This window comes from Bubalus kerabau, unplaced genomic scaffold (genome assembly GCF_029407905.1).
Source record: "Bubalus kerabau isolate K-KA32 ecotype Philippines breed swamp buffalo unplaced genomic scaffold, PCC_UOA_SB_1v2 scaffold_77, whole genome shotgun sequence".
In the NCBI taxonomy this organism is placed as follows: Eukaryota; Metazoa; Chordata; class Mammalia; order Artiodactyla; family Bovidae; genus Bubalus; species Bubalus kerabau.
This window is the reverse complement of record NW_026577931.1, coordinates 965,629-1,097,459: the sequence shown is the minus strand read 5'-3', so window position 1 is coordinate 1,097,459 and position 131,831 is coordinate 965,629.

Below are 131,831 nucleotides of genomic sequence, written 5' to 3'. Positions count from 1 at the left end.
TGCGTTTGGGCTAGGGAGAGCACAGCCCCAGCGCAGGGGAACCAGTCCCTGAGCAGAGAGCTCCGGGCAAGTGCTCTGTGCCCAGGCCTGGAAGCCCGGTTCCCAGCACGCCGGAGAGAAGAGAGGGGCTGCGGGCCTGTTACTGGGAAGGACCGAGCGAGCTGCCAGAGCGGCGGAGCTCCAGCTCTGCGCCCAGGCGCGGTAGCGCAGAGCCCCGGCCGAGAGGCTGCTCTGGCCTGGGCGAGCCTCGCCCAGCGCGTCCCAGCTTCTAGCGTTCTCGCCCGGGAAGGAGCAGGCTGCGGGAGTGTGGGAGACGTGCCTGGCGCCTGGCTGGCCTCAGCTCCGCTCTGGCCTTCCCTTTGGACCTAGGAGCCAGGCCTCTTTGCAGAAGGCTCAGGGGCCGGGGGTGTGCAAACTGCCAAAGCCTCCCGCAAGCAGAGCTCTTTGTCAGGCAAAGAGAGCGCCCAGGGCTGCGTTCCCCAGCGGTTGCTTGGCCGCCCAGACTAAGCGCTGGGCGGAGGGAATCAGGGTCCCAGCGCCCCTGGCTGGGGGAGGCAGCACCACAGCCAGAGGGATCCTCCGTTTGTGCCCAGCAAGCGCCTGCCAGACTGGGCTTCCCTGGAGCTCTCCCCCAGCGTAGAGTCGTGTGGATGTGGTTTGGGGCCTTCCCCGGTGCGTTTGGGCTAGGGAGAGCACAGCCCCAGCGCAGGGGAACCAGTCCCTGAGCAGAGAGCTCCGGGCAAGTGCTCTGTGCCCCGGCCTGGAAGCCCGGTTCCCAGCACGCCGGAGAGAAGAGAGGGGCTGCGGGCCTGTTACTGGGAAGGACCGAGCGAGCTGCCAGAGCGGCGGAGCTCCAGCTCTGCGCCCAGGCGCGATAGCGCAGAGCCCCGGCCGAGAGGCTGCTCTGGCCTGGGCGAGCCTCGCCCAGCGCTCCCCAGCTTCTAGCCTTCTCGCCCGGGAAGGAGCAGGCTGCGGGAGTGTGGGAGACGTGCCTGGCGCCTGGCTGGCCTCAGCTCCGCTCTCGCCTTCCCTTTGGACCTAGGAGCCAGGCCTCTTTGCAGAAGGCTCAGGGGCCGGGGGTGTGCAAACTGCCAAAGCCTCCCGCAAGCAGAGCTCTTTGTCAGGCAAAGAGAGCGCCCAGGGCTGCATTCCCCAGCGGTTGCTTGGCCGCCCAGACTTATCGCTGGGCGGAGGGAATCAGGGTCCCAGCGCCCCTGGCTGGGGGAGGCAGCACCACAGCCAGAGGGATCCTCCGTTTGTGCCCAGCAAGCGCCTGAAAGACTGGGCTTCCCTGGAGCTCTCCCCCAGCGTAGAGTCGTGTGGATGTGGTTTGGGGCCTTCCCCGGTGCGTTTGGGCTAGGGAGAGCACAGCCCCAGCGCAGGGGAACCAGTCCCTGAGCAGAGAGCTCCGGGCAAGTGCTCTGTGCCCAGGCCTGGAAGCCCGGTTCCCAGCACGCCGGAGAGAAGAGAGGGGTTGCGGGCCTGTTACTGGGAAGGACCGAGCGAGCTGCCAGAGCGGCGGAGCTCCAGCTCTGCGCCCAGGCGCGGTAGCGCAGAGCCCCGGCCGAGAGGCTGCTCTGGCCTGGGCGAGCCTCGCCCAGCGCTCCCCAGCTTCTAGCGTTCTCGTCCGGGAAGGAGCAGGCTGCGGGAGTGTGGGAGACGTGCCTGGCGCCTGGCTGGCCTCAGCTCCGCTCTGGCCTTCCCTTTGGACCTAGGAGCCAGGCCTCTTTGCAGAAGGCTCAGGGGCCGGGGGAGTGCAAACTGCCAAAGCCTCCTGCAAGCAGAGCTCTTTGTCAGGCAAAGAGAGCGCCCAGGGCTGCATTCCCATGCGGTTGCTTGGCCTCCCAGACTTATCGCTGGGCGGAGGGAATCAGGGTCCCAGGGCCCCTGGCTGGGGGAGGCAGCACCACAGCCAGAGGGAAACTCCGTTTGTGCCCAGCAAGCGCCTGCCAGACTGGGCTTCCCTGGAGCTCTCCCCCAGCGTAGAGTCGTGTGGATGTGGTTTGGGGCCTTCCCCGGTGCGTTTGGGCTAGGGAGAGCACAGCCCCAGCGCAGGGGATCCAGTCCCTGAGCAGAGAGCTCCGGGCAAGTGCTCTGTGCCCCGGCCTGGAAGCCCGGTTCCCAGCACGCCGGAGAGAAGAGAGGGGCTGCGGGCCTGTTACTGGGAAGGACCGAGCGAGCTGCCAGAGCGGCGGAGCTCCAGCTCTGCGCCCAGGCGCGGTAGCGCAGAGCCCCGGCCGAGAGGCTGCTCTGGCCTGGGCGAGCCTCGCCCAGCGCGTCCCAGCTTCTAGCGTTCTCGCCCGGGAAGGAGCAGGCTGCGGGAGTGTGGGAGACGTGCCTGGCGCCTGGCTGGCCTCAGCTCCGCTCTGGCCTTCCCTTTGGACCTAGGAGCCAGGCCTCTTTGCAGAAGGCTCAGGGGCCGGGGGTGTGCAAACTGCCAAAGCCTCCCGCAAGCAGAGCTCTTTGTCAGGCAAAGAGAGCGCCCAGGGCTGCGTTCCCCAGCGGTTGCTTGGCCGCCCAGACTAAGCGCTGGGCGGAGGGAATCAGGGTCCCAGCGCCCCTGGCTGGGGGAGGCAGCACCACAGCCAGAGGGATCCTCCGTTTGTGCCCAGCAAGCGCCTGCCAGACTGGGCTTCCCTGGAGCTCTCCCCCAGCGTAGAGTCGTGTGGATGTGGTTTGGGGCCTTCCCCGGTGCGTTTGGGCTAGGGAGAGCACAGCCCCAGCGCAGGGGAACCAGTCCCTGAGCAGAGAGCTCCGGGCAAGTGCTCTGTGCCCCGGCCTGGAAGCCCGGTTCCCAGCACGCCGGAGAGAAGAGAGGGGCTGCGGGCCTGTTACTGGGAAGGACCGAGCGAGCTGCCAGAGCGGCGGAGCTCCAGCTCTGCGCCCAGGCGCGGTAGCGCAGAGCCCCGGCCGAGAGGCTGCTCTGGCCTGGGCGAGCCTCGCCCAGCGCGTCCCAGCTTCTAGCGTTCTCGCCCGGGAAGGAGCAGGCTGCGGGAGTGTGGGAGACGTGCCTGGCGCCTGGCTGGCCTCAGCTCCGCTCTGGCCTTCCCTTTGGACCTAGGAGCCAGGCCTCTTTGCAGAAGGCTCAGGGGCCGGGGGTGTGCAAACTGCCAAAGCCTCCCGCAAGCAGAGCTCTTTGTCAGGCAAAGAGAGCGCCCAGGGCTGCGTTCCCCAGCGGTTGCTTGGCCGCCCAGACTAAGCGCTGGGCGGAGGGAATCAGGGTCCCAGCGCCCCTGGCTGGGGGAGGCAGCACCACAGCCAGAGGGATCCTCCGTTTGTGCCCAGCAAGCGCCTGCCAGACTGGGCTTCCCTGGAGCTCTCCCCCAGCGTAGAGTCGTGTGGATGTGGTTTGGGGCCTTCCCCGGTGCGTTTGGGCTAGGGAGAGCACAGCCCCAGCGCAGGGGAACCAGTCCCTGAGCAGAGAGCTCCGGGCAAGTGCTCTGTGCCCCGGCCTGGAAGCCCGGTTCCCAGCACGCCGGAGAGAAGAGAGGGGCTGCGGGCCTGTTACTGGGAAGGACCGAGCGAGCTGCCAGAGCGGCGGAGCTCCAGCTCTGCGCCCAGGCGCGGTAGCGCAGAGCCCAGGCCGAGAGGCTGCTCTGGCCTGGGCGAGCCTCGCCCAGCGCGTCCCAGCTTCTAGCGTTCTCGCCCGGGAAGGAGCAGGCTGCGGGAGTGTGGGAGACGTGCCTGGCGCCTGGCTGGCCTCAGCTCCGCTCTGGCCTTCCCTTTGGACCTAGGAGCCAGGCCTCTTTGCAGAAGGCTCAGGGGCCGGGGGTGTGCAAACTGCCAAAGCCTCCCGCAAGCAGAGCTCTTTGTCAGGCAAAGAGAGCGCCCAGGGCTGCGTTCCCCAGCGGTTGCTTGGCCGCCCAGACTAAGCGCTGGGCGGAGGGAATCAGGGTCCCAGCGCCCCTGGCTGGGGGAGGCAGCACCACAGCCAGAGGGATCCTCCGTTTGTGCCCAGCAAGCGCCTGCCAGACTGGGCTTCCCTGGAGCTCTCCCCCAGCGTAGAGTCGTGTGGATGTGGTTTGGGGCCTTCCCCGGTGCGTTTGGGCTAGGGAGAGCACAGCCCCAGCGCAGGGGAACCAGTCCCTGAGCAGAGAGCTCCGGGCAAGTGCTCTGTGCCCCGGCCTGGAAGCCCGGTTCCCAGCACGCCGGAGAGAAGAGAGGGGCTGCGGGCCTGTTACTGGGAAGGACCGAGCGAGCTGCCAGAGCGGCGGAGCTCCAGCTCTGCGCCCAGGCGCGGTAGCGCAGAGCCCCGGCCGAGAGGCTGCTCTGGCCTGGGCGAGCCTCGCCCAGCGCGTCCCAGCTTCTAGCGTTCTCGCCCGGGAAGGAGCAGGCTGCGGGAGTGTGGGAGACGTGCCTGGCGCCTGGCTGGCCTCAGCTCCGCTCTGGCCTTCCCTTTGGACCTAGGAGCCAGGCCTCTTTGCAGAAGGCTCAGGGGCCGGGGGTGTGCAAACTGCCAAAGCCTCCCGCAAGCAGAGCTCTTTGTCAGGCAAAGAGAGCGCCCAGGGCTGCGTTCCCCAGCGGTTGCTTGGCCGCCCAGACTAAGCGCTGGGCGGAGGGAATCAGGGTCCCAGGGCCCCTGGCTGGGGGAGGCAGCACCACAGCCAGAGGGATCCTCCGTTTGTGCCCAGAAAGCGCCTGCCAGACTGGGCTTCCCTGGAGCTCTCCCCCAGCGTAGAGTCGTGTGGATGTGGTTTGGGGCCTTCCCCGGTGCGTTTGGGCTAGGGAGAGCACAGCCCCAGCGCAGGGGAACCAGTCCCTGAGCAGAGAGCTCCGGGCAAGTGCTCTGTGCCCCGGCCTGGAAGCCCGGTTCCCAGCACGCCGGAGAGAAGAGAGGGGCTGCGGGCCTGTTACTGGGAAGGACCGAGCGAGCTGCCAGAGCGGCGGAGCTCCAGCTCTGCGCCCAGGCGCGGTAGCGCAGAGCCCCGGCCGAGAGGCTGCTCTGGCCTGGGCGAGCCTCGCCCAGCGCTTCCCAGCTTCTAGCGTTCTCGCCCGGGAAGGAGCAGGCTGCGGGAGTGTGGGAGACGTGCCTGGCGCCTGGCTGGCCTCAGCTCCGCTCTGGCCTTCCCTTTGGACCTAGGAGCCAGGCCTCTTTGCAGAAGGCTCAGGGGCCGGGGGTGTGCAAACTGCCAAAGCCTCCCGCAAGCAGAGCTCTTTGTCAGGCAAAGAGAGCGCCCAGGGCTGCATTCCCCAGCGGTTGCTTGGCCGCCCAGACTAAGCGCTGGGCGGAGGGAATCAGGGTCCCAGCGCCCCTGGCTGGGGGAGGCAGCACCACAGCCAGAGGGATCCTCCGTTTGTGCCCAGCAAGCGCCTGCCAGACTGGGCTTCCCTGGAGCTCTCCCCCAGCGTAGAGTCGTGTGGATGTGGTTTGGGGCCTTCCCCGGTGCGTTTGGGCTAGGGAGAGCACAGCCTCAGCGCAGGGGAACCAGTCCCTGAGCAGAGAGCTCCGGGCAAGTGCTCTGTGCCCAGGCCTGGAAGCCCGGTTCCCAGCACGCCGGAGAGAAGAGAGGGGCTGCGGGCCTGTTACTGGGAAGGACCGAGCGAGCTGCCAGAGCGGCGGAGCTCCAGCTCTGCGCCCAGGCGCGGTAGCGCAGAGCCCCGGCCGAGAGGCTGCTCTGGCCTGGGCGAGCCTCGCCCAGCGCGTCCCAGCTTCTAGCGTTCTCGCCCGGGAAGGAGCAGGCTGCGGGAGTGTGGGAGACGTGCCTGGCGCCTGGCTGGCCTCAGCTCCGCTCTGGCCTTCCCTTTGGACCTAGGAGCCAGGCCTCTTTGCAGAAGGCTCAGGGGCCGGGGGTGTGCAAACTGCCAAAGCCTCCCGCAAGCAGAGCTCTTTGTCAGGCAAAGAGAGCGCCCAGGGCTGCGTTCCCCAGCGGTTGCTTGGCCGCCCAGACTAAGCCCTGGGCGGAGCGAATCAGGGTCCCAGCGCCCCTGGCTGGGGGAGGCAGCACCACAGCCAGAGGGATCCTCCGTTTGTGCCCAGCAAGCGCCTGCCAGACTGGGCTTCCCTGGAGCTCTCCCCCAGCGTAGAGTCGTGTGGATGTGGTTTGGGGCCTTCCCCGGTGCGTTTGGGCTAGGGAGAGCACAGCCTCAGCGCAGGGGAACCAGTCCCTGAGCAGAGAGCTCCGGGCAAGTGCTCTGTGCCCCGGCCTGGAAGCCCGGTTCCCAGCACGCCGGAGAGAAGAGAGGGGCTGCGGGCCTGTTACTGGGAAGGACCGAGCGAGCTGCCAGAGCGGCGGAGCTCCAGCTCTGCGCCCAGGCGCGGTAGCGCAGAGCCCCGGCCGAGAGGCTGCTCTGGCCTGGGCGAGCCTCGCCCAGCGCGTCCCAGCTTCTAGCGTTCTCGCCCGGGAAGGAGCAGGCTGCGGGAGTGTGGGAGACGTGCCTGGCGCCTGGCTGGCCTCAGCTCCGCTCTGGCCTTCCCTTTGGACCTAGGAGCCAGGCCTCTTTGCAGAAGGCTCAGGGGCCGGGGGTGTGCAAACTGCCAAAGCCTCCCGCAAGCAGAGCTCTTTGTCAGGCAAAGAGAGCGCCCAGGGCTGCGTTCCCCAGCGGTTGCTTGGCCGCCCAGACTAAGCGCTGGGCGGAGGGAATCAGGGTCCCAGCGCCCCTGGCTGGGGGAGGCAGCACCACAGCCAGAGGGATCCTCCGTTTGTGCCCAGCAAGCGCCTGCCAGACTGGGCTTCCCTGGAGCTCTCCCCCAGCGTAGAGTCGTGTGGATGTGGTTTGGGGCCTTCCCCGGTGCGTTTGGGCTAGGGAGAGCACAGCCCCAGCGCAGGGGAACCAGTCCCTGAGCAGAGAGCTCCGGGCAAGTGCTCTGTGCCCCGGCCTGGAAGCCCGGTTCCCAGCACGCCGGAGAGAAGAGAGGGGCTGCGGGCCTGTTACTGGGAAGGACCGAGCGAGCTGCCAGAGCGGCGGAGCTCCAGCTCTGCGCCCAGGCGCGGTAGCGCAGAGCCCCGGCCGAGAGGCTGCTCTGGCCTGGGCGAGCCTCGCCCAGCGCGTCCCAGCTTCTAGCGTTCTCGCCCGGGAAGGAGCAGGCTGAGGGAGTGTGGGAGACGTGCCTGGCGCCTGGCTGGCCTCAGCTCCGCTCTGGCCTTCCCTTTGGACCTAGGAGCCAGGCCTCTTTGCAGAAGGCTCAGGGGCCGGGGGTGTGCAAACTGCCAAAGCCTCCCGCAAGCAGAGCTCTTTGTCAGGCAAAGAGAGCGCCCAGGGCTGCGTTCCCCAGCGGTTGCTTGGCCGCCCAGACTAAGCGCTGGGCGGAGGGAATCAGGGTCCCAGGGCCCCTGGCTGGGGGAGGCAGCACCACAGCCAGAGGGATCCTCCGTTTGTGCCCAGAAAGCGCCTGCCAGACTGGGCTTCCCTGGAGCTCTCCCCCAGCGTAGAGTCGTGTGGATGTGGTTTGGGGCCTTCCCCGGTGCGTTTGGGCTAGGGAGAGCACAGCCCCAGCGCAGGGGAACCAGTCCCTGAGCAGAGAGCTCCGGGCAAGTGCTCTGTGCCCCGGCCTGGAAGCCCGGTTCCCAGCACGCCGGAGAGAAGAGAGGGGCTGCGGGCCTGTTACTGGGAAGGACCGAGCGAGCTGCCAGAGCGGCGGAGCTCCAGCTCTGCGCCCAGGCGCGGTAGCGCAGAGCCCCGGCCGAGAGGCTGCTCTGGCCTGGGCGAGCCTCGCCCAGCGCTTCCCAGCTTCTAGCGTTCTCGCCCGGGAAGGAGCAGGCTGCGGGAGTGTGGGAGACGTGCCTGGCGCCTGGCTGGCCTCAGCTCCGCTCTGGCCTTCCCTTTGGACCTAGGAGCCAGGCCTCTTTGCAGAAGGCTCAGGGGCCGGGGGTGTGCAAACTGCCAAAGCCTCCCGCAAGCAGAGCTCTTTGTCAGGCAAAGAGAGCGCCCAGGGCTGCATTCCCCAGCGGTTGCTTGGCCGCCCAGACTAAGCGCTGGGCGGAGGGAATCAGGGTCCCAGCGCCCCTGGCTGGGGGAGGCAGCACCACAGCCAGAGGGATCCTCCGTTTGTGCCCAGAAAGCGCCTGCCAGACTGGGCTTCCCTGGAGCTCTCCCCCTGCGTAGAGTCGTGTGGATGTGGTTTGGGGCCTTCCCCGGTGCGTTTGGGCTAGGGAGAGCACAGCCCCAGCGCAGGGGAACCAGTCCCTGAGCAGAGAGCTCCGGGCAAGTGCTCTGTGCCCAGGCCTGGAAGCCCGGTTCCCAGCACGCCGGAGAGAAGAGAGGGGTTGCGGGCCTGTTACTGGGAAGGACCGAGCGAGCTGCCAGAGCGGCGGAGCTCCAGCTCTGCGCCCAGGCGCGATAGCGCAGAGCCCCGGCCGAGAGGCTTCTCTGGCCTGGGCGAGCCTCGCCCAGCGCTCCCCAGCTTCTAGCCTTCTCGCCCGGGAAGGAGCAGGCTGCGGGAGTGTGGGAGACGTGCCTGGCGCCTGGCTGGCCTCAGCTCCGCTCTCACCTTCCCTTTGGACCTAGGAGCCAGGCCTCTTTGCAGAAGGCTCAGGGGCCGGGGGAGTGCAAACTGCCAAAGCCTCCCGCAAGCAGAGCTCTTTGTCAGGCAAAGAGAGCGCCCAGGGCTGCATTCCCAAGCGCTTGCTTGGCCGCCCAGGCTAAGCGCTTGGCGGAGGGAATCAGGGTCCCAGGGCCCCTGGCTGGGGGAGGCAGCACCACAGCCAGAGGGAAACTCCGTTTGTGCCCAGCAAGCGCCTGCCAGACTGGGCTTCCCTGGAGCTCTCCCCCAGCGTAGAGTCGTGTGGATGTGGTTTGGGGCCTTCCCCGGTGCGTTTGGGCTAGGGAGAGCACAGCCCCAGCGCAGGGGAACCAGTCCCTGAGCAGAGAGCTCCGGGCAAGTGCTCTGTGCCCAGGCCTGCAAGCCCAGTTCCCAGCACGCCGGAGAGAAGAGAGGGGTTGCGGGCCTGTTACTGGGAAGGACCGAGCGAGCTGCCAGAGCGGCGGAGCTCCACCTCTGCGCCCAGGCGCGATAGCGCAGAGCCCCGGCCGAGAGGCTGCTCTGGCCTGGGCGAGCCTCGCCCAGCGCTCCCCAGCTTCTAGCGTTCTCGTCCGGGAAGGAGCAGGCTGCGGGAGTGTGGGAGACGTGCCTGGCGCCTGGCTGGCCTCAGCTCCGCTCTCGCCTTCCCTTTGGACCTAGGAGCCAGGCCTCTTTGCAGAAGGCTCAGGGGCCGGGGGAGTGCAAACTGCCAAAGCCTCCTGCAAGCAGAGCTCTTTGTCAGGCAAAGAGAGCGCCCAGGGCTGCATTCCCATGCGGTTGCTTGGCCGCCCAGACTTATCGCTGGGCGGAGGGAATCAGGGTCCCAGAGCCCCTGGCTGGGGGAGGCAGCACCACAGCCAGAGGGAAACTCCGTTTGTGCCCAGCAAGCGCCTGCCAGACTGGGCTTCCCTGGAGCTCTCCCCCAGCGTAGAGTCGTGTGGATGTGGTTTGGGGCCTTCCCCGGTGCGTTTGGGCTAGGGAGAGCACAGCCCCAGCGCAGGGGATCCAGTCCCTGAGCAGAGAGCTCCGGGCAAGTGCTCTGTGCCCCGGCCTGGAAGCCCGGTTCCCAGCACGCCGGAGAGAAGAGAGGGGCTGCGGGCCTGTTACTGGGAAGGACCGAGCGAGCTGCCAGAGCGGCGGAGCTCCAGCTCTGCGCCCAGGCGCGGTAGCGCAGAGCCCTGGCCGAGAGGCTGCTCTGGCCTGGGCGAGCCTCGCCCAGCGCGTCCCAGCTTCTAGCGTTCTCGCCCGGGAAGGAGCAGGCTGCGGGAGTGTGGGAGACGTGCCTGGCGCCTGGCTGGCCTCAGCTCCGCTCTGGCCTTCCCTTTGGACCTAGGAGCCAGGCCTCTTTGCAGAAGGCTCAGGGGCCGGGGGTGTGCAAACTGCCAAAGCCTCCCGCAAGCAGAGCTCTTTGTCAGGCAAAGAGAGCGCCCAGGGCTGCGTTCCCCAGCGGTTGCTTGGCCGCCCAGACTAAGCGCTGGGCGGAGGGAATCAGGGTCCCAGCGCCCCTGGCTGGGGGAGGCAGCACCACAGCCAGAGGGATCCTCCGTTTGTGCCCAGCAAGCGCCTGCCAGACTGGGCTTCCCTGGAGCTCTCCCCCAGCGTAGAGTCGTGTGGATGTGGTTTGGGGCCTTCCCCGGTGCGTTTGGGCTAGGGAGAGCACAGCCCCAGCGCAGGGGAACCAGTCCCTGAGCAGAGAGCTCCGGGCAAGTGCTCTGTGCCCCGGCCTGGAAGCCCGGTTCCCAGCACGCCGGAGAGAAGAGAGGGGCTGCGGGCCTGTTACTGGGAAGGACCGAGCGAGCTGCCAGAGCGGCGGAGCTCCAGCTCTGCGCCCAGGCGCGGTAGCGCAGAGCCCCGGCCGAGAGGCTGCTCTGGCCTGGGCGAGCCTCGCCCAGCGCGTCCCAGCTTCTAGCGTTCTCGCCCGGGAAGGAGCAGGCTGCGGGAGTGTGGGAGACGTGCCTGGCGCCTGGCTGGCCTCAGCTCCGCTCTGGCCTTCCCTTTGGACCTAGGAGCCAGGCCTCTTTGCAGAAGGCTCAGGGGCCGGGGGTGTGCAAACTGCCAAAGCCTCCCGCAAGCAGAGCTCTTTGTCAGGCAAAGAGAGCGCCCAGGGCTGCGTTCCCCAGCGGTTGCTTGGCCGCCCAGACTAAGCGCTGGGCGGAGGGAATCAGGGTCCCAGCGCCCCTGGCTGGGGGAGGCAGCACCACAGCCAGAGGGATCCTCCGTTTGTGCCCAGCAAGCGCCTGCCAGACTGGGCTTCCCTGGAGCTCTCCCCCAGCGTAGAGTCGTGTGGATGTGGTTTGGGGCCTTCCCCGGTGCGTTTGGGCTAGGGAGAGCACAGCCCCAGCGCAGGGGAACCAGTCCCTGAGCAGAGAGCTCCGGGCAAGTGCTCTGTGCCCAGGCCTGGAAGCCCGGTTCCCAGCACGCCGGAGAGAAGAGAGGGGTTGCGGGCCTGTTACTGGGAAGGACCGAGCGAGCTGCCAGAGCGGCGGAGCTCCAGCTCTGCGCCCAGGTGCGATAGCGCAGAGCCCCGGCCCAGAGGCTGCTCTGGCCTGGGCGAGCCTCGCCCAGCGCTTCCCAGCTTCTAGCGTTCTCGCCCGGGAAGGAGCAGGCTGCGGGAGTGTGGGAGACGTGCCTGGCGCCTGGCTGGCCTCAGCTCCGCTCTGGCCTTCCCTTTGGACCTAGGAGCCAGGCCTCTTTGCAGAAGGCTCAGGGGCCGGGGGTGTGCAAACTGCCAAAGCCTCCCGCAAGCAGAGCTCTTTGTCAGGCAAAGAGAGCGCCCAGGGCTGCATTCCCAAGCGGTTGCTTGGCCGCCCAGACTAAGCGCTGGGCGGAGGGAATCAGGGTCCCAGCGCCCCTGGCTGGGGGAGGCAGCACCACAGCCAGAGGGATCCTCCGTTTGTGCCCAGAAAGCGCCTGCCAGACTGGGCTTCCCTGGAGCTCTCCCCCAGCGTAGAGTCGTGTGGATGTGGTTTGGAGCCTTCCCCGGTGCGTTTGGGCTAGGGAGAGCACAGCCCCAGCGCAGGGGAACCAGTCCCTGAGCAGAGAGCTCCGGGCAAGTGCTCTGTGCCCAGGCCTGGAAGCCCGGTTCCCAGCACGCCGGAGAGAAGAGAGGGGTTGCGGGCCTGTTACTGGGAAGGACCGAGCGAGCTGCCAGAGCGGCGGAGCTCCAGCTCTGCGCCCAGGCGCGGTAGCGCAGAGCCCCGGCCGAGAGGCTGCTCTGGCCTGGGCGAGCCTCGCCCAGCGCTTCCCAGCTTCTAGCGTTCTCGCCCGGGAAGGAGCAGGCTGCGGGAGTGTGGGAGACGTGCCTGGCGCCTGGCTGGCCTCAGCTCCGCTCTGGCCTTCCCTTTGGACCTAGGAGCCAGGCCTCTTTGCAGAAGGCTCAGGGGCCGGGGGTGTGCAAACTGCCAAAGCCTCCCGCAAGCAGAGCTCTTTGTCAGGCAAAGAGAGCGCCCAGGGCTGCATTCCCCAGCGGTTGCTTGGCCGCCCAGACTAAGCGCTGGGCGGAGGGAATCAGGGTCCCAGCGCCCCTGGCTGGGGGAGGCAGCACCACAGCCAGAGGGATCCTCCGTTTGTGCCCAGAAAGCGCCTGCCAGACTGGGCTTCCCTGGAGCTCTCCCCCTGCGTAGAGTCGTGTGGATGTGGTTTGGGGCCTTCCCCGGTGCGTTTGGGCTAGGGAGAGCACAGCCCCAGCGCAGGGGAACCAGTCCCTGAGCAGAGAGCTCCGGGCAAGTGCTCTGTGCCCAGGCCTGGAAGCCCGGTTCCCAGCACGCCGGAGAGAAGAGAGGGGTTGCGGGCCTGTTACTGGGAAGGACCGAGCGAGCTGCCAGAGCGGCGGAGCTCCAGCTCTGCGCCCAGGCGCGATAGCGCAGAGCCCCGGCCGAGAGGCTTCTCTGGCCTGGGCGAGCCTCGCCCAGCGCTCCCCAGCTTCTAGCCTTCTCGCCCGGGAAGGAGCAGGCTGCGGGAGTGTGGGAGACGTGCCTGGCGCCTGGCTGGCCTCAGCTCCGCTCTCACCTTCCCTTTGGACCTAGGAGCCAGGCCTCTTTGCAGAAGGCTCAGGGGCCGGGGGTGTGCAAACTGCCAAAGCCTCCCGCAAGCAGAGCTCTTTGTCAGGCAAAGAGAGCGCCCAGGGCTGCATTCCCAAGCGCTTGCTTGGCCGCCCAGGCTAAGCGCTTGGCGGAGGGAATCAGGGTCCCAGGGCCCCTGGCTGGGGGAGGCAGCACCACAGCCAGAGGGAAACTCCGTTTGTGCCCAGCAAGCGCCTGCCAGACTGGGCTTCCCTGGAGCTCTCCCCCAGCGTAGAGTCGTGTGGATGTGGTTTGGGGCCTTCCCCGGTGCGTTTGGGCTAGGGAGAGCACAGCCCCAGCGCAGGGGAACCAGTCCCTGAGCAGAGAGCTCCGGGCAAGTGCTCTGTGCCCAGGCCTGCAAGCCCAGTTCCCAGCACGCCGGAGAGAAGAGAGGGGTTGCGGGCCTGTTACTGGGAAGGACCGAGCGAGCTGCCAGAGCGGCGGAGCTCCACCTCTGCGCCCAGGCGCGATAGCGCAGAGCCCCGGCCGAGAGGCTGCTCTGGCCTGGGCGAGCCTCGCCCAGCGCTCCCCAGCTTCTAGCGTTCTCGTCCGGGAAGGAGCAGGCTGCGGGAGTGTGGGAGACGTGCCTGGCGCCTGGCTGGCCTCAGCTCCGCTCTCGCCTTCCCTTTGGACCTAGGAGCCAGGCCTCTTTGCAGAAGGCTCAGGGGCCGGGGGAGTGCAAACTGCCAAAGCCTCCTGCAAGCAGAGCTCTTTGTCAGGCAAAGAGAGCGCCCAGGGCTGCATTCCCATGCGGTTGCTTGGCCGCCCAGACTTATCGCTGGGCGGAGGGAATCAGGGTCCCAGAGCCCCTGGCTGGGGGAGGCAGCACCACAGCCAGAGGGAAACTCCGTTTGTGCCCAGCAAGCGCCTGCCAGACTGGGCTTCCCTGGAGCTCTCCCCCAGCGTAGAGTCGTGTGGATGTGGTTTGGGGCCTTCCCCGGTGCGTTTGGGCTAGGGAGAGCACAGCCCCAGCGCAGGGGATCCAGTCCCTGAGCAGAGAGCTCCGGGCAAGTGCTCTGTGCCCCGGCCTGGAAGCCCGGTTCCCAGCACGCCGGAGAGAAGAGAGGGGCTGCGGGCCTGTTACTGGGAAGGACCGAGCGAGCTGCCAGAGCGGCGGAGCTCCAGCTCTGCGCCCAGGCGCGGTAGCGCAGAGCCCTGGCCGAGAGGCTGCTCTGGCCTGGGCGAGCCTCGCCCAGCGCGTCCCAGCTTCTAGCGTTCTCGCCCGGGAAGGAGCAGGCTGCGGGAGTGTGGGAGACGTGCCTGGCGCCTGGCTGGCCTCAGCTCCGCTCTGGCCTTCCCTTTGGACCTAGGAGCCAGGCCTCTTTGCAGAAGGCTCAGGGGCCGGGGGTGTGCAAACTGCCAAAGCCTCCCGCAAGCAGAGCTCTTTGTCAGGCAAAGAGAGCGCCCAGGGCTGCGTTCCCCAGCGGTTGCTTGGCCGCCCAGACTAAGCGCTGGGCGGAGGGAATCAGGGTCCCAGCGCCCCTGGCTGGGGGAGGCAGCACCACAGCCAGAGGGATCCTCCGTTTGTGCCCAGCAAGCGCCTGCCAGACTGGGCTTCCCTGGAGCTCTCCCCCAGCGTAGAGTCGTGTGGATGTGGTTTGGGGCCTTCCCCGGTGCGTTTGGGCTAGGGAGAGCACAGCCCCAGCGCAGGGGAACCAGTCCCTGAGCAGAGAGCTCCGGGCAAGTGCTCTGTGCCCCGGCCTGGAAGCCCGGTTCCCAGCACGCCGGAGAGAAGAGAGGGGCTGCGGGCCTGTTACTGGGAAGGACCGAGCGAGCTGCCAGAGCGGCGGAGCTCCAGCTCTGCGCCCAGGCGCGGTAGCGCAGAGCCCCGGCCGAGAGGCTGCTCTGGCCTGGGCGAGCCTCGCCCAGCGCGTCCCAGCTTCTAGCGTTCTCGCCCGGGAAGGAGCAGGCTGCGGGAGTGTGGGAGACGTGCCTGGCGCCTGGCTGGCCTCAGCTCCGCTCTGGCCTTCCCTTTGGACCTAGGAGCCAGGCCTCTTTGCAGAAGGCTCAGGGGCCGGGGGTGTGCAAACTGCCAAAGCCTCCCGCAAGCAGAGCTCTTTGTCAGGCAAAGAGAGCGCCCAGGGCTGCGTTCCCCAGCGGTTGCTTGGCCGCCCAGACTAAGCGCTGGGCGGAGGGAATCAGGGTCCCAGCGCCCCTTGCTGGGGGAGCAGCACCACAGCCAGAGGGATCCTCCGTTTGTGCCCAGCAAGCGCCTGCCAGACTGGGCTTCCCTGGAGCTCTCCCCCAGCGTAGAGTCGTGTGGATGTGGTTTGGGGCCTTCCCCGGTGCGTTTGGGCTAGGGAGAGCACAGCCCCAGCGCAGGGGAACCAGTCCCTGAGCAGAGAGCTCCGGGCAAGTGCTCTGTGCCCAGGCCTGGAAGCCCGGTTCCCAGCACGCCGGAGAGAAGAGAGGGGTTGCGGGCCTGTTACTGGGAAGGACCGAGCGAGCTGCCAGAGCGGCGGAGCTCCAGCTCTGCGCCCAGGCGCGGTAGCGCAGAGCCCCGGCCGAGAGGCTGCTCTGGCCTGGGCGAGCCTCGCCCAGCGCTTCCCAGCTTCTAGCGTTCTCGCCCGGGAAGGGGCAGGCTGCGGGAGTGTGGGAGACGTGCCTGGCGCCTGGCTGGCCTCAGCTCCGCTCTGGCCTTCCCTTTAGACCTAGGAGCCAGGCCTCTTTGCAGAAGGCTCAGGGGCCGGGGGTGTGCAAACTGCCAAAGCCTCCCACAAGCAGAGCTCTTTGTCAGGCAAAGAGAGCGCCCAGGGCTGCATTCCCAAGCGGTTGCTTGGCCGCCCAGACTAAGCGCTGGGCGGAGGGAATCAGGGTCCCAGCGCCCCTTGCTGGGGGAGGCAGCACCACAGCCAGAGGGATCCTCCGTTTGTGCCCAGGAAGCGCCTGCCAGACTGGGCTTCCCTGGAGCTCTCCCCCAGCGTAGAGTCGTGTGGATGTGGTTTGGGGCCTTCCCCGGTGCGTTTGGGCTAGGGAGAGCACAGCCCCAGCGCAGGGGAACCAGTCCCTGAGCAGAGAGCTCCGGGCAAGTGCTCTGTGCCCAGGCCTGGAAGCCCGGTTCCCAGCACGCCGGAGAGAAGAGAGGGGTTGCGGGCCTGTTACTGGGAAGGACCGAGCGAGCTGCCAGAGCGGCGGAGCTCCAGCTCTGCGCCCAGGCGCGATAGCGCAGAGCCCCGGCCGAGAGGCTGCTCTGGCCTGGGCGAGCCTCGCCCAGCGCTTCCCAGCTTCTAGCGTTCTCGCCCGGGAAGGAGCAGGCTGCGGGAGTGTGGGAGACGTGCCTGGCGCCTGGCTGGCCTCAGCTCCGCTCTGGCCTTCCCTTTGGACCTAGGAGCCAGGCCTCTTTGCAGAAGGCTCAGGGGCCGGGGGTGTGCAAACTGCCAAAGCCTCCCGCAAGCAGAGCTCTTTGTCAGGCAAAGAGAGCGCCCAGGGCTGCATTCCCCAGCGGTTGCTTGGCCGCCCAGACTAAGCGCTGGGCGGAGGGAATCAGGGTCCCAGCGCCCCTGGCTGGGGGAGGCAGCACCACAGCCAGAGGGATCCTCCGTTTGTGCCCAGCAAGCGCCTGCCAGACTGGGCTTCCCTGGAGCTCTCCCCCAGCGTAGAGTCGTGTGGATGTGGTTTGGGGCCTTCCCCGGTGCGTTTGGGCTAGGGAGAGCACAGCCCCAGCGCAGGGGAACCAGTCCCTGAGCAGAGAGCTCCGGGCAAGTGCTCTGTGCCCAGGCCTGGAAGCCCGGTTCCCAGCACGCCGGAGAGAAGAGAGGGGTTGCGGGCCTGTTACTGGGAAGGACCGAGCGAGCTGCCAGAGCGGCGGAGCTCCAGCTCTGCGCCCAGGCGCGATAGCGCAGAGCCCCGGCCGAGAGGCTTCTCTGGCCTGGGCGAGCCTCGCCCAGCGCTCCCCAGCTTCTAGCCTTCTCGCCCGGGAAGGAGCAGGCTGCGGGAGTGTGGGAGACGTGCCTGGCGCCTGGCTGGCCTCAGCTCCGCTCTCACCTTCCCTTTGGACCTAGGAGCCAGGCCTCTTTGCAGAAGGCTCAGGGGCCGGGGGAGTGCAAACTGCCAAAGCCTCCCGCAAGCAGAGCTCTTTGTCAGGCAAAGAGAGCGCCCAGGGCTGCATTCCCAAGCGCTTGCTTGGCCGCCCAGGCTAAGCGCTTGGCGGAGGGAATCAGGGTCCCAGGGCCCCTGGCTGGGGGAGGCAGCACCACAGCCAGAGGGAAACTCCGTTTGTGCCCAGCAAGCGCCTGCCAGACTGGGCTTCCCTGGAGCTCTCCCCCAGCGTAGAGTCGTGTGGATGTGGTTTGGGGCCTTCCCCGGTGCGTTTGGGCTAGGGAGAGCACAGCCCCAGCGCAGGGGAACCAGTCCCTGAGCAGAGAGCTCCGGGCAAGTGCTCTGTGCCCAGGCCTGCAAGCCCAGTTCCCAGCACGCCGGAGAGAAGAGAGGGGTTGCGGGCCTGTTACTGGGAAGGACCGAGCGAGCTGCCAGAGCGGCGGAGCTCCACCTCTGCGCCCAGGCGCGATAGCGCAGAGCCCCGGCCGAGAGGCTGCTCTGGCCTGGGCGAGCCTCGCCCAGCGCTCCCCAGCTTCTAGCGTTCTCGTCCGGGAAGGAGCAGGCTGCGGGAGTGTGGGAGACGTGCCTGGCGCCTGGCTGGCCTCAGCTCCGCTCTCGCCTTCCCTTTGGACCTAGGAGCCAGGCCTCTTTGCAGAAGGCTCAGGGGCCGGGGGAGTGCAAACTGCCAAAGCCTCCTGCAAGCAGAGCTCTTTGTCAGGCAAAGAGAGCGCCCAGGGCTGCATTCCCATGCGGTTGCTTGGCCGCCCAGACTTATCGCTGGGCGGAGGGAATCAGGGTCCCAGAGCCCCTGGCTGGGGGAGGCAGCACCACAGCCAGAGGGAAACTCCGTTTGTGCCCAGCAAGCGCCTGCCAGACTGGGCTTCCCTGGAGCTCTCCCCCAGCGTAGAGTCGTGTGGATGTGGTTTGGGGCCTTCCCCGGTGCGTTTGGGCTAGGGAGAGCACAGCCCCAGCGCAGGGGATCCAGTCCCTGAGCAGAGAGCTCCGGGCAAGTGCTCTGTGCCCCGGCCTGGAAGCCCGGTTCCCAGCACGCCGGAGAGAAGAGAGGGGCTGCGGGCCTGTTACTGGGAAGGACCGAGCGAGCTGCCAGAGCGGCGGAGCTCCAGCTCTGCGCCCAGGCGCGGTAGCGCAGAGCCCTGGCCGAGAGGCTGCTCTGGCCTGGGCGAGCCTCGCCCAGCGCGTCCCAGCTTCTAGCGTTCTCGCCCGGGAAGGAGCAGGCTGCGGGAGTGTGGGAGACGTGCCTGGCGCCTGGCTGGCCTCAGCTCCGCTCTGGCCTTCCCTTTGGACCTAGGAGCCAGGCCTCTTTGCAGAAGGCTCAGGGGCCGGGGGTGTGCAAACTGCCAAAGCCTCCCGCAAGCAGAGCTCTTTGTCAGGCAAAGAGAGCGCCCAGGGCTGCGTTCCCCAGCGGTTGCTTGGCCGCCCAGACTAAGCGCTGGGCGGAGGGAATCAGGGTCCCAGCGCCCCTGGCTGGGGGAGGCAGCACCACAGCCAGAGGGATCCTCCGTTTGTGCCCAGCAAGCGCCTGCCAGACTGGGCTTCCCTGGAGCTCTCCCCCAGCGTAGAGTCGTGTGGATGTGGTTTGGGGCCTTCCCCGGTGCGTTTGGGCTAGGGAGAGCACAGCCCCAGCGCAGGGGAACCAGTCCCTGAGCAGAGAGCTCCGGGCAAGTGCTCTGTGCCCCGGCCTGGAAGCCCGGTTCCCAGCACGCCGGAGAGAAGAGAGGGGCTGCGGGCCTGTTACTGGGAAGGACCGAGCGAGCTGCCAGAGCGGCGGAGCTCCAGCTCTGCGCCCAGGCGCGGTAGCGCAGAGCCCCGGCCGAGAGGCTGCTCTGGCCTGGGCGAGCCTCGCCCAGCGCGTCCCAGCTTCTAGCGTTCTCGCCCGGGAAGGAGCAGGCTGCGGGAGTGTGGGAGACGTGCCTGGCGCCTGGCTGGCCTCAGCTCCGCTCTGGCCTTCCCTTTGGACCTAGGAGCCAGGCCTCTTTGCAGAAGGCTCAGGGGCCGGGGGTGTGCAAACTGCCAAAGCCTCCCGCAAGCAGAGCTCTTTGTCAGGCAAAGAGAGCGCCCAGGGCTGCGTTCCCCAGCGGTTGCTTGGCCGCCCAGACTAAGCGCTGGGCGGAGGGAATCAGGGTCCCAGCGCCCCTGGCTGGGGGAGGCAGCACCACAGCCAGAGGGATCCTCCGTTTGTGCCCAGCAAGCGCCTGCCAGACTGGGCTTCCCTGGAGCTCTCCCCCAGCGTAGAGTCGTGTGGATGTGGTTTGGGGCCTTCCCCGGTGCGTTTGGGCTAGGGAGAGCACAGCCCCAGCGCAGGGGAACCAGTCCCTGAGCAGAGAGCTCCGGGCAAGTGCTCTGTGCCCAGGCCTGGAAGCCCGGTTCCCAGCACGCCGGAGAGAAGAGAGGGGTTGCGGGCCTGTTACTGGGAAGGACCGAGCGAGCTGCCAGAGCGGCGGAGCTCCAGCTCTGCGCCCAGGTGCGATAGCGCAGAGCCCCGGCCCAGAGGCTGCTCTGGCCTGGGCGAGCCTCGCCCAGCGCTTCCCAGCTTCTAGCGTTCTCGCCCGGGAAGGAGCAGGCTGCGGGAGTGTGGGAGACGTGCCTGGCGCCTGGCTGGCCTCAGCTCCGCTCTGGCCTTCCCTTTGGACCTAGGAGCCAGGCCTCTTTGCAGAAGGCTCAGGGGCCGGGGGTGTGCAAACTGCCAAAGCCTCCCGCAAGCAGAGCTCTTTGTCAGGCAAAGAGAGCGCCCAGGGCTGCATTCCCAAGCGGTTGCTTGGCCGCCCAGACTAAGCGCTGGGCGGAGGGAATCAGGGTCCCAGCGCCCCTGGCTGGGGGAGGCAGCACCACAGCCAGAGGGATCCTCCGTTTGTGCCCAGAAAGCGCCTGCCAGACTGGGCTTCCCTGGAGCTCTCCCCCAGCGTAGAGTCGTGTGGATGTGGTTTGGAGCCTTCCCCGGTGCGTTTGGGCTAGGGAGAGCACAGCCCCAGCGCAGGGGAACCAGTCCCTGAGCAGAGAGCTCCGGGCAAGTGCTCTGTGCCCAGGCCTGGAAGCCCGGTTCCCAGCACGCCGGAGAGAAGAGAGGGGTTGCGGGCCTGTTACTGGGAAGGACCGAGCGAGCTGCCAGAGCGGCGGAGCTCCAGCTCTGCGCCCAGGCGCGGTAGCGCAGAGCCCCGGCCGAGAGGCTGCTCTGGCCTGGGCGAGCCTCGCCCAGCGCTTCCCAGCTTCTAGCGTTCTCGCCCGGGAAGGAGCAGGCTGCGGGAGTGTGGGAGACGTGCCTGGCGCCTGGCTGGCCTCAGCTCCGCTCTGGCCTTCCCTTTGGACCTAGGAGCCAGGCCTCTTTGCAGAAGGCTCAGGGGCCGGGGGTGTGCAAACTGCCAAAGCCTCCCGCAAGCAGAGCTCTTTGTCAGGCAAAGAGAGCGCCCAGGGCTGCATTCCCCAGCGGTTGCTTGGCCGCCCAGACTAAGCGCTGGGCGGAGGGAATCAGGGTCCCAGCGCCCCTGGCTGGGGGAGGCAGCACCACAGCCAGAGGGATCCTCCGTTTGTGCCCAGAAAGCGCCTGCCAGACTGGGCTTCCCTGGAGCTCTCCCCCTGCGTAGAGTCGTGTGGATGTGGTTTGGGGCCTTCCCCGGTGCGTTTGGGCTAGGGAGAGCACAGCCCCAGCGCAGGGGAACCAGTCCCTGAGCAGAGAGCTCCGGGCAAGTGCTCTGTGCCCAGGCCTGGAAGCCCGGTTCCCAGCACGCCGGAGAGAAGAGAGGGGTTGCGGGCCTGTTACTGGGAAGGACCGAGCGAGCTGCCAGAGCGGCGGAGCTCCAGCTCTGCGCCCAGGCGCGATAGCGCAGAGCCCCGGCCGAGAGGCTTCTCTGGCCTGGGCGAGCCTCGCCCAGCGCTCCCCAGCTTCTAGCCTTCTCGCCCGGGAAGGAGCAGGCTGCGGGAGTGTGGGAGACGTGCCTGGCGCCTGGCTGGCCTCAGCTCCGCTCTCACCTTCCCTTTGGACCTAGGAGCCAGGCCTCTTTGCAGAAGGCTCAGGGGCCGGGGGTGTGCAAACTGCCAAAGCCTCCCGCAAGCAGAGCTCTTTGTCAGGCAAAGAGAGCGCCCAGGGCTGCATTCCCAAGCGCTTGCTTGGCCGCCCAGGCTAAGCGCTTGGCGGAGGGAATCAGGGTCCCAGGGCCCCTGGCTGGGGGAGGCAGCACCACAGCCAGAGGGAAACTCCGTTTGTGCCCAGCAAGCGCCTGCCAGACTGGGCTTCCCTGGAGCTCTCCCCCAGCGTAGAGTCGTGTGGATGTGGTTTGGGGCCTTCCCCGGTGCGTTTGGGCTAGGGAGAGCACAGCCCCAGCGCAGGGGAACCAGTCCCTGAGCAGAGAGCTCCGGGCAAGTGCTCTGTGCCCAGGCCTGCAAGCCCAGTTCCCAGCACGCCGGAGAGAAGAGAGGGGTTGCGGGCCTGTTACTGGGAAGGACCGAGCGAGCTGCCAGAGCGGCGGAGCTCCACCTCTGCGCCCAGGCGCGATAGCGCAGAGCCCCGGCCGAGAGGCTGCTCTGGCCTGGGCGAGCCTCGCCCAGCGCGTCCCAGCTTCTAGCGTTCTCGTCCGGGAAGGAGCAGGCTGCGGGAGTGTGGGAGACGTGCCTGGCGCCTGGCTGGCCTCAGCTCCGCTCTCGCCTTCCCTTTGGACCTAGGAGCCAGGCCTCTTTGCAGAAGGCTCAGGGGCCGGGGGAGTGCAAACTGCCAAAGCCTCCTGCAAGCAGAGCTCTTTGTCAGGCAAAGAGAGCGCCCAGGGCTGCATTCCCATGCGGTTGCTTGGCCGCCCAGACTTATCGCTGGGCGGAGGGAATCAGGGTCCCAGAGCCCCTGGCTGGGGGAGGCAGCACCACAGCCAGAGGGAAACTCCGTTTGTGCCCAGCAAGCGCCTGCCAGACTGGGCTTCCCTGGAGCTCTCCCCCAGCGTAGAGTCGTGTGGATGTGGTTTGGGGCCTTCCCCGGTGCGTTTGGGCTAGGGAGAGCACAGCCCCAGCGCAGGGGATCCAGTCCCTGAGCAGAGAGCTCCGGGCAAGTGCTCTGTGCCCCGGCCTGGAAGCCCGGTTCCCAGCACGCCGGAGAGAAGAGAGGGGCTGCGGGCCTGTTACTGGGAAGGACCGAGCGAGCTGCCAGAGCGGCGGAGCTCCAGCTCTGCGCCCAGGCGCGGTAGCGCAGAGCCCTGGCCGAGAGGCTGCTCTGGCCTGGGCGAGCCTCGCCCAGCGCGTCCCAGCTTCTAGCGTTCTCGCCCGGGAAGGAGCAGGCTGCGGGAGTGTGGGAGACGTGCCTGGCGCCTGGCTGGCCTCAGCTCCGCTCTGGCCTTCCCTTTGGACCTAGGAGCCAGGCCTCTTTGCAGAAGGCTCAGGGGCCGGGGGTGTGCAAACTGCCAAAGCCTCCCGCAAGCAGAGCTCTTTGTCAGGCAAAGAGAGCGCCCAGGGCTGCGTTCCCCAGCGGTTGCTTGGCCGCCCAGACTAAGCGCTGGGCGGAGGGAATCAGGGTCCCAGCGCCCCTGGCTGGGGGAGGCAGCACCACAGCCAGAGGGATCCTCCGTTTGTGCCCAGCAAGCGCCTGCCAGACTGGGCTTCCCTGGAGCTCTCCCCCAGCGTAGAGTCGTGTGGATGTGGTTTGGGGCCTTCCCCGGTGCGTTTGGGCTAGGGAGAGCACAGCCCCAGCGCAGGGGAACCAGTCCCTGAGCAGAGAGCTCCGGGCAAGTGCTCTGTGCCCCGGCCTGGAAGCCCGGTTCCCAGCACGCCGGAGAGAAGAGAGGGGCTGCGGGCCTGTTACTGGGAAGGACCGAGCGAGCTGCCAGAGCGGCGGAGCTCCAGCTCTGCGCCCAGGCGCGGTAGCGCAGAGCCCCGGCCGAGAGGCTGCTCTGGCCTGGGCGAGCCTCGCCCAGCGCGTCCCAGCTTCTAGCGTTCTCGCCCGGGAAGGAGCAGGCTGCGGGAGTGTGGGAGACGTGCCTGGCGCCTGGCTGGCCTCAGCTCCGCTCTGGCCTTCCCTTTGGACCTAGGAGCCAGGCCTCTTTGCAGAAGGCTCAGGGGCCGGGGGTGTGCAAACTGCCAAAGCCTCCCGCAAGCAGAGCTCTTTGTCAGGCAAAGAGAGCGCCCAGGGCTGCGTTCCCCAGCGGTTGCTTGGCCGCCCAGACTAAGCGCTGGGCGGAGGGAATCAGGGTCCCAGCGCCCCTTGCTGGGGGAGCAGCACCACAGCCAGAGGGATCCTCCGTTTGTGCCCAGCAAGCGCCTGCCAGACTGGGCTTCCCTGGAGCTCTCCCCCAGCGTAGAGTCGTGTGGATGTGGTTTGGGGCCTTCCCCGGTGCGTTTGGGCTAGGGAGAGCACAGCCCCAGCGCAGGGGAACCAGTCCCTGAGCAGAGAGCTCCGGGCAAGTGCTCTGTGCCCCGGCCTGGAAGCCCGGTTCCCAGCACGCCGGAGAGAAGAGAGGGGCTGCGGGCCTGTTACTGGGAAGGACCGAGCGAGCTGCCAGAGCGGCGGAGCTCCAGCTCTGCGCCCAGGCGCGGTAGCGCAGAGCCCCGGCCGAGAGGCTGCTCTGGCCTGGGCGAGCCTCGCCCAGCGCTTCCCAGCTTCTAGCGTTCTCGCCCGGGAAGGGGCAGGCTGCGGGAGTGTGGGAGACGTGCCTGGCGCCTGGCTGGCCTCAGCTCCGCTCTGGCCTTCCCTTTAGACCTAGGAGCCAGGCCTCTTTGCAGAAGGCTCAGGGGCCGGGGGTGTGCAAACTGCCAAAGCCTCCCACAAGCAGAGCTCTTTGTCAGGCAAAGAGAGCGCCCAGGGCTGCATTCCCAAGCGGTTGCTTGGCCGCCCAGACTAAGCGCTGGGCGGAGGGAATCAGGGTCCCAGCGCCCCTTGCTGGGGGAGGCAGCACCACAGCCAGAGGGATCCTCCGTTTGTGCCCAGGAAGCGCCTGCCAGACTGGGCTTCCCTGGAGCTCTCCCCCAGCGTAGAGTCGTGTGGATGTGGTTTGGGGCCTTCCCCGGTGCGTTTGGGCTAGGGAGAGCACAGCCCCAGCGCAGGGGAACCAGTCCCTGAGCAGAGAGCTCCGGGCAAGTGCTCTGTGCCCAGGCCTGGAAGCCCGGTTCCCAGCACGCCGGAGAGAAGAGAGGGGTTGCGGGCCTGTTACTGGGAAGGACCGAGCGAGCTGCCAGAGCGGCGGAGCTCCAGCTCTGCGCCCAGGCGCGATAGCGCAGAGCCCCGGCCGAGAGGCTGCTCTGGCCTGGGCGAGCCTCGCCCAGCGCTTCCCAGCTTCTAGCGTTCTCGCCCGGGAAGGAGCAGGCTGCGGGAGTGTGGGAGACGTGCCTGGCGCCTGGCTGGCCTCAGCTCCGCTCTGGCCTTCCCTTTGGACCTAGGAGCCAGGCCTCTTTGCAGAAGGCTCAGGGGCCGGGGGTGTGCAAACTGCCAAAGCCTCCCGCAAGCAGAGCTCTTTGTCAGGCAAAGAGAGCGCCCAGGGCTGCATTCCCCAGCGGTTGCTTGGCCGCCCAGACTAAGCGCTGGGCGGAGGGAATCAGGGTCCCAGCGCCCCTGGCTGGGGGAGGCAGCACCACAGCCAGAGGGATCCTCCGTTTGTGCCCAGCAAGCGCCTGCCAGACTGGGCTTCCCTGGAGCTCTCCCCCAGCGTAGAGTCGTGTGGATGTGGTTTGGGGCCTTCCCCGGTGCGTTTGGGCTAGGGAGAGCACAGCCCCAGCGCAGGGGAACCAGTCCCTGAGCAGAGAGCTCCGGGCAAGTGCTCTGTGCCCAGGCCTGGAAGCCCGGTTCCCAGCACGCCGGAGAGAAGAGAGGGGTTGCGGGCCTGTTACTGGGAAGGACCGAGCGAGCTGCCAGAGCGGCGGAGCTCCAGCTCTGCGCCCAGGTGCGATAGCGCAGAGCCCCGGCCCAGAGGCTGCTCTGGCCTGGGCGAGCCTCGCCCAGCGCTTCCCAGCTTCTAGCGTTCTCGCCCGGGAAGGAGCAGGCTGCGGGAGTGTGGGAGACGTGCCTGGCGCCTGGCTGGCCTCAGCTCCGCTCTGGCCTTCCCTTTGGACCTAGGAGCCAGGCCTCTTTGCAGAAGGCTCAGGGGCCGGGGGTGTGCAAACTGCCAAAGCCTCCCGCAAGCAGAGCTCTTTGTCAGGCAAAGAGAGCGCCCAGGGCTGCATTCCCAAGCGGTTGCTTGGCCGCCCAGACTAAGCGCTGGGCGGAGGGAATCAGGGTCCCAGCGCCCCTGGCTGGGGGAGGCAGCACCACAGCCAGAGGGATCCTCCGTTTGTGCCCAGAAAGCGCCTGCCAGACTGGGCTTCCCTGGAGCTCTCCCCCAGCGTAGAGTCGTGTGGATGTGGTTTGGGGCCTTCCCCGGTGCGTTTGGGCTAGGGAGAGCACAGCCCCAGCGCAGGGGAACCAGTCCCTGAGCAGAGAGCTCCGGGCAAGTGCTCTGTGCCCAAGCCTGGAAGCCCGGTTCCCAGCACGCCGGAGAGAAGAGAGGGGTTGCGGGCCTGTTACTGGGAAGGACCGAGCGAGCTGCCAGAGCGGCGGAGCTCCAGCTCTGCGCCCAGGCGCGATAGCGCAGAGCCCCGGCCCAGAGGCTGCTCTGGCCTGGGCGAGCCTCGCCCAGCGCTCCCCAGCTTCTAGCGTTCTCGCCCGGGAAGGAGCAGGCTGCGGGAGTGTGAGAGACGTGCCTGGCGCCTGGCTGGCCTCAGCTCCGCTCTGGCCTTCCCTTTGGACCTAGGAGCCAGGCCTCTTTGCAGAAGGCTCAGGGGCCGGGGGTGTGCAAACTGCCAAAGCCTCCCGCAAGCAGAGCTCTTTGTCAGGCAAAGAGAGCGCCCAGGGCTGCATTCCCCAGCGGTTGCTTGGCCGCCCAGACTAAGCGCTGGGCGGAGGGAATCAGGGTCCCAGCGCCCCTGGCTGGGGGAGGCAGCACCACAGCCAGAGGGATCCTCCGTTTGTGCCCAGAAAGCGCCTGCCAGACTGGGCTTCCCTGGAGCTCTCCCCCAGCGTAGAGTCGTGTGGATGGGGTTTGGGGCCTTCCCCGGTGCATTTGGGCTAGGGAGAGCACAGCCCCAGCGCAGGGGAACCAGTCCCTGAGCAGAGAGCTCCGGGCAAGTGCTCTGTGCCCAGGCCTGGAAGCCCGGTTCCCAGCACGCCGGAGAGAAGAGAGGGGTTGCGGGCCTGTTACTGGGAAGGACCGAGCGAGCTGCCAGAGCGGCGGAGCTCCAGCTCTGCGCCCAGGCGCGATAGCGCAGAGCCCCGGCTGAGATGCTGCTCTGGCCTGGGCGAGCCTCGCCCAGCGCTTCCCAGCTTCTAGCGTTCTCGCCCGGGAAGGAGCAGGCTGCGGGAGTGTGGGAGACGTGCCTGGCACCTGGCTGGCCTCAGCTCCGCTCTGGCCTTCCCTTTGGACCTAGGAGCCAGGCCTCTTTGCAGAAGGCTCAGGGGCCGGGGGTGTGCAAACTGCCAAAGCCTCCCGCAAGCAGAGCTCTTTGTCAGGCAAAGAGAGCGCCCAGGGCTGCATTCCCAAGCGGTTGCTTGGCCGCCCAGACTAAGCGCTGGGCGGAGGGAATCAGGGTCCCAGCGCCCCTGGCTGGGGGAGGCAGCACCACAGCCAGAGGGATCCTCCGTTTGTGCCCAGAAAGCGCCTGCCAGACTGGGCTTCCCTGGAGCTCTCCCCCAGCGTAGAGTCGTGTGGATGTGGTTTGGGGCCTTCCCCGGTGCGTTTGGGCTAGGGAGAGCACAGCCCCAGCGCAGGGGAACCAGTCCCTGAGCAGAGAGCTCCGGGCAAGTGCTCTGTGCCCAGGCCTGGAAGCCCGGTTCCCAGCACGCCGGAGAGAAGAGAGGGGTTGCGGGCCTGTTACTGGGAAGGACCGAGCGAGCTGCCAGAGCGGCGGAGCTCCAGCTCTGCGCCCAGGCGCGGTAGCGCAGAGCCCCGGCCGAGAGGCTGCTCTGGCCTGGGCGAGCCTCGCCCAGCGCTTCCCAGCTTCTAGCGTTCTCGCCCGGGAAGGAGCAGGCTGCGGGAGTGTGGGAGACGTGCCTGGCGCCTGGCTGGCCTCAGCTCCGCTCTGGCCTTCCCTTTGGACCTAGGAGCCAGGCCTCTTTGCAGAAGGCTCAGGGGCCGGGGGTGTGCAAACTGCCAAAGCCTCCCGCAAGCAGAGCTCTTTGTCAGGCAAAGAGAGCGCCCAGGGCTGCGTGCCCCAGCGGTTGCTTGGCCGCCCAGACTAAGCGCTGGGCGGAGGGAATCAGGGTCCCAGCGCCCCTGGCTGGGGGAGGCAGCACCACAGCCAGAGGGATCCTCCGTTTGTGCCCAGCAAGCGCCTGCCAGACTGGGCTTCCCTGGAGCTCTCCCCCAGCGTAGAGTCGTGTGGATGTGGTTTGGGGCCTTCCCCGGTGCGTTTGGGCTAGGGAGAGCACAGCCCCAGCGCAGGGGAACCAGTCCCTGAGCAGAGAGCTCCGGGCAAGTGCTCTGTGCCCAGGCCTGGAAGCCCGGTTCCCAGCACGCCAGAGAGAAGAGAGGGGTTGCGGGCCTGTTACTGGGAAGGACCGAGCGAGCTGCCAGAGCGGCGGAGCTCCAGCTCTGCGCCCAGGTGCGATAGCGCAGAGCCCCGGCCCAGAGGCTGCTCTGGCCTGGGCGAGCCTCGCCCAGCGCTTCCCAGCTTCTAGCGTTCTCGCCCGGGGAGGAGCAGGCTGCGGGAGTGTGGGAGACGTGCCTGGCGCCTGGCTGGCCTCAGCTCCGCTCTGGCCTTCCCTTTGGACCTAGGAGCCAGGCCTCTTTGCAGAAGGCTCAGGGGCCGGGGGTGTGCAAACTGCCAAAGCCTCCCGCAAGCAGAGCTCTTTGTCAGGCAAAGAGAGCGCCCAGGGCTGCATTCCCAAGCGGTTGCTTGGCCGCCCAGACTAAGCGCTGGGCGGAGGGAATCAGGGTCCCAGCGCCCCTGGCTGGGGGAGGCAGCACCACAGCCAGAGGGATCCTCCGTTTGTGCCCAGAAAGCGCCTGCCAGACTGGGCTTCACTGGAGCTCTCCCCCAGCGTAGAGTCGTGTGGATGTGGTTTGGAGCCTTCCCCGGTGCATTTGGGCTAGGGAGAGCACAGCCCCAGCGCAGGGGAACCAGTCCCTGAGCAGAGAGCTCCGGGCAAGTGCTCTGTGCCCAGGCCTGGAAGCCCGGTTCCCAGCACGCCGGAGAGAAGAGAGGGGTTGCGGGCCTGTTACTGGGAAGGACCGAGCGAGCTGCCAGAGCGGCGGAGCTCCAGCTCTGCGCCCAGGCGCGATAGCGCAGAGCCCCGGCTGAGAGGCTGCTCTGGCCTGGGCGAGCCTCGCCCAGCGCTCCCCAGCTTCTAGCCTTCTCGCCCGGGAAGGAGCAGGCTGCGGGAGTGTGGGAGACGTGCCTGGCGCCTGGCTGGCCTCAGCTCCGCTCTCGCCTTCCCTTTGGACCTAGGAGCCAGGCCTCTTTGCAGAAGGCTCAGGGGCCGGGGGTGTGCAAACTGCCAAAGCCTCCCGCAAGCAGAGCTCTTTGTCAGGCAAAGAGAGCGCCCAGGGCTGCATTCCCCAGCGGTTGCTTGGCCGCCCAGACTAAGCGCTGGGCGGAGGGATCAGGGTCCCAGCGCCCCTGGCTGGGGGAGGCAGCACCACAGCCAGAGGGATCCTCCGTTTGTGCCCAGAAAGCGCCTGCCAGACTGGGCTTCCCTGGAGCTCTCCCCCAGCGTAGAGTCGTGTGGATGTGGTTTGGGGCCTTCCCCGGTGCGTTTGGGCTAGGGAGAGCACAGCCCCAGCGCAGGGGAACCAGTCCCTGAGCAGAGAGCTCCGGGCAAGTGCTCTGTGCCCAGGCCTGGAAGCCCGGTTCCCAGCACGCCGGAGAGAAGAGAGGGGTTGCGGGCCTGTTACTGGGAAGGACCGAGCGAGCTGCCAGAGCGGCGGAGCTCCAGCTCTGCGCCCAGGCGCGATAGCGCAGAGCCCCGGCTGAGATGCTGCTCTGGCCTGGGCGAGCCTCGCCCAGCGCTTCCCAGCTTCTAGCGTTCTCGCCCGGGAAGGAGCAGGCTGCGGGAGTGTGGGAGACGTGCCTGGCGCCTGGCTGGCCTCAGCTCCGCTCTGGCCTTCCCTTTGGACCTAGGAGCCAGGCCTCTTTGCAGAAGGCTCAGGGGCCGGGGGTGTGCAAACTGCCAAAGCCTCCCGCAAGCAGAGCTCTTTGTCAGGCAAAGAGAGCGCCCAGGGCTGCATTCCCAAGCGGTTGCTTGGCCGCCCAGACTAAGCGCTGGGCGGAGGGAATCAGGGTCCCAGCGCCCCTGGCTGGGGGAGGCAGCACCACAGCCAGAGGGATCCTCCGTTTGTGCCCAGCAAGCGCCTGCCAGACTGGGCTTCCCTGGAGCTCTCCCCCAGCGTAGAGTCGTGTGGATGTGGTTTGGGGCCTTCCCCGGTGCGTTTGGGCTAGGGAGAGCACAGCCCCAGCGCAGGGGAACCAGTCCCTGAGCAGAGAGCTCCGGGCAAGTGCTCTGTGCCCAAGCCTGGAAGCCCGGTTCCCAGCACGCCGGAGAGAAGAGAGGGGTTGCGGGCCTGTTACTGGGAAGGACCGAGCGAGCTGCCAGAGCGGCGGAGCTCCAGCTCTGCGCCCAGGCGCGATAGCGCAGAGCCCCGGCCCAGAGGCTGCTCTAGCCTGGGCGAGCCTCGCCCAGCGCTCCCCAGCTTCTAGCGTTCTCGCCCGGGAAGGAGCAGGCTGCGGGAGTGTGAGAGACGTGCCTGGCGCCTGGCTGGCCTCAGCTCCGCTCTGGCCTTCCCTTTGGACCTAGGAGCCAGGCCTCTTTGCAGAAGGCTCAGGGGCCGGGGGTGTGCAAACTGCCAAAGCCTCCCGCAAGCAGAGCTCTTTGTCAGGCAAAGAGAGCGCCCAGGGCTGCATTCCCCAGCGGTTGCTTGGCCGCCCAGACTAAGCGCTGGGCGGAGGGAATCAGGGTCCCAGCGCCCCTGGCTGGGGGAGGCAGCACCACAGCCAGAGGGATCCTCCGTTTGTGCCCAGAAAGCGCCTGCCAGACTGGGCTTCCCTGGAGCTCTCCCCCAGCGTAGAGTCGTGTGGATGGGGTTTGGGGCCTTCCCCGGTGCATTTGGGCTAGGGAGAGCACAGCCCCAGCGCAGGGGAACCAGTCCCTGAGCAGAGAGCTCCGGGCAAGTGCTCTGTGCCCAGGCCTGGAAGCCCGGTTCCCAGCACGCCGGAGAGAAGAGAGGGGTTGCGGGCCTGTTACTGGGAAGGACCGAGCGAGCTGCCAGAGCGGCGGAGCTCCAGCTCTGCGCCCAGGCGCGATAGCGCAGAGCCCCGGCTGAGATGCTGCTCTGGCCTGGGCGAGCCTCGCCCAGCGCTTCCCAGCTTCTAGCGTTCTCGCCCGGGAAGGAGCAGGCTGCGGGAGTGTGGGAGACGTGCCTGGCGCCTGGCTGGCCTCAGCTCCGCTCTGGCCTTCCCTTTGGACCTAGGAGCCAGGCCTCTTTGCAGAAGGCTCAGGGGCCGGGGGTGTGCAAACTGCCAAAGCCTCCCGCAAGCAGAGCTCTTTGTCAGGCAAAGAGAGCGCCCAGGGCTGCATTCCCAAGCGGTTGCTTGGACGCCCAGACTAAGCGCTGGGCGGAGAGAATCAGGGTCCCAGCGCCCCTGGCTGGGGGAGGCAGCACCACAGCCAGAGGGATCCTCCGTTTGTGCCCAGCAAGCGCCTGCCAGACTGGGCTTCCCTGGAGCTCTCCCCCAGCGTAGAGTCGTGTGGATGTGGTTTGGGGCCTTCCCCGGTGCGTTTGGGCTAGGGAGAGCACAGCCCCAGCGCAGGGGAACCAGTCCCTGAGCAGAGAGCTCCGGGCAAGTGCTCTGTGCCCAGGCCTGGAAGCCCGGTTCCCAGCACGCCAGAGAGAAGAGAGGGGTTGCGGGCCTGTTACTGGGAAGGACCGAGCGAGCTGCCAGAGCGGCGGAGCTCCAGCTCTGCGCCCAGGTGCGATAGCGCAGAGCCCCGGCCCAGAGGCTGCTCTGGCCTGGGCGAGCCTCGCCCAGCGCTTCCCAGCTTCTAGCGTTCTCGCCCGGGGAGGAGCAGGCTGCGGGAGTGTGGGAGACGTGCCTGGCGCCTGGCTGGCCTCAGCTCCGCTCTGGCCTTCCCTTTGGACCTAGGAGCCAGGCCTCTTTGCAGAAGGCTCAGGGGCCGGGGGTGTGCAAACTGCCAAAGCCTCCCGCAAGCAGAGCTCTTTGTCAGGCAAAGAGAGCGCCCAGGGCTGCATTCCCAAGCGGTTGCTTGGACGCCCAGACTAAGCGCTGGGCGGAGAGAATCAGGGTCCCAGCGCCCCTGGCTGGGGGAGGCAGCACCACAGCCAGAGGGATCCTCCGTTTGTGCCCAGAAAGCGCCTGCCAGACTGGGCTTCACTGGAGCTCTCCCCCAGCGTAGAGTCGTGTGGATGTGGTTTGGAGCCTTCCCCGGTGCATTTGGGCTAGGGAGAGCACAGCCCCAGCGCAGGGGAACCAGTCCCTGAGCAGAGAGCTCCGGGCAAGTGCTCTGTGCCCAGGCCTGGAAGCCCGGTTCCCAGCACGCCGGAGAGAAGAGAGGGGTTGCGGGCCTGTTACTGGGAAGGACCGAGCGAGCTGCCAGAGCGGCGGAGCTCCAGCTCTGCGCCCAGGCGCGATAGCGCAGAGCCCCGGCTGAGAGGCTGCTCTGGCCTGGGCGAGCCTCGCCCAGCGCTCCCCAGCTTCTAGCCTTCTCGCCCGGGAAGGAGCAGGCTGCGGGAGTGTGGGAGACGTGCCTGGCGCCTGGCTGGCCTCAGCTCCGCTCTCGCCTTCCCTTTGGACCTAGGAGCCAGGCCTCTTTGCAGAAGGCTCAGGGGCCGGGGGTGTGCAAACTGCCAAAGCCTCCCGCAAGCAGAGCTCTTTGTCAGGCAAAGAGAGCGCCCAGGGCTGCATTCCCCAGCGGTTGCTTGGCCGCCCAGACTAAGCGCTGGGCGGAGGGATCAGGGTCCCAGCGCCCCTGGCTGGGGGAGGCAGCACCACAGCCAGAGGGATCCTCCGTTTGTGCCCAGAAAGCGCCTGCCAGACTGGGCTTCCCTGGAGCTCTCCCCCAGCGTAGAGTCGTGTGGATGTGGTTTGGGGCCTTCCCCGGTGCGTTTGGGCTAGGGAGAGCACAGCCCCAGCGCAGGGCAGAGAGCTCCGGGCAAGTGCTCTGTGCCCAGGCCTGGAAGCCCGGTTCCCAGCACGCCGGAGAGAAGAGAGGGGTTGCGGGCCTGTTACTGGGAAGGACCGAGCGAGCTGCCAGAGCGGCGGAGCTCCAGCTCTGCGCCCAGGCGCGATAGCGCAGAGCCCCGGCTGAGATGCTGCTCTGGCCTGGGCGAGCCTCGCCCAGCGCTTCCCAGCTTCTAGCGTTCTCGCCCGGGAAGGAGCAGGCTGCGGGAGTGTGGGAGACGTGCCTGGCGCCTGGCTGGCCTCAGCTCCGCTCTGGCCTTCCCTTTGGACCTAGGAGCCAGGCCTCTTTGCAGAAGGCTCAGGGGCCGGGGGTGTGCAAACTGCCAAAGCCTCCCGCAAGCAGAGCTCTTTGTCAGGCAAAGAGAGCGCCCAGGGCTGCATTCCCAAGCGGTTGCTTGGCCGCCCAGACTAAGCGCTGGGCGGAGGGAATCAGGGTCCCAGCGCCCCTGGCTGGGGGAGGCAGCACCACAGCCAGAGGGATCCTCCGTTTGTGCCCAGCAAGCGCCTGCCAGACTGGGCTTCCCTGGAGCTCTCCCCCAGCGTAGAGTCGTGTGGATGTGGTTTGGAGCCTTCCCCGGTGCATTTGGGCTAGGGAGAGCACAGCCCCAGCGCAGGGGAACCAGTCCCTGAGCAGAGAGCTCCGGGCAAGTGCTCTGTGCCCAGGCCTGGAAGCCCGGTTCCCAGCACGCCGGAGAGAAGAGAGGGGTTGCGGGCCTGTTACTGGGAAGGACCGAGCGAGCTGCCAGAGCGGCGGAGCTCCAGCTCTGCGCCCAGGCGCGATAGCGCAGAGCCCCGGCTGAGAGGCTGCTCTGGCCTGGGCGAGCCTCGCCCAGCGCTCCCCAGCTTCTAGCCTTCTCGCCCGGGAAGGAGCAGGCTGCGGGAGTGTGGGAGACGTGCCTGGCGCCTGGCTGGCCTCAGCTCCGCTCTCGCCTTCCCTTTGGACCTAGGAGCCAGGCCTCTTTGCAGAAGGCTCAGGGGCCGGGGGTGTGCAAACTGCCAAAGCCTCCCGCAAGCAGAGCTCTTTGTCAGGCAAAGAGAGCGCCCAGGGCTGCATTCCCCAGCGGTTGCTTGGCCGCCCAGACTAAGCGCTGGGCGGAGGGATCAGGGTCCCAGCGCCCCTGGCTGGGGGAGGCAGCACCACAGCCAGAGGGATCCTCCGTTTGTGCCCAGAAAGCGCCTGCCAGACTGGGCTTCCCTGGAGCTCTCCCCCAGCGTAGAGTCGTGTGGATGTGGTTTGGGGCCTTCCCCGGTGCGTTTGGGCTAGGGAGAGCACAGCCCCAGCGCAGGGGAACCAGTCCCTGAGCAGAGAGCTCCGGGCAAGTGCTCTGTGCCCAGGCCTGGAAGCCCGGTTCCCAGCACGCCGGAGAGAAGAGAGGGGTTGCGGGCCTGTTACTGGGAAGGACCGAGCGAGCTGCCAGAGCGGCGGAGCTCCAGCTCTGCGCCCAGGCGCGATAGCGCAGAGCCCCGGCTGAGATGCTGCTCTGGCCTGGGCGAGCCTCGCCCAGCGCTTCCCAGCTTCTAGCGTTCTCGCCCGGGAAGGAGCAGGCTGCGGGAGTGTGGGAGACGTGCCTGGCGCCTGGCTGGCCTCAGCTCCGCTCTGGCCTTCCCTTTGGACCTAGGAGCCAGGCCTCTTTGCAGAAGGCTCAGGGGCCGGGGGTGTGCAAACTGCCAAAGCCTCCCGCAAGCAGAGCTCTTTGTCAGGCAAAGAGAGCGCCCAGGGCTGCATTCCCAAGCGGTTGCTTGGCCGCCCAGACTAAGCGCTGGGCGGAGGGAATCAGGGTCCCAGCGCCCCTGGCTGGGGGAGGCAGCACCACAGCCAGAGGGATCCTCCGTTTGTGCCCAGCAAGCGCCTGCCAGACTGGGCTTCCCTGGAGCTCTCCCCCAGCGTAGAGTCGTGTGGATGTGGTTTGGGGCCTTCCCCGGTGCGTTTGGGCTAGGGAGAGCACAGCCCCAGCGCAGGGGAACCAGTCCCTGAGCAGAGAGCTCCGGGCAAGTGCTCTGTGCCCAAGCCTGGAAGCCCGGTTCCCAGCACGCCGGAGAGAAGAGAGGGGTTGCGGGCCTGTTACTGGGAAGGACCGAGCGAGCTGCCAGAGCGGCGGAGCTCCAGCTCTGCGCCCAGGCGCGATAGCGCAGAGCCCCGGCCCAGAGGCTGCTCTAGCCTGGGCGAGCCTCGCCCAGCGCTCCCCAGCTTCTAGCGTTCTCGCCCGGGAAGGAGCAGGCTGCGGGAGTGTGAGAGACGTGCCTGGCGCCTGGCTGGCCTCAGCTCCGCTCTGGCCTTCCCTTTGGACCTAGGAGCCAGGCCTCTTTGCAGAAGGCTCAGGGGCCGGGGGTGTGCAAACTGCCAAAGCCTCCCGCAAGCAGAGCTCTTTGTCAGGCAAAGAGAGCGCCCAGGGCTGCATTCCCCAGCGGTTGCTTGGCCGCCCAGACTAAGCGCTGGGCGGAGGGAATCAGGGTCCCAGCGCCCCTGGCTGGGGGAGGCAGCACCACAGCCAGAGGGATCCTCCGTTTGTGCCCAGAAAGCGCCTGCCAGACTGGGCTTCCCTGGAGCTCTCCCCCAGCGTAGAGTCGTGTGGATGGGGTTTGGGGCCTTCCCCGGTGCATTTGGGCTAGGGAGAGCACAGCCCCAGCGCAGGGGAACCAGTCCCTGAGCAGAGAGCTCCGGGCAAGTGCTCTGTGCCCAGGCCTGGAAGCCCGGTTCCCAGCACGCCGGAGAGAAGAGAGGGGTTGCGGGCCTGTTACTGGGAAGGACCGAGCGAGCTGCCAGAGCGGCGGAGCTCCAGCTCTGCGCCCAGGCGCGATAGCGCAGAGCCCCGGCTGAGATGCTGCTCTGGCCTGGGCGAGCCTCGCCCAGCGCTTCCCAGCTTCTAGCGTTCTCGCCCGGGAAGGAGCAGGCTGCGGGAGTGTGGGAGACGTGCCTGGCGCCTGGCTGGCCTCAGCTCCGCTCTGGCCTTCCCTTTGGACCTAGGAGCCAGGCCTCTTTGCAGAAGGCTCAGGGGCCGGGGGTGTGCAAACTGCCAAAGCCTCCCGCAAGCAGAGCTCTTTGTCAGGCAAAGAGAGCGCCCAGGGCTGCATTCCCAAGCGGTTGCTTGGACGCCCAGACTAAGCGCTGGGCGGAGAGAATCAGGGTCCCAGCGCCCCTGGCTGGGGGAGGCAGCACCACAGCCAGAGGGATCCTCCGTTTGTGCCCAGCAAGCGCCTGCCAGACTGGGCTTCCCTGGAGCTCTCCCCCAGCGTAGAGTCGTGTGGATGTGGTTTGGGGCCTTCCCCGGTGCGTTTGGGCTAGGGAGAGCACAGCCCCAGCGCAGGGGAACCAGTCCCTGAGCAGAGAGCTCCGGGCAAGTGCTCTGTGCCCAGGCCTGGAAGCCCGGTTCCCAGCACGCCAGAGAGAAGAGAGGGGTTGCGGGCCTGTTACTGGGAAGGACCGAGCGAGCTGCCAGAGCGGCGGAGCTCCAGCTCTGCGCCCAGGTGCGATAGCGCAGAGCCCCGGCCCAGAGGCTGCTCTGGCCTGGGCGAGCCTCGCCCAGCGCTTCCCAGCTTCTAGCGTTCTCGCCCGGGGAGGAGCAGGCTGCGGGAGTGTGGGAGACGTGCCTGGCGCCTGGCTGGCCTCAGCTCCGCTCTGGCCTTCCCTTTGGACCTAGGAGCCAGGCCTCTTTGCAGAAGGCTCAGGGGCCGGGGGTGTGCAAACTGCCAAAGCCTCCCGCAAGCAGAGCTCTTTGTCAGGCAAAGAGAGCGCCCAGGGCTGCATTCCCAAGCGGTTGCTTGGACGCCCAGACTAAGCGCTGGGCGGAGAGAATCAGGGTCCCAGCGCCCCTGGCTGGGGGAGGCAGCACCACAGCCAGAGGGATCCTCCGTTTGTGCCCAGAAAGCGCCTGCCAGACTGGGCTTCACTGGAGCTCTCCCCCAGCGTAGAGTCGTGTGGATGTGGTTTGGAGCCTTCCCCGGTGCATTTGGGCTAGGGAGAGCACAGCCCCAGCGCAGGGGAACCAGTCCCTGAGCAGAGAGCTCCGGGCAAGTGCTCTGTGCCCAGGCCTGGAAGCCCGGTTCCCAGCACGCCGGAGAGAAGAGAGGGGTTGCGGGCCTGTTACTGGGAAGGACCGAGCGAGCTGCCAGAGCGGCGGAGCTCCAGCTCTGCGCCCAGGCGCGATAGCGCAGAGCCCCGGCTGAGAGGCTGCTCTGGCCTGGGCGAGCCTCGCCCAGCGCTCCCCAGCTTCTAGCCTTCTCGCCCGGGAAGGAGCAGGCTGCGGGAGTGTGGGAGACGTGCCTGGCGCCTGGCTGGCCTCAGCTCCGCTCTCGCCTTCCCTTTGGACCTAGGAGCCAGGCCTCTTTGCAGAAGGCTCAGGGGCCGGGGGTGTGCAAACTGCCAAAGCCTCCCGCAAGCAGAGCTCTTTGTCAGGCAAAGAGAGCGCCCAGGGCTGCATTCCCCAGCGGTTGCTTGGCCGCCCAGACTAAGCGCTGGGCGGAGGGATCAGGGTCCCAGCGCCCCTGGCTGGGGGAGGCAGCACCACAGCCAGAGGGATCCTCCGTTTGTGCCCAGAAAGCGCCTGCCAGACTGGGCTTCCCTGGAGCTCTCCCCCAGCGTAGAGTCGTGTGGATGTGGTTTGGGGCCTTCCCCGGTGCGTTTGGGCTAGGGAGAGCACAGCCCCAGCGCAGGGCAGAGAGCTCCGGGCAAGTGCTCTGTGCCCAGGCCTGGAAGCCCGGTTCCCAGCACGCCGGAGAGAAGAGAGGGGTTGCGGGCCTGTTACTGGGAAGGACCGAGCGAGCTGCCAGAGCGGCGGAGCTCCAGCTCTGCGCCCAGGCGCGATAGCGCAGAGCCCCGGCTGAGATGCTGCTCTGGCCTGGGCGAGCCTCGCCCAGCGCTTCCCAGCTTCTAGCGTTCTCGCCCGGGAAGGAGCAGGCTGCGGGAGTGTGGGAGACGTGCCTGGCGCCTGGCTGGCCTCAGCTCCGCTCTGGCCTTCCCTTTGGACCTAGGAGCCAGGCCTCTTTGCAGAAGGCTCAGGGGCCGGGGGTGTGCAAACTGCCAAAGCCTCCCGCAAGCAGAGCTCTTTGTCAGGCAAAGAGAGCGCCCAGGGCTGCATTCCCAAGCGGTTGCTTGGCCGCCCAGACTAAGCGCTGGGCGGAGGGAATCAGGGTCCCAGCGCCCCTGGCTGGGGGAGGCAGCACCACAGCCAGAGGGATCCTCCGTTTGTGCCCAGCAAGCGCCTGCCAGACTGGGCTTCCCTGGAGCTCTCCCCCAGCGTAGAGTCGTGTGGATGTGGTTTGGAGCCTTCCCCGGTGCATTTGGGCTAGGGAGAGCACAGCCCCAGCGCAGGGGAACCAGTCCCTGAGCAGAGAGCTCCGGGCAAGTGCTCTGTGCCCAGGCCTGGAAGCCCGGTTCCCAGCACGCCGGAGAGAAGAGAGGGGTTGCGGGCCTGTTACTGGGAAGGACCGAGCGAGCTGCCAGAGCGGCGGAGCTCCAGCTCTGCGCCCAGGCGCGATAGCGCAGAGCCCCGGCTGAGAGGCTGCTCTGGCCTGGGCGAGCCTCGCCCAGCGCTCCCCAGCTTCTAGCCTTCTCGCCCGGGAAGGAGCAGGCTGCGGGAGTGTGGGAGACGTGCCTGGCGCCTGGCTGGCCTCAGCTCCGCTCTCGCCTTCCCTTTGGACCTAGGAGCCAGGCCTCTTTGCAGAAGGCTCAGGGGCCGGGGGTGTGCAAACTGCCAAAGCCTCCCGCAAGCAGAGCTCTTTGTCAGGCAAAGAGAGCGCCCAGGGCTGCATTCCCCAGCGGTTGCTTGGCCGCCCAGACTAAGCGCTGGGCGGAGGGATCAGGGTCCCAGCGCCCCTGGCTGGGGGAGGCAGCACCACAGCCAGAGGGATCCTCCGTTTGTGCCCAGAAAGCGCCTGCCAGACTGGGCTTCCCTGGAGCTCTCCCCCAGCGTAGAGTCGTGTGGATGTGGTTTGGGGCCTTCCCCGGTGCATTTGGGCTAGGGAGAGCACAGCCCCAGCGCAGGGGAACCAGTCCCTGAGCAGAGAGCTCCGGGCAAGTGCTCTGTGCCCAGGCCTGGAAGCCCGGTTCCCAGCACGCCGGAGAGAAGAGAGGGGTTGCGGGCCTGTTACTGGGAAGGACCGAGCGAGCTGCCAGAGCGGCGGAGCTCCAGCTCTGCGCCCAGGCGCGATAGCGCAGAGCCCCGGCTGAGATGCTGCTCTGGCCTGGGCGAGCCTCGCCCAGCGCTTCCCAGCTTCTAGCGTTCTCGCCCGGGAAGGAGCAGGCTGCGGGATTGTGGGAGACGTGCCTGGCGCCTGGCTGGCCTCAGCTCCGCTCTGGCCTTCCCTTTGGACCTAGGAGCCAGGCCTCTTTGCAGAAGGCTCAGGGGCCGGGGGTGTGCAAACTGCCAAAGCCTCCCGCAAGCAGAGCTCTTTGTCAGGCAAAGAGAGCGCCCAGGGCTGCATTCCCAAGCGGTTGCTTGGCCGCCCAGACTAAGCGCTGGGCGGAGGGAATCAGGGTCCCAGCGCCCCTGGCTGGGGGAGGCAGCACCACAGCCAGAGGGATCCTCCGTTTGTGCCCAGAAAGCGCCTGCCAGACTGGGCTTCCCTGGAGCTCTCCCCCAGCGTAGAGTCGTGTGGATGTGGTTTGGGGCCTTCCCCGGTGCGTTTGGGCTAGGGAGAGCACAGCCCCAGCGCAGGGGAACCAGTCCCTGAGCAGGGAGCTCCGGGCAAGTGCTCTGTGCCCAGGCCTGGAAGCCCGGTTCCCAGCACGCCGGAGAGAAGAGAGGGGTTGCGGGCCTGTTACTGGGAAGGACCGAGCGAGCTGCCAGAGCGGCGGAGCTCCAGCTCTGCGCCCAGGCGCGGTAGCGCAGAGCCCCGGCCGAGAGGCTGCTCTGGCCTGGGCGAGCCTCGCCCAGCGCTCCCCAGCTTCTAGCCTTCTCGCCCGGGAAGGAGCAGGCTGCGGGAGTGTGGGAGACGTGCCTGGCGCCTGGCTGGCCTCAGCTCCGCTCTGGCCTTCCCTTTGGACCTAGGAGCCAGGCCTCTTTGCAGAAGGCTCAGGGGCCGGGGGTGTGCAAACTGCCAAAGCCTCCCGCAAGCAGAGCTCTTTGTCAGGCAAAGAGAGCGCCCAGGGCTGCATTCCCCAGCGGTTGCTTGGCCGCCCAGACTAAGCGCTGGGCGGAGGGAATCAGGGTCCCAGCGCCCCTGGCTGGGGGAGGCAGCACCACAGCCAGAGGGATCCTCCGTTTGTGCCCAGCAAGTGCCTGCCAGACTGGGCTTCCCTGGAGCTCTCCCCCAGCGTAGAGTCGTGTGGATGTGGTTTGGGGCCTTCCCCGGTGCGTTTGGGCTAGGGAGAGCACAGCCCCAGCGCAGGGGAACCAGTCCCTGAGCAGAGAGCTCCGGGCAAGTGCTCTGTGCCCAGGCCTGGAAGCCCGGTTCCCAGCACGCCGGAGAGAAGAGAGGGGTTGCGGGCCTGTTACTGGGAAGGACCGAGCGAGCTGCCAGAGCGGCGGAGCTCCAGCTCTGCGCCCAGGTGCGATAGCGCAGAGCCCCGGCCCAGAGGCTGCTCTGGCCTGGGCGAGCCTCGCCCAGCGCTTCCCAGCTTCTAGTGTTCTCGCCCGGGAAGGAGCAGGCTGCGGGAGTGTGGGAGACGTGCCTGGCGCCTGGCTGGCCTCAGCTCCGCTCTCGCCTTTCCTTTAGACCTAGGAGCCAGGCCTCTTTGCAGAAGGCTCAGGGGCCGGGGGTGTGCAAAGTGCCAAAGCCTCCCGCAAGCAGAGCTCTTTGTCAGGCAAAGAGAGCGCCCAGGGCTGCATTCCCAAGCGGTTGCTTGGCCGCCCAGACTAAGCGCTGGGCGGAGGGAATCAGGGTCCCAGCGCCCCTGGCTGGGGGAGGCAGCACCACAGCCAGAGGGATCCTCCGTTTGTGCCCAGCAAGCGCCTGCCAGACTGGGCTTCCCTGGAGCTCTCCCCCAGCGTAGAGTCGTGTGGATGTGGTTTGGGGCCTTCCCCGGTGCGTTTGGGCTAGGGAGAGCACAGCCCCAGCGCAGGGGAACCAGTCCCTGAGCAGAGAGCTCCGGGCAAGTGCTCTGTGCCCAAGCCTGGAAGCCCGGTTCCCAGCACGCCGGAGAGAAGAGAGGGGTTGCGGGCCTGTTACTGGGAAGGACCGAGCGAGCTGCCAGAGCGGCGGAGCTCCAGCTCTGCGCCCAGGCGCGATAGCGCAGAGCCCCGGCCCAGAGGCTGCTCTGGCCTGGGCGAGCCTCGCCCAGCGCTCCCCAGCTTCTAGCGTTCTCGCCCGGGAAGGAGCAGGCGGCGGGAATGTGAGAGACGTGCCTGGCGCCTGGCTGGCCTCAGCTCCGCTCTGGCCTTCCCTTTGGACCTAGGAGCCAGGCCTCTTTGCAGAAGGCTCAGGGGCCGGGGGTGTGCAAACTGCCAAAGCCTCCCGCAAGCAGAGCTCTTTGTCAGGCAAAGAGAGCGCCCAGGGCTGCATTCCCCAGCGGTTGCTTGGCCGCCCAGACTAAGCGCTGGGCGGAGGGAATCAGGGTCCCAGCGCCCCTGGCTGGGGGAGGCAGCACCACAGCCAGAGGGATCCTCCGTTTGTGCCCAGCAAGCGCCTGCCAGACTGGGCTTCCCTGGAGCTCTCCCCCAGCGTAGAGTCGTGTGGATGTGGTTTGGGGCCTTCCCCGGTGCGTTTGGGCTAGGGAGAGCACAGCCCCAGCGCAGGGGAACCAGTCCCTGAGCAGAGAGCTCCGGGCAAGTGCTCTGTGCCCAGGCCTGGAAGCCCGGTTCCCAGCACGCCGGAGAGAAGAGAGGGGTTGCGGGCCTGTTACTGGGAAGGACCGAGCGAGCTGCCAGAGCGGCGGAGCTCCAGCTCTGCGCCCAGGCGCGATAGCGCAGAGCCCCTGCTGAGATGCTGCTCTGGCCTGGGCGAGCCTCGCCCAGCGCTTCCCAGCTTCTAGCGTTCTCGCCCGGGAAGGAGCAGGCTGCGGGAGTGTGGGAGACGTGCCTGGCACCTGGCTGGCCTCAGCTCCGCTCTCGCCTTCCCTTTGGACCTAGGAGCCAGGCCTCTTTGCAGAAGGCTCAGGGGCCGGGGGTGTGCAAACTGCCAAAGCCTCCCGCAAGCAGAGCTCTTTGTCAGGCAAAGAGAGCGCCCAGGGCTGCATTCCCAAGCGGTTGCTTGGCCGCCCAGACTAAGCGCTGGGCGGAGGGAATCAGGGTCCCAGCGCCCCTGGCTGGGGGAGGCAGCACCACAGCCAGAGGGATCCTCCGTTTGTGCCCAGAAAGCGCCTGCCAGACTGGGCTTCCCTGGAGCTCTCCCCCAGCGTAGAGTCGTGTGGATGGGGTTTGGGGCCTTCCCCGGTGCGTTTGGGCTAGGGAGAGCACAGCCCCAGCGCAGGGGAACCAGTCCCTGAGCAGAGAGCTCCGGGCAAGTGCTCTGTGCCCAGGCCTGGAAGCCCGGTTCCCAGCACGCCGGAGAGAAGAGAGGGGTTCCGGGCCTGTTACTGGGAAGGACCGAGCGAGCTGCCAGAGCGGCGGAGCTCCAGCTCTGCGCCCAGGCGCGGTAGCGCAGAGCCCCGGCCGAGACGCTGCTCTGGCCTGGGCGAGCCTCGCCCAGCGCTTCCCAGCTTCTAGCGTTCTCGCCCGGGAAGGAGCAGGCTGCGGGAGTGTGGGAGACGTGCCTGGCGCCTGGCTGGCCTCAGCTCCGCTCTGGCCTTCCCTTTGGACCTAGGAGCCAGGCCTCTTTGCAGAAGGCTCAGGGGCCGGGGGTGTGCAAACTGCCAAAGCCTCCCGCAAGCAGAGCTCTTTGTCAGGCAAAGAGAGCGCCCAGGGCTGCATTCCCCAGCGGTTGCTTGGCCGCCCAGACTAAGCGCTGGGCGGAGGGAATCAGGGTCCCAGCGCCCCTGGCTGGGGGAGGCAGCACCACAGCCAGAGGGATCCTCCGTTTGTGCCCAGCAAGCGCCTGCCAGACTGGGCTTCCCTGGAGCTCTCCCCCAGCGTAGAGTCGTGTGGATGTGGTTTGGGGCCTTCCCCGGTGCGTTTGGGCTAGGGAGAGCACAGCCCCAGCGCAGGGGAACCAGTCCCTGAGCAGAGAGCTCCGGGCAAGTGCTCTGTGCCCAGGCCTGGAAGCCCGGTTCCCAGCACGCCGGAGAGAAGAGAGGGGTTGCGGGCCTGTTACTGGGAAGGACCGAGCGAGCTGCCAGAGCGGCGGAGCTCCAGCTCTGCGCCCAGGCGCGGTAGCGCAGAGCCCCGGCCGAGACGCTGCTCTGGCCTGGGCGAGCCTCGCCCAGCGCTTCCCAGCTTCTAGCGTTCTCGCCCGGGAAGGAGCAGGCTGCGGGAGTGTGGGAGACATGCCTGGCGCCTGGCTGGCCTCAGCTCCGCTCTGGCCTTCCCTTTGGACCTAGGAGCCAGGCCTCTTTGCAGAAGGCTCAGGGGCCGGGGGTGTGCAAACTGCCAAAGCCTCCCGCAAGCAGAGCTCTTTGTCAGGCAAAGAGAGCGCCCAGGGCTGCATTCCCCAGCGGTTGCTTGGCCGCCCAGACTAAGCGCTGGGCGGAGGGAATCAGGGTCCCAGCGCCCCTGGCTGGGGGAGGCAGCACCACAGCCAGAGGGATCCTCCGTTTGTGCCCAGAAAGCGCCTGCCAGACTGGGCTTCCCTGGAGCTCTCCCCCAGCGTAGAGTCATGTGGATGTGGTTTGGGGCCTTCCCCGGTGCGTTTGGGCTAGGGAGAGCACAGCCCCAGCGCAGGGGAACCAGTCCCTGAGCAGAGAGCTCCGGGCAAGTGCTCTGTGCCCAGGCCTGGAAGCCCGGTTCCCAGCACGCCGGAGAGAAGAGAGGGGTTGCGGGCCTGTTACTGGGAAGGACCGAGCGAGCTGCCAGAGCGGCGGAGCTCCAGCTCTGCGCCCAGGCGCGATAGCGCAGAGCCCCGGCCGAGAGGCTGCTCTGGCCTGGGCGAGCCTCGCCCAGCGCTTCCCAGCTTCTAGCGTTCTCGCCCGGGAAGGAGCAGGCTGCGGGAGTGTGGGAGACGTGCCTGGCGCCTGGCTGGCCTCAGCTCCGCTCTGGCCTTCCCTTTGGACCTAGGAGCCAGGCCTCTTTGCAGAAGGCTCAGGGGCCGGGGGTGTGCAAACTGCCAAAGCCTCCCGCAAGCAGAGCTCTTTGTCAGGCAAAGAGAGCGCCCAGGGCTGCATTCCCCAGCGGTTGCTTGGCCGCCCAGACTAAGCGCTGGGCGGAGGGAATCAGGGTCCCAGCGCCCCTGGCTGGGGGAGGCAGCACCACAGCCAGAGGGATCCTCCGTTTGTGCCCAGAAAGCGCCTGCCAGACTGGGCTTCCCTGGAGCTCTCCCCCAGCGTAGAGTCGTGTGGATGTGGTTTGGGGCCTTCCCCGGTGCGTTTGGGCTAGGGAGAGCACAGCCCCAGCGCAGGGGAACCAGTCCCTGAGCAGAGAGCTCCGGGCAAGTGCTCTGTGCCCAGGCCTGGAAGCCCGGTTCCCAGCACGCCGGAGAGAAGAGAGGGGTTGCGGGCCTGTTACTGGGAAGGACCGAGCGAGCTGCCAGAGCGGCGGAGCTCCAGCTCTGCGCCCAGGCGCGATAGCGCAGAGCCCCGGCCGAGAGGCTGCTCTGGCCTGGGCGAGCCTCGCCCAGCGCTTCCCAGCTTCTAGCGTTCTCGCCCGGGAAGGAGCAGGCTGCGGGAGTGTGGGAGACGTGCCTGGCGCCTGGCTGGCCTCAGCTCCGCTCTGGCCTTCCCTTTGGACCTAGGAGCCAGGCCTCTTTGCAGAAGGCTCAGGGGCCGGGGGTGTGCAAACTGCCAAAGCCTCCCGCAAGCAGAGCTCTTTGTCAGGCAAAGAGAGCGCCCAGGGCTGCATTCCCCAGCGGTTGCTTGGCCGCCCAGACTAAGCGCTGGGCGGAGGGAATCAGGGTCCCAGCGCCCCTGGCTGGGGGAGGCAGCACCACAGCCAGAGGGATCCTCCGTTTGTGCCCAGCAAGCGCCTGCCAGACTGGGCTTCCCTGGAGCTCTCCCCCAGCGTAGAGTCGTGTGGATGTGGTTTGGGGCCTTCCCCGGTGCGTTTGGGCTAGGGAGAGCACAGCCCCAGCGCAGGGGAACCAGTCCCTGAGCAGAGAGCTCCGGGCAAGTGCTCTGTGCCCAGGCCTGGAAGCCCGGTTCCCAGCACGCCGGAGAGAAGAGAGGGGTTGCGGGCCTGTTACTGGGAAGGACCGAGCGAGCTGCCAGAGCGGCGGAGCTCCAGCTCTGCGCCCAGGTGCGATAGCGCAGAGCCCCGGCCCAGAGGCTGCTCTGGCCTGGGCGAGCCTCGCCCAGCGCTTCCCAGCTTCTAGCGTTCTCGCCCGGGAAGGAGCAGGCTGCGGGAGTGTGGGAGACGTGCCTGGCGCCTGGCTGGCCTCAGCTCCGCTCTGGCCTTCCCTTTGGACCTAGGAGCCAGGCCTCTTTGCAGAAGGCTCAGGGGCCGGGGGTGTGCAAACTGCCAAAGCCTCCCGCAAGCAGAGCTCTTTGTCAGGCAAAGAGAGCGCCCAGGGCTGCATTCCCAAGCGGTTGCTTGGCCGCCCAGACTAAGCGCTGGGCGGAGGGAATCAGGGTCCCAGCGCCCCTGGCTGGGGGAGGCAGCACCACAGCCAGAGGGATCCTCCGTTTGTGCCCAGAAAGCGCCTGCCAGACTGGGCTTCCCTGGAGCTCTCCCCCAGCGTAGAGTCGTGTGGATGTGGTTTGGAGCCTTCCCCGGTGCGTTTGGGCTAGGGAGAGCACAGCCCCAGCGCAGGGGAACCAGTCCCTGAGCAGAGAGCTCCGGGCAAGTGCTCTGTGCCCAGGCCTGGAAGCCCGGTTCCCAGCACGCCGGAGAGAAGAGAGGGGTTGCGGGCCTGTTACTGGGAAGGACCGAGCGAGCTGCCAGAGCGGCGGAGCTCCAGCTCTGCGCCCAGGCGCGATAGCGCAGAGCCCCGGCCGAGAGGCTGCTCTGGCCTGGGCGATCCTCGCCCAGCGCTCCCCAGCTTCTAGCCTTCTCGCCCGGGAAGGAGCAGCCTGCGGGAGTGTGGGAGACGTGCCTGGCGCCTGGCTGGCCTCAGTTCCGCTCTCGCCTTCCCTTTGGACCTAGGAGCCAGGCCTCTTTGCAGAAGGCTCAGGGGCCGGGGGTGTGCAAACTGCCAAAGCCTCCCGCAAGCAGAGCTCTTTGTCAGGCAAAGAGAGCGCCCAGGGCTGCATTCCCCAGCGGTTGCTTGGCCGCCCAGACTAAGCGCTGGGCGGAGGGAATCAGGGTCCCAGGGCCCCTGGCTGGGGGAGGCAGCACCACAGCCAGAGGGATCCTCCGTTTGTGCCCAGAAAGCGCCTGCCAGACTGGGCTTCCCTGGAGCTCTCCCCCAGCGTAGAGTCGTGTGGATGTGGTTTGGGGCCTTCCCCGGTGCGTTTGGGCTAGGGAGAGCACAGCCCCAGCGCAGGGGAACCAGTCCCTGAGCAGAGAGCTCCGGGCAAGTGCTCTGTGCCCAGGCCTGGAAGCCCGGTTCCCAGCACGCCGGAGAGAAGAGAGGGGTTGCGGGCCTGTTACTGGGAAGGACCGAGCGAGCTGCCAGAGCGGCGGAGCTCCAGCTCTGCGCCCAGGCGCGATAGCGCAGAGCCCCGGCCGAGAGGCTGCTCTGGCCTGGGCGAGCCTCGCCCAGCGCTTCCCAGCTTCTAGCGTTCTCGCCCGGGAAGGAGCAGGCTGCGGGAGTGTGGGAGACGTGCCTGGCGCCTGGCTGGCCTCAGCTCCGCTCTGGCCTTCCCTTTGGACCTAGGAGCCAGGCCTCTTTGCAGAAGGCTCAGGGGCCGGGGGTGTGCAAACTGCCAAAGCCTCCCGCAAGCAGAGCTCTTTGTCAGGCAAAGAGAGCGCCCAGGGCTGCATTCCCCAGCGGTTGCTTGGCCGCCCAGACTAAGCGCTGGGCGGAGGGAATCAGGGTCCCAGGGCCCCTGGCTGGGGGAGGCAGCACCACAGCCAGAGGGATCCTCCGTTTGTGCCCAGCAAGCGCCTGCCAGACTGGGCTTCCCTGGAGCTCTCCCCCAGCGTAGAGTCGTGTGGATGTGGTTTGGGGCCTTCCCCGGTGCGTTTGGGCTAGGGAGAGCACAGTCCCAGCGCAGGGGATCCAGTCCCTGAGCAGAGAGCTCCGGGCAAGTGCTCTGTGCCCCGGCCTGGAAGCCCGGTTCCCAGCACGCCGGAGAGAAGAGAGGGGTTGCGGGCCTGTTACTGGGAAGGACCGAGCGAGCTGCCAGAGCGGCGGAGCTCCAGCTCTGCGCCCAGGCGCGATAGCGCAGAGCCCCGGCTGAGATGCTGCTCTGGCCTGGGCGAGCCTCGCCCAGCGCTTCCCAGCTTCTAGCGTTCTCGCCCGGGAAGGAGCAGGCTGCGGGAGTGTGGGAGACGTGCCTGGCGCCTGGCTGGCCTCAGCTCCGCTCTGGCCTTCCCTTTGGACCTAGGAGCCAGGCCTCTTTGCAGAAGGCTCAGGGGCCGGGGGTGTGCAAACTGCCAAAGCCTCCCGCAAGCAGAGCTCTTTGTCAGGCAAAGAGAGCGCCCAGGGCTGCATTCCCCAGCGGTTGCTTGGCCGCCCAGACTAAGCGCTGGGCGGAGGGAATCAGGGTCCCAGCGCCCCTGGCTGGGGGAGGCAGCACCACAGCCAGAGGGATCCTCCGTTTGTGCCCAGAAAGCGCCTGCCAGACTGGGCTTCCCTGGAGCTCTCCCCCAGCGTAGAGTCGTGTGGATGTGGTTTGGGGCCTTCCCCGGTGCGTTTGGGCTAGGGAGAGCACAGCCCCAGCGCAGGGGAACCAGTCCCTGAGCAGAGAGCTCCGGGCAAGTGCTCTGTGCCCAGGCCTGGAAGCCCGGTTCCCAGCACGCCGGAGAGAAGAGAGGGGTTGCGGGCCTGTTACTGGGAAGGACCGAGCGAGCTGCCAGAGCGGCGGAGCTCCAGCTCTGCGCCCAGGCGCGGTAGCGCAGAGCCCCGGCCGAGAGGCTGCTCTGGCCTGGGCGAGCCTCGCCCAGCGCTCCCCAGCTTCTAGCGTTCTCGCCCGGGAAGGAGCAGGCTGCGGGAGTGTGGGAGACGTGCCTGGCGCCTGGCTGGCCTCAGCTCCGCTCTGGCCTTCCCTTTGGACCTAGGAGCCAGGCCTCTTTGCAGAAGGCTCAGGGGCCGGGGGTGTGCAAACTGCCAAAGCCTCCCGCAAGCAGAGCTCTTTGTCAGGCAAAGAGAGCGCCCAGGGCTGCATTCCCCAGCGGTTGCTTGGCCGCCCAGACTAAGCGCTGGGCGGAGGGAATCAGGGTCCCAGCGCCCCTGGCTGGGGGAGGCAGCACCACAGCCAGAGGGATCCTCCGTTTGTGCCCAGAAAGCGCCTGCCAGACTGGGCTTCCCTGGAGCTCTCCCCCAGCGTAGAGTCGTGTGGATGGGGTTTGGGGCCTTCCCCGGTGCGTTTGGGCTAGGGAGAGCACAGCCCCAGCGCAGGGGAACCAGTCCCTGAGCAGAGAGCTCCGGGCAAGTGCTCTGTGCCCAGGCCTGGAAGCCCGGTTCCCAGCACGCCGGAGAGAAGAGAGGGGTTGCGGGCCTGTTACTGGGAAGGACCGAGCGAGCTGCCAGAGCGGCGGAGCTCCAGCTCTGCGCCCAGGTGCGATAGCGCAGAGCCCCGGCCCAGAGGCTGCTCTGGCCTGGGCGAGCCTCGCCCAGCGCTTCCCAGCTTCTAGTGTTCTCGCCCGGGAAGGAGCAGGCTGCGGGAGTGTGGGAGACGTGCCTGGCGCCTGGCTGGCCTCAGCTCCGCTCTCGCCTTTCCTTTGGACCTAGGAGCCAGGCCTCTTTGCAGAAGGCTCAGGGGCCGGGGGTGTGCAAAGTGCCAAAGCCTCCCGCAAGCAGAGCTCTTTGTCAGGCAAAGAGAGCGCCCAGGGCTGCATTCCCAAGCGGTTGCTTGGCCGCCCAGACTAAGCGCTGGGCGGAGGGAATCAGGGTCCCAGCGCCCCTGGCTGGGGGAGGCAGCACCACAGCCAGAGGGATCCTCCGTTTGTGCCCAGCAAGCGCCTGCCAGACTGGGCTTCCCTGGAGCTCTCCCCCAGCGTAGAGTCGTGTGGATGTGGTTTGGGGCCTTCCCCGGTGCGTTTGGGCTAGGGAGAGCACAGCCCCAGCGCAGGGGAACCAGTCCCTGAGCAGAGAGCTCCGGGCAAGTGCTCTGTGCCCAAGCCTGGAAGCCCGGTTCCCAGCACGCCGGAGAGAAGAGAGGGGTTGCGGGCCTGTTACTGGGAAGGACCGAGCGAGCTGCCAGAGCGGCGGAGCTCCAGCTCTGCGCCCAGGCGCGATAGCGCAGAGCCCCGGCCCAGAGGCTGCTCTGGCCTGGGCGAGCCTCGCCCAGCGCTCCCCAGCTTCTAGCGTTCTCGCCCGGGAAGGAGCAGGCGGCGGGAATGTGAGAGACGTGCCTGGCGCCTGGCTGGCCTCAGCTCCGCTCTGGCCTTCCCTTTGGACCTAGGAGCCAGGCCTCTTTGCAGAAGGCTCAGGGGCCGGGGGTGTGCAAACTGCCAAAGCCTCCCGCAAGCAGAGCTCTTTGTCAGGCAAAGAGAGCGCCCAGGGCTGCATTCCCCAGCGGTTGCTTGGCCGCCCAGACTAAGCGCTGGGCGGAGGGAATCAGGGTCCCAGCGCCCCTGGCTGGGGGAGGCAGCACCACAGCCAGAGGGATCCTCCGTTTGTGCCCAGAAAGCGCCTGCCAGACTGGGCTTCCCTGGAGCTCTCCCCCAGCGTAGAGTCGTGTGGATGTGGTTTGGGGCCTTCCCCGGTGCGTTTGGGCTAGGGAGAGCACAGCCCCAGCGCAGGGGAACCAGTCCAAGAGCAGAGAGCTCCGGGCAAGTGCTCTGTGCCCAGGCCTGGAAGCCCGGTTCCCAGCACGCCGGAGAGAAGAGAGGGGTTGCGGGCCTGTTACTGGGAAGGACCGAGCGAGCTGCCAGAGCGGCGGAGCTCCAGCTCTGCGCCCAGGCGCGATAGCGCAGAGCCCCTGCTGAGATGCTGCTCTGGCCTGGGCGAGCCTCGCCCAGCGCTTCCCAGCATCTAGCGTTCTCGCCCGGGAAGGAGCAGGCTGCGGGAGTGTGGGAGACGTGCCTGGCACCTGGCTGGCCTCAGCTCCGCTCTCGCCTTCCCTTTGGACCTAGGAGCCAGGCCTCTTTGCAGAAGGCTCAGGGGCCGGGGGTGTGCAAACTGCCAAAGCCTCCCGCAAGCAGAGCTCTTTGTCAGGCAAAGAGAGCGCCCAGGGCTGCATTCCCAAGCGGTTGCTTGGCCGCCCAGACTAAGCGCTGGGCGGAGGGAATCAGGGTCCCAGCGCCCCTGGCTGGGGGAGGCAGCACCACAGCCAGAGGGATCCTCCGTTTGTGCCCAGAAAGCGCCTGCCAGACTGGGCTTCCCTGGAGCTCTCCCCCAGCGTAGAGTCGTGTGGATGGGGTTTGGGGCCTTCCCCGGTGCGTTTGGGCTAGGGAGAGCACAGCCCCAGCGCAGGGGAACCAGTCCCTGAGCAGAGAGCTCCGGGCAAGTGCTCTGTGCCCAGGCCTGGAAGCCCGGTTCCCAGCACGCCGGAGAGAAGAGAGGGGTTGCGGGCCTGTTACTGGGAAGGACCGAGCGAGCTGCCAGAGCGGCGGAGCTCCAGCTCTGCGCCCAGGTGCGATAGCGCAGAGCCCCGGCCCAGAGGCTGCTCTGGCCTGGGCGAGCCTCGCCCAGCGCTTCCCAGCTTCTAGTGTTCTCGCCCGGGAAGGAGCAGGCTGCGGGAGTGTGGGAGACGTGCCTGGCGCCTGGCTGGCCTCAGCTCCGCTCTCGCCTTTCCTTTGGACCTAGGAGCCAGGCCTCTTTGCAGAAGGCTCAGGGGCCGGGGGTGTGCAAAGTGCCAAAGCCTCCCGCAAGCAGAGCTCTTTGTCAGGCAAAGAGAGCGCCCAGGGCTGCATTCCCAAGCGGTTGCTTGGCCGCCCAGACTAAGCGCTGGGCGGAGGGAATCAGGGTCCCAGCGCCCCTGGCTGGGGGAGGCAGCACCACAGCCAGAGGGATCCTCCGTTTGTGCCCAGCAAGCGCCTGCCAGACTGGGCTTCCCTGGAGCTCTCCCCCAGCGTAGAGTCGTGTGGATGTGGTTTGGGGCCTTCCCCGGTGCGTTTGGGCTAGGGAGAGCACAGCCCCAGCGCAGGGGAACCAGTCCCTGAGCAGAGAGCTCCGGGCAAGTGCTCTGTGCCCATGCCTGGAAGCCCGGTTCCCAGCACGCCGGAGAGAAGAGAGGGGTTGCGGGCCTGTTACTGGGAAGGACCGAGCGAGCTGCCAGAGCGGCGGAGCTCCAGCTCTGCGCCCAGGCGCGATAGCGCAGAGCCCCGGCCCAGAGGCTGCTCTGGCCTGGGCGAGCCTCGCCCAGCGCTCCCCAGCTTCTAGCGTTCTCGCCCGGGAAGGAGCAGGCGGCGGGAATGTGAGAGACGTGCCTGGCGCCTGGCTGGCCTCAGCTCCGCTCTGGCCTTCCCTTTGGACCTAGGAGCCAGGCCTCTTTGCAGAAGGCTCAGGGGCCGGGGGTGTGCAAACTGCCAAAGCCTCCCGCAAGCAGAGCTCTTTGTCAGGCAAAGAGAGCGCCCAGGGCTGCATTCCCCAGCGGTTGCTTGGCCGCCCAGACTAAGCGCTGGGCGGAGGGAATCAGGGTCCCAGCGCCCCTGGCTGGGGGAGGCAGCACCACAGCCAGAGGGATCCTCCGTTTGTGCCCAGAAAGCGCCTGCCAGACTGGGCTTCCCTGGAGCTCTCCCCCAGCGTAGAGTCGTGTGGATGTGGTTTGGGGCCTTCCCCGGTGCGTTTGGGCTAGGGAGAGCACAGCCCCAGCGCAGGGGAACCAGTCCAAGAGCAGAGAGCTCCGGGCAAGTGCTCTGTGCCCAGGCCTGGAAGCCCGGTTCCCAGCACGCCGGAGAGAAGAGAGGGGTTGCGGGCCTGTTACTGGGAAGGACCGAGCGAGCTGCCAGAGCGGCGGAGCTCCAGCTCTGCGCCCAGGCGCGATAGCGCAGAGCCCCTGCTGAGATGCTGCTCTGGCCTGGGCGAGCCTCGCCCAGCGCTTCCCAGCATCTAGCGTTCTCGCCCGGGAAGGAGCAGGCTGCGGGAGTGTGGGAGACGTGCCTGGCACCTGGCTGGCCTCAGCTCCGCTCTCGCCTTCCCTTTGGACCTAGGAGCCAGGCCTCTTTGCAGAAGGCTCAGGGGCCGGGGGTGTGCAAACTGCCAAAGCCTCCCGCAAGCAGAGCTCTTTGTCAGGCAAAGAGAGCGCCCAGGGCTGCATTCCCAAGCGGTTGCTTGGCCGCCCAGACTAAGCGCTGGGCGGAGGGAATCAGGGTCCCAGCGCCCCTGGCTGGGGGAGGCAGCACCACAGCCAGAGGGATCCTCCGTTTGTGCCCAGAAAGCGCCTGCCAGACTGGGCTTCCCTGGAGCTCTCCCCCAGCGTAGAGTCGTGTGGATGGGGTTTGGGGCCTTCCCCGGTGCGTTTGGGCTAGGGAGAGCACAGCCCCAGCGCAGGGGAACCAGTCCCTGAGCAGAGAGCTCCGGGCAAGTGCTCTGTGCCCAGGCCTGGAAGCCCGGTTCCCAGCACGCCGGAGAGAAGAGAGGGGTTCCGGGCCTGTTACTGGGAAGGACCGAGCGAGCTGCCAGAGCGGCGGAGCTCCAGCTCTGCGCCCAGGCGCGGTAGCGCAGAGCCCCGGCCGAGACGCTGCTCTGGCCTGGGCGAGCCTCGCCCAGCGCTTCCCAGCTTCTAGCGTTCTCGCCCGGGAAGGAGCAGGCTGCGGGAGTGTGGGAGACGTGCCTGGCGCCTGGCTGGCCTCAGCTCCGCTCTGGCCTTCCCTTTGGACCTAGGAGCCAGGCCTCTTTGCAGAAGGCTCAGGGGCCGGGGGTGTGCAAACTGCCAAAGCCTCCCGCAAGCAGAGCTCTTTGTCAGGCAAAGAGAGCGCCCAGGGCTGCATTCCCCAGCGGTTGCTTGGCCGCCCAGACTAAGCGCTGGGCGGAGGGAATCAGGGTCCCAGCGCCCCTGGCTGGGGGAGGCAGCACCACAGCCAGAGGGATCCTCCGTTTGTGCCCAGAAAGCGCCTGCCAGACTGGGCTTCCCTGGAGCTCTCCCCCAGCGTAGAGTCGTGTGGATGTGGTTTGGGGCCTTCCCCGGTGCGTTTGGGCTAGGGAGAGCACAGCCCCAGCGCAGGGGAACCAGTCCCTGAGCAGAGAGCTCCGGGCAAGTGCTCTGTGCCCAGGCCTGGAAGCCCGGTTCCCAGCACGCCGGAGAGAAGAGAGGGGTTGCGGGCCTGTTACTGGGAAGGACCGAGCGAGCTGCCAGAGCGGCGGAGCTCCAGCTCTGCGCCCAGGTGCGATAGCGCAGAGCCCCGGCCCAGAGGCTGCTCTGGCCTGGGCGAGCCTCGCCCAGCGCTTCCCAGCTTCTAGTGTTCTCGCCCGGGAAGGAGCAGGCTGCGGGAGTGTGGGAGACGTGCCTGGCGCCTGGCTGGCCTCAGCTCCGCTCTCGCCTTTCCTTTGGACCTAGGAGCCAGGCCTCTTTGCAGAAGGCTCAGGGGCCGGGGGTGTGCAAACTGCCAAAGCCTCCCGCAAGCAGAGCTCTTTGTCAGGCAAAGAGAGCGCCCAGGGCTGCATTCCCAAGCGGTTGCTTGGCCGCCCAGACTAAGCGCTGGGCGGAGGGAATCAGGGTCCCAGCGCCCCTGGCTGGGGGAGGCAGCACCACAGCCAGAGGGATCCTCCGTTTGTGCCCAGCAAGCGCCTGCCAGACTGGGCTTCCCTGGAGCTCTCCCCCAGCGTAGAGTCGTGTGGATGTGGTTTGGGGCCTTCCCCGGTGCGTTTGGGCTAGGGAGAGCACAGCCCCAGCGCAGGGGAACCAGTCCCTGAGCAGAGAGCTCCGGGCAAGTGCTCTGTGCCCAAGCCTGGAAGCCCGGTTCCCAGCACGCCGGAGAGAAGAGAGGGGTTGCGGGCCTGTTACTGGGAAGGACCGAGCGAGCTGCCAGAGCGGCGGAGCTCCAGCTCTGCGCCCAGGCGCGATAGCGCAGAGCCCCGGCCCAGAGGCTGCTCTGGCCTGGGCGAGCCTCGCCCAGCGCTCCCCAGCTTCTAGCGTTCTCGCCCGGGAAGGAGCAGGCGGCGGGAATGTGAGAGACGTGCCTGGCGCCTGGCTGGCCTCAGCTCCGCTCTGGCCTTCCCTTTGGACCTAGGAGCCAGGCCTCTTTGCAGAAGGCTCAGGGGCCGGGGGTGTGCAAACTGCCAAAGCCTCCCGCAAGCAGAGCTCTTTGTCAGGCAAAGAGAGCGCCCAGGGCTGCATTCCCCAGCGGTTGCTTGGCCGCCCAGACTAAGCGCTGGGCGGAGGGAATCAGGGTCCCAGCGCCCCTGGCTGGGGGAGGCAGCACCACAGCCAGAGGGATCCTCCGTTTGTGCCCAGAAAGCGCCTGCCAGACTGGGCTTCCCTGGAGCTCTCCCCCAGCGTAGAGTCGTGTGGATGTGGTTTGGGGCCTTCCCCGGTGCGTTTGGGCTAGGGAGAGCACAGCCCCAGCGCAGGGGAACCAGTCCCTGAGCAGAGAGCTCCGGGCAAGTGCTCTGTGCCCAGGCCTGGAAGCCCGGTTCCCAGCACGCCGGAGAGAAGAGAGGGGTTGCGGGCCTGTTACTGGGAAGGACCGAGCGAGCTGCCAGAGCGGCGGAGCTCCAGCTCTGCGCCCAGGCGCGATAGCGCAGAGCCCCTGCTGAGATGCTGCTCTGGCCTGGGCGAGCCTCGCCCAGCGCTTCCCAGCTTCTAGCGTTCTCGCCCGGGAAGGAGCAGGCTGCGGGAGTGTGGGAGACGTGCCTGGCACCTGGCAGGCCTCAGCTCCGCTCTCGCCTTCCCTTTGGACCTAGGAGCCAGGCCTCTTTGCAGAAGGCTCAGGGGCCGGGGGTGTGCAAACTGCCAAAGCCTCCCGCAAGCAGAGCTCTTTGTCAGGCAAAGAGAGCGCCCAGGGCTGCATTCCCAAGCGGTTGCTTGGCCGCCCAGACTAAGCGCTGGGCGGAGGGAATCAGGGTCCCAGCGCCCCTGGCTGGGGGAGGCAGCACCACAGCCAGAGGGATCCTCCGTTTGTGCCCAGAAAGCGCCTGCCAGACTGGGCTTCCCTGGAGCTCTCCCCCAGCGTAGAGTCGTGTGGATGGGGTTTGGGGCCTTCCCCGGTGCGTTTGGGCTAGGGAGAGCACAGCCCCAGCGCAGGGGAACCAGTCCCTGAGCAGAGAGCTCCGGGCAAGTGCTCTGTGCCCAGGCCTGGAAGCCCGGTTCCCAGCACGCCGGAGAGAAGAGAGGGGTTGCGGGCCTGTTACTGGGAAGGACCGAGCGAGCTGCCAGAGCGGCGGAGCTCCAGCTCTGCGCCCAGGTGCGATAGCGCAGAGCCCCGGCCCAGAGGCTGCTCTGGCCTGGGCGAGCCTCGCCCAGCGCTTCCCAGCTTCTAGTGTTCTCGCCCGGGAAGGAGCAGGCTGCGGGAGTGTGGGAGACGTGCCTGGCGCCTGGCTGGCCTCAGCTCCGCTCTCGCCTTTCCTTTGGACCTAGGAGCCAGGCCTCTTTGCAGAAGGCTCAGGGGCCGGGGGTGTGCAAAGTGCCAAAGCCTCCCGCAAGCAGAGCTCTTTGTCAGGCAAAGAGAGCGCCCAGGGCTGCATTCCCAAGCGGTTGCTTGGCCGCCCAGACTAAGCGCTGGGCGGAGGGAATCAGGGTCCCAGCGCCCCTGGCTGGGGGAGGCAGCACCACAGCCAGAGGGATCCTCCGTTTGTGCCCAGCAAGCGCCTGCCAGACTGGGCTTCCCTGGAGCTCTCCCCCAGCGTAGAGTCGTGTGGATGTGGTTTGGGGCCTTCCCCGGTGCGTTTGGGCTAGGGAGAGCACAGCCCCAGCGCAGGGGAACCAGTCCCTGAGCAGAGAGCTCCGGGCAAGTGCTCTGTGCCCAAGCCTGGAAGCCCGGTTCCCAGCACGCCGGAGAGAAGAGAGGGGTTGCGGGCCTGTTACTGGGAAGGACCGAGCGAGCTGCCAGAGCGGCGGAGCTCCAGCTCTGCGCCCAGGCGCGATAGCGCAGAGCCCCGGCCCAGAGGCTGCTCTGGCCTGGGCGAGCCTCGCCCAGCGCTCCCCAGCTTCTAGCGTTCTCGCCCGGGAAGGAGCAGGCGGCGGGAATGTGAGAGACGTGCCTGGCGCCTGGCTGGCCTCAGCTCCGCTCTGGCCTTCCCTTTGGACCTAGGAGCCAGGCCTCTTTGCAGAAGGCTCAGGGGCCGGGGGTGTGCAAACTGCCAAAGCCTCCCGCAAGCAGAGCTCTTTGTCAGGCAAAGAGAGCGCCCAGGGCTGCATTCCCCAGCGGTTGCTTGGCCGCCCAGACTAAGCGCTGGGCGGAGGGAATCAGGGTCCCAGCGCCCCTGGCTGGGGGAGGCAGCACCACAGCCAGAGGGATCCTCCGTTTGTGCCCAGAAAGCGCCTGCCAGACTGGGCTTCCCTGGAGCTCTCCCCCAGCGTAGAGTCGTGTGGATGTGGTTTGGGGCCTTCCCCGGTGCGTTTGGGCTAGGGAGAGCACAGCCCCAGCGCAGGGGAACCAGTCCCTGAGCAGAGAGCTCCGGGCAAGTGCTCTGTGCCCAGGCCTGGAAGCCCGGTTCCCAGCACGCCGGAGAGAAGAGAGGGGTTGCGGGCCTGTTACTGGGAAGGACCGAGCGAGCTGCCAGAGCGGCGGAGCTCCAGCTCTGCGCCCAGGCGCGATAGCGCAGAGCCCCTGCTGAGATGCTGCTCTGGCCTGGGCGAGCCTCGCCCAGCGCTTCCCAGCATCTAGCGTTCTCGCCCGGGAAGGAGCAGGCTGCGGGAGTGTGGGAGACGTGCCTGGCACCTGGCTGGCCTCAGCTCCGCTCTCGCCTTCCCTTTGGACCTAGGAGCCAGGCCTCTTTGCAGAAGGCTCAGGGGCCGGGGGTGTGCAAACTGCCAAAGCCTCCCGCAAGCAGAGCTCTTTGTCAGGCAAAGAGAGCGCCCAGGGCTGCATTCCCAAGCGGTTGCTTGGCCGCCCAGACTAAGCGCTGGGCGGAGGGAATCAGGGTCCCAGCGCCCCTGGCTGGGGGAGGCAGCACCACAGCCAGAGGGATCCTCCGTTTGTGCCCAGAAAGCGCCTGCCAGACTGGGCTTCCCTGGAGCTCTCCCCCAGCGTAGAGTCGTGTGGATGTGGTTTGGGGCCTTCCCCGGTGCGTTTGGGCTAGGGAGAGCACAGCCCCAGCGCAGGGGAACCAGTCCCTGAGCAGAGAGCTCCGGGCAAGTGCTCTGTGCCCAGGCCTGGAAGCCCGGTTCCCAGCACGCCGGAGAGAAGAGAGGGGTTGCGGGCCTGTTACTGGGAAGGACCGAGCGAGCTGCCAGAGCGGCGGAGCTCCAGCTCTGCGCCCAGGCGCGGTAGCGCAGAGCCCCGGCCGAGAGGCTGCTCTGGCCTGGGCGAGCCTCGCCCAGCGCTTCCCAGCTTCTAGCGTTCTCGCCCGGGAAGGAGCAGGCTGCGGGAGTGTGGGAGACGTGCCTGGCGCCTGGCTGGCCTCAGCTCCGCTCTGGCCTTCCCTTTGGACCTAGGAGCCAGGCCTCTTTGCAGAAGGCTCAGGGGCCGGGGGTGTGCAAACTGCCAAAGCCTCCCGCAAGCAGAGCTCTTTGTCAGGCAAAGAGAGCGCCCAGGGCTGCGTTCCCCAGCGGTTGCTTGGCCGCCCAGACTAAGCGCTGGGCGGAGGGAATCAGGGTCCCAGCGCCCCTGGCTGGGGGAGGCAGCACCACAGCCAGAGGGATCCTCCGTTTGTGCCCAGAAAGCGCCTGCCAGACTGGGCTTCCCTGGAGCTCTCCCCCAGCGTAGAGTCGTGTGGATGTGGTTTGGGGCCTTCCCCGGTGCGTTTGGGCTAGGGAGAGCACAGCCCCAGCGCAGGGGAACCAGTCCCTGAGCAGAGAGCTCCGGGCAAGTGCTCTGTGCCCAGGCCTGGAAGCCCGGTTCCCAGCACGCCAGAGAGAAGAGAGGGGTTGCGGGCCTGTTACTGGGAAGGACCGAGCAAGCTGCCAGAGCGGCGGAGCTCCAGCTCTGCGCCCAGGTGCGATAGCGCAGAGCCCCGGCCCAGAGGCTGCTCTGGCCTGGGCGAGCCTCGCCCAGCGCTTCCCAGCTTCTAGCGTTCTCGCCCGGGGAGGAGCAGGCTGCGGGAGTGTGGGAGACGTGCCTGGCGCCTGGCTGGCCTCAGCTCCGCTCTGGCCTTCCCTTTGGACCTAGGAGCCAGGCCTCTTTGCAGAAGGCTCAGGGGCCGGGGGTGTGCAAACTGCCAAAGCCTCCCGCAAGCAGAGCTCTTTGTCAGGCAAAGAGAGCGCCCAGGGCTGCATTCCCAAGCGGTTGCTTGGCCGCCCAGACTAAGCGCTGGGCGGAGGGAATCAGGGTCCCAGCGCCCCTGGCTGGGGGAGGCAGCACCACAGCCAGAGGGATCCTCCGTTTGTGCCCAGAAAGCGCCTGCCAGACTGGGCTTCACTGGAGCTCTCCCCCAGCGTAGAGTCGTGTGGATGTGGTTTGGAGCCTTCCCCGGTGCATTTGGGCTAGGGAGAGCACAGCCCCAGCGCAGGGGAACCAGTCCCTGAGCAGAGAGCTCCGGGCAAGTGCTCTGTGCCCAGGCCTGGAAGCCCGGTTCCCAGCACGCCGGAGAGAAGAGAGGGGTTGCGGGCCTGTTACTGGGAAGGACCGAGCGAGCTGCCAGAGCGGCGGAGCTCCAGCTCTGCGCCCAGGCGCGATAGCGCAGAGCCCCGGCTGAGAGGCTGCTCTGGCCTGGGCGAGCCTCGCCCAGCGCTCCCCAGCTTCTAGCCTTCTCGCCCGGGAAGGAGCAGGCTGCGGGAGTGTGGGAGACGTGCCTGGCGCCTGGCTGGCCTCAGCTCCGCTCTCGCCTTCCCTTTGGACCTAGGAGCCAGGCCTCTTTGCAGAAGGCTCAGGGGCCGGGGGTGTGCAAACTGCCAAAGCCTCCCGCAAGCAGAGCTCTTTGTCAGGCAAAGAGAGCGCCCAGGGCTGCATTCCCCAGCGGTTGCTTGGCCGCCCAGACTAAGCGCTGGGCGCAGGGATCAGGGTCCCAGCGCCCCTGGCTGGGGGAGGCAGCACCACAGCCAGAGGGATCCTCCGTTTGTGCCCAGAAAGCGCCTGCCAGACTGGGCTTCCCTGGAGCTCTCCCCCAGCGTAGAGTCGTGTGGATGTGGTTTGGGGCCTTCCCCGGTGCGTTTGGGCTAGGGAGAGCACAGCCCCAGCGCAGGGGAACCAGTCCCTGAGCAGAGAGCTCCGGGCAAGTGCTCTGTGCCCAGGCCTGGAAGCCCGGTTCCCAGCACGCCGGAGAGAAGAGAGGGGTTGCGGGCCTGTTACTTGGGAAGGACCGAGCGAGCTGCCAGAGCGGCGGAGCTCCAGCTCTGCGCCCAGGCGCGATAGCGCAGAGCCCCGGCCGAGAGGCTGCTCTGGCCTGGGCGAGCCTCGCCCAGCGCTTCCCAGCTTCTAACCTTCTCGCCCGGGAAGGAGCAGGCTGCGGGAGTGTGGGAGACGTACCTGGCGCCTGGCTGGCCTCAGCTCCGCTCTGGCCTTCCCTTTGGACCTAGGAGCCAGGCCTCTTTGCAGAAGGCTCAGGGGCCGGGGGTGTGCAAACTGCCAAAGCCTCCCGCAAGCAGAGCTCTTTGTCAGGCAAAGAGAACGCCCAGGGCTGCCTTCCCAAGCGGTTGCTTGGCCGCCCAGACTAAGCGCTGGGCAGAGGGGATCAGGGTCCCAGGGCCCCTGGCTGGGGGAGGCAGCACCACAGCCAGAGGGAAACTCCGTTTGTGCCCAGCAAGCGCCTGCCAGACTGGGCTTCTCTGGAGCTCTCCCCCAGCGTAGAGTCGTGTGGATGTGGTTTGGGGCCCTCCCCGGTGCGTTTGGGCTAGGGAGAGCACAGCCCCAGCGCAGGGGAACCAGTCCCTGAGCAGAGAGCTCCGGGCAAGTGCTCTGAGCCCAGGCCTGGAAGCCCAGTTCCCAGCACGCCGGAGAGAAGAGAGGGGTTGCGGGCCTGTTACTGGGAAGGACCGAGCGAGCTGCCAGAGCGGCGGAGCTCCAGCTCTGCGCCCAGGCGCGATAGCGCCGAGCCCCGGCCGAGAGGCTGCTCTGGCCTGGGCGAGCCTCGCCCAGCGCTCCCCAGCTTCTAGCGTTCTCGCCCGGGAAGGAGCAGGCTGCGGGAGTGTGGGAGACGTGCCTGGCGCCTGGCTGGCCTCAGCTCCGCTCTGGCCTTCCCTTTGGACCTAGGAGCCAGGCCTCTTTGCAGAAGGCTCAGGGGCCGGGGGTGTGCAAACTGCCAAAGCCTCCCGCAAGCAGAGCTCTTTGTCAGGCAAAGAGAGCGCCCAGGGCTGCCTTCCCAAGCGGTTGATTGGCCGCCCAGACTAAGCGCTGGGCGGAGGGGATCAGGGTCCCAGGGCCCCTGGCTGGGGGAGGCAGCACCACAGCCAGAGGGAAACTCCGTTTGTGCCCAGCAAGCGCCTGCCAGACTGGGCTTCCCTGGAGCTCTCCCCCAGCGTAGAGTCGTGTGGATGTGGTTTGGGGCCTTCCCCGGTGCGTTTGGGCTAGGGAGAGCACAGCCCCAGCGCAGGGGAACCAGTCCCTGAGCAGAGAGCTCCGGGCAAGTGCTCTGTGCCCCGGCCTGGAAGCCCGGTTCCCAGCACGCCGGAGAGAAGAGAGGGGCTGCGGGCCTGTTACTGGGAAGGACCGAGCGAGCTGCCAGAGCGGCGGAGCTCCAGCTCTGCGCCCAGGCGCGGTAGCGCAGAGCCCCGGCCGAGAGGCTGCTCTGGCCTGGGCGAGCCTCGCCCAGCGCGTCCCAGCTTCTAGCGTTCTCGCCCGGGAAGGAGCAGGCTGCGGGAGTGTGGGAGACGTGCCTGGCGCCTGGCTGGCCTCAGCTCCGCTCTGGCCTTCCCTTTGGACCTAGGAGCCAGGCCTCTTTGCAGAAGGCTCAGGGGCCGGGGGTGTGCAAACTGCCAAAGCCTCCCGCAAGCAGAGCTCTTTGTCAGGCAAAGAGAGCGCCCAGGGCTGCGTTCCCCAGCGGTTGCTTGGCCGCCCAGACTAAGCGCTGGGCGGAGGGAATCAGGGTCCCAGCGCCCCTGGCTGGGGGAGGCAGCACCACAGCCAGAGGGATCCTCCGTTTGTGCCCAGAAAGCGCCTGCCAGACTGGGCTTCCCTGGAGCTCTCCCCCAGCGTAGAGTCGTGTGGATGTGGTTTGGGGCCTTCCCCGGTGCGTTTGGGCTAGGGAGAGCACAGCCCCAGCGCAGGGGAACCAGTCCCTGAGCAGAGAGCTCCGGGCAAGTGCTCTGTGCCCCGGCCTGGAAGCCCGGTTCCCAGCACGCCGGAGAGAAGAGAGGGGCTGCGGGCCTGTTACTGGGAAGGACCGAGCGAGCTGCCAGAGCGGCGGAGCTCCAGCTCTGCGCCCAGGCGCGGTAGCGCAGAGCCCCGGCCGAGAGGCTGCTCTGGCCTGGGCGAGCCTCGCCCAGCGCGTCCCAGCTTCTAGCGTTCTCGCCCGGGAAGGAGCAGGCTGCGGGAGTGTGGGAGACGTGCCTGGCGCCTGGCTGGCCTCAGCTCCGCTCTGGCCTTCCCTTTGGACCTAGGAGCCAGGCCTCTTTGCAGAAGGCTCAGGGGCCGGGGGTGTGCAAACTGCCAAAGCCTCCCGCAAGCAGAGCTCTTTGTCAGGCAAAGAGAGCGCCCAGGGCTGCGTTCCCCAGCGGTTGCTTGGCCGCCCAGACTAAGCGCTGGGCGGAGGGAATCAGGGTCCCAGCGCCCCTGGCTGGGGGAGGCAGCATCACAGCCAGAGGGATCCTCCGTTTGTGCCCAGAAAGCGCCTGCCAGACTGGGCTTCCCTGGAGCTCTCCCCCAGCGTAGAGTCGTGTGGATGTGGTTTGGGGCCTTCCCCGGTGCGTTTGGGCTAGGGAGAGCACAGCCCCAGCGCAGGGGAACCAGTCCCTGAGCAGAGAGCTCCGGGCAAGTGCTCTGTGCCCCGGCCTGGAAGCCCGGTTCCCAGCACGCCGGAGAGAAGAGAGGGGCTGCGGGCCTGTTACTGGGAAGGACCGAGCGAGCTGCCAGAGCGGCGGAGCTCCAGCTCTGCGCCCAGGCGCGGTAGCGCAGAGCCCCGGCCGAGAGGCTGCTCTGGCCTGGGCGAGCCTCGCCCAGCGCGTCCCAGGTTCTAGCGTTCTCGCCCGGGAAGGAGCAGGCTGCGGGAGTGTGGGAGACGTGCCTGGCGCCTGGCTGGCCTCAGCTCCGGCCTGGCCTTCCCTTTGGACCTAGGAGCCAGGCCTCTTTGCAGAAGGCTCAGGGGCCGGGGGTGTGCAAACTGCCAAAGCCTCCCGCAAGCAGAGCTCTTTGTCAGGCAAAGAGAGCGCCCAGGGCTGCGTTCCCCAGCGGTTGCTTGGCCGCCCAGACTAAGCGCTGGGCGGAGGGAATCAGGGTCCCAGCGCCCCTGGCTGGGGGAGGCAGCACCACAGCCAGAGGGATCCTCCGTTTGTGCCCAGCAAGCGCCTGCCAGACTGGGCTTCCCTGGAGCTCTCCCCCAGCGTAGAGTCGTGTGGATGTGGTTTGGGGCCTTCCCCGGTGCGTTTGGGCTAGGGAGAGCACAGCCCCAGCGCAGGGGAACCAGTCCCTGAGCAGAGAGCTCCGGGCAAGTGCTCTGTGCCCCGGCCTGGAAGCCCGGTTCCCAGCACGCCGGAGAGAAGAGAGGGGCTGCGGGCCTGTTACTGGGAAGGACCGAGCGAGCTGCCAGAGCGGCGGAGCTCCAGCTCTGCGCCCAGGCGCGGTAGCGCAGAGCCCCGGCCGAGAGGCTGCTCTGGCCTGGGCGAGCCTCGCCCAGCGCGTCCCAGCTTCTAGCGTTCTCGCCCGGGAAGGAGCAGGCTGCGGGAGTGTGGGAGACGTGCCTGGCGCCTGGCTGGCCTCAGCTCCGCTCTGGCCTTCCCTTTGGACCTAGGAGCCAGGCCTCTTTGCAGAAGGCTCAGGGGCCAGGGGTGTGCAAACTGCCAAAGCCTCCCGCAAGCAGAGCTCTTTGTCAGGCAAAGAGAGCGCCCAGGGCTGCGTTCCCCAGCGGTTGCTTGGCCGCCCAGACTAAGCGCTGGGCGGAGGGAATCAGGGTCCCAGCGCCCCTGGCTGGGGGAGGCAGCACCACAGCCAGAGGGATCCTCCGTTTGTGCCCAGCAAGCGCCTGCCAGACTGGGCTTCCCTGGAGCTCTCCCCCAGCGTAGAGTCGTGTGGATGTGGTTTGGGGCCTTCCCCGGTGCGTTTGGGCTAGGGAGAGCACAGCCCCAGCGCAGGGGAACCAGTCCCTGAGCAGAGAGCTCCGGGCAAGTGCTCTGTGCCCCGGCCTGGAAGCCCGGTTCCCAGCACGCCGGAGAGAAGAGAGGGGCTGCGGGCCTGTTACTGGGAAGGACCGAGCGAGCTGCCAGAGCGGCGGAGCTCCAGCTCTGCGCCCAGGCGCGATAGCGCAGAGCCCCGGCCGAGAGGCTGCTCTGGCCTGGGCGAGCCTCGCCCAGCGCTCCCCAGCTTCTAGCCTTCTCGCCCGGGAAGGAGCAGGCTGCGGGAGTGTGGGAGACGTGCCTGGCGCCTGGCTGGCCTCAGCTCCGCTCTCGCCTTCCCTTTGGACCTAGGAGCCAGGCCTCTTTGCAGAAGGCTCAGGGGCCGGGGGTGTGCAAACTGCCAAAGCCTCCCGCAAGCAGAGCTCTTTGTCAGGCAAAGAGAGCGCCCAGGGCTGCATTCCCCAGCGGTTGCTTGACCGCCCAGACTAAGCGCTGGGCGGAGGGAATCAGGGTCCCAGCGCCCCTGGCTGGGGGAGGCAGCACCACAGCCAGAGGGATCCTCCGTTTGTGCCCAGCAAGCGCCTGCCAGACTGGGCTTCCCTGGAGCTCTCCCCCAGCGTAGAGTCGTGTGGATGTGGTTTGGGGCCTTCCCCGGTGCGTTTGGGCTAGGGAGAGCACAGCCCCAGCGCAGGGGAACCAGTCCCTGAGCAGAGAGCTCCGGGCAAGTGCTCTGTGCCCAGGCCTGGAAGCCCGGTTCCCAGCACGCCGGAGAGAAGAGAGGGGTTGCGGGCCTGTTACTGGGAAGGACCGAGCGAGCTGCCAGAGCGGCGGAGCTCCAGCTCTGCGCCCAGGCGCGGTAGCGCAGAGCCCCGGCCGAGAGGCTGCTCTGGCCTGGGCGAGCCTCGCCCAGCGCTTCCCAGCTTCTAGCGTTCTCGCCCGGGAAGGAGCAGGCTGCGGGAGTGTGGGAGACGTGCCTGGCGCCTGGCTGGCCTCAGCTCCGCTCTGGCCTTCCCTTTGGACCTAGGAGCCAGGCCTCTTTGCAGAAGGCTCAGGGGCCGGGGGTGTGCAAACTGCCAAAGCCTCCCGCAAGCAGAGCTCTTTGTCAGGCAAAGAGAGCGCCCAGGGCTGCATTCCCCAGCGGTTGCTTGGCCGCCCAGACTAAGCGCTGGGCGGAGGGAATCAGGGTCCCAGCGCCCCTGGCTGGGGGAGGCAGCACCACAGCCAGAGGGATCCTCCGTTTGTGCCCAGAAAGCGCCTGCCAGACTGGGCTTCCCTGGAGCTCTCCCCCAGCGTAGAGTCGTGTGGATGTGGTTTGGGGCCTTCCCCGGTGCGTTTGGGCTAGGGAGAGCACAGCCCCAGCGCAGGGGAACCAGTCCCTGAGCAGAGAGCTCCGGGCAAGTGCTCTGTGCCCAGGCCTGGAAGCCCGGTTCCCAGCACGCCGGAGAGAAGAGAGGGGTTGCGGGCCTGTTACTGGGAAGGACCGAGCGAGCTGCCAGAGCGGCGGAGCTCCAGCTCTGCGCCCAGGCGCGATAGCGCAGAGCCCCGGGAGAGAGGCTTCTCTGGCCTGGGCGAGCCTCGCCCAGCGCTCCCCAGCTTCTAGCGTTCTCGCCCAGGAAGGAGCAGGCTGCGGGAGTGTGGGAGACGTGCCTGGCGCCTGGCTGGCCTCAGCTCCGCTCTCACCTTCCCTTTGGACCTAGGAGCCAGGCCTCTTTGCAGAAGGCTCAGGGGCCGGGGGAGTGCAAACTGCCAAAGCCTCCCGCAAGCAGAGCTCTTTGTCAGGCAAAGAGAGCGCCCAGGGCTGCATTCCCAAGGGCTTGCTTGGCCGCCCAGGCTAAGCGCTTGGCGGAGGGAATCAGGGTCCCAGGGCCCCTGGCTGGGGGAGGCAGCACCACAGCCAGAGGGAAACTCCGTTTGTGCCCAGCAAGCGCCTGCCAGACTGGGCTTCCCTGGAGCTCTCCCCCAGCGTAGAGTCGTGTGGATGTGGTTTGGGGCCTTCCCCGGTGCGTTTGGGCTAGGGAGAGCACAGCCCCAGCGCAGGGGATCCAGTCCCTGAGCAGAGAGCTCCGGGCAAGTGCTCTGTGCCCCGGCCTGGAAGCCCGGTTCCCAGCACGCCGGAGAGAAGAGAGGGGCTGCGGGCCTGTTACTGGGAAGGACCGAGCGAGCTGCCAGAGCGGCGGAGCTCCAGCTCTGCGCCCAGGCGCGGTAGCGCAGAGCCCCGGCCGAGAGGCTGCTCTGGCCTGGGCGAGCCTCGCCCAGCGCGTCCCAGCTTCTAGCGTTCTCGCCCGGGAAGGAGCAGGCTGCGGGAGTGTGGGAGACGTGCCTGGCGCCTGGCTGGCCTCAGCTCCGCTCTGGCCTTCCCTTTGGACCTAGGAGCCAGGCCTCTTTGCAGAAGGCTCAGGGGCCGGGGGTGTGCAAACTGCCAAAGCCTCCCGCAAGCAGAGCTCTTTGTCAGGCAAAGAGAGCGCCCAGGGCTGCGTTCCCCAGCGGTTGCTTGGCCGCCCAGACTAAGCGCTGGGCGGAGGGAATCAGGGTCCCAGCGCCCCTGGCTGGGGGAGGCAGCACCACAGCCAGAGGGATCCTCCGTTTGTGCCCAGCAAGCGCCTGCCAGACTGGGCTTCCCTGGAGCTCTCCCCCAGCGTAGAGTCGTGTGGATGTGGTTTGGGGCCTTCCCCGGTGCGTTTGGGCTAGGGACAGCACAGCCCCAGCGCAGGGGAACCAGTCCCTGAGCAGAGAGCTCCGGGCAAGTGCTCTGTGCCCCGGCCTGGAAGCCCGGTTCCCAGCACGCCGGAGAGAAGAGAGGGGCTGCGGGCCTGTTACTGGGAAGGACCGAGCGAGCTGCCAGAGCGGCGGAGCTCCAGCTCTGCGCCCAGGCGCGGTAGCGCAGAGCCCCGGCCGAGAGGCTGCTCTGGCCTGGGCGAGCCTCGCCCAGTGCGTCCCAGCTTCTAGCGTTCTCGCCCGGGAAGGAGCAGGCTGCGGGAGTGTGGGAGACGTGCCTGGCGCCTGGCTGGCCTCAGCTCCGCTCTGGCCTTCCCTTTGGACCTAGGAGCCAGGCCTCTTTGCAGAAGGCTCAGGGGCCGGGGGTGTGCAAACTGCCAAAGCCTCCCGCAAGCAGAGCTCTTTGTCAGGCAAAGAGAGCGCCCAGGGCTGCGTTCCCCAGCGGTTGCTTGGCCGCCCAGACTAAGCGCTGGGCGGAGGGAATCAGGGTCCCAGCGCCCCTGGCTGGGGGAGGCAGCACCACAGCCAGAGGGATCCTCCGTTTGTGCCCAGCAAGCGCCTGCCAGACTGGGCTTCCCTGGAGCTCTCCCCCAGCGTAGAGTCGTGTGGATGTGGTTTGGGGCCTGCCCCGGTGCGTTTGGGCTAGGGAGAGCACAGCCCCAGCGCAGGGGAACCAGTCCCTGAGCAGAGAGCTCCGGGCAAGTGCTCTGTGCCCCGGCCTGGAAGCCCGGTTCCCAGCACGCCGGAGAGAAGAGAGGGGCTGCGGGCCTGTTACTGGGAAGGACCGAGCGAGCTGCCAGAGCGGCGGAGCTCCAGCTCTGCGCCCAGGCGCGGTAGCGCAGAGCCCCGGCCGAGAGGCTGCTCTGGCCTGGGCGAGCCTCGCCCAGCGCGTCCCAGCTTCTAGCGTTCTCGCCCGGGAAGGAGCAGGCTGCGGGAGTGTGGGAGACGTGCCTGGCGCCTGGCTGGCCTCAGCTCCGCTCTGGCCTTCCCTTTGGACCTAGGAGCCAGGCCTCTTTGCAGAAGGCTCAGGGGCCGGGGGTGTGCAAACTGCCAAAGCCTCCCGCAAGCAGAGCTCTTTGTCAGGCAAAGAGAGCGCCCAGGGCTGCGTTCCCCAGCGGTTGCTTGGCCGCCCAGACTAAGCGCTGGGCGGAGGGAATCAGGGTCCCAGCGCCCCTGGCTGGGGGAGGCAGCACCACAGCCAGAGGGATCCTCCGTTTGTGCCCAGCAAGCGCCTGCCAGACTGGGCTTCCCTGGAGCTCTCCCCCAGCGTAGAGTCGTGTGGATGTGGTTTGGGGCCTTCCCCGGTGCGTTTGGGCTAGGGAGAGCACAGCCCCAGCGCAGGGGAACCAGTCCCTGAGCAGAGAGCTCCGGGCAAGTGCTCTGTGCCCCGGCCTGGAAGCCCGGTTCCCAGCACGCCGGAGAGAAGAGAGGGGCTGCGGGCCTGTTACTGGGAAGGACCGAGCGAGCTGCCAGAGCGGCGGAGCTCCAGCTCTGCGCCCAGGCGCGGTAGCGCAGAGCCCCGGCCGAGAGGCTGCTCTGGCCTGGGCGAGCCTCGCCCAGCGCTCCCCAGCTTCTAGCGTTCTCGCCCGGGAAGGAGCAGGCTGCGGGAGTGTGGGAGACGTGCCTGGCGCCTGGCTGGCCTCAGCTCCGCTCTGGCCTTCCCTTTGGACCTAGGAGCCAGGCCTCTTTGCAGAAGGCTCAGGGGCCGGGGGTGTGCAAACTGCCAAAGCCTCCCGCAAGCAGAGCTCTTTGTCAGGCAAAGAGAGCGCCCAGGGCTGCGTTCCCCAGCGGTTGCTTGGCCGCCCAGACTAAGCGCTGGGCGGAGGGAATCAGGGTCCCAGCGCCCCTGGCTGGGGGAGGCAGCACCACAGCCAGAGGGATCCTCCGTTTGTGCCCAGCAAGCGCCTGCCAGACTGGGCTTCCCTGGAGCTCTCCCCCAGCGTAGAGTCGTGTGGATGTGGTTTGGGGCCTTCCCCGGTGCGTTTGGGCTAGGGAGAGCACAGCCCCAGCGCAGGGGAACCAGTCCCTGAGCAGAGAGATCCGGGCAAGTGCTCTGTGCCCCGGCCTGGAAGCCCGGTTCCCAGCACGCCGGAGAGAAGAGAGGGGCTGCGGGCCTGTTACTGGGAAGGACCGAGCGAGCTGCCAGAGCGGCGGAGCTCCAGCTCTGCGCCCAGGCGCGATAGCGCAGAGCCCCGGCCGAGAGGCTGCTCTGGCCTGGGCGAGCCTCGCCCAGCGCTCCCCAGCTTCTAGCCTTCTCGCCCGGGAAGGAGCAGGCTGCGGGAGTGTGGGAGACGTGCCTGGCGCCTGGCTGGCCTCAGCTCCGCTCTCGCCTTCCCTTTGGACCTAGGAGCCAGGCCTCTTTGCAGAAGGCTCAGGGGCCGGGGGTGTGCAAACTGCCAAAGCCTCCCGCAAGCAGAGCTCTTTGTCAGGCAAAGAGAGCGCCCAGGGCTGCATTCCCCAGCGGTTGCTTGGCCGCCCAGACTAAGCGCTGGGCGGAGGGAATCAGGGTCCCAGCGCCCCTGGCTGGGGGAGGCAGCACCACAGCCAGAGGGATCCTCCGTTTGTGCCCAGCAAGCGCCTGCCAGACTGGGCTTCCCTGGAGCTCTCCCCCAGCGTAGAGTCGTGTGGATGTGGTTTGGGGCCTTCCCCGGTGCGTTTGGGCTAGGGAGAGCACAGCCCCAGCGCAGGGGAACCAGTCCCTGAGCAGAGAGCTCCGGGCAAGTGCTCTGTGCCCCGGCCTGGAAGCCCGGTTCCCAGCACGCCGGAGAGAAGAGAGGGGCTGCGGGCCTGTTACTGGGAAGGACCGAGCGAGCTGCCAGAGCGGCGGAGCTCCAGCTCTGCGCCCAGGCGCGGTAGCGCAGAGCCCCGGCCGAGAGGCTGCTCTGGCCTGGGCGAGCCTCGCCCAGCGCGTCCCAGCTTCTAGCGTTCTCGCCCGGGAAGGAGCAGGCTGCGGGAGTGTGGGAGACGTGCCTGGCGCCTGGCTGGCCTCAGCTCCGCTCTCGCCTTCCCTTTGGACCTAGGAGCCAGGCCTCTTTGCAGAAGGCTCAGGGGCCAGGGGTGTGCAAACTGCCAAAGCCTCCCGCAAGCAGAGCTCTTTGTCAGGCAAAGAGAGCGCCCAGGGCTGCGTTCCCCAGCGGTTGCTTGGCCGCCCAGACTAAGCGCTGGGCGGAGGGAATCAGGGTCCCAGCGCCCCTGGCTGGGGGAGGCAGCACCACAGCCAGAGGGATCCTCCGTTTGTGCCCAGCAAGCGCCTGCCAGACTGGGCTTCCCTGGAGCTCTCCCCCAGCGTAGAGTCGTGTGGATGTGGTTTGGGGCCTTCCCCGGTGCGTTTGGGCTAGGGAGAGCACAGCCCCAGCGCAGGGGAACCAGTCCCTGAGCAGAGAGCTCCGGGCAAGTGCTCTGTGCCCCGGCCTGGAAGCCCGGTTCCCAGCACGCCGGAGAGAAGAGAGGGGCTGCGGGCCTGTTACTGGGAAGGACCGAGCGAGCTGCCAGAGCGGCGGAGCTCCAGCTCTGCGCCCAAGCGCGGTAGCGCAGAGCCCCGGCCGAGAGGCTGCTCTGGCCTGGGCGAGCCTCGCCCAGCGCTTCCCAGCTTCTAGCGTTCTCGCCCGGGAAGGAGCAGGCTGCGGGAGTGTGGGAGACCTGCCTGGCGCCTGGCTGGCCTCAGCTCCGCTCTGGCCTTCCCTTTGGACCTAGGAGCCAGGCCTCTTTGCAGAAGGCTCAGGGGCCGGGGGTGTGCAAACTGCCAAAGCCTCCCGCTAGCAGAGCTCTTTGTCAGGCAAAGAGAGCGCCCAGGGCTGCGTTCCCCAGCGGTTGCTTGGCCGCCTAGACTAAGCGCTGGGCGGAGGGAATCAGGGTCCCAGCGCCCCTGGCTGGGGGAGGCAGCACCACAGCCAGAGGGATCCTCCGTTTGTGCCCAGCAAGCGCCTGCCAGACTGGGCTTCCCTGGAGCTCTCCCCCAGCGTAGAGTCGTGTGGATGTGGTTTGGGGCCTTCCCCGGTGCGTTTGGGCTAGGGAGAGCACAGCCCCAGCGCAGGGGAACCAGTCCCTGAGCAGAGAGCTCCGGGCAAGTGCTCTGTGCCCCGGCCTGGAAGCCCGGTTCCCAGCACGCCAGAGAGGAGTGAGGGGCTGCGGGCCTGTTACTGGGAAGGACCGAGCGAGCTGCCAGAGCGGCGGAGCTCCAGCTCTGCGCCCAAGCGCGGTAGCGCAGAGCCCCGGCCGAGAGGCTGCTCTGGCCTGGGCGAGCCTCGCCCAGCGCTTCCCAGCTTCTAGCGTTATCGCCCGGGAAGGAGCAGGCTGCGGGAGTGTGGGAGACGTGCCTGGCGCCTGGCTGGCCTCAGCTCCGCTCTGGCCTTCCCTTTGGACCTAGGAGCCAGGCCTCTTTGCAGAAGGCTCAGGGGCCGGGGGTGTGCAAACTGCCAAAGCCTCCCGCTAGCAGAGCTCTTGGTCAGGCAAAGAGAGCGCCCAGGGCTGCGTTCCCCAGCGGTTGCTTGGCCGCCCAGACTAAGCGCTGGGCGGAGGGAATCAGGGTCCCAGCGCCCCTGGCTGGGGGAGGCAGCACCACAGCCAGAGGGATCCTCCGTTTGTGCCCAGCAAGCGCCTGCCAGACTGGGCTTCCCTGGAGCTCTCCCCCAGCGTAGAGTCGTGTGGATGTGGTTTGGGGCCTTCCCCGGTGCGTTTGGGCTAGGGAGAGCACAGCCCCAGCGCAGGGGAACCAGTCCCTGAGCAGAGAGCTCCGGGCAAGTGCTCTGTGCCCCGGCCTGGAAGCCCGGTTCCCAGCACGCCGGAGAGAAGAGAGGGGCTGCGGGCCTGTTACTGGGAAGGACCGAGCGAGCTGCCAGAGCGGCGGAGCTCCAGCTCTGCGCCCAGGCGCGGTAGCGCAGAGCCCCGGCCGAGAGGCTGCTCTGGCCTGGGCGAGCCTCGCCCAGCGCGTCCCAGCTTCTAGCGTTCTCGCCCGGGAAGGAGCAGGCTGCGGGAGTGTGGGAGACGTGCCTGGCGCCTGGCTGGCCTCAGCTCCGCTCTGGCCTTCCCTTTGGACCTAGGAGCCAGGCCTCTTTGCAGAAGGCTCAGGGGCCGGGGGTGTCCAAACTGCCAAAGCCTCCCGCAAGCAGAGCTCTTTGTCAGGCAAAGAGAGCGCCCAGGGCTGCATTCCCAAGCGGTTGCTTGGCCGCCCAGACTAAGCGCTGGGCGGAGGGAATCAGGGTCCCAGGGCCCCTGGCTGGGGGAGGCAGCACCACAGCCAGAGGGAAACTCCGTTTGTGCCCAGCAAGCGCCTGCCAGACTGGGCTTCCCTGGAGCTCTCCCCCAGCGTAGAGTCGTGTGGATGTGGTTTGGGGCCTTCCCCGGTGCGTTTGGGCTAGGGAGAGCACAGCCCCAGCGCAGGGGAACCAGTCCCTGAGCAGAGAGCTCCGGGCAAGTGCTCTGTGCCCAGGCCTGGAAGCCCAGTTCCCAGCACGCCGGAGAGAAGAGAGGGGTTGCGGGCCTGTTACTGGGAAGGACCGAGCGAGCTGCCAGAGCGGCGGAGCTCCAGCTCTGCGCCCAGGCGCGATAGCGCAGAGCCCCGGCCGAGAGGCTGCTCTGGCCTGGGCGAGCCTCGCCCAGCGCTCCCCAGCTTCTAGCCTTCTCGCCCGGGAAGGAGCAGGCTGCGGGAGTGTGGGAGACGTGCCTGGCGCCTGGCTGGCCTCAGCTCCGCTCTGGCCTTCCCTTTGGACCTAGGAGCCAGGCCTCTTTGCAGAAGGCTCAGGGGCCGGGGGTGTGCAAACTGCCAAAGCCTCCCGCAAGCAGAGCTCTTTGTCAGGCAAAGAGAGCGCCCAGGGCTGCGTTCCCAAGCGGTTGCTTGGCCGCCCAGACTAAGCGCTGGGCGGAGGGAATCAGGGTCCCAGGGCCCCTGGCTGGGGGAGGCAGCACCACAGCCAGAGGGAAACTCCGTTTGTGCCCAGCAAGCGCCTGCCAGACTGGGCTTCCCTGGAGCTCTCCCCCAGCGTAGAGTCGTGTGGATGTGGTTTGGGGCCTTCCCCGGTGCGTTTGGGCTAGGGAGAGCACAGCCCCAGCGCAGGGGAACCAGTCCCTGAGCAGAGAGCTCCGGGCAAGTGCTCTGTGCCCCGGCCTGGAAGCCCGGTTCCCAGCACGCCGGAGAGAAGAGAGGGGCTGCGGGCCTGTTACTGGGAAGGACCGAGCGAGCTGCCAGAGCGGCGGAGCTCCAGCTCTGCGCCCAAGCGCGGTAGCGCAGAGCCCCGGCCGAGAGGCTGCTCTGGCCTGGGCGAGCCTCGCCCAGCGCTTCCCAGCTTCTAGCGTTCTCGCCCGGGAAGGAGCAGGCTGCGGGAGTGTGGGAGACGTGCCTGGCGCCTGGCTGGCCTCAGCTCCGCTCTGGCCTTCCCTTTGGACCTAGGAGCCAGGCCTCTTTGCAGAAGGCTCAGGGGCCGGGGGTGTGCAAACTGCCAAAGCCTCCCGCTAGCAGAGCTCTTTGTCAGGCAAAGAGAGCGCCCAGGGCTGCGTTCCCCAGCGGTTGCTTGGCCGCCTAGACTAAGCGCTGGGCGGAGGGAATCAGGGTCCCAGCGCCCCTGGTTGGGGGAGGCAGCACCACAGCCAGAGGGATCCTCCTTTTGTGCCCAGCAAGCGCCTGCCAGACTGGGCTTCCCTGGAGCTCTCCCCCAGCGTAGAGTCGTGTGGATGTGGTTTGGGGCCTTCCCCGGTGCGTTTGGGCTAGGGAGAGCACAGCCCCAGCGCAGGGGAACCAGTCCCTGAGCAGAGAGCTCCGGGCAAGTGCTCTGTGCCCCGGCCTGGAAGCCCGGTTCCCAGCACGCCAGAGAGGAGTGAGGGGCTGCGGGCCTGTTACTGGGAAGGACCGAGCGAGCTGCCAGAGCGGCGGAGCTCCAGCTCTGCGCCCAAGCGCGGTAGCGCAGAGCCCCGGCCGAGAGGCTGCTCTGGCCTGGGCGAGCCTCGCCCAGCGCTTCCCAGCTTCTAGCGTTATCGCCCGGGAAGGAGCAGGCTGCGGGAGTGTGGGAGACGTGCCTGGCGCCTGGCTGGCCTCAGCTCCGCTCTGGCCTTCCCTTTGGACCTAGGAGCCAGGCCTCTTTGCAGAAGGCTCAGGGGCCGGGAGTGTGCAAACTGCCAAAGCCTCCCGCTAGCAGAGCTCTTTGTCAGGCAAAGAGAGCGACCAGGGCTGCATTCCCCAGCGGTTGCTTGGCCGCCCAGACTAAGCGCTGGGCGGAGGGAATCAGGGTCCCAGCGCCCCTGGCTGGGGGAGGCAGCACCACAGCCAGAGGGATCCTCCGTTTGTGCCAAGCAAGCGCCTGCCAGACTGGGCTTCCCTGGAGCTCTCCCCCAGCGTAGAGTCGTGTGGATGTGGTTTGGGGCCTTCCCCGGTGCGTTTGGGCTAGGGAGAGCACAGCCCCAGCGCAGGGGAACCAGTCCCTGAGCAGAGAGCTCCGGGCAAGTGCTCTGTGCCCCGGCCTGGAAGCCCGGTTCCCAGCACGCCGGAGAGAAGAGAGGGGCTGCGGGCCTGTTACTGGGAAGGACCGAGCGAGCTGCCAGAGCGGCGGAGCTCCAGCTCTGCGCCCATGCGCGGTAGCGCAGAGCCCCGGCCGAGAGGCTGCTCTGGCCTGGGCGAGCCTCGCCCAGCGCGTCCCAGCTTCTAGCGTTCTCGCCCGGGAAGGAGCAGGCTGCGGGAGTGTGGGAGACGTGCCTGGCGCCTGGCTGGCCTCAACTCCGCTCTGGCCTTCCCTTTGGACCTAGGAGCCAGGCCTCTTTGCAGAAGGCTCAGGGGCCGGGGGTGTGCAAACTGCCAAAGCCTCCCGCAAGCAGAGCTCTTTGTCAGGCAAAGAGAGTGCCCAGGGCTGCGTTCCCAAGCGGTTGCTTGGCCGCCCAGACTAAGCGCTGGGCGGAGGGGATCAGGGTCCCAGCGCCCCTGGCTGGGGGAGGCAGCACCACAGCCAGAGGGAAACTCCGTTTGTGCCCAGCAAGCGCCTGCCAGACTGGGCTTCCCTGGAGCTCTCCCCCAGCGTAGAGTCGTGTGGATGTGGTTTGGGGCCTTCCCCGGTGCGTTTGGGCTAGGGAGAGCACAGCCCCAGTGCAGGGGAACCAGTCCCTGAGCAGAGAGCTCCGGGCAAGTGCTCTGTGCCCAGGCCTGGAAGCCCGGTTCCCAGCACGCCGGAGAGAAGAGAGGGGTTGCGGGCCTGTTACTGGGAAGGACCGAGCGAGCTTCCAGAGCGGCGGAGCTCCAGCTCTGCGCCCAGGCGCGATAGCGCAGAGCCCCGGCCGAGAGGCTGCTCTGGCCTGGGCGAGCCTCGCCCAGCGCTCCCCAGCTTCTAGCCTTCTCGCCCGGGAAGGAGCAGGCTGCGGGAGTGTGGGAGACGTGACTGCCGCCTGGCTGGCCTCAGCTCCGCTCTGGCCTTCCCTTTGGACATAGGAGCCAGGCCTCTTTGCAGAAGGCTCAGGGGCCGGGGGTGTGCAAACTGCCAAAGCCTCCCGCAAGCAGAGCTCTTTGTCAGGCAAAGAGAGCGCCCAGGGCTGCATTCCCAAGCGGTTGCTTGGCCGCCCAGACTAAGCGCTGGGCGGAGGGAATCAGGGTCCCAGGGCCCCTGGCTGGGGGAGGCAGCACCACAGCCAGAGGGAAACTCCGTTTGTGCCCAGCAAGCGCCTGCCAGACTGGGCTTCCCTGGAGCTCTCCTCCAGCGTAGAGTCGTGTGGATGTGGTTTGGGGCCTTCCCCGGTGCCTTTGGGCTAGGGAGAGCACAGCCCCAGCGCAGGGGAACCAGTCCCTGAGCAGAGAGCTCCGGGCAAGTGCTCTGTGCCCAGGCCTGGAAGCCCGGTTCCCAGCACGCCGGAGAGAAGAGAGGGGTTGCGGGCCTGTTACTGGGAAGGACCGAGCGAGCTGCCAGAGCGGCGGAGCTCCAGCTCTGCGCCCAGGCGCGATAGCGCAGAGCCCCGGCCGAGAGGCTGCTCTGGCCTGGGCGAGCCTCGCCCAGCGCTCCCCAGCTTCTAGCCTTCTCGCCCGGGAAGGAGCAGGCTGCGGGAGTGTGGGAGACGTGCCTGGCGCCTGGCTGGCCTCAGCTCCGCTCTGGCCTTCCCTTTGGACCTAGGAGCCAGGCCTCTTTGCAGAAGGCTCAGGGGCCGGGGGAGTGCAAACTGCCAAAGCCTCCTGCAAGCAGAGCTCTTTGTCAGGCAAAGAGAGCGCCCAGGGCTGCATTCCCATGCGGTTGCTTGGCCGCCCAGACTTATCGCTGGGCGGAGGGAATCAGGGTCCCAGGGCCCCTGGCTGGGGGAGGCAGCACCACAGCCAGAGGGATCCTCCGTTTGTGCCCAGAAAGCGCCTGCCAGACTGGGCTTCCCTGGAGCTCTCCCCCAGCGTAGAGTCCTGTGGATGTGGTTTGGGGCCTTCCCCGGTGCGTTTGGGCTAGGGAGAGCACAGCCCCAGTGCAGGGGAACCAGACCCTGAGCAGAGAGCTCCGGGCAAGTGCTCTGTGCCCAGGCCTGGAAGCCCGGTTCCCAGCACGCCAGAGAGGAGTGAGGGGTTGCGGGCCTGTTACTGGGAAGGACCGAGCGAGCTGCCAGAGCGGCGGAGCTCCAGCTCTGCGCCCAGGCGCGATAACGCAGAGCCCCGGCCGAGAGGCTGCTCTGGCCTGGGCGAGCCTCGCCCAGCGCTTCCCAGCTTCTAGCGTTCTCGCCCGGGAAGGAGCAGGCTGCGGGAGTGTGGGAGACGTGCCTGGCGCCTGGCTGGCCTCAGCTCTGATCTCGCCTTCCCTTTGGACCTAGGAGCCAGGCGTCTTTGCAGAAGGCTCAGGGGCCGGGGCTGTGCATACTGCCAAAGCCTCCCGCAAGCAGAGCTCTTTGTCAGGCAAAGAGAGCGCCCAGGGCTGCATTCCCCAGCGGTTGCTTGGCCGCCCAGACTAAGCGCTGGGCGGAGGGAATCAGGGTCCCAGCGCCCCTGGCTGGGGGAGGCAGCACCACAGCCAGAGGGATCCTCCTTTTGTGCCCAGAAAGCGCCTGCCAGACTGGGCTTCCCTGGAGCTCTCCCCCAGCGTAGAGTCGTGTGAATGTGGTTTGGGGCCTTCCCCGGTGCGTTTGGGCTAGGGAGAGCACAGCCCCAGCGCAGGGGAACCAGACCCTGAGCAGAGAGCTCCGGGCAAGTGCTCTGTGCCCAGGCCTGGAAGCCCGGTTCCCAGCACGCCAGAGAGGAGTGAGGGGTTGCGGGCCTGTTACTGGGAAGGACCGAGCGAGCTGCCAGAGCGGCGGAGCTCCAGCTCTGCGCCCAGGCGCGATAGCGCAGAGCCCCGGCCGAGAGGCTGCTCTGGCCTGGGCGAGCCTCGCCCAGCGCTTCCCAGCTTCTAGCGTTCTCGCCCGGGAAGGAGCAGGCTGCGGGAGTGTGGGAGACGTGCCTGGCGCCTGGCTGGCCTCAGCTCTGATCTCGCCTTCCCTTTGGACCTAGGAGCCAGGCGTCTTTGCAGAAGGCTCAGGGGCCGGGGGTGTGCATACTGCCAAAGCCTCCCGCAAGCAGAGCTCTTTGTCAGGCAAAGAGAGCGCCCAGGGCTGCATTCCCCAGCGGTTGCTTGGCCGCCCAGACTAAGCGCTGGGCGGAGGGAATCAGGGTCCCAGCGCCCCTGGCTGGGGGAGGCAGCACCACAGCCAGAGGGATCCTCCGTTTGTGCCCAGAAAGCGCCTGCCAGACTGGGCTTCCCTGGAGCTCTCCCCCAGCGTAGAGTCGTGTGGATGTGGTTTGGGGCCTTCCCCGGTGCGTTTGGGCTAGGGAGAGCACAGCCCCAGCGCAGGGGAACCAGTCCCTGAGCAGAGAGCTCCGGGCAAGTGCTCTGTGCCCAGGCCTGGAAGCCCGGTTCCCAGCACGCCAGAGAGGAGTGAGGGGTTGCGGGCCTGTTACTGGGAAGGACCGAGCGAGCTGCCAGAGCGGCGGAGCTCCAGCTCTGCGCCCAGGCGCGATAGCGCAGAGCCCCGGCCGAGAGGCTGCTCTGGCCTGGGCGAGCCTCGCCCAGCGCTTCCCAGCTTCTAGCGTTCTCGCCCGGGAAGGAGCAGGCTGCGGGAGTGTGGGAGACGTGCCTGGCGCCTGGCTGGCCTCAGCTCCGCTCTCGCCTTCCCTTTGGACCTAGGAGCCAGGCGTCTTTGCAGAAGGCTCAGGGGCCGGGGGTGTGCATACTGCCAAAGCCTCCCGCAGGCAGAGCTCTTTGTCAGGCAAAGAGAGCGCCCAGGGCTGCATTCCCCAGCGGTTGCTTGGCCGCCCAGACTAAGCGCTGGGCGGAGGGAATCAGGGTCCCAGCGCCCCTGGCTGGGGGAGGCAGCACCACAGCCAGAGGGATCCTCCGTTTGTGCCCAGAAAGCGCCTGCCAGACTGGGCTTCCCTGGAGCTCTCCCCCAGCGTAGAGTCGTGTGGATGTGGTTTGGGGCCTTCCCCGGTGCGTTTGGGCTAGGGAGAGCACAGCCCCAGCGCAGGGGAACCAGTCCCTGAGCAGAGAGCTCCGGGCAAGTGCTCTGTGCCCAGGCCTGGAAGCCCGGTTCCCAGCACGCCAGAGAGGAGTGAGGGGTTGCGGGCCTGTTACTGGGAAGGACCGAGCGAGCTGCCAGAGCGGCGGAGCTCCAGCTCTGCGCCCAGGCGCGATAGCGCAGAGCCCCGGCCGAGAGGCTGCTCTGGCCTGGGCGAGCCTCGCCCAGCGCTTCCCAGCTTCTAGCGTTCTCGCCCGGGAAGGGGCAGGCTGCGGGAGTGTGGGAGACGTGCCTGGCACCTGGCTGGCCACAGCTCCGCTCTCGCCTTCCCTTTGGACCTAGGAGCCAGGCCTCTTTGCAGAAGGCTCAGGGGCCGGGGGTGTGCAAACTGCCAAAGCCTCCCGCAAGCAGAGCTCTTTGTCAGGCAAAGAGAGCGCCCAGGGCTGCGTTCCCCAGCGGTTGCTTGGCCGCCCAGACTAAGCGCTGGGCGGAGGGAATCAGGGTCTCAGCGCCTCTGGCTGGGGGAGGCAGCACCACAGCCAGAGGGATCCTCCGTTTGTGCCCAGAAAGCGCCTGCCAGACTGGGCTTCCCTGGAGCTCTCCCCCAGCGTAGAGTCGTGTGGATGTGGTTTGGGGCCTTCCCCGGTGCGTTTGGGCTAGGGAGAGCACAGCCCCAGCACAGGGGAACCAGTCCCTGAGCAGAGAGCTCCGGGCAAGTGCTCTGTGCCCAGGCCTGGAAGCCCGGTTCCCAGCACGCCGGAGAGAAGAGAGGGGTTGCGGGCCTGTTACTGGGAAGGACCAAGCGAGCTGCCAGAGCGGCGGAGCTCCAGCTCTGCGCCCAGGCGCGATAGCGCAGAGCCCCGGCCGAGAGGCTGCTCTGGCCTGGGCGAGCCTCGCCCAGCGCTTCCCAGCTTCTAGCGTTCTCGCCCGGGAAGGGGCAGGCTGCGGGAGTGTGGGAGACGTGCCTGGCGCCTGGCTGGCCTCAGCTCCGCTCTGGCCTTCCCTTTAGACCTAGGAGCCAGGCCTCTTTGCAGAAGGCTCAGGGGCCGGGGGTGTGCAAACTGCCAAAGCCTCCCACAAGCAGAGCTCTTTGTCAGGCAAAGAGAGCGCCCAGGGCTGCATTCCGAAGCGGTTGCTTGGCCGCCCAGACTAAGCGCTGGGCGGAGGGAATCAGGGTCCCAGCGCCCCTGGCTGGGGGAGGCAGCACCACAGCCAGAGGGATCCTCCGTTTGTGCCCAGAAAGCGCCTGCCAGACTGGGCTTCCCTGGAGCTCTCCCCCAGCGTAGAGTCGTGTGGATGTGGTTTGGGGCCTTCCCCGGTGCGTTTGGGCTAGGGAGAGCACAGCCCCAGCGCAGGGGAACCAGTCCCTGAGCAGAGAGCTCCGGGCAAGTGCTCTGTGCCCAGGCCTGGAAGCCCGGTTCCCAGCACGCCGGAGAGAAGAGAGGGGTTGCGGGCCTGTTACTGGGAAGGACCGAGCGAGCTGCCAGAGCGGCGGAGCTCCAGCTCTGCGCCCAGGCGCGATAGCGCAGAGCCCCGGCCGAGAGGCTGCTCTGGCCTGGGCGAGCCTCGCCCAGCGCTTCCCAGCTTCTAGCGTTCTCGCCCGGGAAGGGGCAGGCTGCGGGAGTGTGGGAGACGTGCCTGGCGCCTGGCTGGCCTCAGCTCCGCTCTCGCCTTCCCTTTGGACCTAGGAGCCAGGCCTCTTTGCAGAAGGCTCAAGGGCCGGGGGTGTGCAAACTGCCAAAGCCTCCCGCAAGCAGAGCTCTTTGTCAGGCAAAGAGATCGCCCAGGGCTGCATTCCCAAGCGGTTGCTTGGCCGCCCAGACTAAGCGCTGGGCGGAGGGAATCAGGGTCCCAGCGCCTCTGGCTGGGGGAGGCAGCACCACAGCCAGAGGGATCCTCCGTTTGTGCCCAAAAAGCGCCTGCCAGACTGGGCTTCCTTGGAGCTCTCCCCAGGCGTAGAGTCCTGTGGATGTGGTTTGGGGCCTTCCCCGGTGCGTTTGGGCTAGGGAGAGCACAGCCCCAGCGCAGGAGAACCAGACCCTGAGCAGAGAGCTCCGGGCAAGTGCTCTGTGCCCAGGCCTGGAAGCCCGGTTCCCAGCACGCCAGAGAGGAGTGAGGGGTTGCGGGCCTGTTACTGGGAAGGACCGAGCGAGCTGCCAGAGCGGCGGAGCTCCAGCTCTGCGCCCAGGCGCGATAGCGCAGAGCCCCGGCCGAGAGGCTGCTCTGGCCTGGGCGAGCCTCGCCCAGCGCTTCCCAGCTTCTAGCGTTCTCGCCCGGGAAGGAGCAGGCTGCGGGAGTGTGGGAGACGTGCCTGGCGCCTGGCTGGCCTCAGCTCCGCTCTGGCCTTCCCTTTGGACCTAGGAGCCAGGCCTCTTTGCAGAAGGCTCAGGGGCCGGGGGTGTGCAAACTGCCAAAGCCTCCCGCAAGCAGAGCTCTTTGTCAGGCAAAGAGAGCGCCCAGGGCTGCATTCCCCAGCGGTTGCTTGGCCGCCCAGACTAAGCGCTGGGCGGAGGGAATCAGGGTCCCAGCGCCCCTGGCTGGGGGAGGCAGCACCACAGCCAGAGGGATCCTCCGTTTGTGCCCAAAAAGCGCCTGCCAGACTGGGCTTCCTTGGAGCTCTCCCCAGGCGTAGAGTCCTGTGGATGTGGTTTGGGGCCTTCCCCGGTGCGTTTGGGCTAGGGAGAGCACAGCCCCAGCGCAGGAGAACCAGACCCTGAGCAGAGAGCTCCGGGCAAGTGCTCTGTGCCCAGGCCTGGAAGCCCGGTTCCCAGCACGCCAGAGAGGTGTGAGGGGTTGCGGGCCTGTTACTGGGAAGGACCGAGCGAGCTGCCAGAGCGGCGGAGCTCCAGCTCTGCGCCCAGGCGCGATAGCGCAGAGCCCCGGCCGAGAGGCTGCTCTGGCCTGGGCGAGCCTCGCCCAGCGCTTCCCAGCTTCTAGCGTTCTCGCCCGGGAAGGAGCAGGCTGCGGGAGTGTGGGAGACGTGCCTGGCGCCTGGCTGGCCTCAGCTCCGCTCTGGCCTTCCCTTTGGACCTAGGAGCCAGGCCTCTTTGCAGAAGGCTCAGGGGCCGGGGGTGTGCAAACTGCCAAAGCCTTCCGCAAGCAGAGCTCTTTGTCAGGCAAAGAGAGCGCCCAGGGCTGCATTCCCCAGCGGTTGCTTGGCCGCCCAGACTAAGCGCTGGGCGGAGGGAATCAGGGTCCCCGCGCCCCTGGTTGGGGAGGCAGCACCACATCTAGAGGGATCCTCCGTTTGTGCCCAGAAAGCGCCTGCCAGACTGGGCTTCCCTGGAGCTCTCCCCCAGCGTAGAGTCGTGTGGATGTGGTTTGGGGCCTTCCCCGGTGCGTTTGGGCTAGGGAGAGCACAGCCCCAGCGCAGGGGAACCAGTCCCTGTGCAGAGAGCTCCGGGCAAGAGCTCTGTGCCCAGGCCTGGAAGCCCAGTTCCCAGCACGCCGGAGAGAAGAGAGGGGTTGCGGGCCTGTTACTGGGAAGGACCGAGCGAGCTGCCAGAGCGGCGGAGCTCCAGTTCTGCGCCCAGGCGCGATAGCGCAGAGCCCCGGCCGAGAGGCTGCTCTGGCCTGGGCGAGCCTCGCCCAGCGCTTCCCAGCTTCTAGCGTTCTCGCCCGGGAAGGAGCAGGCTGCGGGAGTGTGGGAGACGTGCCTGGCGCCTGGCTGGCCTCAGCTCCGCTCTGGCCTTCCCTTTGGACCTAGGAGCCAGGCCTCTTTGCAGAAGGCTCAGGGGCCGGGGGTGTGCAAACTGCCAAAGCCTCCCGCAAGCAGAGCTCTTTGTCAGGCAAAGAGAGCGCCCAGGGCTGCGTTCCCCAGCGGTTGCTTGGCCGCCCAGACTAAGCGCTGGGCGGAGGGAATCAGGGTCTCAGCGCCTCTGGCTGGGGGAGGCAGCACCACAGCCAGAGGGATCCTCCGTTTGTGCCCAGAAAGCGCCTGCCAGACTGGGCTTCCCTGGAGCTCTCCCCCAGCGTAGAGTCGTGTGGATGTGGTTTGGGGCCTTCCCCGGTGCGTTTGGGCTAGGGAGAGCACAGCCCCAGCACAGGCGAACCAGTCCCTGAGCAGAGAGCTCCGGGCAAGTGCTCTGTGCCCAGGCCTGGAAGCCCGGTTCCCAGCACGCCGGAGAGAAGAGAGGGGTTGCGGGCCTGTTACTGGGAAGGACCGAGCGAGCTGCCAGAGCGGCGGAGCTCCAGCTCTGCGCCCAGGCGCGATAGCGCAGAGCCCCGGCCGAGAGGCTGCTCTGGCCTGGGCGAGCCTCGCCCAGCGCTTCCCAGCTTCTAGCGTTCTCGCCCGGGAAGGGGCAGGCTGCGGGAGTGTGGGAGACGTGCCTGGCGCCTGGCTGGCCTCAGCTCCGCTCTGGCCTTCCCTTTAGACCTAGGAGCCAGGCCTCTTTGCAGAAGACTCAGGGGCCGGGGGTGTGCAAACTGCCAAAGCCTCCCACAAGCAGAGCTCTTTGTCAGGCAAAGAGAGCGCCCAGGGCTGCATTCCCAAGCGGTTGCTTGGCCGCCCAGACTAAGCGCTGGGCGGAGGGAATCAGGGTCCCAGCGCCCCTGGCTGGGGGAGGCAGCACCACAGCCAGAGGGATCCTCCGTTTGTGCCCAGAAAGCGCCTGCCAGACTGGGCTTCCCTGGAGCTCTCCCCCAGCGTAGAGTCGTGTGGATGTGGTTTGGGGCCTTCCCCGGTGCGTTTGGGCTAGGGAGAGCACAGCCCCAGCGCAGGGGAACCAGTTCCTGAGCAGAGAGCTCCGGGCAAGTGCTCTGTGCCCAGGCCTGGAAGCCCGGTTCCCAGCACGCCGGAGAGAAGAGAGGGGTTGCGGGCCTGTTACTGGGAAGGACCGAGCGAGCTGCCAGAGCGGCGGAGCTCCAGCTCTGCGCCCAGGCGCGATAGCGCAGAGCCCCGGCCGAGAGGCTGCTCTGGCCTGGGCGAGCCTCGCCCAGCGCTTCCCAGCTTCTAGCGTTCTCGCCCGGGAAGGGGCAGGCTGCGGGAGTGTGGGAGACGTGCCTGGCGCCTGGCTGGCCTCAGCTCCGCTCTCGCCTTCCCTTTGGACCTAGGAGCCAGGCCTCTTTGCAGAAGGCTCAAGGGCCGGGGGTGTGCAAACTGCCAAAGCCTCCCGCAAGCAGAGCTCTTTGTCAGGCAAAGAGATCGCCCAGGGCTGCATTCCCAAGCGGTTGCTTGGCCGCCCAGACTAAGCGCTGGGCGGAGGGAATCAGGGTCCCAGCGCCTCTGGCTGGGGGAGGCAGCACCACAGCCAGAGGGATCCTCCGTTTGTGCCCAAAAAGCGCCTGCCAGACTGGGCTTCCTTGGAGCTCTCCCCAGGCGTAGAGTCCTGTGGATGTGGTTTGGGGCCTTCCCCGGTGCGTTTGGGCTAGGGAGAGCACAGCCCCAGCGCAGGAGAACCAGACCCTGAGCAGAGAGCTCCGGGCAAGTGCTCTGTGCCCAGGCCTGGAAGCCCGGTTCCCAGCACGCCAGAGAGGAGTGAGGGGTTGCGGGCCTGTTACTGGGAAGGACCGAGCGAGCTGCCAGAGCGGCGGAGCTCCAGCTCTGCGCCCAGGCGCGATAGCGCAGAGCCCCGGCCGAGAGGCTGCTCTGGCCTGGGCGAGCCTCGCCCAGCGCTTCCCAGCTTCTAGCGTTCTCGCCCGGGAAGGAGCAGGCTGCGGGAGTGTGGGAGACGTGCCTGGCGCCTGGCTGGCCTCAGCTCCGCTCTGGCCTTCCCTTTGGACCTAGGAGCCAGGCCTCTTTGCAGAAGGCTCAGGGGCCGGGGGTGTGCAAACTGCCAAAGCCTCCCGCAAGCAGAGCTCTTTGTCAGGCAAAGAGAGCGCCCAGGGCTGCATTCCCCAGCGGTTGCTTGGCCGCCCAGACTAAGCGCTGGGCGGAGGGAATCAGGGTCCCAGCGCCTCTGGCTGGGGGAGGCAGCACCACAGCCAGAGGGATCCTCCGTTTGTGCCCAAAAAGCGCCTGCCAGACTGGGCTTCCTTGGAGCTCTCCCCAGGCGTAGAGTCCTGTGGATGTGGTTTGGGGCCTTCCCCGGTGCGTTTGGGCTAGGGAGAGCACAGCCCCAGCGCAGGAGAACCAGACCCTGAGCAGAGAGCTCCGGGCAAGTGCTCTGTGCCCAGGCCTGGAAGCCCGGTTCCCAGCACGCCAGAGAGGAGTGAGGGGTTGCGGGCCTGTTACTGGGAAGGACCGAGCGAGCTGCCAGAGCGGCGGAGCTCCAGCTCTGCGCCCAGGCGCGATAGCGCAGAGCCCCGGCCGAGAGGCTGCTCTGGCCTGGGCGAGCCTCGCCCAGCGCTTCCCAGCTTCTAGCGTTCTCGCCCGGGAAGGAGCAGGCTGCGGGAGTGTGGGAGACGTGCCTGGCGCCTGGCTGGCCTCAGCTCCGCTCTGGCCTTCCCTTTGGACCTAGGAGCCAGGCCTCTGTGCAGAAGGCTCAGGGGCCGGGGGTGTGCAAACTGCCAAAGCCTCCCGCAAGCAGAGCTCTTTGTCAGGCAAAGAGAGCGCCCAGGGCTGCGTTCCCCAGCGGTTGCTTGGCCGCCCAGACTAAGCGCTGGGCGGAGGGAATCAGGGTCTCAGCGCCTCTGGCTGGGGGAGGCAGCACCACAGCCAGAGGGATCCTCCGTTTGTGCCCAGAAAGCGCCTGCCAGACTGGGCTTCCCTGGAGCTCTCCCCCAGCGTAGAGTCGTGTGGATGTGGTTTGGGGCCTTCCCCGGTGCGTTTGGGCTAGGGAGAGCACAGCCCCAGCGCAGGGGAACCAGTCCCTGAGCAGAGAGCTCCGGGCAAGTGCTCTGTGCCCAGGCCTGGAAGCCCGGTTCCCAGCACGCCGGAGAGAAGAGAGGGGTTGCGGGCCTGTTACTGGGAAGGACCGAGCGAGCTGCCAGAGCGGCGGAGCTCCAGCTCTGCGCCCAGGCGCGATAGCGCAGAGCCCCGGCCGAGAGGCTGCTCTGGCCTGGGCGAGCCTCGCCCAGCGCTTCCCAGCTTCTAGCGTTCTCGCCCGGGAAGGGGCAGGCTGCGGGAGTGTGGGAGACGTGCCTGGCGCCTGGCTGGCCTCAGCTCCGCTCTGGCCTTCTCTTTAGACCTAGGAGCCAGGCCTCTTTGCAGAAGGCTCAGGGGCCGGGGGTGTGCAAACTGCCAAAGCCTCCCACAAGCAGAGCTCTTTGTCAGGCAAAGAGAGCGCCCAGGGCTGCGTTCCCCAGCGGTTGCTTGGCCGCCCAGACTAAGCGCTGGGCGGAGGGAATCAGGGTCCCAGCGCCCCTTGCTGGGGGAGGCAGCACCACAGCCAGAGGGATCCTCCGTTTGTGCCCAGCAAGCGCCTGCCAGACTGGGCTTCCCTGGAGCTCTCCCTGAGCGTAGAGTCGTGTGGATGTGGTTTGGGGCCTTCCCCGGTGCGTTTGGGCTAGGGAGAGCACAGCCCCAGCGCAGTGGAACCAGTCCCTGAGCAGAGAGCTCCGGGCAAGTGCTCTGTGCCCAGGCCTGGAAGCCCGGTTCCCAGCACGCCGGAGAGAAGAGAGGGGTTGCGGGCCTGTTACTGGGAAGGACCGAGCGAGCTGCCAGAGCGGCGGAGCTCCAGCTCTGCGCCCAGGCGCGATAGCGCAGAGCCCCGGCCGAGAGGCTGCTCTGGCCTGGGCGAGCCTCGCCCAGCGCTTCCCAGCTTCTAGCGTTCTCGCCCGGGAAGGAGCAGGCTGCGGGAGTGTGGGAGACGTGCCTGGCGCCTGGCTGGCCTCAGCTCCGCTCTCGCCTTCCCTTTGGACCTAGGAGCCAGGCCTCTTTGCAGAAGGCTCAGGGGCCGGGGGTGTGCAAACTGCCAAAGCCTCCCGCAAGCAGAGCTCTTTGTCAGGCAAAGAGAGCGCCCAGGGCTGCGTTCCCCAGCGGTTGCTTGGCCGCCCAGACTAAGCGCTGGGCGGAGGGAATCAGGGTCTCAGCGCCTCTGGCTGGGGGAGGCAGCACCACAGCCAGAGGGATCCTCCGTTTGTGCCCAGAAAGCACCTGCCAGACTGGGCTTCCCTGGAGCTCTCCCCCAGCGTAGAGTCGTGTGGATGTGGTTTGGGGCCTTCCCCGGTGCGTTTGGGCTAGGGAGAGCACAGCCCCAGCGCAGGGGAACCAGTCCCTGAGCAGAGAGCTCCGGGCAAGTGCTCTGTGCCCAGGCCTGGAAGCCCGGTTCCCAGCACGCCGGAGAGAAGAGAGGGGTTGCGGGCCTGTTACTGGGAAGGACCGAGCGAGCTGCCAGAGCGGCGGAGCTCCAGCTCTGCGCCCAGGCGCGATAGCGCAGAGCCCCGGCCGAGAGGCTGCTCTGGCCTGGGCGAGCCTCGCCCAGCGCTTCCCAGCTTCTAGCGTTCTCGCCCGGGAAGGGGCAGGCTGCGGGAGTGTGGGAGACGTGCCTGGCGCCTGGCTGGCCTCAGCTCCGCTCTGGCCTTCCCTTTGGACCTAGGAGCCAGGCCTCTTTGCAGAAGGCTCAGGGGCCGGGGGTGTGCAAACTGCCAAAGCCTCCCGCAAGCAGAGCTCTTTGTCAGGCAAAGAGAGCGCCCAGGGCTGCATTCCCCAGCGGTTGCTTGGCCGCCCAGACTAAGCGCTGGGCGGAGGGAATCAGGGTCCCAGCGCCCCTGGCTGGGGGAGGCAGCACCACAGCCAGAGGGATCCTCCGTTTGTGCCCAGAAAGCGCCTGCCAGACTGGGCTTCCCTGGAGCTCTCCCCCAGCGTAGAGTCGTGTGGATGTGGTTTGGGGCCTTCCCCGGTGCGTTTGGGCTAGGGAGAGCACAGCCCCAGCGCAGGGGAACCAGTCCCTGAGCAGAGAGCTCCGGGCAAGTGCTCTGTGCCCAGGCCTGGAAGCCCGGTTCCCAGCACGCCAGAGAGGAGTGAGGGGTTGCGGGCCTGTTACTGGGAAGGACCGAGCGAGCTGCCAGAGCGGCGGAGCTCCAGCTCTGCGCCCAGGCGCGATAGCGCAGAGCCCCGGCCGAGAGGCTGCTCTGGCCTGGGCGAGCCTCGCCCAGCGCTTCCCAGCTTCTAGCGTTCTCGCCCGGGAAGGAGCAGGCTGCGGGAGTGTGGGAGACGTGCCTGGCGCCTGGCTGGCCTCAGCTCCGCTCTCGCCTTCCCTTTGGACCTAGGAGCCAGGCCTCTTTGCAGAAGGCTCAGGGGCCGGGGGTGTGCAAACTGCCAAAGCCTCCCGCAAGCAGAGCTCTTTGTCAGGCAAAGAGAGCACCCAGGGCTGCGTTCCCCAGCGGTTGCTTGGCCGCCCAGACTAAGCGCTGGGCGGAGGGAATCAGGGTCCCAGCGCCTCTGGCTGGGGGAGGCAGCACCACAGCCAGAGGGATCCTCCGTTTGTGCCCAGAAAGCGCCTGCCAGACTGGGCTTCCCTGGAGCTCTCCCCCAGCGTAGAGTCGTGTGGATGTGGTTTGGGGCCTTCCCCGGTGCGTTTGGGCTAGGGAGAGCACAGCCCCAGCGCAGGGGAACCAGTCCCTGAGCAGAGAGCTCCGGGCAAGTGCTCTGTGCCCAGGCCTGGAAGCCCGGTTCCCAGCACGCCGGAGAGAAGAGAGGGGTTGCGGGCCTGTTACTGGGAAGGACCGAGCGAGCTGCCAGAGCGGCGGAGCTCCAGCTCTGCGCCCAGGCGCGATAGCGCAGAGCCCCGGCCGAGAGGCTGCTCTGGCCTGGGCGAGCCTCGCCCAGCGCTTCCCAGCTTCTAGCGTTCTCGCCCGGGAAGGGGCAGGCTGCGGGAGTGTGGGAGACGTGCCTGGCGCCTGGCTGGCCTCAGCTCCGCTCTGGCCTTCCCTTTAGACCTAGGAGCCAGGCCTCTTTGCAGAAGGCTCAGGGGCCGGGGGTGTGCAAACTGCCAAAGCCTCCCACAAGCAGAGCTCTTTGTCAGGCAAAGAGAGCGCCCAGGGCTGCATTCCCCAGCGGTTGCTTGGCCGCCCAGACTAAGCGCTGGGCGGAGGGAATCAGGGTCCCAGCGCCCCTGGCTGGGGGAGGCAGCACCACATCTAGAGGGATCCTCCGTTTGTGCCCAGAAAGCGCCTGCCAGACTGGGCTTCCCTGGAGCTCTCCCCCAGCGTAGAGTCGTGTGGATGTGGTTTGGGGCCTTCCCCGGTGCGTTTGGGCTAGGGAGAGCACAGCCCCAGCGCAGGGGAACCAGTCCATGTGCAGAGAGCTCCGGGCAAGAGCTCTGTGCCCAGGCCTGGAAGCCCGGTTCCCAGCACGCCGGAGAGAAGAGAGGGGTTGCGGGCCTGTTACTGGGAAGGACCGAGCGAGCTGCCAGAGCGGCGGAGCTCCAGCTCTGCGCCCAGGCGCGATAGCGCAGAGCCCCGGCCGAGAGGCTGCTCTGGCCTGGGCGAGCCTCGCCCAGCGCTTCCCAGCTTCTAGCGTTCTCGCCCGGGAAGGAGCAGGCTGCGGGAGTGTGGGAGACGTGCCTGGCGCCTGGCTGGCCTCAGCTCTGATCTCGCCTTCCCTTTGGACCTAGGAGCCAGGCGTCTTTGCAGAAGGCTCAGGGGCCGGGGGTGTGCATACTGCCAAAGCCTCCCGCAAGCAGAGCTCTTTGTCAGGCAAAGAGAGCGCCCAGGGCTGCATTCCCCAGCGGTTGCTTGGCCGCCCAGACTAAGCGCTGGGCGGAGGGAATCAGGGTCCCAGCGCCCCTGGCTGGGGGAGGCAGCACCACAGCCAGAGGGATCCTCCGTTTGTGCCCAGAAAGCGCCTGCCAGACTGGGCTTCCCTGGAGCTCTCCCCCAGCGTAGAGTCGTGTGGATGTGGTTTGGGGCCTTCCCCGGTGCGTTTGGGCTAGGGAGAGCACAGCCCCAGCGCAGGGGAACCAGTCCCTGAGCAGAGAGCTCCGGGCAAGTGCTCTGTGCCCAGGCCTGGAAGCCCGGTTCCCAGCACGCCAGAGAGGAGTGAGGGGTTGCGGGCCTGTTACTGGGAAGGACCGAGCGAGCTGCCAGAGCGGCGGAGCTCCAGCTCTGCGCCCAGGCGCGATAGCGCAGAGCCCCGGCCGAGAGGCTGCTCTGGCCTGGGCGAGCCTCGCCCAGCGCTTCCCAGCTTCTAGCGTTCTCGCCCGGGAAGGAGCAGGCTGCGGGAGTGTGGGAGACGTGCCTGGCGCCTGGCTGGCCTCAGCTCCGCTCTCGCCTTCCCTTTGGACCTAGGAGCCAGGCGTCTTTGCAGAAGGCTCAGGGGCCGGGGGTGTGCATACTGCCAAAGCCTCCCGCAGGCAGAGCTCTTTGTCAGGCAAAGAGAGCGCCCAGGGCTGCATTCCCCAGCGGTTGCTTGGCCGCCCAGACTAAGCGCTGGGCGGAGGGAATCAGGGTCCCAGCGCCCCTGGCTGGGGGAGGCAGCACCACAGCCAGAGGGATCCTCCGTTTATGCCCAGAAAGCGCCTGCCAGACTGGGCTTCCCTGGAGCTCTCCCCCAGCGTAGAGTCGTGTGGATGTGGTTTGGGGCCTTCCCCGGTGCGTTTGGGCTAGGGAGAGCACAGCCCCAGCACAGGGGAACCAGTCCCTGAGCAGAGAGCTCCGGGCAAGTGCTCTGTGCCCAGGCCTGGAAGCCCGGTTCCCAGCACGCCGGAGAGAAGAGAGGGGTTGCGGGCCTGTTACTGGGAAGGACCGAGCGAGCTGCCAGAGCGGCGGAGCTCCAGCTCTGCGCCCAGGCGCGATAGCGCAGAGCCCCGGCCGAGAGGCTGCTCTGGCCTGGGCGAGCCTCGCCCAGCGCTTCCCAGCTTCTAGCGTTCTCGCCCGGGAAGGGGCAGGCTGCGGGAGTGTGGGAGACGTGCCTGGCGCCTGGCTGGCCTCAGCTCCGCTCTGGCCTTCCCTTTAGACCTAGGAGCCAGGCCTCTTTGCAGAAGGCTCAGGGGCCGGGGGTGTGCAAACTGCCAAAGCCTCCCACAAGCAGAGCTCTTTGTCAGGCAAAGAGAGCGCCCAGGGCTGCATTCCCAAGCGGTTGCTTGGCCGCCCAGACTAAGCGCTGGGCGGAGGGAATCAGGGTCCCAGCGCCCCTGGCTGGGGGAGGCAGCACCACAGCCAGAGGGATCCTCCGTTTGTGCCCAGAAAGCGCCTGCCAGACTGGGCTTCCCTGGAGCTCTCCCCCAGCGTAGAGTCGTGTGGATGTGGTTTGGGGCCTTCCCCGGTGCGTTTGGGCTAGGGAGAGCACAGCCCCAGCGCAGGGGAACCAGTCCCTGAGCAGAGAGCTCCGGGCAAGTGCTCTGTGCCCAGGCCTGGAAGCCCGGTTCCCAGCACGCCGGAGAGAAGAGAGGGGTTGCGGGCCTGTTACTGGGAAGGACCGAGCGAGCTGCCAGAGCGGCGGAGCTCCAGCTCTGCGCCCAGGCGCGATAGCGCAGAGCCCCGGCCGAGAGGCTGCTCTGGCCTGGGCGAGCCTCGCCCAGCGCTTCCCAGCTTCTAGCGTTCTCGCCCGGGAAGGGGCAGGCTGCGGGAGTGTGGGAGACGTGCCTGGCGCCTGGCTGGCCTCAGCTCCGCTCTCGCCTTCCCTTTGGACCTAGGAGCCAGGCCTCTTTGCAGAAGGCTCAAGGGCCGGGGGTGTGCAAACTGCCAAAGCCTCCCGCAAGCAGAGCTCTTTGTCAGGCAAAGAGATCGCCCAGGGCTGCATTCCCAAGCGGTTGCTTGGCCGCCCAGACTAAGCGCTGGGCGGAGGGAATCAGGGTCCCAGCGCCTCTGGCTGGGGGAGGCAGCACCACAGCCAGAGGGATCCTCCGTTTGTGCCCAAAAAGCGCCTGCCAGACTGGGCTTCCTTGGAGCTCTCCCCAGGCGTAGAGTCCTGTGGATGTGGTTTGGGGCCTTCCCCGGTGCGTTTGGGCTAGGGAGAGCACAGCCCCAGCGCAGGAGAACCAGACCCTGAGCAGAGAGCTCCGGGCAAGTGCTCTGTGCCCAGGCCTGGAAGCCCGGTTCCCAGCACGCCAGAGAGGAGTGAGGGGTTGCGGGCCTGTTACTGGGAAGGACCGAGCGAGCTGCCAGAGCGGCGGAGCTCCAGCTCTGCGCCCAGGCGCGATAGCGCAGAGCCCCGGCCGAGAGGCTGCTCTGGCCTGGGCGAGCCTCGCCCAGCGCTTCCCAGCTTCTAGCGTTCTCGCCCGGGAAGGAGCAGGCTGCGGGAGTGTGGGAGACGTGCCTGGCGCCTGGCTGGCCTCAGCTCCGCTCTGGCCTTCCCTTTGGACCTAGGAGCCAGGCCTCTTTGCAGAAGGCTCAGGGGCCGGGGGTGTGCAAACTGCCAAAGCCTCCCGCAAGCAGAGCTCTTTGTCAGGCAAAGAGAGCGCCCAGGGCTGCATTCCCCAGCGGTTGCTTGGCCGCCCAGACTAAGCGCTGGGCGGAGGGAATCAGGGTCCCCGCGCCCCTGGTTGGGGAGGCAGCACCACATCTAGAGGGATCCTCCGTTTGTGCCCAGAAAGCGCCTGCCAGACTGGGCTTCCCTGGAGCTCTCCCCCAGCGTAGAGTCGTGTGGATGTGGTTTGGGGCCTTCCCCGGTGCGTTTGGGCTAGGGAGAGCACAGCCCCAGCGCAGGGGAACCAGTCCCTGTGCAGAGAGCTCCGGGCAAGAGCTCTGTGCCCAGGCCTGGAAGCCCAGTTCCCAGCACGCCGGAGAGAAGAGAGGGGTTGCGGGCCTGTTACTGGGAAGGACCGAGCGAGCTGCCAGAGCGGCGGAGCTCCAGCTCTGCGCCCAGGCGCGATAGCGCAGAGCCCCGGCCGAGAGGCTGCTCTGGCCTGGGCGAGCCTCGCCCAGTGCTTCCCAGCTTCTAGCGTTCTCGCCCGGGAAGGAGCAGGCTGCGGGAGTGTGGGAGACGTGCCTGGCGCCTGGCTGGCCTCAGCTCCGCTCTCGCCTTCCCTTTGGACCTAGGAGCCAGGCCTCTTTGCAGAAGGCTCAGGGGCCGGGGGTGTGCAAACTGCCAAAGCCTCCCGCAAGCAGAGCTCTTTGTCAGGCAAAGAGAGCGCCCAGGGCTGCGTTCCCCAGCGGTTGCTTGGCCGCCCAGACTAAGCGCTGGGCGGAGGGAATCAGGGTCTCAGCGCCTCTGGCTGGGGGAGGCAGCACCACAGCCAGAGGGATCCTCCGTTTGTGCCCAGAAAGCGCCTGCCAGACTGGGCTTCCCTGGAGCTCTCCCCCAGCGTAGAGTCGTGTGGATGTGGTTTGGGGCCTTCCCCGGTGCGTTTGGGCTAGGGAGAGCACAGCCCCAGCGCAGGGGAACCAGTCCCTGAGCAGAGAGCTCCGGGCAAGTGCTCTGTGCCCAGGCCTGGAAGCCCGGTTCCCAGCACGCCGGAGAGAAGAGAGGGGTTGCGGGCCTGTTACTGGGAAGGACCGAGCGAGCTGCCAGAGCGGCGGAGCTCCAGCTCTGCGCCCAGGCGCGATAGCGCAGAGCCCCGGCCGAGAGGCTGCTCTGGCCTGGGCGAGCCTCGCCCAGCGCTTCCCAGCTTCTAGCGTTCTCGCCCGGGAAGGAGCAGGCTGCGGGAGTGTGGGAGACGTGCCTGGCGCCTGGCTGGCCTCAGCTCCGCTCTCGCCTTCCCTTTGGACCTAGGAGCCAGGCCTCTTTGCAGAAGGCTCAGGGGCCGGGGGTGTGCAAACTGCCAAAGCCTCCCGCAAGCAGAGCTCTTTGTCAGGCAAAGAGAGCGCCCAGGGCTGCATTCCCCAGCGGTTGCTTGGCCGCCCAGACTAAGCGCTGGGCGGAGGGAATCAGGGTCCCAGCGCCCCTGGCTGGGGGAGGCAGCACCACAGCCAGAGGGATCCTCCGTTTGTGCCCAGAAAGCGCCTGCCAGACTGGGCTTCCCTGGAGCTCTCCCCCAGCGTAGAGTCGTGTGGATGTGGTTTGGGGCCTTCCCCGGTGCGTTTGGGCTAGGGAGAGCACAGCCCCAGCGCAGGGGAACCAGTCCCTGAGCAGAGAGCTCCGGGCAAGTGCTCTGTGCCCAGGCCTGGAAGCCCGGTTCCCAGCACGCCAGAGAGGAGTGAGGGGTTGCGGGCCTGTTACTGGGAAGGACCGAGCGAGCTGCCAGAGCGGCGGAGCTCCAGCTCTGCGCCCAGGCGCGATAGCGCAGAGCCCCGGCCGAGAGGCTGCTCTGGCCTGGGCGAGCCTCGCCCAGCGCTTCCCAGCTTCTAGCGTTCTCGCCCGGGAAGGAGCAGGCTGCGGGAGTGTGGGAGACGTGCCTGGCGCCTGGCTGGCCTCAGCTCCGCTCTCGCCTTCCCTTTGGACCTAGGAGCCAGGCCTCTTTGCAGAAGGCTCAGGGGCCGGGGGTGTGCAAACTGCCAAAGCCTCCCGCAAGCAGAGCTCTTTGTCAGGCAAAGAGAGCACCCAGGGCTGCGTTCCCCAGCGGTTGCTTGGCCGCCCAGACTAAGCGCTGGGCGGAGGGAATCAGGGTCTCAGCGCCTCTGGCTGGGGGAGGCAGCACCACAGCCAGAGGGATCCTCCGTTTGTGCCCAGAAAGCGCCTGCCAGACTGGGCTTCCCTGGAGCTCTCCCCCAGCGTAGAGTCGTGTGGATGTGGTTTGGGGCCTTCCCCGGGGCGTTTGGGCTAGGGAGAGCACAGCCCCAGCGCAGGGGAACCAGTCCCTGAGCAGAGAGCTCCGGGCAAGTGCTCTGTGCCCAGGCCTGGAAGCCCGGTTCCCAGCACGCCGGAGAGAAGAGAGGGGTTGCGGGCCTGTTACTGGGAAGGACCGAGCGAGCTGCCAGAGCGGCGGAGCTCCAGCTCTGCGCCCAGGCGCGATAGCGCAGAGCCCCTGCCGAGAGGCTGCTCTGGCCTGGGCGAGCCTCGCCCAGCGCTTCCCAGCTTCTAGCGTTCTCGCCCGGGAAGGGGCAGGCTGCGGGAGTGTGGGAGACGTGCCTGGCGCCTGGCTGGCCTCAGCTCCGCTCTGGCCTTCCCTTTAGACCTAGGAGCCAGGCCTCTTTGCAGAAGGCTCAGGGGCCGGGGGTGTGCAAACTGCCAAAGCCTCCCACAAGCAGAGCTCTTTGTCAGGCAAAGAGAGCGCCCAGGGCTGCATTCCCAAGCGGTTGCTTGGCCGCCCAGACTAAGCGCTGGGCGGAGGGAATCAGGGTCCCAGCGCCCCTGGCTGGGGGAGGCAGCACCACAGCCAGAGGGATCCTCCGTTTGTTCCCAGAAAGCGCCTGCCAGACTGGGCTTCCCTGGAGCTCTCCCCCAGCGTAGAGTCGTGTGGATGTGGTTTGGGGCCTTCCCCGGTGCGTTTGGGCTAGGGAGAGCACAGCCCCAGCGCAGGGGAACCAGACCCTGAGCAGAGAGCTCCGGGCAAGTGCTCTGTGCCCAGGCCTGGAAGCCCGGTTCCCAGCACGCCAGAGAGGAGTGAGGGGTTGCGGGCCTGTTACTGGGAAGGACCGAGCGAGCTGCCAGAGCGGCGGAGCTCCAGCTCTGCGCCCAGGCGCGATAGCGCAGAGCCCCGGCCGAGAGGCTGCTCTGGCCTGGGCGAGCCTCGCCCAGCGCTTCCCAGCTTCTAGCGTTCTCGCCCGGGAAGGAGCAGGCTGCGGGAGTGTGGGAGACGTGCCTGGCGCCTGGCTGGCCTCAGCTCCGCTCTCGCCTTCCCTTTGGACCTAGGAGCCAGGCCTCTTTGCAGAAGGCTCAGGGGCCGGGGGTGTGCAAACTGCCAAAGCCTCCCGCAAGCAGAGCTCTTTGTCAGGCAAAGAGAGCGCCCAGGGCTGCATTCCCCAGCGGTTGCTTGGCCGCCCAGACTAAGCGCTGGGCGGAGGGAATCAGGGTCCCCGCGCCCCTGGTTGGGGAGGCAGCACCACATCTAGAGGGATCCTCCGTTTGTGCCCAGAAAGCGCCTGCCAGACTGGGCTTCCCTGGAGCTCTCCCCCAGCGTAGAGTCGTGTGGATGTGGTTTGGGGCCTTCCCCGGTGCGTTTGGGCTAGGGAGAGCACAGCCCCAGCGCAGGGGAACCAGTCCATGTGCAGAGAGCTCCGGGCAAGAGCTCTGTGCCCAGGCCTGGAAGCCCAGTTCCCAGCACGCCGGAGAGAAGAGAGGGGTTGCGGGCCTGTTACTGGGAAGGACCGAGCGAGCTGCCAGAGCGGCGGAGCTCCAGCTCTGCGCCCAGGCGCGATAGCGCAGAGCCCCGGCCGAGAGGCTGCTCTGGCCTGGGCGAGCCTTGCCCAGCGCTTCCCAGCTTCTAGCGTTCTCGCCCGGGAAGGAGCAGGCTGCGGGAGTGTGGGAGACGTGCCTGGCGCCTGGCTGGCCTCAGCTCCGCTCTCGCCTTCCCTTTGGACCTAGGAGCCAGGCCTCTTTGCAGAAGGCTCAGGGGCCGGGGGTGTGCAAACTGCCAAAGCCTCCCGCAAGCAGAGCTCTTTGTCAGGCAAAGAGAGCGCCCAGGGCTGCGTTCCCCAGCGGTTGCTTGGCCGCCCAGACTAAGCGCTGGGCGGAGGGAATCAGGGTCTCAGCGCCTCTGGCTGGGGGAGGCAGCACCACAGCCAGAGGGATCCTCCGTTTGTGCCCAGAAAGCGCCTGCCAGACTGGGCTTCCCTGGAGCTCTCCCCCAGCGTAGAGTCGTGTGGATGTGGTTTGGGGCCTTCCCCGGTGCGTTTGGGCTAGGGAGAGCACAGCCCCAGCGCAGGGGAACCAGTCCCTGAGCAGAGAGCTCCGGGCAAGTGCTCTGTGCCCAGGCCTGGAAGCCCGGTTCCCAGCACGCCGGAGAGAAGAGAGGGGTTGCGGGCCTGTTACTGGGAAGGACCGAGCGAGCTGCCAGAGCGGCGGAGCTCCAGCTCTGCGCCCAGGCGCGATAGCGCAGAGCCCCGGCCGAGAGGCTGCTCTGGCCTGGGCGAGCCTCGCCCAGCGCTTCCCAGCTTCTAGCGTTCTCGCCCGGGAAGGGGCAGGCTGCGGGAGTGTGGGAGACGTGCCTGGCGCCTGGCTGGCCTCAGCTCCGCTCTCGCCTTCCCTTTGGATCTAGGAGCCAGGCCTCTTTGCAGAAGGCTCAGGGGCCGGGGGTGTGCAAACTGCCAAAGCCTCCCGCAAGCAGAGCTCTTTGTCAGGCAAAGAGAGCGCCCAGGGCTGCATTCCCCAGCGGTTGCTTGGCCGCCCAACTAAGCGCTGGGCGGAGGGAATCAGGGTCCCAGCGCCCCTGGCTGGGGGAGGCAGCACCACAGCCAGAGGGATCCTCCGTTTGTGCCCAGAAAGCGCCTGCCAGACTGGGCTTCCCTGGAGCTCTCCCCCAGCGTAGAGTCGTGTGGATGTGGTTTGGGGCCTTCCCCGGTGCGTTTGGGCTAGGGAGAGCACAGCCCCAGCGCAGGGGAACCAGTCCCTGAGCAGAGAGCTCCGGGCAAGTGCTCTGTGCCCAGGCCTGGAAGCCCGGTTCCCAGCACGCCGGAGAGAAGAGAGGGGTTGCGGGCCTGTTACTGGGAAGGACCGAGCGAGCTGCCAGAGCGGCGGAGCTCCAGCTCTGCGCCCAGGCGCGATAGCGCAGAGCCCCGGCCGAGAGGCTGCTCTGGCCTGGGCGAGCCTCGCCCAGCGCTTCCCAGCTTCTAGCGTTCTCGCCCGGGAAGGGGCAGGCTGCGGGAGTGTGGGAGACGTGCCTGGCGCCTGGCTGGCCTCAGCTCCGCTCTGGCCTTCCCTTTAGACCTAGGAGCCAGGCCTCTTTGCAGAAGGCTCAGGGGCCGGGGGTGTGCAAACTGCCAAAGCCTCCCACAAGCAGAGCTCTTTGTCAGGCAAAGAGAGCGCCCAGGGCTGCATTCCCAAGCGGTTGCTTGGCCGCCCAGACTAAGCGCTGGGCGGAGGGAATCAGGGTCCCAGCGCCCCTGGCTGGGGGAGGCAGCACCACAGCCAGAGGGATCCTCCGTTTGTGCCCAGAAAGCGCCTGCCAGACTGGGCTTCCCTGGAGCTCTCCCCCAGCGTAGAGTCGTGTGGATGTGGTTTGGGGCCTTCCCCGGTGCGTTTGGGCTAGGGAGAGCACAGCCCCAGCGCAGGGGAACCAGTCCCTGAGCAGAGAGCTCCGGGCAAGTGCTCTGTGCCCAGGCCTGGAAGCCCGGTTCCCAGCACGCCGGAGAGAAGAGAGGGGTTGCGGGCCTGTTACTGGGAAGGACCGAGCGAGCTGCCAGAGCGGCGGAGCTCCAGCTCTGCGCCCAGGCGCGATAGCGCAGAGCCCCGGCCGAGAGGCTGCTCTGGCCTGGGCGAGCCTCGCCCAGCGCTTCCCAGCTTCTAGCGTTCTCGCCCGGGAAGGGGCAGGCTGCGGGAGTGTGGGAGACGTGCCTGGCGCCTGGCTGGCCTCAGCTCCGCTCTCGCCTTCCCTTTGGACCTAGGAGCCAGGCCTCTTTGCAGAAGGCTCAGGGGCCGGGGGTGTGCAAACTGCCAAAGCCTCCCGCAAGCAGAGCTCTTTGTCAGGCAAAGAGATCGCCCAGGGCTGCATTCCCAAGCGGTTGCTTGGCCGCCCAGACTAAGCGCTGGGCGGAGGGAATCAGGGTCCCAGCGCCTCTGGCTGGGGGAGGCAGCACCACAGCCAGAGGGATCCTCCGTTTGTGCCCAAAAAGCGCCTGCCAGACTGGGCTTCCTTGGAGCTCTCCCCAGGCGTAGAGTCCTGTGGATGTGGTTTGGGGCCTTCCCCGGTGCGTTTGGGCTAGGGAGAGCACAGCCCCAGCGCAGGGGAACCAGACCCTGAGCAGAGAGCTCCGGGCAAGTGCTCTGTGCCCAGGCCTGGAAGCCCGGTTCCCAGCACGCCAGAGAGGAGTGAGGGGTTGCGGGCCTGTTACTGGGAAGGACCGAGCGAGCTGCCAGAGCGGCGGAGCTCCAGCTCTGCGCCCAGGCGCGATAGCGCAGAGCCCCGGCCGAGAGGCTGCTCTGGCCTGGGCGAGCCTCGCCCAGCGCTTCCCAGCTTCTAGCGTTCTCGCCCGGGAAGGAGCAGGCTGCGGGAGTGTGGGAGACGTGCCTGGCGCCTGGCTGGCCTCAGCTCCGCTCTGGCCTTCCCTTTGGACCTAGGAGCCAGGCCTCTTTGCAGAAGGCTCAGGGGCCGGGGGTGTGCAAACTGCCAAAGCCTCCCGCAAGCAGAGCTCTTTGTCAGGCAAAGAGAGCGCCCAGGGCTGCATTCCCCAGCGGTTGCTTGGCCGCCCAGACTAAGCGCTGGGCGGAGGGAATCAGGGTCCCCGCGCCCCTGGTTGGGGAGGCAGCACCACATCTAGAGGGATCCTCCGTTTGTGCCCAGAAAGCGCCTGCCAGACTGGGCTTCCCTGGAGCTCTCCCCCAGCGTAGAGTCGTGTGGATGTGGTTTGGGGCCTTCCCCGGTGCGTTTGGGCTAGGGAGAGCACAGCCCCAGCGCAGGGGAACCAGTCCATGTGCAGAGAGCTCCGGGCAAGAGCTCTGTGCCCAGGCCTGGAAGCCCAGTTCCCAGCACGCCGGAGAGAAGAGAGGGGTTGCGGGCCTGTTACTGGGAAGGACCGACCGAGCTGCCAGAGCGGCGGAGCTCCAGCTCTGCGCCCAGGCGCGATAGCGCAGAGCCCCGGCCGAGAGGCTGCTCTGGCCTGGGCGAGCCTCGCCCAGCGCTTCCCAGCTTCTAGCGTTCTCGCCCGGGAAGGAGCAGGCTGCGGGAGTGTGGGAGACGTGCCTGGCGCCTGGCTGGCCTCAGCTCCGCTCTCGCCTTCCCTTTGGACCTAGGAGCCAGGCCTCTTTGCAGAAGGCTCAGGGGCCGGGGGTGTGCAAACTGCCAAAGCCTCCCGCAAGCAGAGCTCTTTGTCAGGCAAAGAGAGCGCCCAGGGCTGCGTTCCCCAGCGGTTGCTTGGCCGCCCAGACTAAGCGCTGGGCGGAGGGAATCAGGGTCTCAGCGCCTCTGGCTGGGGGAGGCAGCACCACAGCCAGAGGGATCCTCCGTTTGTGCCCAGGAAGCGCCTGCCAGACTGGGCTTCCCTGGAGCTCTCCCCCAGCGTAGAGTCGTGTGGATGTGGTTTGGGGCCTTCCCCGGTGCGTTTGGGCTAGGGAGAGCACAGCCCCAGCGCAGGGGAACCAGTCCCTGAGCAGAGAGCTCCGGGCAAGTGCTCTGTGCCCAGGCCTGTTAGCCCGGTTCCCAGCACGCCGGAGAGAAGAGAGGGGTTGCGGGCCTGTTACTGGGAAGGACCGAGCGAGCTGCCAGAGCGGCGGAGCTCCAGCTCTGCGCCCAGGCGCGATAGCGCAGAGCCCCGGCCGAGAGGCTGCTCTGGCCTGGGCGAGCCTCGCCCAGTGCTTCCCAGCTTCTAGCGTTCTCGCCCGGGAAGGGGCAGGCTGCGGGAGTGTGGGAGACGTGCCTGGCGCCTGGCTGGCCTCAGCTCCGCTCTGGCCTTCCCTTTAGACCTAGGAGCCAGGCCTCTTTGCAGAAGGCTCAGGGGCCGGGGGTGTGCAAACTGCCAAAGCCTCCCACAAGCAGAGCTCTTTGTCAGGCAAAGAGAGCGCCCAGGGCTGCATTCCCAAGCGGTTGCTTGGCCGCCCAGACTAAGCGCTGGGCGGAGGGAATCAGGGTCCCAGCGCCCCTGGCTGGGGGAGGCAGCACCACAGCCAGAGGGATCCTCCGTTTGTGCCCAGGAAGCGCCTGCCAGACTGGGCTTCCCTGGAGCTCTCCCCCAGCGTAGAGTCGTGTGGATGTGGTTTGGGGCCTTCCCCGGTGCGTTTGGGCTAGGGAGAGCACAGCCCCAGCGCAGGGGAACCAGTCCCTGAGCAGAGAGCTCCGGGCAAGTGCTCTGTGCCCAGGCCTGGAAGCCCGGTTCCCAGCACGCCGGAGAGAAGAGAGGGGTTGTGGGCCTGTTACTGGGAAGGACCGAGCGAGCTGCCAGAGCGGCGGAGCTCCAGCTCTGCGCCCAGGCGCGGTAGCGCAGAGCCCCGGCCGAGAGGCTGCTCTGGCCTGGGCGAGCCTCGCCCAGCGCTTCCCAGCTTCTAGCGTTCTCGCCCGGGAAGGAGCAGGCTGCGGGAGTGTGGGAGACGTGCCTGGCGCCTGGCTGGCCTCAGCTCCGCTCTCGTCTTCCCTTTGGACCTAGGAGCCAGGCCTCTTTGCAGAAGGCTCAGGGGCCGGGGGTGTGCAAACTGCCAAAGCCTCCCGCAAGCAGAGCTCTTTGTCAGGCAAAGAGAGCGCCCAGGGCTGCGTTCCCCAGCGGTTGCTTGGCCGCCCAGACTAAGCGCTGGGCGGAGGGAATCAGGGTCTCAGCGCCTCTGGCTGGGGGAGGCAGCACCACAGCCAGAGGGATCCTCCGTTTGTGCCCAGAAAGCGCCTGCCAGACTGGGCTTCCCTGGAGCTCTCCCCCAGCGTAGAGTCGTGTGGATGTGGTTTGGGGCCTTCCCCGGTGCGTTTGGGCTAGGGAGAGCACAGCCCCAGCGCAGGGGAACCAGTCCCTGAGCAGAGAGCTCCGGGCAAGTGCTCTGTGCCCAGGCCTGGAAGCCCGGTTCCCAGCACGCCGGAGAGAAGAGAGGGGTTGCGGGCCTGTTACTGGGAAGGACCGAGCGAGCTGCCAGAGCGGCGGAGCTCCAGCTCTGCGCCCAGGCGCGATAGCGCAGAGCCCCGGCCGAGAGGCTGCTCTGGCCTGGGCGAGCCTCGCCCAGCGCTTCCCAGCTTCTAGCGTTCTCGCCCGGGAAGGGGCAGGCTGCGGGAGTGTGGGAGACGTGCCTGGCGCCTGGCTGGCCTCAGCTCCGCTCTGGCCTTCCCTTTAGACCTAGGAGCCAGGCCTCTTTGCAGAAGGCTCAGGGGCCGGGGGTGTGCAAACTGCCAAAGCCTCCCACAAGCAGAGCTCTTTGTCAGGCAAAGAGAGCGCCCAGGGCTGCATTCCCAAGCGGTTGCTTGGCCGCCCAGACTAAGCGCTGGGCGGAGGGAATCAGGGTCCCAGCGCCCCTGGCTGGGGGAGGCAGCACCACAGCCAGAGGGATCCTCCGTTTGTGCCCAGAAAGCGCCTGCCAGACTGGGCTTCCCTGGAGCTCTCCCCCAGCGTAGAGTCGTGTGGATGTGGTTTGGGGCCTTCCCCGGTGCGTTTGGGCTAGGGAGAGCACAGCCCCAGCGCAGGGGAACCAGTCCCTGAGCAGAGAGCTCCGGGCAAGTGCTCTGTGCCCAGGCCTGGAAGCCCGGTTCCCAGCACGCCGGAGAGAAGAGAGGGGTTGCGGGCCTGTTACTGGGAAGGACCGAGCGAGCTGCCAGAGCGGCGGAGCTCCAGCTCTGCGCCCAGGCGCGATAGCGCAGAGCCCCGGCCGAGAGGCTGCTCTGGCCTGGGCGAGCCTCGCCCAGCGCTTCCCAGCTTCTAGCGTTCTCGCCCGGGAAGGGGCAGGCTGCGGGAGTGTGGGAGACGTGCCTGGCGCCTGGCTGGCCTCAGCTCCGCTCTCGCCTTCCCTTTGGACCTAGGAGCCAGGCCTCTTTGCAGAAGGCTCAGGGGCCGGGGGTGTGCAAACTGCCAAAGCCTCCCGCAAGCAGAGCTCTTTGTCAGGCAAAGAGATCGCCCAGGGCTGCATTCCCAAGCGGTTGCTTGGCCGCCCAGACTAAGCGCTGGGCGGAGGGAATCAGGGTCCCAGCGCCTCTGGCTGGGGGAGGCAGCACCACAGCCAGAGGGATCCTCCGTTTGTGCCCAAAAAGCGCCTGCCAGACTGGGCTTCCTTGGAGCTCTCCCCAGGCGTAGAGTCCTGTGGATGTGGTTTGGGGCCTTCCCCGGTGCGTTTGGGCTAGGGAGAGCACAGCCCCAGCGCAGGGGAACCAGACCCTGAGCAGAGAGCTCCGGGCAAGTGCTCTGTGCCCAGGCCTGGAAGCCCGGTTCCCAGCACGCCAGAGAGGAGTGAGGGGTTGCGGGCCTGTTACTGGGAAGGACCGAGCGAGCTGCCAGAGCGGCGGAGCTCCAGCTCTGCGCCCAGGCGCGATAGCGCAGAGCCCCGGCCGAGAGGCTGCTCTGGCCTGGGCGAGCCTCGCCCAGCGCTTCCCAGCTTCTAGCGTTCTCGCCCGGGAAGGAGCAGGCTGCGGGAGTGTGGGAGACGTGCCTGGCGCCTGGCTGGCCTCAGCTCCGCTCTGGCCTTCCCTTTGGACCTAGGAGCCAGGCCTCTTTGCAGAAGGCTCAGGGGCCGGGGGTGTGCAAACTGCCAAAGCCTCCCGCAAGCAGAGCTCTTTGTCAGGCAAAGAGAGCGCCCAGGGCTGCATTCCCCAGCGGTTGCTTGGCCGCCCAGACTAAGCGCTGGGCGGAGGGAATCAGGGTCCCCGCGCCCCTGGTTGGGGAGGCAGCACCACATCTAGAGGGATCCTCCGTTTGTGCCCAGAAAGCGCCTGCCAGACTGGGCTTCCCTGGAGCTCTCCCCCAGCGTAGAGTCGTGTGGATGTGGTTTGGGGCCTTCCCCGGTGCGTTTGGGCTAGGGAGAGCACAGCCCCAGCGCAGGGGAACCAGTCCATGTGCAGAGAGCTCCGGGCAAGAGCTCTGTGCCCAGGCCTGGAAGCCCAGTTCCCAGCACGCCGGAGAGAAGAGAGGGGTTGCGGGCCTGTTACTGGGAAGGACCGACCGAGCTGCCAGAGCGGCGGAGCTCCAGCTCTGCGCCCAGGCGCGATAGCGCAGAGCCCCGGCCGAGAGGCTGCTCTGGCCTGGGCGAGCCTCGCCCAGCGCTTCCCAGCTTCTAGCGTTCTCGCCCGGGAAGGAGCAGGCTGCGGGAGTGTGGGAGACGTGCCTGGCGCCTGGCTGGCCTCAGCTCCGCTCTCGCCTTCCCTTTGGACCTAGGAGCCAGGCCTCTTTGCAGAAGGCTCAGGGGCCGGGGGTGTGCAAACTGCCAAAGCCTCCCGCAAGCAGAGCTCTTTGTCAGGCAAAGAGAGCGCCCAGGGCTGCGTTCCCCAGCGGTTGCTTGGCCGCCCAGACTAAGCGCTGGGCGGAGGGAATCAGGGTCTCAGCGCCTCTGGCTGGGGGAGGCAGCACCACAGCCAGAGGGATCCTCCGTTTGTGCCCAGAAAGCGCCTGCCAGACTGGGCTTCCCTGGAGCTCTCCCCCAGCGTAGAGTCGTGTGGATGTGGTTTGGGGCCTTCCCCGGTGCGTTTGGGCTAGGGAGAGCACAGCCCCAGCGCAGGGGAACCAGTCCCTGAGCAGAGAGCTCCGGGCAAGTGCTCTGTGCCCAGGCCTGTTAGCCCGGTTCCCAGCACGCCGGAGAGAAGAGAGGGGTTGCGGGCCTGTTACTGGGAAGGACCGAGCGAGCTGCCAGAGCGGCGGAGCTCCAGCTCTGCGCCCAGGCGCGATAGCGCAGAGCCCCGGCCGAGAGGCTGCTCTGGCCTGGGCGAGCCTCGCCCAGTGCTTCCCAGCTTCTAGCGTTCTCGCCCGGGAAGGGGCAGGCTGCGGGAGTGTGGGAGACGTGCCTGGCGCCTGGCTGGCCTCAGCTCCGCTCTGGCCTTCCCTTTAGACCTAGGAGCCAGGCCTCTTTGCAGAAGGCTCAGGGGCCGGGGGTGTGCAAACTGCCAAAGCCTCCCACAAGCAGAGCTCTTTGTCAGGCAAAGAGAGCGCCCAGGGCTGCATTCCCAAGCGGTTGCTTGGCCGCCCAGACTAAGCGCTGGGCGGAGGGAATCAGGGTCCCAGCGCCCCTGGCTGGGGGAGGCAGCACCACAGCCAGAGGGATCCTCCGTTTGTGCCCAGGAAGCGCCTGCCAGACTGGGCTTCCCTGGAGCTCTCCCCCAGCGTAGAGTCGTGTGGATGTGGTTTGGGGCCTTCCCCGGTGCGTTTGGGCTAGGGAGAGCACAGCCCCAGCGCAGGGGAACCAGTCCCTGAGCAGAGAGCTCCGGGCAAGTGCTCTGTGCCCAGGCCTGGAAGCCCGGTTCCCAGCACGCCGGAGAGAAGAGAGGGGTTGTGGGCCTGTTACTGGGAAGGACCGAGCGAGCTGCCAGAGCGGCGGAGCTCCAGCTCTGCGCCCAGGCGCGGTAGCGCAGAGCCCCGGCCGAGAGGCTGCTCTGGCCTGGGCGAGCCTCGCCCAGCGCTTCCCAGCTTCTAGCGTTCTCGCCCGGGAAGGAGCAGGCTGCGGGAGTGTGGGAGACGTGCCTGGCGCCTGGCTGGCCTCAGCTCCGCTCTCGTCTTCCCTTTGGACCTAGGAGCCAGGCCTCTTTGCAGAAGGCTCAGGGGCCGGGGGTGTGCAAACTGCCAAAGCCTCCCGCAAGCAGAGCTCTTTGTCAGGCAAAGAGAGCGCCCAGGGCTGCGTTCCCCAGCGGTTGCTTGGCCGCCCAGACTAAGCGCTGGGCGGAGGGAATCAGGGTCTCAGCGCCTCTGGCTGGGGGAGGCAGCACCACAGCCAGAGGGATCCTCCGTTTGTGCCCAGAAAGCGCCTGCCAGACTGGGCTTCCCTGGAGCTCTCCCCCAGCGTAGAGTCGTGTGGATGTGGTTTGGGGCCTTCCCCGGTGCGTTTGGGCTAGGGAGAGCACAGCCCCAGCGCAGGGGAACCAGTCCCTGAGCAGAGAGCTCCGGGCAAGTGCTCTGTGCCCAGGCCTGTTAGCCCGGTTCCCAGCACGCCGGAGAGAAGAGAGGGGTTGCGGGCCTGTTACTGGGAAGGACCGAGCGAGCTGCCAGAGCGGCGGAGCTCCAGCTCTGCGCCCAGGCGCGATAGCGCAGAGCCCCGGCCGAGAGGCTGCTCTGGCCTCGGCGAGCCTCGCCCAGCGCTTCCCAGCTTCTAGCGTTCTCGCCCGGGAAGGGGCAGGCTGCGGGAGTGTGGGAGACGTGCCTGGCGCCTGGCTGGCCTCAGCTCCGCTCTCGCCTTCCCTTGGGACCTAGGAGCCAGGCCTCTTTGCAGAAGGCTCAGGGGCCGGGGGTGTGCAAACTGCCAAAGCCTCCCGCAAGCAGAGCTCTTTGTCAGGCAAAGAGAGCGCCCAGGGCTGCATTCCCCAGCGGTTGCTTGGCCGCCCAGACTAAGCGCTGGGCGGAGGGAATCAGGGTCCCAGCGCCCCTGGCTGGGGGAGGCAGCACCACAGCCAGAGGGATCCTCCGTTTGTGCCCAGAAAGCGCCTGCCAGACTGGGCTTCCCTGGAGCTCTCCCCCAGCGTAGAGTCGTGTGGATGTGGTTTGGGGCCTTCCCCAGTGCGTTTGGGCTAGGGAGAGCACAGCCCCAGCGCAGGGGAACCAGTCCCTGAGCAGAGAGCTCCGGGCAAGTGCTCTGTGCCCAGGCCTGGAAGCCCGGTTCCCAGCACGCCGGAGAGAAGAGAGGGGTTGCGGGCCTGTTACTGGGAAGGACCGAGCGAGCTGCCAGAGCGGCGGAGCTCCAGCTCTGCGCCCAGGCGCGATAGCGCAGAGCCCCGGCCGAGAGGCTTCTCTGGCCTGGGCGAGCCTCGCCCAGCGCTTCCCAGCTTCTAGCGTTCTCGCCCGGGAAGGGGCAGGCTGCGGGAGTGTGGGAGACGTGCCTGGCGCCTGGCTGGCCTCAGCTCCGCTCTGGCCTTCCCTTTAGACCTAGGAGCCAGGCCTCTTTGCAGAAGGCTCAGGGGCCGGGGGTGTGCAAACTGCCAAAGCCTCCCACAAGCAGAGCTCTTTGTCAGGCAAAGAGAGCGCCCAGGGCTGCATTCCCAAGCGGTTGCTTGGCCGCCCAGACTAAGCGCTGGGCGGAGGGAATCAGGGTCCCAGCGCCCCTGGCTGGGGGAGGCAGCACCACAGCCAGAGGGATCCTCCGTTTGTGCCCAGAAAGCGCCTGCCAGACTGGGCTTCCCTGGAGCTCTCCCCCAGCGTAGAGTCGTGTGGATGTGGTTTGGGGCCTTCCCCGGTGCGTTTGGGCTAGGGAGAGCACAGCCCCAGCGCAGGGGAACCAGTCCCTGAGCAGAGAGCTCCGGGCAAGTGCTCTGTGCCCAGGCCTGGAAGCCCGGTTCCCAGCACGCCGCAGAGAAGAGAGGGGTTGCGGGCCTGTTACTGGGAAGGACCGAGCGAGCTGCCAGAGCGGCGGAGCTCCAGCTCTGCGCCCAGGCGCGATAGCGCAGAGCCCCGGCCGAGAGGCTGCTCTGGCCTGGGCGAGCCTCGCCCAGCGCTTCCCAGCTTCTAGCGTTCTCGCCCGGGAAGGGGCAGGCTGCGGGAGTGTGGGAGACGTGACTGGCGCCTGGCTGGCCACAGCTCCGCTCTGGCCTTCCCTTTAGACCTAGGAGCCAGGCCTCTTTGCAGAAGGCTCAGGGGCCGGGGGTGTGCAAACTGCCAAAGCCTCCCACAAGCAGAGCTCTTTGTCAGGCAAAGAGAGCGCCCAGGGCTGCATTCCCAAGCGGTTGCTTGGCCGCCCAGACTAAGCGCTGGGCGGAGGGAATCAGGGTCCCAGCGCCCCTGGCTGGGGGAGGCAGCACCACAGCCAGAGGGATCCTCCGTTTGTGCCCAGAAAGCGCCTGCCAGACTGGGCTTCCCTGGAGCTCTCCCCCAGCGTAGAGTCGTGTGGATGTGGTTTGGGGCCTTCCCCGGTGCGTTTGGGCTAGGGAGAGCACAGCCCCAGCGCAGGGGAACCAGTCCCTGAGCAGAGAGCTCCGGGCAAGTGCTCTGTGCCCAGGCCTGGAAGCCCAGTTCCCAGCAGGCCGGAGAGAAGAGAGGGGTTGAGGGCCTGTTACTGGGAAGGACCGAGCGAGCTGCCAGAGCGGCGGAGCTCCAGCTCTGCGCCCAGGCGCGATAGCGCAGAGCCCCGGCCGAGAGGCTGCTCTGGCCTGGGCGAGCCTCGCCCAGCGCTTCCCAGCTTCTAGCCTTCTCGCCCGGGAAGGGGCAGGCTGCGGGAGTGTGGGAGACGTGCCTGGCTCCTGGCTGGCCTCAGCTCCGCTCTGGCCTTCCCTTTGGACCTAGGAGCCAGGCCTCTTTGCAGAAGGCTCAGGGGCCGGGGGTGTGCAAACTGCCAAAGCCTCCCGCAAGCAGAGCTCTTTGTCAGGCAAAGAGAGCGCCCAGGGCTTCATTCCCCAGCGGTTGTTGGCCGCCCAGACTAAGCGCTGGGCGGAGGGAATCAGGGTCCCCGCGCCCCTGGTTGGGGAGGCAGCACCACATCTAGAGGGATCCTCCGTTTGTGCCCAGAAAGCGCCTGCCAGACTGGGCTTCCCTGGAGCTCTCCCCCAGCGTAGAGTCGTGTGGATGTGGTTTGGGGCCTTCCCCGGTGCGTTTGGGCTAGGGAGAGCACAGCCCCAGCGCAGGGGAACCAGTCCCTGAGCAGAGAGCTCCGGGCAAGTGCTCTGTGCCCAGGCCTGGAAGCCCGGTTCCCAGCACGCCGGAGAGAAGAGAGGGGTTGCGGGCCTGTTACTGGGAAGGACCGAGCGAGCTGCCAGAGCGGCGGAGCTCCAGCTCTGCGCCCAGGCGCGATAGCGCAGAGCCCCGGCCGAGAGGCTGCTCTGGCCTGGGCGAGCCTCGCCCAGCGCTTCCCAGCTTCTAGCGTTCTCGCCCGGGAAGGAGCAGGCTGCGGGAGTGTGGGAGACGTGCCTGGCGCCTGGCTGGCCTCAGCTCCGCTCTCGCCTTCCCTTTGGACCTAGGAGCCAGGCCTCTTTGCAGAAGGCTCAGGGGCCGGGGGTGTGCAAACTGCCAAAGCCTCCCGCAAGCAGAGCTCTTTGTCAGGCAAAGAGAGCGCCCAGGGCTGCATTACCAAGCGGTTGCTTGGCCGCCCAGACTAAGCGCTGGGCGGAGGGAATCAGGGTCCCAGCGCCCCTGGCTGGGGGAGGCAGCACCACAGCCAGAGGGATCCTCCGTTTGTGCCCAGAAAGCGCCTGCCAGACTGGGCTTCCCTGGAGCTCTCCCCCAGCGTAGAGTCGTGTGGATGTGGTTTGGGGCCTTCCCCGGTGCGTTTGGGCTAGGGAGAGCACAGCCCCAGCGCAGGGGAACCAGTCCCTGAGCAGAGAGCTCCGGGCAAGTGCTCTGTGCCCAGGCCTGGAAGCCCGGTTCCCAGCACGCCGGAGAGAAGAGAGGGGTTGCGGGCCTGTTACTGGGAAGGACCGAGCGAGCTGCCAGAGCGGCGGAGCTCCAGCTCTGCGCCCAGGCGCGATAGCGCAGAGCCCCGGCCGAGAGGCTGCTCTGGCCTGGGCGAGCCTCGCCCAGCGCTTCCCAGCTTCTAGCGTTCTCGCCCGGGAAGGGGCAGGCTGCGGGAGTGTGGGAGACGTGCCTGGCGCCTGGCTGGCCTCAGCTCCGCTCTGGCCTTCCCTTTAGACCTAGGAGCCAGGCCTCTTTGCAGAAGGCTCAGGTGCCGGGGGTGTGCAAACTGCCAAAGCCTCCCACAAGCAGAGCTCTTTGTCAGGCAAAGAGAGCGCCCAGGGCTGCATTCCCAAGCGGTTGCTTGGCCGCCCAGACTAAGCGCTGGGCGGAGGGAATCAGGGTCCCAGCGCCCCTGGCTGGGGGAGGCAGCACCACAGCCAGAGGGATCCTCCGTTTGTGCCCAGAAAGCGCCTGCCAGACTGGGCTTCCCTGGAGCTCTCCCCCAGCGTAGAGTCGTGTGGATGTGGTTTGGGGCCTTCCCCGGTGCGTTTGGGCTAGGGAGAGCACAGCCCCAGCGCAGGGGAACCAGTCCCTGAGCAGAGAGCTCCGGGCAAGTGCTCTGTGCCCAGGCCTGGAAGCCCAGTTCCCAGCAGGCCGGAGAGAAGAGAGGGGTTGAGGGCCTGTTACTGGGAAGGACCGAGCGAGCTGCCAGAGCGGCGGAGCTCCAGCTCTGCGCCCAGGCGCGATAGCGCAGAGCCCCGGCCGAGAGGCTGCTCTGGCCTGGGCGAGCCTCGCCCAGCGCTTCCCAGCTTCTAGCCTTCTCGCCCGGGAAGGGGCAGGCTGCGGGAGTGTGGGAGACGTGCCTGGCGCCTGGCTGGCCTCAGCTCCCCTCTGGCCTTCCCTTTAAACCTAGGAGCCAGGCCTCTTTGCAGAAGGCTCAGGGGCCGGGGGTGTGCAAACTGCCAAAGCCTCCCGCAAGCAGAGCTCTTTGTCAGGCAAAGAGATCGCCCAGGGCTGCATTCCCCTGCGGTTGCTTGGCCGCCCAGACTAAGCGCTGGGCGGAGGGAATCAGGGTCCCAGCGCCTCTGGCTGGGGGAGGCAGCACCACAGCCAGAGGGATCCTCCGTTTGTGCCCAAAAAGCGCCTGCCAGACTGGGCTTCCTTGGAGCTCTCCCCAGGCGTAGAGTCCTGTGGATGTGGTTTGGGGCCTTCCCCGGTGCGTTTGGGCTAGGGAGAGCACAGCCCCAGCGCAGGGGAACCAGACCCTGAGCAGAGAGCTCCGGGCAAGTGCTCTGTGCCCAGGCCTGGAAGCCCGGTTCCCAGCACGCCAGAGAGGAGTGAGGGGTTGCGGGCCTGTTACTGGGAAGGACCGAGCGAGCTGCCAGAGCGGCGGAGCTCCAGCTCTGCGCCCAGGCGCGATAGCGCAGAGCCCCGGCCGAGAGGCTGCTCTGGCCTGGGCGAGCCTCGCCCAGCGCTTCCCAGCTTCTAGCGTTCTCGCCCGGGAAGGAGCAGGCTGCGGGAGTGTGGGAGACGTGCCTGGCGCCTGGCTGGCCTCAGCTCTGATCTCGCCTTCCCTTTGGACCTAGGAGCCAGGCGTCTTTGCAGAAGGCTCAGGGGCCGGGGGTGTGCATACTGCCAAAGCCTCCCGCAAGCAGAGCTCTTTGTCAGGCAAAGAGAGCGCCCAGGGCTGCATTCCCCAGCGGTTGCTTGGCCGCCCAGACTAAGCGCTGGGCGGAGGGAATCAGGGTCCCAGCGCCCCTGGCTGGGGGAGGCAGCACCACAGCCAGAGGGATCCTCCGTTTGTGCCCAGAAAGCGCCTGCCAGACTGGGCTTCCCTGGAGCTCTCCCCCAGCGTAGAGTCGTGTGGATGTGGTTTGGGGCCTTCCCCGGTGCGTTTGGGCTAGGGAGAGCACAGCCCCAGCGCAGGGGAACCAGTCCCTGAGCAGAGAGCTCCGGGCAAGTGCTCTGTGCCCAGGCCTGGAAGCCCGGTTCCCAGCACGCCAGAGAGGAGTGAGGGGTTGCGGGCCTGTTACTGGGAAGGACGGAGCGAGCTGCCAGAGCGGCGGAGCTCCAGCTCTGCGCCCAGGCGCGATAGCGCAGAGCCCCGGCCGAGAGGCTGCTCTGGCCTGGGCGAGCCTCGCCCAGCGCTTCCCAGCTTCTAGCGTTCTCGCCCGGGAAGGAGCAGGCTGCGGGAGTGTGGGAGACGTGCCTGGCGCCTGGCTGGCCTCAGCTCCGCTCTGGCCTTCCCTTTGGACCTAGGAGCCAGGCCTCTTTGCAGAAGGCTCAGGGGCCGGGGGTGTGCAAACTGCCAAAGCCTCCCGCAAGCAGAGCTCTTTGTCAGGCAAAGAGAGCGCCCAGGGCTGCATTCCCCAGCGGTTGCTTGGCCGCCCAGACTAAGCGCTGGGCGGAGGGAATCAGGGTCCCCGCGCCCCTGGTTGGGGAGGCAGCACCACATCTAGAGGGATCCTCCGTTTGTGCCCAGAAAGCGCCTGCCAGACTGGGCTTCCCTGGAGCTCTCCCCCAGCGTAGAGTCGTGTGGATGTGGTTTGGGGCCTTCCCCGGTGCGTTTGGGCTAGGGAGAGCACAGCCCCAGCGCAGGGGAACCAGTCCCTGTGCAGAGAGCTCCGGGCAAGAGCTCTGTGCCCAGGCCTGGAAGCCCAGTTCCCAGCACGCCGGAGAGAAGAGAGGGGTTGCGGGCCTGTTACTGGGAAGGACCGAGCGAGCTGCCAGAGCGGCGGAGCTCCAGCTCTGCGCCCAGGCGCGATAGCGCAGAGCCCCGGCCGAGAGGCTGCTCTGGCCTGGGCGAGCCTCGCCCAGCGCTTCCCAGCTTCTAGCGTTCTCGCCCGGGAAGGAGCAGGCTGCGGGAGTGTGGGAGACGTGCCTGGCGCCTGGCTGGCCTCAGCTCCGCTCTCGCCTTCCCTTTGGACCTAGGAGCCAGGCCTCTTTGCAGAAGGCTCAGGGGCCGGGGGTGTGCAAACTGCCAAAGCCTCCCGCAAGCAGAGCTCTTTGTCAGGCAAAGAGAGCGCCCAGGGCTGCGTTCCCCAGCGGTTGCTTGGCCGCCCAGACTAAGCGCTGGGCGGAGGGAATCAGGGTCCCAGCGCCTCTGGCTGGGGGAGGCAGCACCACAGCCAGAGGGATCCTCCGTTTGTGCCCAGAAAGCGCCTGCCAGACTGGGCTTCCCTGGAGCTCTCCCCCAGCGTAGAGTCGTGTGGATGTGGTTTGGGGCCTTCCCCGGTGCGTTTGGGCTAGGGAGAGCACAGCCCCAGCGCAGGGGAACCAGTCCCTGAGCAGAGAGCTCCGGGCAAGTGCTCTGTGCCCAGGCCTGGAAGCCCGGTTCCCAGCACGCCGGAGAGAAGAGAGGGGTTGCGGGCCTGTTACTGGGAAGGACCGAGCGAGCTGCCAGAGCGGCGGAGCTCCAGCTCTGCGCCCAGGCGCGATAGCGCAGAGCCCCGGCCGAGAGGCTGCTCTGGCCTGGGCGAGCCTCGCCCAGCGCTTCCCAGCTTCTAGCGTTCTCGCCCGGGAAGGGGCAGGCTGCGGGAGTGTGGGAGACGTGCCTGGCGCCTGGCTGGCCTCAGCTCCGCTCTGGCCTTCCCTTTAGACCTAGGAGCCAGGCCTCTTTGCAGAAGGCTCAGGGGCCGGGGGTGTGCAAACTGCCAAAGCCTCCCACAAGCAGAGCTCTTTGTCAGGCAAAGAGAGCGCCCAGGGCTGCATTCCCAAGCGGTTGCTTGGCCGCCCAGACTAAGCGCTGGGCGGAGGGAATCAGGGTCCCAGCGCCCCTGGCTGGGGGAGGCAGCACCACAGCCAGAGGGATCCTCGGTTTGTGCCCAGGAAGCGCCTGCCAGACTGGGCTTCCCTGGAGCTCTCCCCCAGCGTAGAGTCGTGTGGATGTGGTTTGGGGCCTTCCCCGGTGCGTTTGGGCTAGGGAGAGCACAGCCCCAGCGCAGGGGAACCAGTCCCTGAGCAGAGAGCTCCGGGCAAGTGCTCTGTGCCCAGGCCTGGAAGCCCGGTTCCCAGCACGCCGGAGAGAAGAGAGGGGTTGCGGGCCTGTTACTGGGAAGGACCGAGCGAGCTGCCAGAGCGGCGGAGCTCCAGCTCTGCGCCCAGGCGCGATAGCGCAGAGCCCCGGCCGAGAGGCTACTCTGGCCTGGGCGAGCCTCGCCCAGCGCTTCCCAGCTTCTCGCGTTCTCGCCCGGGAAGGAGCAGGCTGCGGGAGTGTGGGAGACGTGCCTGGCGCCTGGCTGGCCTCAGCTCCGCTCTCGCCTTCCCTTTGGACCTAGGAGCCAGGCCTCTTTGCAGAAGGCTCAGGGGCCGGGGGTGTGCAAACTGCCAAAGCCTCCCGCAAGCAGAGCTCTTTGTCAGGCAAAGAGAGCGCCCAGGGCTGCGTTCCCCAGCGGTTGCTTGGCCGCCCAGACTAAGCGCTGGGCGGAGGGAATCAGGGTCTCAGCGCCTCTGGCTGGGGGAGGCAGCACCACAGCCAGAGGGATCCTCCGTTTGTGCCCAGAAAGCACCTGCCAGACTGGGCTTCCCTGGAGCTCTCCCCCAGCGTAGAGTCGTGTGGATGTGGTTTGGGGCCTTCCCCGGTGCGTTTGGGCTAGGGAGAGCACAGCCCCAGCGCAGGGGAACCAGACCCTGAGCAGAGAGCTCCGGGCAAGTGCTCTGTGCCCAGGCCTGGAAGCCCGGTTCCCAGCACGCCAGAGAGGAGTGAGGGGTTGCGGGCCTGTTACTGGGAAGGACCGAGCGAGCTGCCAGAGCGGCGGAGCTCCAGCTCTGCGCCCAGGCGCGATAGCGCAGAGCCCCGGCCGAGAGGCTGCTCTGGCCTGGGCGAGCCTCGCCCAGCGCTTCCCAGCTTCTAGCGTTCTCGCCCGGGAAGGAGCAGGCTGCGGGAGTGTGGGAGACGTGCCTGGCGCCTGGCTGGCCTCAGCTCCGCTCTGGCCTTCCCTTTGGACCTAGGAGCCAGGCCTCTTTGCAGAAGGCTCAGGGGCCGGGGGTGTGCAAACTGCCAAAGCCTCCCGCAAGCAGAGCTCTTTGTCAGGCAAAGAGAGCGCCCAGGGCTGCATTCCCCAGCGGTTGCTTGGCCGCCCAGACTAAGCGCTGGGCGGAGGGAATCAGGGTCCCCGCGCCCCTGGTTGGGGAGGCAGCACCACATCTAGTGGGATCCTCCGTTTGTGCCCAGAAAGCGCCTGCCAGACTGGGCTTCCCTGGAGCTCTCCCCCAGCGTAGAGTCGTGTGGATGTGGTTTGGGGCCTTCCCCGGTGCGTTTGGGCTAGGGAGAGCACAGCCCCAGCGCAGGGGAACCAGTCCCTGTGCAGAGAGCTCCGGGCAAGAGCTCTGTGCCCAGGCCTGGAAGCCCAGTTCCCAGCACGCCGGAGAGAAGAGAGGGGTTGCGGGTCTGTTACTGGGAAGGACCGAGCGAGCTGCCAGAGCGGCGGAGCTCCAGCTCTGCGCCCAGGCGCGATAGCGCAGAGCCCCGGCCGAGAGGCTGCTCTGGCCTGGGCGAGCCTCGCCCAGCGCTTCCCAGCTTCTAGCGTTCTCGCCCGGGAAGGAGCAGGCTGCGGGAGTGTGGGAGACGTGCCTGGCGCCTGGCTGGCCTCAGCTCCGCTCTCGCCTTCCCTTTGGACCTAGGAGCCAGGCCTCTTTGCAGAAGGCTCAGGGGCCGGGGGTGTGCAAACTGCCAAAGCCTCCCGCAAGCAGAGCTCTTTGTCAGGCAAAGAGAGCGCCCAGGGCTGCATTCCCCAGCGGTTGCTTGGCCGCCCAGACTAAGCGCTGGGCGGAGGGAATCAGGGTCTCAGCGCCTCTGGCTGGGGGAGGCAGCACCACAGCCAGAGGGATCCTCCGTTTGTGCCCAGAAAGCGCCTGCCAGACTGGGCTTCCCTGGAGCTCTCCCCCAGCGTAGAGTCGTGTGGATGTGGTTTGGGGCCTTCCCCGGTGCGTTTGGGCTAGGGAGAGCACAGCCCCAGCGCAGGGGAACCAGTCCCTGAGCAGAGAGCTCCGGGCAAGTGCTCTGTGCCCAGGCCTGGAAGCCCGGTTCCCAGCACGCCGGAGAGAAGAGAGGGGTTGCGGGCCTGTTACTGGGAAGGACCGAGCGAGCTGCCAGAGCGGCGGAGCTCCAGCTCTGCGCCCAGGCGCGATAGCGCAGAGCCCCGGCCGAGAGGCTGCTCTGGCCTGGGCGAGCCTCGCCCAGCGCTTCCCAGCTTCTAGCGTTCTCGCCCGGGAAGGAGCAGGTTGCGGGAGTGTGGGAGACGTGCCTGGCGCCTGGCTGGCCTCAGCTCCGCTCTCGCCTTCCCTTTGGACCTAGGAGCCAGGCCTCTTTGCAGAAGGCTCAGGGGCCGGGGGTGTGCAAACTGCCAAAGCCTCCCGCAAGTAGAGCTCTTTGTCAGGCAAAGAGAGCGCCCAGGGCTGCGTTCCCCAGCGGTTGCTTGGCCGCCCAGACTAAGCGCTGGGCGGAGGGAATCAGGGTCCCAGCGCCCCTGGCTGGGGGAGGCAGCACCACAGCCAGAGGGATCCTCCGTTTGTGCCCAGAAAGCGCCTGCCAGACTGGGCTTCCCTGGAGCTCTCCCCCAGCGTAGAGTCGTGTGGATGTGGTTTGGGGCCTTCCCCGGTGCGTTTGGGCTAGGGAGAGCACAGCCCCAGCGCAGGGGAACCAGTCCCTGAGCAGAGAGCTCCGGGCAAGTGCTCTGTGCCCAGGCCTGGAAGCCCGGTTCCCAGCACGCCAGAGAGGAGTGAGGGGTTGCGGGCCTGTTACTGGGAAGGACCGAGCGAGCTGCCAGAGCGGCGGAGCTCCAGCTCTGCGCCCAGGCGCGATAGCGCAGAGCCCCGGCCGAGAGGCTGCTCTGGCCTGGGCGAGCCTCGCCCAGCGCTTCCCAGCTTCTAGCGTTCTCGCCCGGGAAGGAGCAGGCTGCGGGAGTGTGGGAGACGTGCCTGGCGCCTGGCTGGCCTCAGCTCCGCTCTCGCCTTCCCTTTGGACCTAGGAGCCAGGCCTCTTTGCAGAAGGCTCAGGGGCCGGGGGTGTGCAAACTGCCAAAGCCTCCCGCAAGCAGAGCTCTTTGTCAGGCAAAGAGAGCGCCCAGGGCTGCGTTCCCCAGCGGTTGCTTGGCCGCCCAGACTAAGCGCTGGGCGGAGGGAATCAGGGTCCCAGCGCCCCTGGCTGGGGGAGGCAGCACCACAGCCAGAGGGATCCTCCGTTTGTGCCCAGAAAGCGCCTGCCAGACTGGGCTTCCCTGGAGCTCTCCCCCAGCGTAGAGTCGTGTGGATGTGGTTTGGGGCCTTCCCCGGTGCGTTTGGGCTAGGGAGAGCACAGCCCCAGCGCAGGGGAACCAGTCCCTGAGCAGAGAGCTCCGGGCAAGTGCTCTGTGCCCAGGCCTGGAAGCCCGGTTCCCAGCACGCCGGAGAGGAGTGAGGGGTTGCGGGCCTGTTACTGGGAAGGACCGAGCGAGCTGCCAGAGCGGCGGAGCTCCAGCTCTGCGCCCAGGCGCGATAGCGCAGAGCCCCGGCCGAGAGGCTGCTCTGGCCTGGGCGAGCCTCGCCCAGCGCTTCCCAGCTTCTAGCCTTCTCGCCCGGGAAGGAGCAGGCTGCGGGAGTGTGGGAGACGTGCCTGGCGCCTGGCTGGCCTCAGCTCCCCTCTGGCCTTCCCTTTAGACCTAGGAGCCAGGCCTCTTTGCAGAAGGCTCAGGGGCCGGGGGTGTGCAAACTGCCAAAGCCTCCCGCAAGCAGAGCTCTTTGTCAGGCAAAGAGATCGCCCAGGGCTGCATTCCCCTGCGGTTGCTTGGCCGCCCAGACTAAGCGCTGGGCGGAGGGAATCAGGGTCCCAGCGCCTCTGGCTGGGGGAGGCAGCACCACAGCCAGAGGGATCCTCCGTTTGTGCCCAAAAAGCGCCTGCCAGACTGGGCTTCCTTGGAGCTCTCCCCAGGCGTAGAGTCCTGTGGATGTGGTTTGGGGCCTTCCCCGGTGCGTTTGGGCTAGGGAGAGCACAGCCCCAGCGCAGAGGAACCAGACCCTGAGCAGAGAGCTCCGGGCAAGTGCTCTGTGCCCAGGCCTGGAAGCCCGGTTCCCAGCACGCCAGAGAGGAGTGAGGGGTTGCGGGCCTGTTACTGGGAAGGACCGAGCGAGCTGCCAGAGCGGCGGAGCTCCAGCTCTGCGCCCAGGCGCGATAGCGCAGAGCCCCGGCCGAGAGGCTGCTCTGGCCTGGGCGAGCCTCGCCCAGCGCTTCCCAGCTTCTAGCGTTCTCGCCCGGGAAGGAGCAGGCTGCGGGAGTGTGGGAGACGTGCCTGGCGCCTGGCTGGCCTCAGCTCTGATCTCGCCTTCCCTTTGGACCTAGGAGCCAGGCGTCTTTGCAGAAGGCTCAGGGGCCGGGGGTGTGCATACTGCCAAAGCCTCCCGCAAGCAGAGCTCTTTGTCAGGCAAAGAGAGCGCCCAGGGCTGCATTCCCCAGCGGTTGCTTGGCCGCCCAGACTAAGCGCTGGGCGGAGGGAATCAGGGTCCCAGCGCCCCTGGCTGGGGGAGGCAGCACCACAGCCAGAGGGATCCTCCGTTTGTGCCCAGAAAGCGCCTGCCAGACTGGGCTTCCCTGGAGCTCTCCCCCAGCGTAGAGTCGTGTGGATGTGGTTTGGGGCCTTCCCCGGTGCGTTTGGGCTAGGGAGAGCACAGCCCCAGCGCAGGGGAACCAGTCCCTGAGCAGAGAGCTCCGGGCAAGTGCTCTGTGCCCAGGCCTGGAAGCCCGGTTCCCAGCACGCCAGAGAGGAGTGAGGGGTTGCGGGCCTGTTACTGGGAAGGACCGAGCGAGCTGCCAGAGCGGCTGAGCTCCAGCTCTGCGCCCAGGCGCGATAGCGCAGAGCCCCGGCCGAGAGGCTGCTCTGGCCTGGGCGAGCCTCGCCCAGCGCTTCCCAGCTTCTAGCGTTCTCGCCCGGGAAGGAGCAGGCTGCGGGAGTGTGGGAGACGTGCCTGGCGCCTGGCTGGCCTCAGCTCCACTCTGGCCTTCCCTTTGGACCTAGGAGCCAGGCCTCTTTGCAGAAGGCTCAGGGGCCGGGGGTGTGCAAACTGCCAAAGCCTCCCGCAAGCAGAGCTCTTTGTCAGGCAAAGAGAGCGCCCAGGGCTTCATTCCCCAGCGGTTGCTTGGCCGCCCAGACTAAGCGCTGGGCGGAGGGAATCAGGGTCCCCGCGCCCCTGGTTGGGGAGGCAGCACCACATCTAGAGGGATCCTCCGTTTGTGCCCAGAAAGCGCCTGCCAGACTGGGCTTCCCTGGAGCTCTCCCCCAGCGTAGAGTCGTGTGGATGTGGTTTGGGGCCTTCCCCGGTGCGTTTGGGCTAGGGAGAGCACAGCCCCAGCGCAGGGGAACCAGTCCCTGAGCAGAGAGCTCCGGGCAAGTGCTCTGTGCCCAGGCCTGGAAGCCCGGTTCCCAGCACGCCGGAGAGAAGAGAGGGGTTGCGGGCCTGTTACTGGGAAGGACCGAGCGAGCTGCCAGAGCGGCGGAGCTCCACCTCTGCGCCCAGGCGCGATAGCGCAGAGCCCCGGCCGAGAGGCTGCTCTGGCCTGGGCGAGCCTCGCCCAGCGCTTCCCAGCTTCTAGCGTTCTCGCCCGGGAAGGAGCAGGCTGCGGGAGTGTGGGAGACGTGCCTGGCGCCTGGCTGGCCTCAGCTCCGCTCTCGCCTTCCCTTTGGACCTAGGAGCCAGGCCTCTTTGCAGAAGGCTCAGGGGCCGGGGGTGTGCAAACTGCCAAATCCTCCCGCAAGCAGAGCTCTTTGTCAGGCAAAGAGAGCGCCCAGGGCTGCGTTCCCCAGCGGTTGCTTGGCCGCCCAGACTAAGCGCTGGGCGGAGGGAATCAGGGTCTCAGCGCCTCTGGCTGGGGGAGGCAGCACCACAGCCAGAGGGATCCTCCGTTTGTGCCCAGAAAGCGCCTGCCAGACTGGGGTTCCATGGAGCTCTCCCCCAGCGTAGAGTCGTGTGGATGTGGTTTGGGGCCTTCCCCGGTGCGTTTGGGCTAGGGAGAGCACAGCCCCAGCGCAGGGGAACCAGTCCCTGAGCAGAGAGCTCCGGGCAAGTGCTCTGTGCCCAGGCCTGGAAGCCCGGTTCCCAGCACGCCGGAGAGAAGAGAGGGGTTGCGGGCCTGTTACTGGGAAGGACCGAGCGAGCTGCCAGAGCGGCGGAGCTCCAGCTCTGCGCCCAGGCGCGATAGCGCAGAGCCCCGGCCGAGAGGCTGCTCTGGCCTGGGCGAGCCTCGCCCAGCGCTTCCCAGCTTCTAGCGTTCTCGCCCGGGAAGGGGCAGGCTGCGGGAGTGTGGGAGACGTGCCTGGCGCCTGGCTGGCCTCTGCTCCGCTCTGGCCTTCCCTTTAGACCTAGGAGCCAGGCCTCTTTGCAGAAGGCTCAGGGGCCGGGGGTGTGCAAACTGCCAAAGCCTCCCACAAGCAGAGCTCTTTGTCAGGCAAAGAGAGCGCCCAGGGCTGCATTCCCAAGCGGTTGCTTGGCCGCCCAGACTAAGCGCTGGGCGGAGGGAATCAGGGTCCCAGCGCCCCTGGCTGGGGGAGGCAGCACCACAGCCAGAGGGATCCTCCGTTTGTGCCCAGAAAGCGCCTGCCAGACTGGGCTTCCCTGGAGCTCTCCCCCAGCGTAGAGTCGTGTGGATGTGGTTTGGGGCCTTCCCCGGTGCGTTTGGGCTAGGGAGAGCACAGCCCCAGCGCAGGGGAACCAGTCCCTGAGCAGAGAGCTCCGGGCAAGTGCTCTGTGCCCAGGCCTGGAAGCCCGGTTCCCAGCACGCCGGAGAGAAGAGAGGGGTTGCGGGCCTGTTACTGGGAAGGACCGAGCGAGCTGCCAGAGCGGCGGAGCTCCAGCTCTTCGCCCAGGCGCGATAGCGCAGAGCCCCGGCCGAGAGGCTGCTCTGGCCTGGGCGAGCCTCGCCCAGCGCTTCCCAGCTTCTAGCGTTCTCGCCCGGGAAGGGGCAGGCTGCGGGAGTGTGGGAGACGTGCCTGGCGCCTGGCTGGCCTCAGCTCCGCTCTGGCCTTCCCTTTAGACCTAGGAGCCAGGCCTCTTTGCAGAAGGCTCAGGGGCCGGGGGTGTGCAAACTGCCAAAGCCTCCCACAAGCAGAGCTCTTTGTCAGGCAAAGAGAGCGCCCAGGGCTGCATTCCCAAGCGGTTGCTTGGCCGCCCAGACTAAGCGCTGGGCGGAGGGAATCAGGGTCCCAGCGCCCCTGGCTGGGGGAGGCAGCACCACAGCCAGAGGGATCCTCCGTTTGTGCCCAGAAAGCGCCTGCCAGACTGGGCTTCCCTGGAGCTCTCCCCAGCGTAGAGTCGTGTGGATGTGGTTTGGGGCCTTCCCCGGTGCGTTTGGGCTAGGGAGAGCACAGCCCCAGCGCAGGGGAACCAGTCCCTGAGCAGAGAGCTCCGGGCAAGTGCTCTGTGCCCAGGCCTGGAAGCCCAGTTCCCAGCAGGCCGGAGAGAAGAGAGGGGTTGAGGGCCTGTTACTGGGAAGGACCGAGCGAGCTGCCAGAGCGGCGGAGCTCCAGCTCTGCGCCCAGGCGCGATAGCGCAGAGCCCCGGCCGAGAGGCTGCTCTGGCCTGGGCGAGCCTCGCCCAGCGCTTCCCAGCTTCTAGCGTTCTCGCCCGGGAAGGAGCAGGCTGCGGGAGTGTGGGAGACGTGCCTGGCGCCTGGCTGGCCTCAGCTCCGCTCTGGCCTTCCCTTTGGACCTAGGAGCCAGGCCTCTTTGCAGAAGGCTCAGGGGCCGGGGGTGTGCAAACTGCCAAAGCCTCCCGCAAGCAGAGCTCTTTGTCAGGCAAAGAGAGCGCCCAGGGCTTCATTCCCCAGCGGTTGCTTGGCCGCCCAGACTAAGCGCTGGGCGGAGGGAATCAGGGTCCCCGCGCCCCTGGTTGGGGAGGCAGCACCACATCTAGAGGGATCCTCCGTTTGTGCCCAGAAAGCGCCTGCCAGACTGGGCTTCCCTGGAGCTCTCCCCCAGCGTAGAGTCGTGTGGATGTGGTTTGGGGCCTTCCCCGGTGCGTTTGGGCTAGGGAGAGCACAGCCCCAGCGCAGGGGAACCAGTCCCTGAGCAGAGAGCTCCGGGCAAGTGCTCTGTGCCCAGGCCTGGAAGCCCGGTTCCCAGCACGCCGGAGAGAAGAGAGGGGTTGCGGGCCTGTTACTGGGAAGGACCGAGCGAGCTGCCAGAGCGGCGGAGCTCCAGCTCTGCGCCCAGGCGCGATAGCGCAGAGCCCCGGCCGAGAGGCTGCTCTGGCCTGGGCGAGCCTCGCCCAGCGCTCCCCAGCTTCTAGCGTTCTCGCCCAGGAAGGAGCAGGCTGCGGGAGTGTGGGAGACGTGCCTGGCGCCTGGCTGGCCTCAGCTCCGCTCTCGCCTTCCCTTTGGACCTAGGAGCCAGGCCTCTTTGCAGAAGGCTCAGGGGCCGGGGGTGTGCAAACTGCCAAATCCTCCCGCAAGCAGAGCTCTTTGTCAGGCAAAGAGAGCGCCCAGGGCTGCGTTCCCCAGCGGTTGCTTGGCCGCCCAGACTAAGCGCCGGGCGGAGGGAATCAGGGTCTCAGCGCCTCTGGCTGGGGGAGGCAGCACCACAGCCAGAGGGATCCTCCGTTTGTGCCCAGAAAGCGCCTGCCAGACTGGGCTTCCCTGGAGCTCTCCCCCAGCGTAGAGTCGTGTGGATGTGGTTTGGGGCCTTCCCCGGTGCGTTTGGGCTAGGGAGAGCACAGCCCCAGCGCAGGGGAACCAGTCCCTGAGCAGAGAGCTCCGGGCAAGTGCTCTGTGCCCAGGCCTGGAAGCCCGGTTCCCAGCACGCCGGAGAGAAGAGAGGGGTTGCGGGCCTGTTACTGGGAAGGACCGAGCGAGCTGCCAGAGCGGCGGAGCTCCAGCTCTGCGCCCAGGCGCGATAGCGCAGAGCCCCGGCCGAGAGGCTGCTCTGGCCTCGGCGAGCCTCGCCCAGCGCTTCCCAGCTTCTAGCGTTCTCGCCCGGGAAGGGGCAGGCTGCGGGAGTGTGGGAGACGTGCCTGGCGCCTGGCTGGCCTCAGCTCCGCTCTGGCCTTCCCTTTAGACCTAGGAGCCAGGCCTCTTTGCAGAAGGCTCAGGGGCCGGGGGTGTGCAAACTGCCAAAGCCTCCCACAAGCAGAGCTCTTTTTCAGGCAAAGAAGCGCCCAGGGCTGCATTCCCAAGCGGTTGCTTGGCCGCCCAGACTAAGCGCTGGGCGGAGGGAATCAGGGTCCCAGCGCCCCTGGCTGGGGGAGGCAGCACCACAGCCAGAGGGATCCTCCGTTTGTGCCCAGAAAGCGCCTGCCAGACTGGGCTTCCCTGGAGCTCTCCCCCAGCGTAGAGTCGTGTGGATGTGGTTTGGGGCCTTCCCCGGTGCGTTTGGGCTAGGGAGAGCACAGCCCCAGCGCAGGGGAACCAGTCCCTGAGCAGAGAGCTCCGGGCAAGTGCTCTGTGCCCAGGCCTGGAAGCCCGGTTCCCAGCACGCCGGAGAGAAGAGAGGGGTTGCGGGCCTGTTACTGGGAAGGACCGAGCGAGCTGCCAGAGCGGCGGAGCTCCAGCTCTGCGCCCAGGCGCGATAGCGCAGAGCCCCGGCCGAGAGGCTGCTCTGGCCTGGGCGAGCCTCGCCCAGCGCTTCCCAGCTTCTAGCGTTCTCGCCCGGGAAGGAGCAGGCTGCGGGAGTGTGGGAGACGTGCCTGGCGCCTGGCTGGCCTCAGCTCCGCTCTCGCCTTCCCTTTGGACCTAGGAGCCAGGCCTCTTTGCAGAAGGCTCAGGGGCCGGGGGTGTGCAAACTGCCAAATCCTCCCGCAAGCAGAGCTCTTTGTCAGGCAAAGAGAGCGCCCAGGGCTGCGTTCCCCAGCGGTTGCTTGGCCGCCCAGACTAAGCGCTGGGCGGAGGGAATCAGGGTCTCAGCGCCTCTGGCTGGGGGAGGCAGCACCACAGCCAGAGGGATCCTCCGTTTGTGCCCAGAAAGCGCCTGCCAGACTGGGCTTCCCTGGAGCTCTCCCCCAGCGTAGAGTCGTGTGGATGTGGTTTGGGGCCTTCCCCGGTGCGTTTGGGCTAGGGAGAGCACAGCCCCAGCGCAGGGGAACCAGTCCCTGAGCAGAGAGCTCCGGGCAAGTGCTCTGTGCCCAGGCCTGGAAGCCCGGTTCCCAGCACGCCGGAGAGAAGAGAGGGGTTGCGGGCCTGTTACTGGGAAGGACCGAGCGAGCTGCCAGAGCGGCGGAGCTCCAGCTCTGCGCCCAGGCGCGATAGCGCAGAGCCCCGGCCGAGAGGCTGCTCTGGCCTGGGCGAGCCTCGCCCAGCGCTTCCCAGCTTCTAGCGTTCTCGCCCGGGAAGGGGCAGGCTGCGGGAGTGTGGGAGACGTGCCTGGCGCCTGGCTGGCCTCAGCTCCGCTCTCGCCTTCCCTTTGGACCTAGGAGCCAGGCCTCTTTGCAGAAGGCTCAGGGGCCGGGGGTGTGCAAACTGCCAAAGCCTCCCGCAAGCAGAGCTCTTTGTCAGGCAAAGAGAGCGCCCAGGGCTGCATTCCCCAGCGGTTGCTTGGCCGCCCAGACTAAGCGCTGGGCGGAGGGAATCAGGGTCCCAGCGCCCCTGGCTGGGGGAGGCAGCACCACAGCCAGAGGGATCCTCCGTTTGTGCCCAGAAAGCGCCTGCCAGACTGGGCTTCCCTGGAGCTCTCCCCCAGCGTAGAGTCGTGTGGATGTGGTTTGGGGCCTTCCCCGGTGCGTTTGGGCTAGGGAGAGCACAGCCCCAGCGCAGGGGAACCAGTCCCTGAGCAGAGAGCTCCGGGCAAGTGCTCTGTGCCCAGGCCTGGAAGCCCGGTTCCCAGCACGCCGGAGAGAAGAGAGGGGTTGCGGGCCTGTTACTGGGAAGGACCGAGCGAGCTGCCAGAGCGGCGGAGCTCCAGCTCTGCGCCCAGGCGCGATAGCGCAGAGCCCCGGCCGAGAGGCTGCTCTGGCCTGGGCGAGCCTCGCCCAGCGCTCCCCAGCTTCTAGCGTTCTCGCCCAGGAAGGAGCAGGCTGCGGGAGTGTGGGAGACGTGCCTGGCGCCTGGCTGGCCTCAGCTCCGCTCTCGCCTTCCCTTTGGACCTAGGAGCCAGGCCTCTTTGCAGAAGGCTCAGGGGCCGGGGGTGTGCAAACTGCCAAATCCTCCCGCAAGCAGAGCTCTTTGTCAGGCAAAGAGAGCGCCCAGGGCTGCGTTCCCCAGCGGTTGCTTGGCCGCCCAGACTAAGCGCTGGGCGGAGGGAATCAGGGTCTCAGCGCCTCTGGCTGGGGGAGGCAGCACCACAGCCAGAGGGATCCTCCGTTTGTGCCCAGAAAGCGCCTGCCAGACTGGGCTTCCCTGGAGCTCTCCCCCAGCGTAGAGTCGTGTGGATGTGGTTTGGGGCCTTCCCCGGTGCGTTTGGGCTAGGGAGAGCACAGCCCCAGCGCAGGGGAACCAGTCCCTGAGCAGAGAGCTCCGGGCAAGTGCTCTGTGCCCAGGCCTGGAAGCCCGGTTCCCAGCACGCCGGAGAGAAGAGAGGGGTTGCGGGCCTGTTACTGGGAAGGACCGAGCGAGCTGCCAGAGCGGCGGAGCTCCAGCTCTGCGCCCAGGCGCGATAGCGCAGAGCCCCGGCCGAGAGGCTGCTCTGGCCTCGGCGAGCCTCGCCCAGCGCTTCCCAGCTTCTAGCGTTCTCGCCCGGGAAGGGGCAGGCTGCGGGAGTGTGGGAGACGTGCCTGGCGCCTGGCTGGCCTCAGCTCCGCTCTGGCCTTCCCTTTAGACCTAGGAGCCAGGCCTCTTTGCAGAAGGCTCAGGGGCCGGGGGTGTGCAAACTGCCAAAGCCTCCCACAAGCAGAGCTCTTTTTCAGGCAAAGAAGCGCCCAGGGCTGCATTCCCAAGCGGTTGCTTGGCCGCCCAGACTAAGCGCTGGGCGGAGGGAATCAGGGTCCCAGCGCCCCTGGCTGGGGGAGGCAGCACCACAGCCAGAGGGATCCTCCGTTTGTGCCCAGAAAGCGCCTGCCAGACTGGGCTTCCCTGGAGCTCTCCCCCAGCGTAGAGTCGTGTGGATGTGGTTTGGGGCCTTCCCCGGTGCGTTTGGGCTAGGGAGAGCACAGCCCCAGCGCAGGGGAACCAGTCCCTGAGCAGAGAGCTCCGGGCAAGTGCTCTGTGCCCAGGCCTGGAAGCCCGGTTCCCAGCACGCCGGAGAGAAGAGAGGGGTTGCGGGCCTGTTACTGGGAAGGACCGAGCGAGCTGCCAGAGCGGCGGAGCTCCAGCTCTGCGCCCAGGCGCGATAGCGCAGAGCCCCGGCCGAGAGGCTGCTCTGGCCTGGGCGAGCCTCGCCCAGCGCTCCCCAGCTTCTAGCGTTCTCGCCCAGGAAGGAGCAGGCTGCGGGAGTGTGGGAGACGTGCCTGGCGCCTGGCTGGCCTCAGCTCCGCTCTCGCCTTCCCTTTGGACCTAGGAGCCAGGCCTCTTTGCAGAAGGCTCAGGGGCCGGGGGTGTGCAAACTGCCAAATCCTCCCGCAAGCAGAGCTCTTTGTCAGGCAAAGAGAGCGCCCAGGGCTGCGTTCCCCAGCGGTTGCTTGGCCGCCCAGACTAAGCGCTGGGCGGAGGGAATCAGGGTCTCAGCGCCTCTGGCTGGGGGAGGCAGCACCACAGCCAGAGGGATCCTCCGTTTGTGCCCAGAAAGCGCCTGCCAGACTGGGCTTCCCTGGAGCTCTCCCCCAGCGTAGAGTCGTGTGGATGTGGTTTGGGGCCTTCCCCGGTGCGTTTGGGCTAGGGAGAGCACAGCCCCAGCGCAGGGGAACCAGTCCCTGAGCAGAGAGCTCCGGGCAAGTGCTCTGTGCCCAGGCCTGGAAGCCCGGTTCCCAGCACGCCGGAGAGAAGAGAGGGGTTGCGGGCCTGTTACTGGGAAGGACCGAGCGAGCTGCCAGAGCGGCGGAGCTCCAGCTCTGCGCCCAGGCGCGATAGCGCAGAGCCCCGGCCGAGAGGCTGCTCTGGCCTCGGCGAGCCTCGCCCAGCGCTTCCCAGCTTCTAGCGTTCTCGCCCGGGAAGGGGCAGGCTGCGGGAGTGTGGGAGACGTGCCTGGCGCCTGGCTGGCCTCAGCTCCGCTCTGGCCTTCCCTTTAGACCTAGGAGCCAGGCCTCTTTGCAGAAGGCTCAGGGGCCGGGGGTGTGCAAACTGCCAAAGCCTCCCACAAGCAGAGCTCTTTTTCAGGCAAAGAAGCGCCCAGGGCTGCATTCCCAAGCGGTTGCTTGGCCGCCCAGACTAAGCGCTGGGCGGAGGGAATCAGGGTCCCAGCGCCCCTGGCTGGGGGAGGCAGCACCACAGCCAGAGGGATCCTCCGTTTGTGCCCAGAAAGCGCCTGCCAGACTGGGCTTCCCTGGAGCTCTCCCCCAGCGTAGAGTCGTGTGGATGTGGTTTGGGGCCTTCCCCGGTGCGTTTGGGCTAGGGAGAGCACAGCCCCAGCGCAGGGGAACCAGTCCCTGAGCAGAGAGCTCCGGGCAAGTGCTCTGTGCCCAGGCCTGGAAGCCCGGTTCCCAGCACGCCGGAGAGAAGAGAGGGGTTGCGGGCCTGTTACTGGGAAGGACCGAGCGAGCTGCCAGAGCGGCGGAGCTCCAGCTCTGCGCCCAGGCGCGATAGCGCAGAGCCCCGGCCGAGAGGCTGCTCTGGCCTGGGCGAGCCTCGCCCAGCGCTTCCCAGCTTCTAGCGTTCTCGCCCGGGAAGGAGCAGGCTGCGGGAGTGTGGGAGACGTGCCTGGCGCCTGGCTGGCCTCAGCTCCGCTCTCGCCTTCCCTTTGGACCTAGGAGCCAGGCCTCTTTGCAGAAGGCTCAGGGGCCGGGGGTGTGCAAACTGCCAAATCCTCCCGCAAGCAGAGCTCTTTGTCAGGCAAAGAGAGCGCCCAGGGCTGCGTTCCCCAGCGGTTGCTTGGCCGCCCAGACTAAGCGCTGGGCGGAGGGAATCAGGGTCTCAGCGCCTCTGGCTGGGGGAGGCAGCACCACAGCCAGAGGGATCCTCCGTTTGTGCCCAGAAAGCGCCTGCCAGACTGGGCTTCCCTGGAGCTCTCCCCCAGCGTAGAGTCGTGTGGATGTGGTTTGGGGCCTTCCCCGGTGCGTTTGGGCTAGGGAGAGCACAGCCCCAGCGCAGGGGAACCAGTCCCTGAGCAGAGAGCTCCGGGCAAGTGCTCTGTGCCCAGGCCTGGAAGCCCGGTTCCCAGCACGCCGGAGACAAGAGAGGGGTTGCGGGCCTGTTACTGGGAAGGACCGAGCGAGCTGCCAGAGCGGCGGAGCTCCAGCTCTGCGCCCAGGCGCGATAGCGCAGAGCCCCGGCCGAGAGGCTGCTCTGGCCTGGGCGAGCCTCGCCCAGCGCTTCCCAGCTTCTAGCGTTCTCGCCCGGGAAGGGGCAGGCTGCGGGAGTGTGGGAGACGTGACTGGCGCCTGGCTGGCCACAGCTCCGCTCTGGCCTTCCCTTTAGACCTAGGAGCCAGGCCTCTTTGCAGAAGGCTCAGGGGCCGGGGGTGTGCAAACTGCCAAAGCCTCCCACAAGCAGAGCTCTTTGTCAGGCAAAGAGAGCGCCCAGGGCTGCATTCCCAAGCGGTTGCTTGGCCGCCCAGACTAAGCGCTGGGCGGAGGGAATCAGGGTCCCAGCGCCCCTGGCTGGGGGAGGCAGCACCACAGCCAGAGGGATCCTCCGTTTGTGCCCAGAAAGCGCCTGCCAGACTGGGCTTCCCTGGAGCTCTCCCCCAGCGTAGAGTCGTGTGGATGTGGTTTGGGGCCTTCCCCGGTGCGTTTGGGCTAGGGAGAGCACAGCCCCAGCGCAGGGGAACCAGTCCCTGAGCAGAGAGCTCCGGGCAAGTGCTCTGTGCCCAGGCCTGGAAGCCCAGTTCCCAGCAGGCCGGAGAGAAGAGAGGGGTTGAGGGCCTGTTACTGGGAAGGACCGAGCGAGCTGCCAGAGCGGCGGAGCTCCAGCTCTGCGCCCAGGCGCGATAGCGCAGAGCCCCGGCCGAGAGGCTGCTCTGGCCTGGGCGAGCCTCGCCCAGCGCTTCCCAGCTTCTAGCCTTCTCGCCCGGGAAGGGGCAGGCTGCGGGAGTGTGGGAGACGTGCCTGGCTCCTGGCTGGCCTCAGCTCCGCTCTGGCCTTCCCTTTGGACCTAGGAGCCAGGCCTCTTTGCAGAAGGCTCAGGGGCCGGGGGTGTGCAAACTGCCAAAGCCTCCCGCAAGCAGAGCTCTTTGTCAGGCAAAGAGAGCGCCCAGGGCTTCATTCCCCAGCGGTTGTTGGCCGCCCAGACTAAGCGCTGGGCGGAGGGAATCAGGGTCCCCGCGCCCCTGGTTGGGGAGGCAGCACCACATCTAGAGGGATCCTCCGTTTGTGCCCAGAAAGCGCCTGCCAGACTGGGCTTCCCTGGAGCTCTCCCCCAGCGTAGAGTCGTGTGGATGTGGTTTGGGGCCTTCCCCGGTGCGTTTGGGCTAGGGAGAGCACAGCCCCAGCGCAGGGGAACCAGTCCCTGAGCAGAGAGCTCCGGGCAAGTGCTCTGTGCCCAGGCCTGGAAGCCCGGTTCCCAGCACGCCGGAGAGAAGAGAGGGGTTGCGGGCCTGTTACTGGGAAGGACCGAGCGAGCTGCCAGAGCGGCGGAGCTCCAGCTCTGCGCCCAGGCGCGATAGCGCAGAGCCCCGGCCGAGAGGCTGCTCTGGCCTGGGCGAGCCTCGCCCAGCGCTTCCCAGCTTCTAGCGTTCTCGCCCGGGAAGGAGCAGGCTGCGGGAGTGTGGGAGACGTGCCTGGCGCCTGGCTGGCCTCAGCTCCGCTCTCGCCTTCCCTTTGGACCTAGGAGCCAGGCCTCTTTGCAGAAGGCTCAGGGGCCGGGGGTGTGCAAACTGCCAAAGCCTCCCGCAAGCAGAGCTCTTTGTCAGGCAATGAGAGCGCCCAGGGCTGCATTACCAAGCGGTTGCTTGGCCGCCCAGACTAAGCGCTGGGCGGAGGGAATCAGGGTCCCAGCGCCCCTGGCTGGGGGAGGCAGCACCACAGCCAGAGGGATCCTCCGTTTGTGCCCAGAAAGCGCCTGCCAGACTGGGCTTCCCTGGAGCTCTCCCCCAGCGTAGAGTCGTGTGGATGTGGTTTGGGGCCTTCCCCGGTGCGTTTGGGCTAGGGAGAGCACAGCCCCAGCGCAGGGGAACCAGTCCCTGAGCAGAGAGCTCCGGGCAAGTGCTCTGTGCCCAGGCCTGGAAGCCCGGTTCCCAGCACGCCGGAGAGAAGAGAGGGGTTGCGGGCCTGTTACTGGGAAGGACCGAGCGAGCTGCCACAGCGGCGGAGCTCCAGCTCTGCGCCCAGGCGCGATAGCGCAGAGCCCCGGCCGAGAGGCTGCTCTGGCCTGGGCGAGCCTCGCCCAGCGCTTCCCAGCTTCTAGCGTTCTCGCCCGGGAAGGGGCAGGCTGCGGGAGTGTGGGAGACGTGCCTGGCGCCTGGCTGGCCTCAGCTCCGCTCTGGCCTTCCCTTTAGACCTAGGAGCCAGGCCTCTTTGCAGAAGGCTCAGGGGCCGGGGGTGTGCAAACTGCCAAAGCCTCCCACAAGCAGAGCTCTTTGTCAGGCAAAGAGAGCGCCCAGGGCTGCATTCCCAAGCGGTTGCTTGGCCGCCCAGACTAAGCGCTGGGCGGAGGGAATCAGGGTCCCAGCGCCCCTGGCTGGGGGAGGCAGCACCACAGCCAGAGGGATCCTCCGTTTGTGCCCAGAAAGCGCCTGCCAGACTGGGCTTCCCTGGAGCTCTCCCCCAGCGTAGAGTCGTGTGGATGTGGTTTGGGGCCTTCCCCGGTGCGTTTGGGCTAGGGAGAGCACAGCCCCAGCGCAGGGGAACCAGTCCCTGAGCAGAGAGCTCCGGGCAAGTGCTCTGTGCCCAGGCCTGGAAGCCCAGTTCCCAGCAGGCCGGAGAGAAGAGAGGGGTTGAGGGCCTGTTACTGGGAAGGACCGAGCGAGCTGCCAGAGCGGCGGAGCTCCAGCTCTGCGCCCAGGCGCGATAGCGCAGAGCCCCGGCCGAGAGGCTGCTCTGGCCTGGGCGAGCCTCGCCCAGCGCTTCCCAGCTTCTAGCCTTCTCGCCCGGGAAGGGGCAGGCTGCGGGAGTGTGGGAGACGTGCCTGGCGCCTGGCTGGCCTCAGCTCCCCTCTGGCCTTCCCTTTAGACCTAGGAGCCAGGCCTCTTTGCAGAAGGCTCAGGGGCCGGGGGTGTGCAAACTGCCAAAGCCTCCCGCAAGCAGAGCTCTTTGTCAGGCAAAGAGATCGCCCAGGGCTGCATTCCCCTGCGGTTGCTTGGCCGCCCAGACTAAGCGCTGGGCGGAGGGAATCAGGGTCCCAGCGCCTCTGGCTGGGGGAGGCAGCACCACAGCCAGAGGGATCCTCCGTTTGTGCCCAAAAAGCGCCTGCCAGACTGGGCTTCCTTGGAGCTCTCCCCAGGCGTAGAGTCCTGTGGATGTGGTTTGGGGCCTTCCCCGGTGCGTTTGGGCTAGGGAGAGCACAGCCCCAGCGCAGGGGAACCAGACCCTGAGCAGAGAGCTCCGGGCAAGTGCTCTGTGCCCAGGCCTGGAAGCCCGGTTCCCAGCACGCCAGAGAGGAGTGAGGGGTTGCGGGCCTGTTACTGGGAAGGACCGAGCGAGCTGCCAGAGCGGCGGAGCTCCAGCTCTGCGCCCAGGCGCGATAGCGCAGAGCCCCGGCCGAGAGGCTGCTCTGGCCTGGGCGAGCCTCGCCCAGCGCTTCCCAGCTTCTAGCGTTCTCGCCCGGGAAGGAGCAGGCTGCGGGAGTGTGGGAGACGTGCCTGGCGCCTGGCTGGCCTCAGCTCTGATCTCGCCTTCCCTTTGGACCTAGGAGCCAGGCGTCTTTGCAGAAGGCTCAGGGGCCGGGGGTGTGCATACTGCCAAAGCCTCCCGCAAGCAGAGCTCTTTGTCAGGCAAAGAGAGCGCCCAGGGCTGCATTCCCCAGCGGTTGCTTGGCCGCCCAGACTAAGCGCTGGGCGGAGGGAATCAGGGTCCCAGCGCCCCTGGCTGGGGGAGGCAGCACCACAGCCAGAGGGATCCTCCGTTTGTGCCCAGAAAGCGCCTGCCAGACTGGGCTTCCCTGGAGCTCTCCCCCAGCGTAGAGTCGTGTGGATGTGGTTTGGGGCCTTCCCCGGTGCGTTTGGGCTAGGGAGAGCACAGCCCCAGCGCAGGGGAACCAGTCCCTGAGCAGAGAGCTCCGGGCAAGTGCTCTGTGCCCAGGCCTGGAAGCCCGGTTCCCAGCACGCCAGAGAGGAGTGAGGGGTTGCGGGCCTGTTACTGGGAAGGACGGAGCGAGCTGCCAGAGCGGCGGAGCTCCAGCTCTGCGCCCAGGCGCGATAGCGCAGAGCCCCGGCCGAGAGGCTGCTCTGGCCTGGGCGAGCCTCGCCCAGCGCTTCCCAGCTTCTAGCGTTCTCGCCCGGGAAGGAGCAGGCTGCGGGAGTGTGGGAGACGTGCCTGGCGCCTGGCTGGCCTCAGCTCCGCTCTGGCCTTCCCTTTGGACCTAGGAGCCAGGCCTCTTTGCAGAAGGCTCAGGGGCCGGGGGTGTGCAAACTGCCAAAGCCTCCCGCAAGCAGAGCTCTTTGTCAGGCAAAGAGAGCGCCCAGGGCTGCATTCCCCAGCGGTTGCTTGGCCGCCCAGACTAAGCGCTGGGCGGAGGGAATCAGGGTCCCCGCGCCCCTGGTTGGGGAGGCAGCACCACATCTAGAGGGATCCTCCGTTTGTGCCCAGAAAGCGCCTGCCAGACTGGGCTTCCCTGGAGCTCTCCCCCAGCGTAGAGTCGTGTGGATGTGGTTTGGGGCCTTCCCCGGTGCGTTTGGGCTAGGGAGAGCACAGCCCCAGCGCAGGGGAACCAGTCCCTGTGCAGAGAGCTCCGGGCAAGAGCTCTGTGCCCAGGCCTGGAAGCCCAGTTCCCAGCACGCCGGAGAGAAGAGAGGGGTTGCGGGCCTGTTACTGGGAAGGACCGAGCGAGCTGCCAGAGCGGCGGAGCTCCAGCTCTGCGCCCAGGCGCGGTAGCGCAGAGCCCCGGCCGAGAGGCTGCTCTGGCCTGGGCGAGCCTCGCCCAGCGCTTCCCAGCTTCTAGCCTTCTCGCCCGGGAAGGGGCAGGCTGCGGGAGTGTGGGAGACGTGCCTGGCGCCTGGCTGGCCTCAGCTCCGCTCTGGCCTTCCCTTTAGACCTAGGAGCCAGGCCTCTTTGCAGAAGGCTCAGGGGCCGGGGGTGTGCAAACTGCCAAAGCCTCCCACAAGCAGAGCTCTTTGTCAGGCAAAGAGAGCGCCCAGGGCTGCATTCCCAAGCGGTTGCTTGGCCGCCCAGACTAAGCGCTGGGCGGAGGGAATCAGGGTCCCAGCGCCCCTGGCTGGGGGAGGCAGCACCACAGCCAGAGGGATCCTCCGTTTGTGCCCAGAAAGCGCCTGCCAGACTGGGCTTCCCTGGAGCTCTCCCCCAGCGTAGAGTCGTGTGGATGTGGTTTGGGGCCTTCCCCGGTGCGTTTGGGCTAGGGAGAGCACAGCCCCAGCGCAGGGGAACCAGTCCCTGAGCAGAGAGCTCCGGGCAAGTGCTCTGTGCCCAGGCCTGGAAGCCCAGTTCCCAGCAGGCCGGAGAGAAGAGAGGGGTTGAGGGCCTGTTACTGGGAAGGACCGAGCGAGCTGCCAGAGCGGCGGAGCTCCAGCTCTGCGCCCAGGCGCGATAGCGCAGAGCCCCGGCCGAGAGGCTGCTCTGGCCTGGGCGAGCCTCGCCCAGCGCTTCCCAGCTTCTAGCCTTCTCGCCCGGGAAGGGGCAGGCTGCGGGAGTGTGGGAGACGTGCCTGGCGCCTGGCTGGCCTCAGCTCCCCTCTGGCCTTCCCTTTAGACCTAGGAGCCAGGCCTCTTTGCAGAAGGCTCAGGGGCCGGGGGTGTGCAAACTGCCAAAGCCTCCCGCAAGCAGAGCTCTTTGTCAGGCAAAGAGATCGCCCAGGGCTGCATTCCCCTGCGGTTGCTTGGCCGCCCAGACTAAGCGCTGGGCGGAGGGAATCAGGGTCCCAGCGCCTCTGGCTGGGGGAGGCAGCACCACAGCCAGAGGGATCCTCCGTTTGTGCCCAAAAAGCGCCTGCCAGACTGGGCTTCCTTGGAGCTCTCCCCAGGCGTAGAGTCCTGTGGATGTGGTTTGGGGCCTTCCCCGGTGCGTTTGGGCTAGGGAGAGCACAGCCCCAGCGCAGGGGAACCAGACCCTGAGCAGAGAGCTCCGGGCAAGTGCTCTGTGCCCAGGCCTGGAAGCCCGGTTCCCAGCACGCCAGAGAGGAGTGAGGGGTTGCGGGCCTGTTACTGGGAAGGACCGAGCGAGCTGCCAGAGCGGCGGAGCTCCAGCTCTGCGCCCAGGCGCGATAGCGCAGAGCCCCGGCCGAGAGGCTGCTCTGGCCTGGGCGAGCCTCGCCCAGCGCTTCCCAGCTTCTAGCGTTCTCGCCCGGGAAGGAGCAGGCTGCGGGAGTGTGGGAGACGTGCCTGGCGCCTGGCTGGCCTCAGCTCTGATCTCGCCTTCCCTTTGGACCTAGGAGCCAGGCGTCTTTGCAGAAGGCTCAGGGGCCGGGGGTGTGCATACTGCCAAAGCCTCCCGCAAGCAGAGCTCTTTGTCAGGCAAAGAGAGCGCCCAGGGCTGCATTCCCCAGCGGTTGCTTGGCCGCCCAGACTAAGCGCTGGGCGGAGGGAATCAGGGTCCCAGCGCCCCTGGCTGGGGGAGGCAGCACCACAGCCAGAGGGATCCTCCGTTTGTGCCCAGAAAGCGCCTGCCAGACTGGGCTTCCCTGGAGCTCTCCCCCAGCGTAGAGTCGTGTGGATGTGGTTTGGGGCCTTCCCCGGTGCGTTTGGGCTAGGGAGAGCACAGCCCCAGCGCAGGGGAACCAGTCCCTGAGCAGAGAGCTCCGGGCAAGTGCTCTGTGCCCAGGCCTGGAAGCCCGGTTCCCAGCACGCCAGAGAGGAGTGAGGGGTTGCGGGCCTGTTACTGGGAAGGACGGAGCGAGCTGCCAGAGCGGCGGAGCTCCAGCTCTGCGCCCAGGCGCGATAGCGCAGAGCCCCGGCCGAGAGGCTGCTCTGGCCTGGGCGAGCCTCGCCCAGCGCTTCCCAGCTTCTAGCGTTCTCGCCCGGGAAGGAGCAGGCTGCGGGAGTGTGGGAGACGTGCCTGGCGCCTGGCTGGCCTCAGCTCCGCTCTGGCCTTCCCTTTGGACCTAGGAGCCAGGCCTCTTTGCAGAAGGCTCAGGGGCCGGGGGTGTGCAAACTGCCAAAGCCTCCCGCAAGCAGAGCTCTTTGTCAGGCAAAGAGAGCGCCCAGGGCTGCATTCCCCAGCGGTTGCTTGGCCGCCCAGACTAAGCGCTGGGCGGAGGGAATCAGGGTCCCCGCGCCCCTGGTTGGGGAGGCAGCACCACATCTAGAGGGATCCTCCGTTTGTGCCCAGAAAGCGCCTGCCAGACTGGGCTTCCCTGGAGCTCTCCCCCAGCGTAGAGTCGTGTGGATGTGGTTTGGGGCCTTCCCCGGTGCGTTTGGGCTAGGGAGAGCACAGCCCCAGCGCAGGGGAACCAGTCCCTGTGCAGAGAGCTCCGGGCAAGAGCTCTGTGCCCAGGCCTGGAAGCCCAGTTCCCAGCACGCCGGAGAGAAGAGAGGGGTTGCGGGCCTGTTACTGGGAAGGACCGAGCGAGCTGCCAGAGCGGCGGAGCTCCAGCTCTGCGCCCAGGCGCGATAGCGCAGAGCCCCGGCCGAGAGGCTGCTCTGGCCTGGGCGAGCCTCGCCCAGCGCTTCCCAGCTTCTAGCGTTCTCGCCCGGGAAGGAGCAGGCTGCGGGAGTGTGGGAGACGTGCCTGGCGCCTGGCTGGCCTCAGCTCCGCTCTCGCCTTCCCTTTGGACCTAGGAGCCAGGCCTCTTTGCAGAAGGCTCAGGGGCCGGGGGTGTGCAAACTGCCAAAGCCTCCCGCAAGCAGAGCTCTTTGTCAGGCAAAGAGAGCGCCCAGGGCTGCGTTCCCCAGCGGTTGCTTGGCCGCCCAGACTAAGCGCTGGGCGGAGGGAATCAGGGTCCCAGCGCCTCTGGCTGGGGGAGGCAGCACCACAGCCAGAGGGATCCTCCGTTTGTGCCCAGAAAGCGCCTGCCAGACTGGGCTTCCCTGGAGCTCTCCCCCAGCGTAGAGTCGTGTGGATG